General features: G+C 45.0%; 1 protein-coding gene across 1 annotated transcript; it reads left to right on the forward strand.

Moving 5' to 3' along the window:
* The first annotated feature begins 41,395 nt into the window (after positions 1-41,395).
* KCNS1 (potassium voltage-gated channel modifier subfamily S member 1) lies at positions 41,396-110,018 on the forward strand. The gene is made up of 3 exons (XM_056844877.1): positions 41,396-41,479; positions 98,202-99,194; positions 109,569-110,018. The coding sequence occupies exons 1-3, from the start codon at positions 41,396-41,398 to the stop codon at positions 110,016-110,018; spliced, it is 1,527 nt and encodes a 508-aa protein (XP_056700855.1).
* The last annotated feature ends 12,938 nt before the right edge of the window (positions 110,019-122,956 follow it).

Below are 122,956 nucleotides of genomic sequence, written 5' to 3' on the forward strand. Positions count from 1 at the left end.
TCCTCCACTGCTGCTACTACCACCATTCGCCTCTCACCTTCTTCTCTTTTCCACCCCTCTAATGCTATAAGGTGGCTTTAGAGGGGAAGACACTCATATGCCATCTGTCAGAAGAAGAAAGAAGGAGGAGGAAGAAGGAAGAGGAAGAAGGAGGAAGAGGAGAAGGGTTGGTTTTTATATGCTGATTTTCTCTACCTTTTTAAGGAGAATCAAACCAGCTTACAATCTCCTTCCTTTCCCCTGGAGAAAATGACCGCTTTGGCAATTGGACTCAATGGCATTGAAGTCCCTCCCCTCCCCAAACCCTGCCCTCCCCATGCTCCACCCCAAAAACCTCCCACCGGTAGCGAAGAGGGTCCTGGTAACCCTATCTCACAGTGGGATTTTCAAAGCTTCCTCACTTGTCTTTTTCCAAGCAGCACAATTATTTATTTTTTCTTCTTCTCTCCACCAATCTAAATGCTTGGGGGTGGGTGGGTTTAGTTCTTTAAACAGAGGAGCAACAACATGCATCGTGAGGGCCAGAACCTGCTTATGAATTAACTCAAATGGTTAATGTGGAAAATGTCACATTTAGTTAGGCCTCCAGGCTTTCGAGTAAAAACCCCAAGGAGGCATATTTACATTTCATCAGCATTTTGTCTCTATAACCAAGTTTGTTTTTCTTTTTCCGCTCACCAGCACACTGATGAAGAAATCCTCATTGAGGCAGAGTGTCTGGATTCATCACTCATCCTTTGCTTTATGCTGTTGCCTTCCATCCCATGGCATGCTTATACAGTCTTTGTTGTTGGCTTGTCTTATCTGAGAAAAAGAGACAAATAAAGAAGGGAAAGGCGTCTGAATTTTCTTCAATGCCACCCTTTCGCACTAGATGGGGCTGTGGCATTTCCAGAAAGGACCACATCCCCTGCAGGTGTATTAATTGCAGGCAGCGGGAGAGCATCGTGGTTGGAAGAGTACAGGAAGGATTCTGCCCCAAGGCAGGAGAAGTTGGCCCTCCTGGAAATGGTCCTTTCTTCTCCTGCTACACTCACAATAATAGCCACATGAGGATTGAGAGTTCCTGTAATTTACAAATTCTCCCTTTTAAAATGTCATGTCATCAGTCAAAAGCCAATTTTCAAGAACTATGCAAGTTTTAACAGTTCTAAGTTTAGCGGTTACAAATAAAGATGTTTATGCAGAAGCAGATGGCTCATTGATGGTTTAAATGAAGCAGGTATACTCACAGATTCATTTGATCTTTCTCCATCTGATTTCTGCATCAGCTCTAGAAGTATCTGTACAAAAAGAACTGGAGCCGGCCACATTTGTGAACCATAGCATTTTCTATTAATTATAACATTTACACATTTCTCTGACAAAGGGAGCTTTGATTCTCGAAAGCTCATACCCCACCCCCACCCCCAAAATCGTGTAGGTCTCTACAGTACTGCTAGACTGGAATCCAGCTGTTCTACTGCAGACCAACAAGGCTAACCCTCTGAAACTATAGATGCTTTCACACATGCCAAATAATGCACTTTCAATCCACTTTCAATGCACTTTGCAGCTGGTTTTTACTGTGTAAAATGGCAAAATCCACTTGCAAACAATAAAGTGGATTGAAAGTGCATTATTCAGCATGTGTGAAAGTGCCCTATCATTTATGAACCATATTACTAGCATCCTCATCATGTATGTGAGAAGGTCCCAGGACACTATTTATTTTTTAAAATGCTAATTAAGATGCAGTTTGGCTTGTTTAGAAGGGAGTAAGAAAGAGATGAGGATTGTATTATGAATATGCACAGCGTTTGGTTTGTTCATTAAACATTTTGGTTGGATTGTTTAATATCATTTTCCACATTATTCGGAGTCATTAGTTTATTCAGTTTACATGTACAACTGTAACTTTTCTGGGGATTATATGCTCATAACCCTCACTCAAGTGATCCTCCTCCCTGCATTGGAGATAGATAGGAGGAGGAGAAGAAGAAGAGTTGGTTTTTATACCTCAATTTTCTCTACCTTTAGAGTCTCAAACTGGTTTACAATCACCTTCCCTTCCTCTCCCCACAACAGATACCTTGTGAGGTTGGATGGGGCTGAGAGAGTTCAGAGTGAACTGAGACTGGCCCAAGGTCACCCAGCAGGCTTCACGTGGAGGAGTGGAGAAACAAACGTTTCACCAGATTAGAGTCCGTTGCTCATGTGGGACAAATTGCAGACAGAGAACAGAAAGGGTCTTGGTTTTATAGGCCATTTAAAAAGGCAAACAGAGGCATGGTGGTGATTTTTTCTTTCTGTGCTTTCCCATTGCCAAGGCTCTGTGAAGCATGCAGAGGCTGGGGTTAGGAGATGCTTTTCAAACAGAAATGGCAAGAGGCATGAACCCTGCATACACACATGAACTCTTCCCTAGGTTCTTCATTTCAGCATGTTACTTTCAGTATATACCTAACAATTTCGTTGCTGATAACCATTGGGGATACAGTAGGCTCACTCAGCAAAGAGTGAATGCATCAAACAGGAGAGAAAGTGAGAAGGTGTGGGAGTGCATGATTTCCCTATACCCACATGATTCATTTTTGCATAAAAAGCCTCTTTATGTGCCCTCCCCACTTTACCAGTTTAATCTTAATATCTATGCTTAATCAGATCTTCCTGATTCCTATTAGATGAGGAGAGAGATCCTCCTACATGGAGTGAGTTATTACAGCCTTCTTTCATGCCATTACATGCATTTCAGGCTGCATATCACAACAAGTAGAAGGAATTGCGCACAGTGATACTAGCCTCTGGCTCTCTGACTGCTCCCATTCATGGTACATGGCTGATTTCCTGACATAGGCTCATAGAGGATACAAGCAAAGATTTTGTCCCTTTCCCCAAAGGAAGCAGGCATATGATGGGCTTCCTTTTGGTGAAACTAGGCTTATGCTTAAACTTCTGCTTCTCTATTACCTTGCCCCGTGGCGCAGAGTGGTAAGTTGCAGTACTGCAGTCCAAGCTCTGCTCACGACCTGAGTTCAATCCCAACGGAAGTTGGTTTCAGGTAGCAGGCTCAAGCTTGACTCAGCCTTCCATCCTTCCAAGGTCGGTAAAATGAGTACCCAGCTTGCTGGGGGTAAAGGGAAGATGACTTGGGAAGGCACTGGCAAACCACCCTGTAAAACAAAAGTCTGCCTAGTAAATGTCGGGATGTGACATCACCCCATGGGTCAGGAATGACCCGGTGCTTGCACAGGGGACCTTTACCTTTTAAATACCTTATGACACATTGCCACCAGCTGCAGATGACGACCCAGTAACACTAGTGGCTAAAGCAAACTGTACTGCTGCTTACATAGAATGGGTTCTCCTCAAACAAGTTGACAACAATGTGCTTGCAGGAAGCACTGTACAGAGTAGTGCCGCTCAGAGTCAAATTTGTGCAGTGTGAACATGGGCTAAGTGTTCTGGTTGGAAAGTGTGCTGTCAAGCACTCTTTCCCCAAGTCACTCTTTCCCCACCCTGTCCCTCCCTTTCCCCTCACGGTGACAAGGCAATGGAACCCAAGCTAAGTGTACATCAACCAATATGGCAGTGTTACCCCCCTATATACTCAAAAAGACAGAGGTGGCCTAGCTGGTTCAGGTATGAAAGTCAGACGAAATCGCATCCAAATTAGTTACCCTTCTTAGGTTAATGAACAAGGCATATTTGGATTAGATTTTGATCAGTTATATTCTGAAGGCACTTCCTTCCATTGTACCTATGCAAATTTCAATACCCTGAGAAACAGTTAGCCTTACTGTGATGCCTGGCCTTACAGTAAGGGGCAGTTTTAAAACTGTAAATACACTAAAAGAGATATGCAAACAAGGAACTGAGTGAACTGTGTTACCGCTCGCCCCCCACCCAAGCTCTGTATGCTGATGGACTGGAGACTTTTCCAGTGTGGTTCCTTCTCTTAACCAATGAAGCCTATGGGTCAGACCCACAGCAAGAAATGTTATAGTGTGGTGGCATGAGTACAGTGTGGGGGGCTAGGGTTCAACACTGCCCATCAGCTCCATCACTGAGACTGGTTGGGAAGGGCCTGAAGGCCACGGCTGGTGACCAGCAATATCACGGGCTGAACCCTGGCGATTGTCACATTGCATATCACACCTTAAGTCTCAGGAGGAAAGGTGAGCTAAAAATGAAATAAATAGCTGAATGTATAGTAACAGATCATGATGAGTAGCCATATTAGTCTGTCAATAGCAATAGAAAAGCACAAGAGTCCAGTAGCACCTTAAATTTCTGACAGGGTACGAGCTTTCGTGAGCCACAGCTCACTTCTTCAGACCCACAAAAGCTTATACCCTACCAGAAATTGTGTTAATCTTGTATAATAATACTTCCCCATATCACATACATGAATAAACAAACAAGAAAGCAGTAGAAAAGAGAAAGAGTCTCATAGCACCTTGAAGACTAACAAAATTTCTGGTAGGGTATGCGCTTTTGTGAGTTACAGCTCACTTCTTTAGACTCACAAAAGCTCATACCCTACCAGAAATTTTGTTAGTCTTTAAGGTACTACCGGAGTCTTGCTCTTTTCTACTGCTACAGACAGACTAACACGGCTACCCACCGTAAACAAGCAAGCAAACATACATGGTAACTGCGTGTATTCGTAACCATGTGGCTTTGAAGAGATGGGCTATTTACCAGAATAAAAATAACTATTTACCAGAATAAAAATGGCATCAAGATTTACTATGTGCTAAATGTAAAATGTAGTTGAGCTTTCTATGCCAATTATTGCCTCTCATCTCCAATTTTCACGTGCAGCAGTTATCAAGAGAAGCCATGCACAGAAATCTTAGAACAAACCACAGCTAGACGCTTGTTTAAATATGAAAGCTGTGGATTCAGAGCAGGGGAGAGGGCATCATTTTGGAGAGGTATTGCCCCATATGCCTTCCACAGTTATGACACTGCTATGAGTCCTACATGAACAGTATGTGATATACCACTGATCAAACATCCTCTCCCCATAGATGCTTTGTTCCCTGTCTCAAAATCCTGTCAACCATAATAATCTCAAATTATTAGCTCTCATGTGGGAAGACTGATGTCTTTTACCAAGTAAGCCCCATCCTTCTCCACCTCTTGGAATTTGGTGAAATGTCTTCATTCATTACAAAAGGCTGGGGATGGAGGGGGGGTCCTTACATAACTGCTTTGAACGGAGGCTGTTTATTACAGTACCGGCCTGTTCCAGGAACTGGTCCCAGATATGTGGCATCTGTGCAATCCAGTTCGTTGGAGCTTGTGAAAAGAGGAAAGAAGCTGATGTTAGCTAAGAGGAACTTGAGTAATGATATCATCTCTCAGAATCCTTTTAAATAACAGCCCAGTTTAATCCAGGGGACAACTACTTGATTCTCCAAGCACCATGAAGACACTGTCTGCTTTCCTCCTTGTGGGGCTTCTAGCCCTTTGGGTAGAGTTACCCTCCACCGCCTGTATCCCAAAAGGTAAGAGGTCAGCTGCAGCTTGTATTGAAATTGCAGAGTACAGAACAGGGGGGAAACATTTGGAACAGCCAAAGGCAGTCCTCTGGACTTTCTTCCATGTGTTCATTTCAGCACAGCTCTCTCAGAGCATGGAGGCAGTTCTGCATAAGGGCTGCAGGTAAGCCCTCATTCTAATTCTTATTATCAAAACCAGACTCTGAGGTCCTCCAGGGAAGAAAGATTCAGATGCTGGAAGCAGTTGCTTAAAAGATATGAATTAGTCCATCTTTTGGAAAATTCACTGGTCTTACAAAAGGCGAGATGTTGAGATGATTAACAGTGCAATACTAAAAAGAATTATACCCTTCTAAATAGGGATGTGCCTTTGGATATATCCAGTCCAAATTACAGCCAGAAAATGCCAGCTAAAGGAAAAATGGCTGTCTCTACATCTAATATAATAGTGTATTTGGCTTTATCAACCTCAACAAAATATATTTTGACACCAAGATGAGCATCCTAGGTGAAATCTAAATATTGAAATAACCATATTTCCATCTTGGAAAATGGCAGCTACAGGAAAAAAGTCCCAAAATAGGAATGTCTACCCAAGAATCTTTTTAAGCAATAGTGTCTTGAAGCATACACAAACAATTAAATTATCTGTACATATATATTTTTGCAGTGGTCTATTGTGGACCCAGGACTATTTTCTACCTAATACCAAAGGGCAGAGGGGGCAAATCATTTTAAGCCCCATCACCTCTCATTACAGAAAAACAAGGGGTTTTTTGGGGGGGGGGTCTAAATAAGTTTGTAGTGAGGATAATCAGTTCTATGAATGCCAAGCCTATGAACACTCTATGTATGCAAAGAGTCCCTCAGTACACAGTAACCCCATACATCTGGAAGTGGAAAGTTCCATTAAATCACAGCCAACTTATGGCAACCCTGTAGGGTTTTCAAGGCTAGGGACAAACAGAAGCAGTTTGCCATTGCTTTCATCTATATAGCGACCCTGGTATTCCTTGGTGGTCCCCCATCCAAAAGCTAACCAGGGCCTGCTTAGCTTCCGAGATCTGATGACATGAGGATAGCCTGGACCATCCAGGTCAGGGTTACACACACATCTGCCTACTTGATATTAGGGATCATTTCTAGATTGGAGGAAGTGATTTTCAGGTAGATGTATCTTAAGAACCTCCTATTTTAGTAATTAAGGCACTGTATTAATTGTGATGTACTGGTACTCTACTCATCCACGCAGCTTTCGCAACACGGTTTTTAATCCAGCTAGGATTGCCACAGGCCTGGAAAAAATGCCTGATCCTTTTACTTAACAGGATGCTATTTACTGGGTCATATTTACGTCTATATTATGAAAAGCTTCAGTTGTCCATTTCCATACATTAAACCTCTGTTACAAGGAAAGGCTGTCTTTTTCCAGGCCTGGTGGCAACTCTATCAAGCCTGTATGATCCCTAAACCAACCTCCAGGTGGTGGCTGGAGATCTCCCACTATTAAAGCCTATACAAAGATCTTTGCATATTACAAGGTAAACTCCATCCCTTTTTGGTTCCTGGAAGTTGGTGAGATTTCTTCATGTGCTTAAAAAAAAGGCTATAATTAGAGTGTAGCTCCCAGTAGTTCTTGGGAGGAAAGGTCCATCATTGCAGGACTCTACTTCCACTGGCTCAGATACTTGGTGCTGTTGCAACAACTTGTGAAAATTAGAATGCCGTGGTGTAAGTTTGGAAAAGGTACACACTCTCTCTCTCAACTGAACCCTCCCCTACATCTATTTAAACACCAGCCTAAATCAGTTCTGGTCACTCACAACTGGTTTGGCACCATGAAGACTGTGTCTGCCGTTCTCCTTGTGGGGCTTCTAGCCCTTTGGATAGAACTGCCCTCCACATCTTGTGACAAAGGTAAGACCTGAGAACAGTTGCTATCTGAAGTAAAATCCAAGATAAAAGACAGGGAAAACCATTTGCACTAGATAATTTTTTTGCTTGGCTTTCCCCCTCCCATGTGGTCAATTCATACTGTTGTCTTTGGCCACTGAAGCAGTCCTAACTTCTGTAAAAAAGGTTACAGGAAAGCCAATATTAATTCTTACATTGGTTCAACATGAAGGTTCAGTTCAGTATCAAAAGTGGTGTGGGTTTGTTTGGAACATCCACATAACATTATCCCATAAATGTTCGCTTTCTGGGTGGTTCCCTGTCTTATTGGGATATTTCCCAAACCTGATTGGAGATGATCTTTTTGGAAAGATGGCAGTCAAAATGTCATTGTATGTCATGTGGATGGGAAGAAGGTGGAGTGGCAAAGGCTGCCAGTGGGAATGGGGGGGGTAGGTTTTCCAGCTCCAAGATGGGGAACTCCTAGAGATTTGGGGGTGGAGCCTGGGGAGGACAGGGACCCCAGTGGGGTACACCCTCCAAGTCCACCCTCCAAATCTATTTTCCCCAGGGGAACTGATCTCTATAGTCTGGAGATGAGGTGTAATTCTGGGGGATCCCCAGGTCTCACCTGGAGGCTGGCATCCCTAGAAGGTGGCACTGTTTTCCTTGCCTTAGCACTAGTGGCTGCTATCCCTCACCCCCCCCCCTCCCGTGCCACTGGAGGTTTTAGAAGAAATAGCAGATCATGGCAATAGATCACGGTAATGTTGCGCTACGGCAACCTAGCAATTACCAGGCTTTTTAAATACCATGCAGATCCTGACATTGACACTGCACTTACAGCAGCAACAACAAGAGGCACATGGACAATCATAGCCTTGAGGAATCATCCTTATTAATTAGGGTGTAGTTCGCAAGCTCTTTGGAGGAAGGGTGTTTAGTGGAACATTGGAAGACTCCGCTCCTATTGGCTCAAGTTCTTGGTGCTCTTCCAACAACTTGTGGCCTTCTGTGCAATGCAATTCCATAACGTTTGTGAAAACAGGAATGCTACTGTTGTATAATAAAGGCTGAAAAAAGTATAATCTCTCAACCCTAGCCTACATCTATTTAAAATGATTCTGGGCTTACTCACCGGATTCAACACCGTGAATACTCTGTCTGCCTTTCTCCTCGTGGGGTTTTTAGCCCTTTGGTTGGAACTACCATCCACAACTTGTAACCAAGGAGGTAAGCTATGAAAGTAGCTGCTGCTGTCCAAAGTGAGAATCCAGGGTAAGGGATGGGTAAACCATTTGGAGTAACTGAAGTTAATCCATGTGGAAAATTGAGAGCAACTGCCTTTGACCACATCTTAAGCAGTTCTAAATTCTGCAAAAGGGCTACCAGAACATCATGGGTAATTCTTAACCTGTCCTCAAGGCTATGACTAACTGAAAAGTCTAGGGGAGTACCTGTTAGGTAAGCTACCTCAAATTGAAAAGGAATCTATGGGATGACTTCCTCTCTGCTATCTTAGCCAGCTGGTAAAGCCTAATATGACCCACATGTTGGGTCATGGTTCCCCAGACCAGACTCATTTCCCTGCAACCACACAGCACCTGTGGGGAACTGCCTTTTAAAATAACGCATGGGCCTGATTTGGCTTGGGACCATTAAGCAGGGGGAAGAGAGGCTCCTGCTTCTGCCCACACTGTTCTCCCAAGCCAAAATGGCCCAGGGGAGACTTCTTTGTCTCATTTTGGAGATACGCATTCATAGAATATTGCATGTGCTGCTCCAAAATGAGGCACATGAGGCCCCCCCAGAACATTTCACCTTGGGGAAATGGCAAGGGGGCAGAAGTTCTTCCTCCCACACAACACATTCCCAAACTGAATCAGGGCACAGGAGTGGTTAAAAAGAAGCTCCCCAGGCAAAGATTCCCTCTGCCCTCCCCCTGTTACTGAGACCCAAACCAAATATTACATAAAAGCAAGTCCCATGACCTGCCCACCTCCATGGGCCCCCAGAGTGACCATGGGCCCTGGAATTTGTCCCTCTACACACCCCTCTCTCTCAGCAGCCCTGAGTGCAACAGTTGTTTTTATCATTCTGTATTGTTCCAGACTGCCAATGACAGTGCAGAGTGCTTTCCAATCCTTAATTTATTCTGGATCAGAAAAAAAACGGGCAAATTGTTACAGGGTATCAACCAACAATAGCTTTTTTTCCAGTCATTATGTTTTTGGCACTCCTTCCTCCTGTGCCATGCACAGTCTTCTCGATGTGCATGAAAATAGTTTCAGGTGAGTAGCCATTGGTTGTGGTAGGAGAGCCAGATTCAAGTCCAGTAGCATCCTAAAGACCAACAAGTTTTCCATGCGTATTTCCCAGCTTCAGTATGTGTGATCAAAAACTCAGGCCTAGTGTAGGAAGGCCATTGCCTTCCTCTGCATACCGACCCTGGACTTTCCCTGTGGTCTCCCATCCAAGTACTAACCAGGAACCTGATTAGCTTCTGAGATCTGATGAAATCAGGCTAGCCAGGTCAAGGCAGGATTGCCAATAATAAAAGTCAAATCAATTAAATGCAGTCCTAAATAAAACTGTCTTCAACTGCCTCCTAAAGATTGATAATGCGGGGGCCAAGTGCACCATCCTGGAGAGGTTGTTACATACATGTTTCATCTGGATTGCAAATTTGGCACATGGAGTTGTTTCCCTACTGAACAGAACATAAGAATAACTATATTATTATTTAGTGCCAGCAAGTCATAACCAACTTATGGCACCCTTTCATGGGGTTTTCAAGGCAGGAGGAGATGAGCAGAGTTGGTTTGCCCTTGCCTTCCTCTACAGAGTAATCCAGGTCTTCCATGGTGGTCTCTCATCTAAGTACTATCCATGGCTGGTCCTTCTTCGCTTCCAAGCTCCAATGAGCTTGGTGCTAGTCTTGAGTATTGTGGCTGCTGAACGGAATATAGATGCTGTGAGCTGGCATTCTTGAGGGGCTATGGGAGCAGCATTGAGCCAAGGAGTCACCAGCCACCAACATGGAGCGAGCCCCTATTTGTATCAAGCTCATTTCTCGCTCTTTTCCTGAGAGTTTCTTCAAAGTAGGCCACACCTTTCAATGGTACAAACCAGCACTATCAAGAGTTAGACAAGGCAGCTCCTGTTTAGCTATTATAATTATGAATTATGATAGGTAATTAACTAATGGCAGTTGCGACAATTCCTTGGCAGGATGTCAATGCTATTGAGGGGATTTCAGTCTGAGTCGCTTCCAAAAGGAAATTATCTTTTATACCCCCAAGGCGCAGGTTAGATTAAAAACACAAAGTTGCATGTTTAATTGTGGCCTAGTTCTTAGGGTTGCCAACCTCCAGGCACTGGCTGGAGATCTTTTGCTATTACAACTGATCTCCAGCCAATAGAGATGTTCATCTGGAGAAAATGGCTGCTCTGGCAATTGGACTCTATGGCATTGAAGTCCCTCCCCTCCCCAAACCCCGCCCTCCTCAGGCTTCATCCCAAAAACCTCCCGCCGCTGGCAAAGAGGGACCTGTCAACCCTACTAGTTCTAGATAATGGTGCTCAGGGCTGCAACAGCTACCGTATTGACTCGAAAGTAAGATGACCCTAAATGTGAGATGACTCCCCCCTAAATGTTAGATGTAAAAAGTTGGGGTTTTTTTTAGTATTGGACATTATTGTAGCTTATATGCAAATTTAAGACATCCCTCTTTTTAGTGTATACCTGGAAAAACCTAGCCTTGTATTTGAGTAAATACTATATCTAACAGAAATGCTAATATAGTCGTTAAAAGGGGGTCCCTTGCTTAGTGAGATGAGTAACCTGCTCAGAGCCTCCACTGTCCAGAATGCATGCTCAACAGCAAGGAGGATTTCTATAATTTCTATCCCTGCTGTTTTGACACAAAACTCCTTGTTTCAATTTCACTTCTTCCCTTTGCAGACCAAGCCTGTGATTTCTTTATTCTTGCTTCATTTTCTGCTTCTCATGCCACATTTCCTCCCATAAAAGTATATCACTTGTGTCAATAAATATACATATAAACAGGGTTGCCTACCTCCAGGTGGAGCCTGGAGAGCTTCCAGAATCACAACTGACCTGCAGACTACTGAGACCAATTCCCCTGGAGAAAATGGCTCTTGTAGACTTGCCGAGGTTCCTCCTTTTCCCAAACCCTGCCTTCCCCAGGCTCCACCCCAAAATCTCCAAAAAAATCCCAACCCAGAATTGGCAGCCTTTATTGTTAGGGTAACTCAGCAGGATTAAGAACAATATTAAAATTGTCATCTCCAGGGCATCATACAGATTGAAAATTATTTTAATAGTTTTCTAAACTGCCGCAAATATAGCATGAGATTTGTTTAAATCAATCAGAATAAAATAATTGAATATTTCACTGTATTGGATTAGAATTATTCCAGAGCTGTCTGTTCATTATGCTGTTCTATGGCTTTTTTTTCTTGCAGGAAAACCTGGGTCCTGCCCATGGGATCCTTACAGATGTTCGGATATTTACCCTCCTCAGTGTGAAACTGATTACTCTTGCCCAGGAAATAAGAAGTGATGTTTTTATCAATGTGCATTTCGCTGTAAGGACCCAAGGAAACGTTCTCCCCCTCACAAAGGTGAGAAGCAGTCGAACTTGGGAAATGTTCACGTATTGATGAATTTCATTTATATTCTCTTTTCTCACTGGGACCCAAGGTGGATTACAAGTCTGATTTTAAAAAGGCTTTTCAGTCAATCAGTAAGTTGATTACAAGGCATGATAACATTTGAACCTGACAGCAAAGACTCCTAGGCCTTTTATGCATGGCTGTTTCCCTCGCTGTCAGCCCTCCGACCCCTGTTTCGGTTATGCATGCCGTTTCCGACAGTCAGAGGTCACCTCGCTCTCCCCCTGCATTTCCCCACGTTTTGCCCACATTTTCAAATCTGAGATAAAACAGGTCTCCGAAAACGTGGGCAAAATGCAGGGAAACGCAGGGCGAGAGTGAGTCAACTTCTGACGGTCAGAAACGGTATGCATAATCAAAACAAAACCTGAAGTCATTGGAGGGGTAACGATAGGGTTGCCAACCTCCAGGTGATATCCTGTGAAGAATAATAATATATTTATTGGATTGCATTTTGTAAAATTTTGTATCTTGTTGCACTCCTATTTTGTACATATTTTATGTATATATTTTTTCACTATTGCACTTTATAAAATTCACTTTAATTTGCTTTAATATTGTTATAGTGCTGTTTTGGGTCTGCTCAACCTCCAGGTACTAGCTGGAGATCTCCTTCTATTACAACTAATCTCCAGCAGGTAGAGATCAGTTCACCTGGAGAAAATGGTCGCTTTGGCAGTTGGACTCTATGGCATTGAAGTCCCTCCCCTCCCCAAACCCTGCCCATCATACCCTATTGAAGTCCCTTTCCTCCCCAAACCCTGCCCTCCTCAGGCTCCGTCCCCAAAAACCTCCCGCCAGTCGTGAAGAGGGACCTGGAAACCATAGGTAATGGCAAGGGAAGCAGCCATGCATAAAAGGCCCTAGTAAGACAAAATAATGCAGTTGAGCTGGGATTGTAGAACAAGGGAGAAGAAACCACATAATGCATGCAAACATTTCTGTTTAAGGCAGAAAGACAGTCAATGTAGGGAAGACTTTAACCCTAATAAAAGTCATTTCCTGACCTGAATCATCATTTCCTGAGCTGAACTGTTTTCTTCTTCTAAAAGAGAAGATCTTGCAAATTACAACAAAGCAGTGTTGCACACACACTACATTGGTCAGTGGATAATTGCTTAGGTGTTGCCCAAATGCAGTTTAGTTTACATGTATTTTATGCGATTTGTAAATGTACCTGGTCATAGGAATGATTCTTGCAACTGTATGACATCCCCTTGTATACAAATGCAATAAGGTTTTATACTGCGGTTGCCAGCTCCAAGTTGAGAAATACCTGGAGATTTTGGGGGTGGAGCCTGAGGAGGGCAGGGTTTGGGGAGGAAAGGGACTTCAATAGGGTATGATGCCATAGAGTCCACCTTCCAAAGCGGCCATTTTCTCCAGGTGAACTGACCTCTGTCACTTGGAGGACAGTTGGAATAGTAGGAGATCTCCAGCCACTACCTGGAGGTTATGCAAACAATAACAACCTGTGCCAGAATTAGGTGAACTTAAGTCAATTGGCAGCACAAGGGCTCATACAATATTCAATATTCAAAATTGAATATTGTATGAGCCCTCGTGCTGCCAATTGACTACCTGGAGGTGAATAAAAGCTTTTGTTTTATAATTTTAGCTTTTTAATGAATTGTGATAATTCTATGGATAGGTTTTCCCCCCTTTCTTCAACCTTTGTGGTTACCTAGTCTGTTCTGGGTTGGTATTCCTCCCCCCTCTTTTTTTGCTGGTAGGTGGGGAATGGCCAGCACTGTCCAGCACAGACAAGGACCACGGCCATCAGCCATGTTGGTGGTGGCCATTCAATAGCTGTGCATTTCCACAGTGCAGCACCCCCAAACAGTCCCTGCCTTCTCTGTGATCTGGGAAAGGCATCCCCTTTACCTGTACAGTGATTCCATCATGGGTTGTCTCTATTCCCTTTGCTTCCTCTGGTTCCCCTCTGTGCCTCAGACTTGGCCCCAGGTGTGCCGCAGTCCAAACAGCATCTCCTTTTATCAGCATGGTGAGAGCCAGTGTGGTATAATGGTTAAGAGCGGTGGACTCTGATCTGGAGAACCGGGTTTGATTCCCCACTCCTCCACATGAGCGGCGGACTCTAATCTGGTGAGCCGGGTTAGTTTCCCCACTCCTACACGTGAAGCCAGCTGGGTGACCTTGGGCTAGTCACAGTTTTCTTCCAGCTCTCTCAGACTCACCCACCTCACAAGGTGTCTGTTGCGGGGAGAGGAAGGGAAGGAGATTGTATCCGGTTTGATTCTCCTTTAAAAGGTAGAGAAAATCAGCATATAAAACCAACTCTTTTTCTTCATTTTGGTTTTTTTTAAAATCCCAGTGTTGTTTTTTTTTAAAGATTTCACATTTTTCTGCAAACCTGGGGCATGGTTCAGGTTTGTAGAAAGATGTGCATTGCACTTTCACAGCTCCAGTCATTGGATTTAAGTATCCAAAGATTTGGGTGACTTCATTATTATGATTATGATATGATATGTCTTTATCCCTATAATAATTGTTAACATTTATACTGAGCAACTGCACAGGATTTAGGGAGAGGCTGGGGGAGTATGTTAACATACAGCATCTTTTAATGTCACAAACCTAGAGGTTTAAATAGTCTGAAATGCAGATCATTCCTCTTCACCTACCCAGTGATATATTCCAAAGTAAAGTTACGCATATATAATTCCCAGCCAAGGTGATCTTGCTCATCAAAATTTCAACATAATAAAAACTTGCTATGCATTTCTACTCTTCTACTCTAGCAATTGCTAGAAAGTAATGTTCTGCATTTTTAAATTTTGTTCCAGAATAAATTTTTTACTTTGTGAGTTGTCTTCATGTCATCAGAAAAAGATCTTTTGTCACATTTATGAAGATAGAAAGGACTACAGCATATCTGCGAGAGAACAGGAGTTCCTTCCATAGGGCAACTCCATTGTTAACTGAAATTAAACACAATTAAAAGCATCCTCAAAAGAGCTTGGCTAACTGTGATTTTTGGGTCTTCTTTTTTCTTGATCAGAGCCTGCAGATTTCTGCAGATTTCTGCAGACTCACAGTCTATTTTCCAAAAGGTTCTTCAGGTGGGTCTCACTAGAAGCCCCATAAGCACTTTTATTTTTTTGCTAAATTTTTTAAGAGGTAGATGAAAATACTGTCAAGAATCTCAGCCTCTTGCCCCCAGACAAAGATCCTCTTTGCTCTCTCTCATATCACTCAATCCCCAGGATAAGCTGGAATTTTGTACCCTTGACCCCTTCTTCTAAGATACCCTGGAAAAGGTGAAAGAAGACAGCAGGGGAAAGAGAATGGAGTAAATTAGACAGGCACATATGGAGAGAAACAGGACTAGGAAGAAATGGGAACACCGAAGACAGAATACACTCTCATTAAGCAGCAGTCACATGAAGCTGCCTTATACTGAATCGGACCCTCAGACCATCAAAGTCAGTATTGTCTACTCAGGCCGGCAGCGGCTCTCCAGGGTCTCAGGCAGAGGTCTTTCACACCACGTACTTGCCTAGTCCCTTTAACTGGAGATGCTGGGGATTGAACCTGGGACTTTCTGCATGCCAAGCAGATGCTCTACCACTGACCCCCAGGCCCTCCCCCATGGCTCTCTAGGTCTCAGGTAGAGGCCTTTCACATCACCTACTTGCCTAGTCCCTTTAACTGGAGATGCTGGGGATTGAACCTGGGACCTTCAGCATGCCAAGAAGATGCTCTTCCACAGTCCGCCAGAACTCCATAATATATGGACTGGACCAAGGATGTCAAACATAAGGTCCAAGTTCCAGATCCAGCCCCTTGACAGCTTTTATCCTGCCCATGAGCCAGCCAAGGGAGCCCCCCACCCACTCTCAATCTGGGCTGGCGAGGCATGGTCCAGCCCAAACAAGTGACATTTAAGTCATATCCGGCCCTCATAACAATTGAGTTCGACACCCTGCTTGAGAAGATTTGCATGCAAGAAATTTAATCACCAGCATCTCCAATTAAAAATGTCAAGTAGCTAGATTGAGAGATATCCCTGCCTAAGATGTTAGAGATGCCAAAATCAAAGGTGAAACTATTAGGCTACATGAACCAATGGACTGACTCAAGTTGTTCCCTCGTGGGAAAAATGCTTGTTCATGAAGCAAAAATGCAGCAACGTAAGGGAAAACAGAACCTGTCTTGTGGAAGCTCCATCTCCAAAACCCAGTATTTTGATGGGGAACACAGGGCAAACCTTCATGGGGAAGCAACCTACGACAGGTTTATCTGCTCTGCCTTTTGTATTCCATTTCACGTTGCTGGTGTTTACACTTGATGCAAATGTCTTGCTCAAATAATCTAAGAAGCTCTCGCTCCCTTGTTGCTATGGGTGGGTGTGTATTGTGCTTAAATCACTACGTAATGTTGAACGTCACACAGGAGACAGCACAGATCTTAATTATGCTCCTGGAAAACAATGGCATATATTCCGAAATGTATGTCACAAGCACTCCACACGTTAACCTTTTTTTGCAGATTCAGTGCCAATCTGGAGCATGCCTGGAGTCATCTACCTCCCCATGTGTTGTCCGAAGCACCTCCCCCTTTTACGTCCACCTTACAAGTATGCAAACAAAATACGAAAGTCCATGGTTGGGTCAATGGCCACAACTTTATTTGGTGACAGCAACCAGGCATTGGCAAGGCATAGGGGTGTGATCCTTCCCTCTCTGCTGCCTGTTGGCTGACATGCATTACTCCCAGCCCACCTGCTGGGACCGATTTCAAATGGATGTCTGGGACCCACTTGGGTGGAAGCCAAGTGGTCCTCTGCCGCTTGGTGGAAGTCCCATCTGACAGCCCCCCGGGTGGGCATGTCCCACGACTGCCCCCCAAGGCGGGGCTTGTCCCTGACATCCCTTCTTGGCATGTCCCATCCAGGCCTCCACCAAAATCTCTTATTTGGGATCCTCAGCTTGGGGAAAGGGGGGCACACAGGCGTTACTATTATCGGTAACCCTCACATGAAAAGACCTGGAAGCAGCCAAGATTGTTCCCCCATAGTTATCTAGGCCGAGCTTGCTTCCTCCTGATTGCTTCGTACACGGAAAAATCTTAAGCAACCCAGTTATAGCATTCAATCACATCCCCACTACTTTCGGTGGCAATTTGTTTCTCTTTTTTATAGACACTGTAACATTGCTCTCAGGTTAATTACTTCCTATGAACACAAATGCTATGACCTGGATAGACCAGGCCAGCACGGTCTCCAAAGGTAAACCGGGCCCGCCCCAGTCAGTATCCAGATGGGAGGCCCCCAAGGAAACCTAGGACCGCAACACAGAGCCAGGCAAAGGCAAACCACCTCCGATCATCTCCCACCCTCATATCTTTGCAAAAATAAAAAGGGCGTTCCCGAGCCGAAAGTGCTTGGGAGGCCGACTAATGTCGGCCCTGCCCCGCGGCTGGCGCTGTTACACCCCGGGGCGCCGGAACGCCTCCCAGCTCGCCGCCTTGGGCTGTGCCGGCGGCCAGAGGCCGACGGTCGGCGGCGGCCGTTGGGGAGCGGCACCCGGCCCTGCACACCAACGCGGGGGCCACTAACGCCAGCGTGCGCCTTCCGGGTGCCGTTGATGTGAGCCCCCGTGCCGGCAGAGGCCATAGTCGGCCTCCTAAGGGCTTTGGGCCCAATTCTGAGCAATGGGCCCTTAGAAGGTCAATCATACCCTGATCCTGTCCACCTTTGTTTGGAAGGAAGTGCTTCATTGTTTAATAGAGTTTCTCAACTAAGGCTTAATGTGACTGCAGCCACAATTTTCTAAAGTCAACCACTGAACTGTCCCTAGAGGCAAACGTGACCAAACTGAGGCCAGGAAAAGTTGAAGGCAGAAGCAAAGGGCTGCCTTTTGTATTCCATTTCACATTGCTGGTGTTTACACTTGATGCAAATGTCTTGCTCAAATAATCGAAGAAGCTCTCGCTCCCTTGTTGCTATGGGTGGGTGTGCATTGTGCTTTAATCACTATGTAATGTTTAACGTCACACAGGAGACAGCACAGATCTTAATTATGCTCCTGGAAAACAATGGCATATATTCCAAAATGTATGTCACAAGTAAGGTTGCCAGGTTCCTCTTTGCCACCGGTGGGAGGTTTTTGGGGTGGGGCCTGAGGAGGGTGGGTTTTGGGGTGGGGACGGACTTCAATGCCATAGAGGCCAATTGCCAAAGCGGCCATTTTCTCCAGGTGAACTGATCTCTACCGGCTGGAGATCAGTAGTAACAGCAGGAGATCGCCAGCTAGTACCTGGAAGTTGGCAACCCTAGTCACAAGCATTCCACATGTTAACCCTTTTTTTGCCTGAAAAATTTCCTTGCCACTCCCCCATTCTCTAGATCAGGGGTCCTCAAACTTTTTAAACAGGGGGCCAGTTCACTGTCCCTCAAACACTGTTGGGGGCCGGACTGTTTCGGGGGAGGAGGCGGCGGCGCAAGGGGGCTCTCCGGAAAAGCATCCTCCTTACAAGCCCGGTCATTCCCCCTGTAGTGGTTAAGAGTGGTGGTTGGGAGCGGGGACTCTAGAGAACCGGGTTTGATTCCCCACTCCTCCACGTGAGAAGCGGAGGCTAATCTGGTGAACCTGGTTGGTTTCCCCACCCCTACTCACGAAGCCAGCTGGCTGACCTTGGGCAAGTTACAGCTCTGTTAGCGCTCTCTCAGCCCCACCTGCCTCACAGGGAGTCTGTTGTGGGAGGGTATGGGAAGGGGATTGTAAGGCAATTTGAGTCTCCCTTTAGTGGTAGAGAAAGTTGGCATGTAAAAACCAAGGCCATTTATTCATGGAAGGGTTTGCCTTGGATTTGCCGCTCTCCAGATGCACATTTTCCCCATCCGAATTCTCCAAACTCTCCCCTGGGGTGGGGTGGGGGGATTTACTTTTGAGTTCTGAGAATTCGGATGGGGAAAATGTGCATCTGGAGAGCGGCAAATCCAAGGCAAAACCTCCTGTGCATAAATGGCCACAAGTCTTTTTCTTCTCCCTGGAGATATGCCCAGGACCCCCCCCCAAGGGGCCCCTACAATTACCTCCAGGCCACAAGGATACCCCCAGGAGGAGAGAGAGCCCCGAGCCGTGAGAACGCTGCCAACTGTGGCCAAAACAGGAACGCCAGGACAGGAAGGGGGCGACTGGGCGGCGTGCGAGGCAGCAAGACGCCTCGCGCACCCAGGAAAGGAGGTTTTGGGCCTGGGAGGGAGAGGGGGAAGGGGGCGACCGGGCGGCACGCGAAGCAGCAAGATGCCTTGTGTGCCCAGGAAAGGGGTTTTGGGCTGGAGAGGGAGCAGGGAAGGGGGCGACTGGGGCGGGAGGGAGGCTTCCAGTTGTGCGTACACAGCCAGGAAGCCCAGAAAAGCTCTGGGGAGGGGGGCAAGGGGGGACTGGCTTCCTTGGTCCCCGGGCCGGACAAAAGCCCTCCGGGGGCCGGATCCGGCCCTCGGGCCTTAGTTTGAGGACCCCTGCTCTAGATGCTCCCCCCCCCATGCTAGTTTCCAAATGTCGCGTGCATTTGGAAATTCACAGGGGAAAGAGCAGCTTGGAGATGGAGCGGGGGTTACAAAGGAAAAGTAGGGAAAGGATCAAGTACCATATCATCCTCCTTTTCCACAACACAGCCCCAGCTGGTTTTTCATAAAAGAAAAGTACCTACTTGGAGTTTGTTGCACTCTGTTGCAAGTTAACATGCATTCCAAGGCCTTGGGATGGTATAAAAATTACAGTTCCGAATTTATGACATACACTCTTATTGTTTAAAATTTGCATATGCTACTCCTCAAATGTGGATGTGGCTTACAGTGCATAAAAGTCAATGGACTTAGAAGGACGTCACTCTTCATAAGACTGCATTTGAGTATTTCATTTGGGTTACATAAAAAGCAAATGAAATGGTAAAACTGTTCCTGGGCAATAGCACTATAGACCATAGGTGGGAGATCCAATAAACGAACGTGTCTTTATGAAAACGATCCCTCTTTGTCAAGATTTAACACGTCAGTATGAAGGCTAGAGTAGAGCTTCTCTCCCTGGCATCTCCCTTCCCAGATACAAGGAGTGACTGTGGATTAGGGGTAACGCACAGCATTTGCATGAAGAAATTCTTCATCAGTTTTCAGTAGCAAGTTTTGGGAAAGACCTTTCTCTTCCTGAAGAGCCACAGCCAGAGTAGATAGTACTAAGGTCGAAGAATCAATGTGATCTGATTGAGCTGAGTAATTCAGACACAGAAATATAGAATTTTTTAAAAAAAGTTCTAGGTAATAATTATCCAATTAATTTTAGTATCTATGTTGCAAGAGGGTAAGTAGAGAAGAATGCTGAACAGTTCAATTGGCAAGTGGGGCCTGTCAAGTATAAGGCTCTGATGAGGTAATTAATTAATTGCATGCTAACCCAGCCCTTCCAATTTAGCAGTTGAAATACCAGCACAGTTCAGTTTTGAACTACATTTACATCTTGTTCCTGCCAGCATTATGAAGACATTGAGCATCATCCTCATTGTGGGCTTCCTAGTCTTTTGGGCAGAGATGCAGCCAACATCTGGAATAAGCAACCCATATGGTAAGTCCCAAAAGCTTCTTCTGCCTCAAAGGGTCTTCCAAGACCAAAGAATGACTTTACCTTAACTACAAGTGGGAATTATTTTTTTCAGCAGCATGTTTTTTTCAGAGGATCCACACGATATCACATACTACTTCTCTCTCTCTCTCTCTCTCTCTCTCTCTCTCTCTCGCTCGCTCGCTCGCTCTCTTTTTCTTGTCATCAAGTCACAGCTGACTTATGGTGACCCTGTAGGGTTTTCAAGGCAAGAGACATTCAGAGATGGTTTGCCATTGCCTCTATTTGCATCATGACCCTAGTATTCCTTGGAGGTCCCCCATCCAAATAGTGGCCAGGGTCGCCCCTGCTTAGAATCTGATATCTGATAAGATCTGGCTAGCCTGGGACTATCCAGGTTAGGGCTTTCCAGTTCTCTATGTTCTATTTTTTCTCCTCTATTTTGTTCTGCCCTTTCCCAAAACTGCTTTGCTATGGTCTTTCCTGAAATATCACCATCAAGGCAGATATGCATGCTATGTGGGTGGGACGGTACATATTTTCAAACTTCTCACACACTTCAACATCATTTTACTCCTGCCATCACCCGTCCTCATGCCACCAGAAGGCTTTTTTACTGACTTCAGAAAAAAAATGGTACTTCTTATATCACTATAGTATTCTGGTGGTGTGGGGTGGGAAATAATAGGCATGAGAGGGTGACAGAGGAAGGGATAGAGAATACCTCCATGTGTGAATGGACCCTGGTGAGACATGGGTGGGTAGATATGTACAGGTTCTAGTAGTTCAGAGGGTGAGCCTGGTAAGTTTTGGCAGAGCAGGAGGTGGCTTCTCATGGGGTTTGGCAAGTCAAGAGGTAGAACCAAACTGGCCAAGAAATGGGGTCAATAAAAATAATTAACTCCCCAGCTCCGAATGTCTAGTTCATTTAAGATAGCTTCAGAGGTTAGCCCTATTGGTGTGCAGTAGAACAACGAGATTTGAGTCCAGTAGCACCTTAAAAACCAATGAGATTTTTGGGGGTATCAGCTTTTCAGAGGCAAAGCTCCCTTTGTCAGATATGACGAAGGGAGTTTGGACTCTCAAAAGCTTGTGTGTGTGTGTGTGTAAAGTGCCGTCAAGTCGCTTCCGACTCATGGCGACCCTATGAATGAAAGTCCTCCAAAATGTCCTCTCTTTGACAGCCTTGCTCAGATCTTGCAAACTGAAGGCTGTGGCTTCCTTTATTGAATCAATCCATCTCTTGTTGGGTCAAAAGCTTATACCCTGAAAATCTTGTTGGTCTCTAAGGGGCTGTTGGACTCAAATGTAGCTAGTTCATTTAAGGAATTTATACTGACTCAGTAGCCAACATTCCAAATGAACATGTAAAATACCTGACAGATGGCAAACATAGTTGTGTGGACAATATTTTCTGAGAGCTAGAAAGTTTGAAAACTGAATTCGGAAATCTTCTGTAGTTTCTCTTGATTAAGCATGGATGACGCAGCCCTTGTTTTTCTCCAGGGCAAAGCAGATGCACACGTTTCAGTGAGATTGTTTGCACGCAGACAAGGCAACTTGTGTTTTCCAGTACTGTGTACCCAGCAGTATACTTAGGGTTGCCAGCGCCGGGCTTTTTGGGGGCAGAGCCTGAGGAGGGTGGGGTTTGGGGAGGGGAGGGACTTCAATGCCATAGAATCCAATTGCCAAAGTGGCCATTTTCTCCAGGTGAACTGAGCTCTATTGGCTGGTGATCACTTGTAATAGCGGCAGATCTCCAACTAGTACCTGGAGGTTGGCAACCCTATGTATACTTGTCAGAAAGAAGTACACATCACCCTGTATCAATCACACTGTGAGCCCAGGGCCTAGACTTATTAGGACCAGTGTGATGGAATGGTTAGAGTGTTAGACTAGGATCTAGGAGCCCCACAGGGTCCTTGTGAGAATACAGTGGAGGAGATGCAAATAATTTGGGACCCCAATGTGGAGAAAGACGAAGTATAAATGAAGAAAATAAATGGTTTAAGTGCTTTAAGAGTAGTTACTAATGTCTATTGGGAAAAACAATGTGAAAAGTTTATTCTCTCTCTTTTTTCTTTACAATAGCAGCGCAATATAGCTTTAATTACTTAAAAGGTATAATTTATTTACAGTATACTAAGATTACATATCATTATTCATAATGTAAGGCAATAGATATAACAGTTATGAAAGATACGAGCAAAAAGAATATGGATTAAGGTCTTTCTCTTGTATGTAAAATGTTTTTTTTCTTCTTACTGTTATAAAGGATAATTTAAATAAGGTAGAAGGTTTAAAATGATCTAGATATGCCCAGAAAAATGTTAAAGGCAGATGATGTATACATTGTTCTGTGTATTGTGAAACTGTAGTGTATTGATTGTTATGCATGTATGTTTGTATTGCACAGTATGTCTAATGTCTTTCTGTTTGTGTAGTTTTAAAAATAAAAAAGGGAAAAAAGCGGGGGGGAGGAAAATAATTGACAATGGTTTTGTTTGTGACTTAGATGGGAATATTCTCTGGGAAAGATGAAGCTCTAAGGAATGTGATATAGGATTAATTTGGGTTAATAGTTCACTGAGCCAAGTCTATAACCTGTATTTGGGTATTTGCAGACCAGGAGAAAAAGCATAGAAAAGGGATACCAGGGTTGCTGTGCAGAGGAAGGCACTGGCAAACCACCTCTGTTAGTCTCTTGCCATGAAAACCCCAAAAGGGGTCGCCATAAGTTGGCTGCGACTTGACGACACTTTACACACACATTTACTTGGCCAGCCAATCTCAGCACTAGAAGCACAACAGTTATGAGCTTACCATTCATTCCACACTTCTTTCCTCAGATGTAGAGAAACCCGGACGTTGTCCAATACCTCCTGGAAGATGCAGGCTGATCGACCCCCCTAATTATTGCTATTATGACTTCGAATGTAAAGGGCCATTGAAGTGTTGTCAAACGATATGTGGGAGAGATTGCGTCAATCCAGGTACTGTACCACTGTATTACCTTGAAGCAAGGCAAGATGTTACCCTTGATGCTAGTGGTTGACACAGTTGGAAGATCACATGGCTATTCCTACAAGAACAGTAAACCAGAAAATGAGAACCATAGAGTTGGAAGGGACCACCAGGGTCATCTAGTCCAACCCCCTGCACAATGCAAGAAATTCACAACTACCTCCCACACACACACCCCAATGACCCCTACTCCATGCCCAGAAGATGGCCAAGATGCCCTCCCTCTCATCATCTGCCTAAGGTCATGGAATCAGAATTGCTGACAGATGGCCATTTAGCCTCTGCTTAAAAACCTCCAGGGAAGGAGAGCCCACTACCTCCCAAGGAAGCCTGTTCCACTGAGGAACTGCTCTAACTATTAAAAAATTCTTCCTAATATCTAGACAGAAACACTTTTGATTTAATTTCAACCCATTGGTTCTGGTCTGACCTCCTTGGGCAACAGAAAACAATTCAGCACCCTCCTCTATATGACAGCCCTTCAAGTACTTGAAGATGGTTATCATATCACCTCTCAGTCTTCCTTCTGATTTATGTCCCTTCTGATTTAGGGTGCTCAAGAACACCCAAAGCAGCTGGCTGGGGGGAAAGAAGAGCATAGGATTTTCTTATGGGATGCAAATCATGACAAAGACTAGTGGGGTTTGTTATGGCTTGCATGGGAAGAATCAAGAATGAAATCTCTTAGCAGTATCAAGAGTCTTCACGCCTCCTCTATGATGAATAATAATAATAAACAGATACATTATGAATTTGGTAACAAGCCATCAAAATTGTTGACTAGGATTCTCAAGGAAGGAAGACTTACAAATCTGCATCTTTTGCCGCAAGCATAAACTATGATTTTGCATGCTGTTGCTCAATCCAATTTGGAAGGTTTGATGTGAAAATTCAGGTCAACACCAAGATGTTTGAATCCAGGAAAGAAAAGTGCATACCATTATGAGCACTGTGATCACAGGTGCACACCATCATAGCAATCTGGTCATCTTGTCAGAGAATTCAAGCCACGCAGGGTTCGTAGTTGGAGAGGATACCACCAAGGAAGACAGGGCCTGCTACGCAGAGGAAGGCAATGGCAAACCACCTCTGCTCGTCACTTGCCTTGCAAAACTCATGAAGTGGGACTTCATGGAGTTGCCATGAGTCATATCTTTTCCCAGTAGTGTAGCTGTTGTTTTTTTTCCAGAAGAAGGAGCTTACCCCAGATGGAGTAGAAGAAGGAAGTATCCTAATGTTTCCCTGCCCTGCTCCTTCCTTAATTATAGGAGATTCATTAGTATTCATTGTGAAGGCATATTACACTGAAGCTCAGTAGGGTTGCAGATCCAATGCCACACAGCCACAACCCTGATGCATAATCTAATTAGGAATAATATGAGTCTAATTACAACGGGCAAGGGTTAGACACATAACTAACAAACAGCTTAGAGTTCAAAGGTATTGCCTTCAATCACCTGTTCTGAAAAGCATTCCTTTGGAAAGTTAAGATCTTAAAATCTGTGGGGAAGCCTATTTTATTTGGACTCGTACAGGGAGATGCACAAATTCGCCAATGGGATAATTTATTGGAAAAGAAAATGAAATATCTGGGAATTGCGAATGACATGGTAAAAGACTACAGAGACCATAGAAATAATTAGGCTAATCAAAATGTGAGTAAAGGAATTGGACTCTAACAGTACATTTATTAGGGCTCGTAGGGTATGCTCTTAGGGTATGCCCCTCTGATGCAACTGCCAAAATATTTTTATTGCCTGCCAATACCAAAGCTCAGAAGAGCTTTTACTTTGGCAAGAATGAATGCCCTTCCTTTGGTGGTTTTGGAGGGCAGATATAACAAAGTGCCATACTCAAATAGAATATGTAGATGCTCAGATGACAAAGTTGAAACTACTGAACATATTATTATGGAGTGTCCTATATTTAATGAGCTGAGGGCCAGTTTAATTACTTCTTTATATAAAAATATGGAAATGTCCAATGAGGCATCCTGCAGTACGAGGGCGCAGGTGACACGGCTATTATAAGATTTAATGATTCTGTTACTCTGTCTGTGGCAACATTTATAGGGGCAATAATTAAATATCTGAAGAATAACACTGTAAGCCATTTTTGTTCCTTTGCTTTATGCTCAAGGCTATAGCTGCATGAGCAGAGATAGATAGATAGATAGATAGATAGATAGATAGATAGATAGATAGATAGATAGATAGATAGATAGATAGATAGATAGATAGATAGATAGATTCACCTGTTCTGGAGAAGACCAGGTGTGCTCATCTCTGTAGCTAATGGTTTTGTGGTAGAAGGAGCCTAAGGGTATATAGGGGGCATTGCAAATCCATACAAAACTGCAGAAATCTAAATATAAGTTAACTTGTATGTTTAAATTAGCTTTAGCAGCCCATTTATTCCCATCCAGAAAAGATTGTACTGTTCCATTATCTTGGGGAGAATATTAATTCTGCTATGGCTCATACCTATGCTATCATTCTAGGCATTATTTTTCTTCACTAGGGTTCTTCAGTAACAAAATGAACTTTTGAGTCTGCCCATGATTTGGGATATCATTAATCATCAATAACATTCATTTGTGTGGTGCTCTATGGACTTGGAAAAGGTGGGACTATCAAATCCAGCATACTAGATTATTGTGCTGATAATCTTGGAGGTCATTTGGCACTTAGATCTTTACAAAAGATGTCATAAGCTAAAGTCAACAAAGGCGACCAAGCTTTATAATCCACATCAAATACTGCAGAATGGGGACGACGTCCACACCAAAATCATTATTTCTGAAGGTAGCATTACTTATAACACTTTCTTCCTCTTTCATTTAGTATAAAGTCTTGCTTCACTGATGGACGCCCAGCACAAGCAAAAAAAATATCCTACACTAAGCTGATCACCCATGATTGTTCTCACAAATGGGAATCACCAGCCAACGAACCACAATTGCAGAAGACAAGTCCTGCTGAATGCTTCATTGAATTGGATCTTCAGCAGTAACCGATCCAACCTGAATCCCAGGAGGAAGTATACAGTGTTTGAGGGGGCAGTCAGTAGCTATTTCTTGGCCTTGATCTGAAGAGGGGAAATTGTAAACTCTCCATTCATCGTTTCAGCTTCCAAGTAAATACACATTACCTATTAATGCAGCTTTTTGGATAACAGCTGATATATATTGCGTAAAATCTAACCCATACTAACATAATCTTTTCATGTTCACGTTTTGCAAAAAAATACCTTCTGTGTCTTATCGAGTTCCTATTGAAATGCTTGTTCTTTTTTCTTTCTTTTTTTGTGCCAGTGTGGCAGAAAAAAATTCTTCACCTCCAAAAGCTATTTTTAATTTGGAATCATTAATTTTTAATCATTACGGAAATTCAGCATCCTATTAACCTTAGAATATTATTTCTGCAAGCCGTAAGAGGAATACAGCTTAGCTTTCATTCATGTGGCTCTTCTGCAACAGAAAATAACTTTGTGTAAATGGAAGTTTTTAAATGCAATAAATTATTTTATGCAGTAGTTGTGAAGCCCTGTTTATTAACCTTGGCAATGTAACTAATCTGAATGAAATGTCTTCCAAACTTCAGATTTGGGCTGAATAGATAGTGCCACAATATTTTCACTCTGTTTTCTGCTTTCATTTCCCTACATTATATTTAAGATTCCATTTCCTAGGACAGGGGGAATTGGGGGTGGCATGGCAGGGAATTATTTGACATATATAATAAGCATGTTGGCCAACCAGGATATTTAGCCCATGTTCCCACCGAACAGCATCATCCTCAATTGGGGAAAATGCTGTGCATAGAAACACCAGTCACGTAGCTGGATCACTGACTTAGGGAAATTTCTTATCCTGCATAAGCTGGAGTTTCTTTAATTGATCCATTTTAACTATCTTTTGACAGCGTGACTGCAGGACTGGGAATGCTTTGCTTGTATGTTAGAAGAAGGCATGTGGAGTAGAAGTTACCCTCAATTTTCCATTCTCCTTCCTGAGCCTAGCTTCTTCAGGATTTGTTTGTATCCTCTGTGAGACAGAAGGGAGGCTGTTGTGACTTGTGACTCAGCCAGAGCCAGAGGCTAAGTGGCTAAGAGCGGTGGTTTGGAGCAGTGGAGTCTGATCTGGAGAACCGGGTTTGATTCCCCACTCCTCCACATGAGCAGCAGAGGCTAATCTAGTGAACTGGATTTGTTTCCCCTACACATGAAGCCAACTGGGTGACCTTGGGCAAGTCATGCTCTGTCAGCCTCACCTACCTCACAGGGTGTCTGTTGTGGGGAGGGGAAGGGAAGATGATTGTAAGCCGGTTTGAGTCTCCCTTAAGTGGTAGAGAAAGTGGGCATATAAAAACCAACTCTTCTTCTTCTCTTCTTCCTGTGCTCCATTTTGCCCCCTTGTGATAGGCTGAAACTTCCACCTTCCCTGAAGCAGATAACAAAAAGAATTATAGCCCGTTCCTGAACCCTGCAGCGGCTGGAGACGGCGTGGCTGAGGTGCCATTGCAGTGCCTGCAAAGAGGTTTCCCCAGCCGCTGCAAGGTGAAAAAAAGCCTTTTAGAAAATAAAAAAAATAGAAAATGGGGGAAATAGCCCCATTGAAAACAGTGATGCTGCACCAACTGCAGGGGGCATTCCCAGGCTGGAAGGGGTGAGGAAGCCAACTAAAGTCAGCTCTGCCCCTGGGAATGCCCCCCCCCCCCACGCCATCACCGCAGTGCTCTTCCATCCCGGAGAGGCTGCAGTAGAGGAGCCCCATGCAGCTGCTCGGCACCCAGGTGCCAACGGAAATCCCCCCCGTGCCAGCGTAAGTGCCCCTTATTTCATAATAAGTGGGCACTTACACTGGCGCAGAGGTCACACCACCTCCACACCACTTTCAGCCCCCAACCTTAGGAATGGGCTGTAAGTCAAGAGAAGGATATTCTCAAGCAAACGGACCCCATTGGCTCTAAGTCAATATGTACCATTGGTCACCAGGAGGTTATGTCCCCCTATCACGGATCAAGGGGGGAGTGGCCACAGGCGGCCAAGGGGGCATATAAACAGGGGTTGCTCATTGTGTTAACCAGTTCTGTTCCTGTAATCAATAAACGCGGTTGTTGTTTGAACTCTGTCTCCGACCTCATGAATCCTTCCCACGCGGACTTAACAATAATTCACAGTGGGTAGCCGTGTTAGTCTGTTTGCAGTAGTCAAAAATCTGAAGAAGTGAGCTGTGGCTCACGAAAGCTCATACCCTACCAGAAAATATTTTTGTTAGTCTTTAAGGTGCAACTGGACTCTTGCCCTTTTGGACTTAACAATAGTAAGTTAATATGAATTTATATTTCTATATATAGGTTGTTTTAGATTGGTATCCATGTAGTAGCAGTTAAAAAGACCAGGTAGCAAGTGATGGGAATAGACCTCTAGCTGAGATCCCGCTGAGCTACTGCTGGTCACAGCAGACAGCACTGATCTTGATAGACCTGTGGCCTCACTCAGAGTAAGGCAGCTTCATGAATCCACTTCATACTACAAGCATGATATCATTTTAGAATGTTTCTGTACCTTAAAAACTTCTTGCAAAGAGAAAAGCAGCATAGCAAGCAAAATTTCCCAGCTGAATTAGTGCTTTGTTTTTACTATTTGTATGGAGGGTTTTTTTTTTAATGAAAAAGAACATTCAGAGGTAGAAGCCAATGAACTGCCACCTGAAGCCATTCTACCACCTTGAGGTGTGACTCACAACACCAAATCAGCCAAGCTCTTATTCCTGAAGCAAGACAATTCCCCCCAACTCTTACATGGGAAAGCTTATCCTGAAATAAATTTTAGACTTCTCAAGTGCTATTTCACTCCTGTGTAATTTTGCTAAGACAGACAAACACGGCTACCCCTTTGGAATGACCACCTCAAGGCCCTGCAACCCCATTACCTCCTACTCCTGCACGTGAACTAGGTAGGGTTGCCAGCTCCAGGTTGGGAAATACCTGGAGATTTTGGGGGCAGAGCCTGAGGAGGGTGGGGTTTGGGGAGGGGAGGGACCTCAATGGGTCATAATGACAGAGTCCACCCTCCAAAGCTGTCATTTTCTCCAGGTGAACTCATCTCTGTCGCCTGGAGATCAGTTGTAATAGTGGGAGATCTTCAGCCACCACCTGGAGGTTACAATCAAACAACAGCACACAGGCTCACACTATATAGTAAGAATTTACTAACTTGGAAGAAGTTCTATGCTGCTATGCAATGATAGGTGAACAAAGCATAATATAATATACAAACGCAAATAGGTTACATCACCATACAGGACAAAGTCCTTGTGTCAAAGTCCCAAGTCCAAACAGCAAGGAAGAGTTCCGTCACTCTAAACCGGAAAATATTTTTGCTAAACTCCGATCCAAAGGTAAGGTCCAGAAAATGAGAGTTCAGTCACTCTGAAGGGGTAGCATCACCCCAAAGTAAAGTCCAAAGGAAAAGTTCAAATATTGCTGCAGTACAAACGAAAGCAAAGACGAGGTGACACTTCTAGATTAGCAGTCGTTTCGCGAAGAGAAAGCTTCTTCAGTCAATATTCTTCATGCATAAAGGGCACTAATGCCTCTGAAAAAATCATAAACACGGGCATGTACATACAATTCTACATATACAATTGTAAATAAGAAATTTGATTATGTCCTTACCTACGATTACGGCCCAAAGGGCTCTCCTGCCTGCAAAGAGGTTGTCTGTTAGAAATCTTAAGACTGTTAAATGCAGTTAGCTGATTCCACAGCTGCTAGGGATTGTTAGCATTTAAAGTTACAGAAAACACACCAAATCAATTTCATTGTTAAGGCCAGCAGGGGTCATTGTTTTGAATTAAAAAATAAGTTTAATTTCCTGTCTGTGTAATATTTTGTTGACATCTTCCAGTTGGTAGGGCTGTTGTTGGTATTTCCACAGTACAAAAAACTTAATATCATTCTCAGAGTGTCCTTTTTCAAGAAAGTGCCCCGTTAAAGGGGCATCCATGGTTTTCGCTCGAATGCGCGCCCTGTGTTGCCTATTCTTAATTTCAATTGTCTAGAGGTAGATCCAATATAGATCAAAGAACACGGGCACGTGATCGCATAAACAACGTTGGATGTCGAACAGTTGCTAAAAAACCTCAATTGATATTTGAAATTAAATGCCGAGGAACTGACTTCTTTCACAGGAAGACTGAATGCACAGAATGCGCATGCGCCACATTTGTGGTGACCAATGGTTTTAACTCTTTCTTTGACTTCCAAACCGTCTGTCTTTACTAAGAAGTTCCTCAAGGAGCGGGTCTTTCTTAGTCCAAAAAGGGGTAATTGTTGACACCCAGGCACATTATGCAAAATGTGCCAATGTCTTCTTACTATTTTCTGGTCAAATGAGTGAATTCTAAAGAGGCGCAGATTCTAAGGGAAGGATCTACATTTTCCTTCTTGTGAGTAAACAGATTGCCGCAGTCTGTCGCCGCCGCTTGGTTCAGCGCTTTACGAATCACCGAGTTACTGTAGCCCCTGTTATTACGTTTCTGGCCAACATTCTGTGCTGATCTAAAGTAATCATTGTCAAAAGTGGAATTGCGTTTATATCTCAAAAGTTGACTAAATGGGAAATTCAGTTTTAAGTGTAAGGGGTGATGTGACTGAAAGTTTAAGCCTGCCCCAATGTCAGTGGGCTTGTGAAATGGCTTCACTGCAATGGTGTTCCGTTGAGTCCTAAAGACCGTTACATCTCGGAACGAAATGGCATCTGAGTTGCAGGTTCCCGTGAATTTCAAATTCTCATCTAAGGAGTTAATCCAGGATAGAATGGTTGAAAAATCCGATGCAGAGTCTATCACAAGATATAAATCATCAATAAATCTGAAATAAGATAGAACATGATTCTGAAACAAAGAATTGTTGCACAAAAACATATCCTCAAATAAATCATATACAAATTCGCGGCTTGTGCCCCGTCCATAGGAACTCCTTGCACCTGTACATAAAAATCATCCTTATACCCAAAAAAATTGTTATACCCACAAAAAATGTGTAGGTGGTGGCAGGCATGTCCTGGAATCCAATCTGTCCTGGATAATTCTTCTCGCTTCTTCCAGTGGAATGTTCGTGTATAACGCGGCCACATCTAAGGTCGCGAATACTGCTTCAGATGGAATGGAATGGTGTTCTATCTTCTGGATGAAGTCCCCGGTATCTCTGATGTAGGAAGACGTCTGTTTGCTTATAGGATGTAAAAATGAGTCAATGTATTTAGATATAGGCTCGAGAAGGCTGCCAATGGCTGAAATAATTGGTCTCCCAGGAGGGTTGGTTAAAGTTTTATGAATCTTCGGTAGAGAGTAGAAGATGGGGACCCTCGGATATTTATGTGTGTGTGTGTTAAGTGCCGTCAAGTCACTTCCGACTCATGGCGGCCCTATGAATGAAAGTCCTCCAAAATGTCCTATCTTTGACAGCCTTGCTCATATCTTGCAAATTGAAGGCTGTGGCTTCCTTTATTGAGTCAATCCACCTCTTGTTGGGTCTTCCTCTTTTCCTGCTGCCCTCAACTTTTCCTAGCATGACTGTCTTTCCCAGTGACTCTTGTTGTCTCATGACGTGACCAAAATACGACAGCTTCAGTTTAGTCATTTTAGCTTCTAGGGTCAGTTCAGGCTTGATTTGATCTATAACCCACTGATTTGTTTTTTTGGCAGTCCACGGAATCCGTAACACTCTCCTCCAATACCACATTTCAAAGGAATCTATTTTCTTCCTATCAGCTTTCTTCACTGTCCATCTTTCACACCCATTCATAGTAATAGGGAATACGACGGCATGAATTAATCTAGTCTTGGTGGCCAGTGACACATCCTTACACTTCAAAATCTTTTCTAGCTCCTTCATGGCTGCCCTTCCCAGTTTCAATCTCCTTCTGATTTCTTGGCTGCAGTCTCCCTTTTGGTTGATGGTGGAGCCAAGGAATAGAAAGTCTTGAACAATTTCAATTTCCACATTGTCAACCTTAAAGTTGTGTAATTCTCCTGTAGTCATTACTTTTGTTTTCTTGATGTTCAGCTGTAGTCCTGCTTTGGCACTTTCTCTTTTAACTTTCAGAAATAGTCGTTTCAAATCTTCACTATTTTCTGCCAATAATGTAGTGTCATCGGCATATCTCAAATTATTAATGTTCCTCCCTCCAATTTTCACTCCACCTTCATCTAAATCTAATCCAGCTTTCCTAATTATATGTTCTGCATATAGACTGAAGAGGTAGGGATATAAAATACATCCTTGTCTGACACCTTTGCCAATTGGCCTCGGATATTTAGCATACAGAAATTCAGCAGTAGCTTTATCTATATAATTGAGAGATAAGCCCTCATACAAAACTGTTTTTATAATGTTGGAGACTTGGTTAGTAGGATCTGACAAAATCTGACAGTAACATAGGATTGTGGGGTCCTTACCTTCCTGAAGTGGTGGATAGGAGGAATATATCAATCAGCAAGCCTATAACGCCAAGTCAGCCAAGCTGTTATTCCTGAAGCAAGACAATTCCCCCAACTCTTACATGGGAATAGACTAACGTACTAACAGTGCCAGAGTGGAGCTAAAATGACATTAGCAATATGTTTGGAAAGGTCGTCTTCAAGGAATTTTACAATACTTTCATGTAACTGTCCCTTACGCTTAGCTTAGTTTAGTCTTTGAGCTAACGTCAATGGATACTCTTTAACAATAGCAGAGTTACACAATATGCCTCAGCAATTTAAAGTGATGCTCAGAGACTGCCTTTCGTCTGCAATGAACAACTGAACCATTTGAAAATGCAAACAGAGTAAGAGAAACAATAAGAGAAATGAAGCATCTTTCTGATCCTGGTAACACTAAAGGTGTCAGAAAGCTACAAGTGGCCTTTGACTTCTTGAATGAGGGTTGCCAGCTCCAGGTTGGTAAATTCCTGAAGATTTGGGGGTGCAGCCTGGGGAGGGCAGGATTTGGGGAGAGGAGGGGCCTCAAAGGGATATAATGCCATAGAGTCCATCCTCCAAAGCAGCCATTTTCTCCAGGGGAACTGATAGCCACAGTCTGGAGAGCAGATGTAATTCCAGGAGATCTCCAGACCCCTTCTGGAAGTTGGCAACCATATCTCAAGCAGAGGCTCCAGCTGATGTATACACTCTCCAGTTGCACCCAAGGTATAAAATGGGGGGGGGGAAACACCAGTCAGATGGATGGAAATTAGCCAGGTAACTCCTCCTCTTCCTTCACCCTGGCTCCACCTGTCTTTTTGGAGACTATAAAATCTCCTTTAGGCTTAGTTCTGGAAAATTCTTTCTTCAGCCTGACAAAATGATGAAGGCCTTTGGCATCTTGCTCTTCTTGGGTCTTCTACCTCTGTGGGCACAGCTGCCATCTGCACTTGGATTTAAACCGAGTAAGTATAGCCCAACCCAAGCTTCTTTCTCTTTTATCCAAAGGTGAAAAATAGCCAAATATAGTCCTTTTGGAGCATAAAGCAGAGGAATTCATCTCAAGACATTTCTCTGGATTGTCTCTGTGTTTATGCATCCATCAGACAACCTCATTTGTAACGACTCTTGAAAAGCCAGGTGTTTTTCTAATGGTTCTCATTCATATGTGACTGGTAGATCCAATGTCCCCAGGTTCTCAACTCAACACAAATCCTGTTGGTTGAACTTTATTGTTTGATAAATTATTTGTTTGTAATCACTATGAGGATTATTTCTTGTTACAGGGTCACAAAAAAAGCAAAAGTAGTTATCTTACCTTTTATTAGGACCAAGATATCACAAAAAATGTGCATCATGAAACAATCAACAAGTTTTTTGAGTTTCTAGAACAGTTATCAATCAGACAGGATATTCAATTTAAAAAGAGAAATTGGGGAGAGAACATCATGGTTCAGGGTATGGTGAAATATTCAAGAATTAACTTAAGATTCCTCCAGCTCAGGTTGGTTTTTCCCAGATTTCTGTCTTATTCTACTTAAGCAATCCTGGAAAAAAAATCCCCTTTTTTGCAATTGGGGATTGAAAGCATTGCAGGTTGCTTAAAGAGAGTTAAGGGTAACTAAAGGAAACATATTGATTATAAGGAGGTAAAAGCTTTCAAGCTTAAAAATAACTTTTCTTATTCCATTTATACACCTGTTGTTAAAACGTCATAGTAGCAAAAATGCATATTATTGATATTTACGGTGGTGATAGAATTTTAGGAGTTTGACTGTTATGAGGAAATCACTGATTTTCCATTCGTTTTCCTGCCTCAGCCGTCTTTCCTTAAAAAATAGTTAAAATATGGATCTCTCTCCAGGACAAAGCAAGGCCCAAGGCCAGGAATTCACTTGGCATTTCTGCAGTTTCTATGTCTCCATTCTTCTATTTCTGTTTCCCCCCCCCCCCATTTTCTTTCAGTAACAGGCTGCTAGTTAAACAGGTATTCTTTTGTATGCTATATGCGTTAGTATTTTTCACTCTTGTGTGTTTTGTCACAAAGGACAAAGATCAGTGACTGATCATATCAAAGGCAACTCCAAATCAATTTTAGTTACGTTTTTGTTTTTTTACTGAAACGGTTAGATCCTGCCTTTCCTCTTGGTTGAAGGCAGCTTACAATAATAGTTAAAAACATTTTCAGTTAAAACTAAAATAACAAACAAAATATTCACATTTTTTTAAAAAAAACTTAACTTTCCTGTTCCCCCCCAAAGAAACAGTTGTAACTATTAACTGAAAATAAAGAGACCTCATTTCTACTCATCAACATTCCTCAGAGCCTAGTCTGATATTTGTTTCAGTCCATTAACCAGAGCACTGGAGTGAGGCAGTGAAAGGAACAAGTTTAGGAAAAAATTTATTTCCCCCCACCCCGATAACATAGCCAGCATGGTATAATAGTTAGAGCAGGTTTACCACAGAGCTGGGTGATTGATGGGGTGAGCGATGTCTAGAACGGTGCTGGCAGAGAACTCTTACTGAATCTAACAGATCTTGCTATATAGCTCATTGTAAGACCTATGAAGTGGCAGTGGCGGCAGCAAAGATTACTTCTCTACTGTTACTGCATGAGCTAGTTCACGTTTGTCCCAATTGTTCAAGGTAGCTGAACAACTGCTGATGCCTAAATCTGAGCCTCTAACATGCCCCGTCCTGTAATGACCTATGTGTGTGAACAGGCTATTATAGCCATAGGTATCACCTCACATACGATGCTTTTCGGTGGAGTCACTTTACACATTCAGTGGCCAGACATCCAATATAGGGTAATCATGTGTGAAGAAACTGGATATCCAAATGCAAGCCAGGCTGAGAGTCAGGGCCAGCTGTAGTTCCCTCTCATGAACAAATGTGGTAGCTAACCATTTTTGTTGCCATACAATATGTAGTATAGTCCCTAGATACTATTCAGTAGGTGATGAGTTATGGCTACAGAGTTGGAATAGGTACTCACTGGAGATATGCCTGGTTCTTCTACCTACTGACCATCTGAATAACAGGAATTGCAATGTGTGATTCATGGTTTTATACATATATTAATAACCTTATCCACATGGGTTGTGCTTCTGAGGAGAAGAAAGGATTAATGCTCTGATATGTTCTGATCACAGGATACACTTGGGTTTGCCCACAAACTCCTTATGAATGCATTCAGCCAGAGCCTGATGAGTGTAAATCTGATTTCAGTTGCAAAGGATGGAAATGCTGTGATTATGCTTGTGCAAAACGCTGTGTGGAACCAGTGAAAGGTAACTGAGCATATTTGTTGCTTTATGACTTTTTGGAAGAAACCCTCTACATCTAAGCCCTAAATCTTGTCCTTGGAAATGGGAACATGTTATGTTTAGTTTTAAACTTAGCCCTGCATGCCTTTATTATTTTGTTTTAAACATGCTCCCCAACCAATACAGTATTTTATAGCAGCTTACAAACCACAAGACATCATACACATTTTTTATATACACCTAAAAGGAATTAGAGTGTCACAACTCAAAAGGCCTTTGTTGTTACTATCTGAGAGTAAAGGAAGGAAGGCAGACAGAGCAATGCACTCCAAAAAGATATATACAACAAATATGTGGAAACAACATACACAAAGGGTAAAGGGTATTTGGGATATATTGAAATTGGAGTAAAGCTGAATTTTAAATTTTGGCTCTCTTCAAGCTAGTCCCTGATTGTGTCAGCTGATTTGAGTTTCTCACAATACCCAAACTTTGAATCCAAGATGTCAGAAAACCAACATGAACTACTTCCATCATTATTAATTACTAACGATTGCATTTGCCTTGATCTGGTCTCTAGTCTTGAAAACCCTATGGGGTCACCATAAATCAGCTTGATGGTATTTGATTATACTACTTTCCACCACCAATGTTTGCATTTGGGGGTTAATTCTCTATCCTTACCGTCTGTCTGTAGTGAAGTAAATATTCTTCAGTGAAATCAGCTGTTTGCCCCAACTTCCTGACTTCTATAACAATGTAATGTTTCCCTGAATCAGTTTTCCTTTGCAGGGCTGTAGCTGGGGGGGGGGGGGCGAGGAGGCAGCCGCTGCATTTGTGGAATGTAGAGAGGATAGCAGAACTGCGTCTCCTACCCAGCTCACTCTTCCTGTAGGAGAGGCAGTTCTGCCGCCCCCTCTACATGCCACTATATTGATTTCTGCAGCCACTGATTTTGAGTAGTATAATCCCTGATTTTTTTTTTTTTTCAGACAGGGATTATCAATGTTATACTGTGATCTTTTTGAATTACAGAAAAGTACGGTGTGTGCCCACCGGATACTGCCCACCGGATACTGCCAGATGCGCTAATCCAGCACCTGACCTGTGTACAACAGATTCTGATTGCAAAGGAGACAAGAAGTGTTGTTTTTCACTTTGTGCACATCGCTGTGTACCCTTGGAAGGTATCCAACACACAATAAATAGTTCTGCTTATGTACCTTTGTTGCAAAGAAATTCCATTCCCCATGAAGGGGGGAAAACCCAACTATGGATGATTTCACAGGAAAGGCTTAATGCTGTCACTTTCTGTAATGCAACTGTAAAAGCTACATTACTGCAGTCCAACCAGCATTTTGATGTATATACATGGAAAAATAAGAGCCCTGTGGCGCAGAGTGGTAAGCTGCAGTACTGCAGCCCAAGCTCTGCTCATTACCTGAGTTCGATCCCAACGGAAGTCGGTTCCAGGTAGCCGGCTCAAGGTTGACTCAGCCTTCCATCCTTCCGAGGTCAGTCAAATGAGTACCTAGCTTGCTGGGGGTAAAGTGTAGATGATTGGGGAAGGGAATGACAAACCACCTCATAAGCATAGTTTGCCTAGTAAACGGTCGGGATGTAATGTCACCCCATGGGTCAGGAATGACCTGGTGCTTGCACAGGGGACCTTTACCTTTTACATAGAAATAGTCCAATTAATCCAAATAAGCCAAATAGTGTAGTGCAGAAGATAACCTAGTCCGTTAAAATGCAATTAAAAAACTAAAACAGTGGAGCAGCTGGATGAAGCTGTTTATCCATCACCATCTTGCCTCCAGGCCTTGTTGATGTCTTATTATATTGTTTTTACTTTGTGAGCTGGCCTGAAACAGGTCCCTGGAAAGGCAGCATTGGGGATGCCAGGCTCCAGGTGGTACTTGGGATCCCCCAGAATTATAGCTCATATCCAGAGATCAGTTTCCCTGGAGAAAAATGGATGCTTTGGAGGGTGGCATTCTACCCCACTGAGGTCCCTGTCCTCCTCAGGCTCCATCCCCAAATCTCCAGGAGTTTCCCAACCTGGATCCCAACCCTATCCCCTCCATCCCCCACTGGAGGCTGGGGGGACCTGACAACCCTAGCCAGCATGTCAATGTTATAAGTGAGTAAAATAAATAAACCAAAGGCTTATTAAGTACCAAAGGCAGGGATGTTGTGTGCACTTGCTCTTTTTTGTGTGGTCTTTGAACCTGCATATTGCTTTTCTGTATAAATCACGGGGTATTTTTTCCACTTTATTTTTCTAGAATAATTTCCAGCTGAACCAGTAGGCCAAGGGCATCCTCGCAAAAAAAAGAAAAAGAAAATCAACATGTCCCTGACTTGTGAATAAAGTTTGCCAGATCATCCTCATAATGGGTTGAAGGAAATCACTATCGAGCACCTACGCAATAAAAAACTTTATTTTGGAACGTGTGGCCCATTTTTGAAAGATGTGGTGAAAAAAATTCCTTAAACGGTCTGATGGAGCATCACCTTTTAAAAAATAATGTTACTTTAATTTTATGGGAGCTCTCGCATAAATCAATCAAAATCATATTTGAGAATTAACAGGGCATTGTTGTTAGCTCCTGTCTTGTGACAGGGAATGTACTCTTTTCTTTTTTTAAATTTTATTAACTTTAATAAGATACAACAATAGAGGAAATACAAAAAAGGAAAGAAATTAAGTTACAGTTGAAATCCAAAATTAAACAATGAAATCCAAAATCCAACCATGTCAAAAATTCTTCACTGAAACTTTCAAACTATACAAAAAAAACAGTCACGTATACTCAATTTATTTTGACTTCCCAAGCTTATTCTGGTTGATATTCTTCTGTCTCAATTTTGTCCCGCATTTTGTAAATTACTCTATATTAAAACGTTTCCCTTTTCCCTCTAAATTAAGTAGCTTTTTATTTTTTAGAGTAATCCATTCTCTTGCCCATGTCAAACAAGCTGCTTCATAATAAAGATTTAAGTCAGGAAAATTTAAACCTCCTCTAGATTTATCATCGATTAAGTTCAAGTATTTTATTCTTGCTCTCTTATTTCCCCATACAAATCTTAATAACATTTTAGTCCATGTTTTAAAATAGACTCTATTTATTGGTATTGGAATAGTTTGAAATAAAAATAGAAATTTAGGGAGAGTATTCATTTTTACAGCTGCAATTTTCCCCATAAAGGAAATCTTAAGGTTGTTCCAAGAACTTAAGTCATTTTTGATTCTATTTATAAGTTTAATATAATTATTTTTGAATAGGTCTGTATTATGCTTTGTGAGCCAAATTCCAAGGTATCTATTTTTTTTAACTATGTCTAAGTTTGATAATTGGGATAATTTTTGTTTTTCTTTGTTACTAAGATTAATTTCCATAATCTTAGATTTTTGTTGATTATTTGGAGACTTGAAATATGACCAAAATCCTGTAAAGCTTGCTCAATATGTTCATAATCATCTACTGGATTCTCAGTAAATAGTAATAAATCGTCTGCATAGGCTCTGTATTTATAGGTATATCCCCCTACCTTCACTCCTGTTATCTTATTGCTATTTTTAATTTGAATATTCAAACATTCTAAGGCTAGAATAAACAAAAGGGGAGACAAGGGACATCCTCTTTATCATTAAGTTCGTAGATTTTTCACCATTAATTATCAAGTTAGTCATCTGATTTTTATATATAGCTCTAAATACATTCAAAAATTTACTTCCCAATTCAAACTTCAAAATCACATGTTCAATATATTTCCAATTTAAATGCTTTTTTTTTAAATCGAAGAAAAAATGCTATTTTTTCACTTATGTTTTTATTTCCAATCTCTAAAAGATTCATAAGATAACGGATGTTCTCATTCAGATTTCTTTTAGGAAGGAATCCTGTTTTGTTCATCACTTATTATTTTTGTAGAATGTTTTTTAATCTGTTTTCCATAATTGACATAAAAAATTTGTAGTCACAGTTTAGTAGAGTTATAGGTCTAAATTCACTTATATCAACTGGAGAGCTTTCCACTTTAGGAATTAATGTAGTATTTGAATGTTGCCAAGAATTTGGGATACACCCTTCTTCTATTATTGCATTCATTGTTTTTAATAAAGGATGTCTTATTTCCTCTCTAAATGTTTTGTAAAATAAAGCAGGAAAACCATCTGGACCAGGTGTTTTTTCAGTTTTTAAATTATTGATAAATCGAGTTCTTCCACGCTTATTGTATCATTTAATTGATAAATTAAACTTTCATTAATTTTAGGGATTTCAATTTTTGATAAGTACCGTATTTTCCGGCGTATAAGACAACTGGGCGTATAAGACGACCCCCAACTTTTCAAGCTAAAATATAGAGTTTGGGATATACTCGCCGTATAAGACTACCCTCTCCCATAATACTAGAAGGCGGGGCCATCTGCTCAAGCTGGAGGGGGAGAGATTCAAAACAGAAGTTTTATTTTTTTCACACAACGCACAGTTAAATGGTGGCCAGGTTCTGAGCCGAGAGCGAGGCGAGTGGGTAGAAGCGCCCGTAGAGAAACCACCTCTAGCAGTCACAGCCGGGCAGATGATCACCCGTGAAAATCTCCTGCCGCAAAGAGTTTCTCTGACACCATAGGGGTGGGACCTTCTGCACGCCGAGCGGGTGCTCTGCCATTGAGCCACGGCCCCTCCCCTATGGGCCGGGGCATAACGCGAACTACACATTCCAGTGTGCCTCGGCGCGGCCAACGCAGAACGCGTTTTTGCGCTGTCCCTAGTGGGGCCAGGTAGCAGCCGGCGGGGGAGTCTGTCAGGCGCTGACGGGCGGCCGGACGCGCCCAGTGTGCAGCTACTGCTGCTGCTCCCGCCGAGGCGCGGCTGATGGGTTCAGCTGCTCGGGGCTGCCCAGGCGGGGCCGAGGGTGAGGGGGGGCACTTTGGTCGCGACAACGGCTCTGGCCATGGACGAGAAGGCGGGCCCCAGCGTCTTCTTCAGCAACAATAACAACAACGCGCTGTTGCTGGCTCCGACTCCCAGCCGGGCAGTGAGCGCCCTCGCCGGGCTCGCCTCCCCTCCCTCCTCCGGCGGACATGGACATTCTCCAGTCCGGCTCGGAATTCAGCACCCGCCCTTATACATCCGGCATATAAGACGACCCCCAACTTTTGAGAGGATTTTCCTGGGTTAAAAAGTCGTCTTATACGCCGGAAAATACGGTAGTCTTTTATATCTAGTTCATTAATATCTTGTACTTCATATAATTTTTGGTAATATTTTACTAACTCCTCTTTTATAGATTTTAAATCATGATATATATCTTTACCAGATTTTACTGATGTGATCCTATTGTTGTTATTTTTTGTCTATATATTTTAACAATTTTGTCAAATGATTTCCTATTTTATTTGCTCCAAAAAATGCTTTTTGTTTCATTTGCTTCATAGCTGATTTAATTTCTCTATCTAAGACATTTTTAACTGTTTTTTCAAGATCTCTATATCTTTTTCCAAATTTTTTTTTACTTTTCCTTCCTTTTATCTCCTTTACTTTACTACTTTTCTCTTCTATAAGAGAATTAATTTCAGTATAGTTTTTGCTCTATCTTTATGTTTGACAGCCGCCAAACGTATCAAGTTCCCTCTAAGGACTGCTTTAAAAGCACCCCATAGTGTCCCTATGTCAACTTATTGAATATCGTTTATATTAAAATATTCTCTAATCTGCTCTCTTATTATATCTACATCTTTTTTTGTTTTTTAGCAAATTTTCAGGAATCTCCAGTCTCCCCTGTTTTTATTAAACTTATATAGTTCAACATAGATAGCTTTATGGTCTGATAAAAAATATGGTTTCATTTCTACTTGTTTTGTTTTATCAATAATACTATTTGAGACCCAAATCATATCTAATCTGGATTCAGTCTTGTGACGAGCCGATAGGTGGGGATAATCTCTTATTAATGGGTTTTTACACCTCCAGATATCTACCATCTCGTTATAAGTTAAATATGTTTTGAAAAATTGGGGTAATTCTCTTTCACCTATTTTTCTACTTTTTTCCGATCTCTATCTTCAATATTGGAGTTGACCATATTAAAATCTCCCATTAGTATTAATTTTTTGTCATTGTAGTTTGTTAATTTACCTAATAGTTTTTTAAAGAAAAGTTTCTGTTTTTTATTTGGTGCATATATTCCCACTAAGATTAACTTTTCTCCATCTATCTCTATCTCTACTATTAAGACCCTTCCTTCATCATCTTTATAAAGTAAAGTGGGGTTCCACATTTCTTTTACATAAAATACTATTCCTCTCTTTTTTCTATTTATAGCTGAAATAAATTCTTTACCTAATTTTTTCCTTTTAAGTCTGTCTGATTCATCTGATTTAATATGAGTTTCTTGAAGACAGATATAGTCACATTCAAATTTTCTTTAAAATTTCAAAATTCTACCTCTTTTTTTGCCAAAAAAAAAAAAAAAGGGAATGTACTCTTTTCATACCCCCCATATATGGAGACTTTTCAGCTTAGCAGAGTTGTCAGGTCTCCTTCCACCCCATGTTATGTCACCTAGAAGTGACATCATGTTGCTCTAGGAATCACTGGGAGCTCTATGGTTTTATCACAGAGTTTCCAGCAATTTCTAGAATTACAAAACGTCACTTTTGGTTTCCCTGGAAGTGATGTCTTGTGACTTGCTGAAGGCCAAGGAGCCCTTTAGTATTAAATTTATTAAATATTAAATATAATATTAATATCTGTATATTCAAAATGGAATAAATCAAGATGATCTGCACCCCCTACAACATGGACTGGATCATACCTACTGTGTTTTGTGACAAGGCTTTCTGCCTCTCCTGCAAACCTGTTTCTTTGGGGATTTCTGTGGGGCTTTTTATGCTTGCAGAAGAGGTGCCTTGAGGGAGAGATGCCTTGAGGGATCATTTGTTATGCTGGTGAAGACTTTCTTGTTTGGTTTCTTATTGTACAGCAGCTACAGGTCAAACAAGTCAATAAACGCTCAGCAAATATAAGCATTCAGATATAAGCAAATGAAGGTTGTGCACTGGGACAAGCCCACACTCTCTTGTCTGAAGTAAGGAGTAACTTTTCCTCTGGCAGTCCATCCCTGCCTTGGTGATAGTTTAAAATCCAGCCCGGCACAGCCTTGGGTTGCTTTGGAGCATCATGGAAACACTGATTGGCTTCCTCCATGTGGGACTCCTTGCCCTCTGGGTAGGAGCCCCAGGCGCCTCTGGAAACTCGATATCAATAGGTAAGTTTGGACAATGACAACACTAGGACATCCTATTAACAGATTCCTGTCCTACCTGGCAGCCAATGGCCAGAGGAAAAGTTAATGGGAAAGAGCCAATGTCTTGTAGAAAGGTCCTATAAAGCTGCTGAAAGGAAAATGTTAATGTATCATTAATGTACAAGAGGGAGACCCACAAGGGCTCAAGAGGGAGAGGCTGCACATTTTCCTCCTCCACTTGCCTGATCACTTTTTTATTTTCTCTTCCCGACCCAAACAATCACCCATTTTCTCCCCCCCTTCAATCCACCCAAGTGACCAGTGTACCCCTCCCCGTATTAGAGTTTCTATTTTTATTAAGGTCATTTATACCCTGCCATTCTCCCCAGTGGGGACAGAAAGAGGCTTACATGATTCTCCTGGGAAGTTGGTTAGGATGAGAGTGTGTGACTGGCCCAAGGTCGCCCAGCAAGCTTCCATGGCAGAGCAGGGATTTGAACTCATGTCTCCCAGACACTAGTCCAATGCTTTTAACCAGCACACCATGCATTAATGTGCTTCTAACTGCTGTTAGATATTTGCATTATAGATTGACCCTTTATGCTGCTATGCTAAGGTTGCAGCTTATGAAACTGAGAGGCAAAGGCATCGTGTTCATGCAAGATGACGGCTTATAAGAGTGCGTCAGCAGCCATCGGTACTGATGCTCTGGTATGAACCATTGCCTCAGGATAGAGTCCAGGCTACTGATGTAACCAGCTGTAAGTCACTCGTTTCCTTACTTCATTGCTTTCGGATATTGTTTGCAAAAAAAAAAAAGATTGCTTAAATCTCTTCAGGTCAGCCATGCTTGGAAAAAGTATAAACCATAGCAGTTAATTGAAGAGACCTGAATGCTAATTACTTCAAATAAAAAAAAGGAAAGGTGGGTTGAAGACAAAGAGAAATCAAAGAACAATTTGCATTAAACTTCTTCAGGGGCCAGTAGCCAATCAATTATATATTGATCCAGGAGCAACTGGCTGTATGACAAGTAAAATAAGTTTATTTGAATAAGTTAATGATGAAAAGAAAGGAGAAACTCTATCTGGCAGATGGGAAATCTTTGAAAGTGTGTGGAATAGGAATGGTTGCATTGTGAAATGCCAGGAGATGGCACCAGAGAAGTGCTTATTAAGGATGTCATTTATGCACCAAAACAGTGGGAGACTTTAGTATCAATAAAATGCATAACTGAAATAATAAAAAAAAAGATTTGTGCTGGAAGTTATTCTAAGTGATGGTTTGCTGGTTAATTTCTTTTTTTCCAGGAAACAGAAAATTACTTTCAAATTAGATTTGCCATAAAGTTATTTGGAAAATAAATCAATGGCTCCCTCTACTGGCTCAGAGCAGAGACTCGGCCATCATTATAAAGACACTTATTTATGCAACTGCTTTGCCAGGTGTAATTACTGGGTCTCTTTGCCATTTTTCTAATTGAGCGCATTAGTAAGATATCACAGAGACCAGGTATGCTGAGTGGAGACATGCCTGAAAGATAAACAAGCATCATTATCCTCAACAACGGTCTGTTACTTGGACTAATTAATGTCTGTTGAATTTAATCTCCTTGGTGTGATGTGGCTAGAATTGGTTAGTCTGGGCCTAACCAGATTTATATCTCTTCTCAGCCGCGAAGCCTGGGCTATTCACTGTTTTGCAGCTAATTGTACCCCCAAAGACTGGCATTAAGATAAAACGGGAGGCTGAAGGCAACAAATGTAGCCCTGTGGTCCTTGGGATAGGAGGAATGCCAAGTAAATCAACATGTTTTAATTAAGAAAACACAGGTGTAATGACAGGCCAGAGGGTGTTGAGTTGCCACCATATCTAGTGGGTGTTTATAATAAATGCTCCTTCATGCGAAATCCAGACAGAACTGCCTCTTTCCTGACCAGAGTTGCCAGGTCCCTCTTTGCCACCAGCGGGAGGTTTTTGGGGCAGAGCCTAAGAGGGAGGCATTTGGGGAGGGGAGGGACTTCAATGCCATAGAGTCCAATTGCCAAAGCGGCCATATTCTCCTGATGAATTGATCTCTATTGGCTGTAGATAAGTTGTAATAGCAGGAGATCGCCAGCTAGTACCTGGAGGTTGGCAACCCTACCAGACCCCCTCATCTGCTTCCTTGTTCTCAAGATTCAGCTGCACAACGTGGCTCCCTTTGAGGAAGGAGCGTTAGAGGTCATTTCACACCACTGGTTTCATCGCTATATAAAATATGAAATCAAAAAGCACACACACATAATTGGAGGTGCAACACATATGAAAATGACATCCAAACAAATTGGTGCCCACCCTTCTTGTCCCTCGGTGACTGGGCAAGGCATGGCATCTTCCTGATCTCCTTGCCCCTCACTGAAGTTCAGGGAGATGGGGGGGTTTTCCCCCACAATCTCATTTTTCTTGCTTGTAAGTTCCTGTTTCTTGGGGGGGGGGTTCCAGTTCCTCATGTGTTTTGCGCCATCTAGAGGTTGATTTGATATCACATAGGTTTATGTCTGGCCTATTTCCCTGCAGATTTAAACTGCAGGTATTTATGCTGTACATAAACCTGTATGATAGCAAACCGACCACTAGAGAAAGCCAAACTCATGCAGAATAGGACACCCCCACACACACACACACACGAAGAAACAGGGACTTGCAAATGAGGAAAATGAGAATGTGAAAAAAGTGTGGGGAAATGGTGCCCACCATCCTTGTCCACTGTAGGGTTCCCACCCTCCAAGTAGTGGCTGGATATGTCACGGAATTGCATCTCCAGATGACAAAGACCAACTCCCCTGGAGAAAATGGCTGCTTTGGAAGGTGGACTCTGTGACATTACACTCTACTGAGGTCCTTCCCCACTCCAAACCCTGCCCTCCCCAGGCTCCACCCCCAAAATCTCCAGGAATTTCCCAACTCAGAGCTGGCAACCCTAGTCGACTGACAGCCAGTTGAGGTGGAGTGTGGAATCTTCCCCATCTCCTCCCCCAGAGAGGCAGGAAGAATACTAGGGATGCTATCAAATTTCATAGTCCTTGGTTGAAACTTGTGAGTCTTTGCTTTCATACCATTTCCCATTTCCTTGTGCTGAAAAAAAAATCCCTTTAGGCCATGTTCTAAAATGTGTTCTAGATGTCTTCTTTTATTGTCCTAAATAAAGGCAATCATCATTTGTTCTCAGAACCGCAGTGTCTTATCAGAGACATAGCTGGAGTATTCATTAGTAATACCAAAAATTAATCTTGTAGTCTTTATTTTTCACACAGTTATGTTCTTGTTTTCTTCAACAATCCCTCACAAAGCACTTTTTTTTTCAAGTTACTGGGTTGCTACATTGCCACCAGAGGGCAGAATGTGGCTAAAATGTACAAGCAATTGCAGTTTTTGTTTTCTTTTTGTTTCCATATTAGTGTTTTTCTAAGGACTGGTGCCCATTTTAAGCTTCTGGGCAGTGGGGCATCTGGTGCCTAGTGGGTCTGGTAGGGCAGAGGGCAGGGCAGCAAAGGTGAGGGAAGCCAAAGCAAACAGTGGGCAGAGACAAAGCAAAATAACTCTGATGTTGTGCCCATCCTTGTCCTTCGCAATGCTAAGAACACTTAAAAATCAAAATATCTAATTCTCAACATGGCCCCCATCAGTGGATACTTAAATCCAGAAACTGGGGCAACAAATGGACAAGACAGATCTCTCTACAAACCTGAAAAAGCCCTAGGTTTGCAGAAAAATCTGAAATCTAAAACAAAATAAACACATTGGGTAGGGGGTTAACCTGCAGTTTTAAGAAATGAATGCTGTCTGCAGTGGCCATTATGGGGGTTGCTTGGCAACCACAGTGGTATTGCCAGTCTTCAAATCTTGGTTTCTGTAAGTTAAAAGCAGGGGAAAGGTTCAGGGCCCTTTTCAGGGCAGGCTTGGCATTGGAGGGAAGACATGGAAGGGCTGGTTTGGCTTTCAGACCAGACTTGGAAGCAAGCACTGGGTGACTTGATACAGGGTTGCCAGGTCCCTCTTTTGGGGTGGATTTTTGGGACAGAGCCTGAGGAGGGCGAGGTTTGGGGAGGGGAGGGGCTTCGATGCCATAGAGTCCAATTGCCAAGGCGGCCATTTTCTCCAGGTGAACTGATCTCTATTGGCTGGAGATCAGTTGTAATAGCAGATCTCCAGCTATAACCTGAAGGTTGGCAACCCTAAGAACAAATATTATTATTCTAGAATGCTGGCAAGTCATGAGCCTTGTGGCAATGGGTCCCAGATAGGCCAATGCAGTAGGTTCTCCCTGTGTCACCTCTCCATCTGACGCACCCTGTACTACCAGCTCATCAGTGCCTTTACATCTGCACAGCCAACCAGATCTCCAGTGGCCAATGAGAAGCCCTGTTGGGCACAAGCCCCACCCACCCCTACTTGATGGGCTCCAGGAAAGGGTTGGAGGGTACCAGGAAACCCACAGACACCACGCTGAGGATCCCCGCTCTGTACACTTATCAAAACGACCGGGTCAGGTAGGCTCAGCAATCTGTCCTTGTCCCTCTTGCCATCCTCAGAAAAAAACAGTAAAGTTTGGATTAAAGTGAGGCTTTTGCAGCTGGAAGAACACATTCCCATTAGGAATAGACGGGAGGGGTGATTGGAATGTGAAATCAGCCATTCGCTAGTTGAACAGTTCGCTTCCTTATCAAGGAGGACTATTATCAGCTATTAAGCTGACATCTTCATATTGCCGCTTGATTTCATAATAATGCAATTATCGTGGCTCTTAACAAGATTAAATTGCTAATTGGTTTGATTAAGTTCATGCCTCCAAGCAATGGGATATAACAGAGCTTATGTTGTTAGACAATTGGAAATGACTAGAAATGTGAGGGAAAATAGGAGCGTTTTTCCCCTGTATCAAAAAATAATAGGCAATGAACACTATTTGCCTTGTGCTGCTTAATTGCAAGCACTTTATAAGCAATCCAAAGTTAATATTTAAAAATATTTTGTGCTTTCTTTGCCATTTTGTAGTGCAAAGTATGTAGGGTAGTTTAACTGGATTGTTGAGGGGGGGAGGGCCAAACTTTCCCTTGCAGCCAGTGTTTCTTTTGTGTTTAACTAATATACATCATATATTGTAGGAAATTCAGTTCTGGATAGGATAAAGTATAGTTGCCTATCTATTCTAACTAACTAGGATGGAGGGAGATCCAGGACATGCGTCCTTCCCTCATGGTGGCAAGATGGAGAAGAGTGCCAGTGTGTGTGAGGAGGTGGGGAAGAAGCAGGAAGGAAGGAAGTTTCCCTAAGAGTAGCAATCTACACATCAAAGGGATAGGTCAGAGCAGTAGGGAAAGGATGACCCAGCGCCTGATTCCCTAGTCTTGTCCTTCACTTCCAACAAAAGGTACTGAGTCTGACATGCCAGAGGCCAGCCCATAGCCCAGCAGGAGCTGGCTGAAACCAATTTCCCATAGGAGTCAATGCCTTTGCACAACCACATTTCCATCTTACAGAAACTGGTTGCAAGAATAGGCTCTCAAGCTATAGTCTTTCTTAACACTCATTTTCTGGGAAGCTCTGGAAGCAGCTCTTCGGGCTTTTCTGCATTGTTGCTGTGTTGCCAAAGCTCTATGTAGCCTTTGTTGTATCTGGCAGAAGGACACGGGTGATGCATCCAGTAGACGACATGCTAAAAGGATGGCTTTAAAAGGCAAGTCATTGAAATGTGCCCAGAGAGAGCAGCCCGTCCCAATGGAGACATGATAGAATTTTTTTTGCATCCCAGAAGTTCCTGGAGCACTGAGCATATGAGCAGAAAGAGGCCCATTGCTGAGTTTTGCTGGAAAAGCGCACACACCTCGAAGACAGAGCTAAAATACATAGAAAGACATAAAAACAACAATTAAAACATTGGTCAGAAAGGAGGGATCACTGAGGGAATGGCAAACAGACTTCAAACACTGGCGGAAGATGGCAACAGAAGGGGACAGATGAGTCTCCCTGGGGAGAGAGTTCTAAGGTTTTGGTGCCACAATCAAGAAAGCCATCTTCAGGGTTGTCCTCTGCCTGATCACAGAAAGTGGGGCTCCTGAAGCAGGTCCTCCAAAGATTACCATAGTGGTCAGGTGGGTTCATAAGGGAGTAGGCAGTTCTTCAATGAGTAGCCGCAATGTCTACCTCCTTGAGTTTGTTCCTATCTGCAACTCTTACACCTTCTCAGCCCAATCTACCAACAGTGCTCTTCTGTTGTGAAATCCCATGATTCCACTCGCAGATCAGTTGAAATGCATCTCCCATGGCTGCTCCAAACTCCAACCAGGACACACACAAGCATATTAGGTTCATCATATTAAATGTATCTATGCAGATTCCTAACTGATTCACTGCATTTGTATTAGGGATCAGTGACTGGAGATTCTTGTGCCAGCTGTGGCCTCCTAAGGGTTCTGCTTGACAATCCTCAGTTGCCTATCCAGAAATGAAAGAAGTATGTGAAAGAAATGGCATCAGTGGCAATAGGGCTTCTCAGTAGGCAATGTCAGGAGGCTGAGTCAGGACCTTGATCCACCCCTAAGGCTAATCCCACAGAAATTGAGAGGGGAGGAGCTGTGGCTCAGTGGTAGAGCATCTGCTTGACATTTAGAAGGTCTCAGGTTCAATCCCCAGCATCTCCAATTAAAAGGACCAGGTAGCAGGTGTTAGGAAAGGCCTGACCCTGACCTGAGACCCTGGACAGCTGCTGCCAGTCTGAGTGGACAATACTGACTCTGATAGACCAATGGTCTGATTCAGCATAAGGCAGCTTTGTATATTCATGTGAGTTGCTGGCCTGGGGATACCATGTACCACCTAGCATGGTACGTACCAATTGCATAATTGGATAAATGCCCAATATCAGAGCTTTGCATGCAGTAGTGATGTTCTTTGCTCCATCACTTTCAAGACACACAGCAATGTGCCCTTGAGTGCTCTCCAAAAGGCACGTACAAAACTAAACAGGCTGCAGAATATTTCATCTAAGGCTTGACCCAGACAAGGCCATGTGACGACTGCCTTTGAGTTCCCCTTTTGCCTATGCATGAATCATGTCTTAATTATTATTCATGCCAGGGGTATTTTGAAGGTAACCGTGCAATCTGCCAACAGAATGAAATGTAGACCGGTACACTCCTTGAGAATGGACATTCAAAAAGATACTAAGGTGACCCTTGAAGACAGATATTACCAGCACCCACAAATCTATCTTCGTATGTCATAATTCTTCTTGCTTTCTGCAAACTATGCAAAACTGAATTATTCAAAAGGGCTTTTCTATGCAGGCAACAGGGTAGCACTGTACAAAATGATTCACAAAGTTACTTGGACAGATTATTAGGGATTGTGGGCTATACTAATGTGTGTAGTTTGCTGTAAATTGGATCCTACTATGTAATCTTGCATCATTTAATGTGTAGGAATTTAGGATTACATCCATTACATTAATCCATGTCTAAAAGCACAGATATGGGTAATTTAAATTTCTGAGTTTTTTGTATTCCATTTATCTGTTGAATTAATTTAATTATTTTAATTATGTATGGTGCATCGAATTCTGCAGTGCAAGAAAAAAAGCTGGGTACAAATATTTAAAATAAATACATGCATATACAGTGAGGGGGAAAAGTATTTGATCCCCTGCTGAATTTGCCCATTTGCCCTCTGACGAAGAAATGACTAGTCCATAATTTTAATGGTAGGTCTATTGTCGCTGTGAGAGACAGAATAATTACAGGAAAAACCCCAGAAACCCGGAAGACAAAAGTCAGAGATTGATGTGCATTATAATGAGTGAAATAAGTATTTGATCCCCTATCAACCAGCCAGATTAGGGTTAGGGTTCTGCTGTCGACAGAAGCAATCCATCAGATTCCAAACTAGCCACCATGACCAAGACCAAAGAGCTGTCCAATGATGTCAGGGACAAGATTGTAGACCTGCACAAGGCTGGACTGGGCTACAAGACTATTGCCAAGCAGCTTGGTGAGAAGGTGACAACCCTAACCCTAACTGTCAACCTCCCTTGGTCTAGGGCTCCATGCAAGATCTCATCTCATGGAGTTGCAATGATCATGAGAACTGTGATGAAGCAGCCCAGAACTACACGGGGGGAACTGGCAGAGTAAGTTGGCATATAAAAACCAACTCTTCTTCTTCTTCTTCTTCTCAGTTGTGGAACTGCAATTTTGGAATGCCTTTCCCTTGGAGGCACACCCAGTGCTGGATCTGATGTATTTACTGTTCAGGGTGCAGAATAATTTATTCTCCCAAGCTTTTAAATTAGGAGTGTTGTTTCACTTTGTGTGTGCATGTATATTTACCATTGGAGGGATAGTTCTGCTGCTTAACTGTTGGATTAACATATTTGCTTCCTACTGGATTTTTACATTTTCCTATTATTCTTCTGCTGTTTTATGCTTCTAAATTGAAACTGTATTTTATAGTGATTCCCTATGCTGTCAGCCCTCCCAGGAACCAGCTTTCTATTTGAGGGTTTGAGATGCTTAAAGAATAATCAGTAACAACTCAGGCAACTGGGTCTGTCAACACACAAACAGCCCAGTTTGAAAGCCTTCTTCTGGTTCTGTAGGCCAGGGGTGTCAAACATGCAGCCCAGGGGCCGTATCCGGCCCCTTGAGAGCTCTTATCCGGCCTGCAACCCAGCTGAGGCAGCCACCCCCCAGTCCCGAGGTGTCAGTGGTCAAAGACTGTTAAATAAAATAAAATACTGTAAGAGAGTTATTGGTTTAAGCATGGGCATTTCCGCACTAAAGGATGAAACGTTTGTGAGACATTTAATGAAACGTCTTATGTTTGTCTGTCTGCACCATGACCCCTCATTTTGTCTCCTAGAAATGGGGGGACATGGTGCGGACAGACAAACATAAGACGTTTCATTAAATGTCTCACAAACGTTTCATCCTTTAGTGTGGGCAAGTAGCATGTTTGTGTTTTAAGTAAAAATTAAAGTAAATAAATAATATCATTAATTGGCTTTGCCTGTGTCTTCTATAAAGTTTGTATCTTTGGTACCTGGCATTAAATTTTATGGTACACATGGCCCAGGCCTAGAGTTGCCAGCTCCAGGTTGGGATATACCTGGAGATTTTTGGGGCGGAGCCTGAGGAGGGCAGGGTTTGGGGATGGAAGGGACTTCAATGCCATAGAGTCCAATTTCCAAAGTGGCCATTTTCTCCAGGGGAATTGATCTCTCTCAGCTAGAGAACAGTGGTAATAGCTGGAGATCTCCAGCTAGTACCTGGAGGTTGGCAACCCTACCAGCCTGATGAAGTGACATTTATGTCAAATCGTAACAAATGAGTTCGACACCCCTGTGGTAGGCCATCTGTCAAAATAGAGGCAAGCCTGGACAGTTCCCCATCCATCCCCACTCAACCTCAAATCCCCATGTAGGAACACCGGTAACTAAAGGTATTATGAGGAAGAACACAATAAATATCTCTCACAATAAAAGTCCTACAGAAGTAATTACAAGAAATTGCCAATCATAAAATGGGCGTTTGTCCTTCTAACAGAGCTTTGTGTACAATCCTTTGCTCCCATTAGAACCCCCACTATGTTTATACCAATTCTTAGTAGGCTAAAAAGAGAACACTTATAATAGACACAAATTATGAACAATAAATAAATAATCTTGAAGTCTGCGCAGAGAGGGACATTTCTATATTTGACTTAGCAAATTCCTTTCTGAGAAAAGCATATTTTCGACACATTCTTCCGTCAGCTCTGAGGGTGAGTTTCAGAGGATGCTTTCAGAGAGCTCAGATTGATGCTCCAGGCAGATAAGAGGATAGGAGAGTTGTGACTAAATCTTCCCCACATTAATTAAGCTTAATTATAGCTATGCAAGGTCCTGACTCAGATCAGGATCGGGGATGGGGGTGTTTAACCCATTCACCAATGCACTGTTTTACAGATCACAGCTGGGACCTTTGCATTGTTAGAGGGGGAAAAGATGGGCAAAAGGTGGGACCTGTCTTTTTTTTTACTTTAAAACTTTTAATAAAAGTGTCAAGAGTGTTGGGCTAGGACTGTAGAAACCCAAGTTCATGGGAGGGACAGCATCAGTTAGAAAAAAAACTGCATGGGATGAGATGGAAAGGTTAAAACCACTCTCTTCTCTCCAAGTGGCCCCAATCACAGCTTCCTGTAAAAGACTGAGAACCACAATGTCCATCAAATCTAGCTTGACTCTTAGTTAGCTCTTGCAGGAAAACCACAAGTTTACTGGAATGTGTCTTTTATCTTGCCATTCCACCAAGGAGCTGAGTGGAATTAGGGTTGCCAGGTCCCCTCACTCCACCGGCGAGATCTTTTCAGGGGCATGGATTTAGGCACGAGACATGCACCCTTTGCACACCGCGCCTATGTCATTTCTGGGTTTGCCCAGAAGCGACGCTGACACTCTAGCAATCTTCACCGAAATGTTTTCATAGAGTTTTGCCGGAGATTGCTAGAGCGTCCACGTTGCTTCCGGGTAAACCCCGAAGTGACATAGGCACAGCGTATCCCTCCCACTGTTGGGGGGGTGTCTTTTTTGCCCGCCAACCCTCAGCTGATTGGCGGGCAGCGTGGTGGATTGGTGGGATTTTGCCCACCACCACCGGGCAGTTAGCAACCCTAAGTGGAATACATATTTCTCCCCTTTTCCATTTAGTTTTCATCACAGCCCTATGAGTTAGGCTAGGTGAAGAGGGAGCATCCATGGCAGACTGAGAACAGTTTAACTTCTAGACAGATAGACAACAGTCTATCTTGATGTAGCTGCTTTCATTGCTTTCTTTGCTCAATACCAGCCTGCCTGACTTGACAAGACACTATTTTAATTTGCATATTATATATTTTATATTGTAATATATGCTGTTGGAAGCCGCCCTGAACCCAGAGAAGCTGGGGGAGGGCAGGGTATACATTGAATTAGATAGCTAGATGGATAGGTAGATAGCTAGATGGATGGATGGATAGATAGATAGATAGATAGATAGATAGATAGATAGATAGATAGATAGATAGATAGATAGATAGATAGATAGTGCCATACACAGATATTCCAAATATTTTATTATTTATTATTATTTATTTAGTGCATTTTGAAACTCATCATTCTTCCAAGGAACTCAGGGCAGTGTATGTGAATCTCTTCTTCTTTTGACGTAGATAGTTACCTGATACACCCCCCAAAAAGCACTTCACTCTGCTGGATAGAACCTACTGGTGATCCCTGGCCCAAATGGTATCCGGCTGTCCTCAACCAGGGCCAGGGCCTTTTCAGCCCTGGTCTTGGCCTGGTGGAAAACTATGCCTGGTGAGATGAGGGCCCTGCAAGACCTTGAACAGTTCCACAGGTTGCTAGTTAACTATCTCCCCTGGATGGTTGCCTGACATTGTTTTTACTGCTGATAGTCCCGCGATGCCTATTTAACTGATGTTTTAATTGATGTTTTAATTGAAGAAAAGGAATTTAATGCATATTTAATTATACTATTCATTGTGAGCAGCTAAGAGCCTGACCTAGGCAGGAATGGGTGGCATACAAAACAAACAAACAAACAAACAAACACATAAGAGAATGACTGGCCCAAGATCACCTAGTAAGTTTCATGGCAAATATGGGTTTGAACCTGGGTCCCTCCAATCCTAGCCCAGCACTTCAACAACTACATCACACTGGTGTAAATAGCTGCTGCATAGGAGTTGATCCGGTTCAACACCATAGTGTGTGTGTATTTGGGGGGGGGAGGGGGTTACTAGGGTTGCCAGGTCCCTCTTCACCACTGGCGGGAGGGTTTGGGGCAGAGCCTGAGGAGGGTGGGTTTGGGGAGGGGAGGGACTTCAGTGCCATAGAGTCCAATTGCCAAAACAGCATTTACTCTATCAGCTGGAGATCAGTTGTAATAGCAGGAGATCTCCAGCTAGTACCTGGAGGTTGGCAATCCTAGGGGGTACCCTTTCCCCCTGTGCCATTATCCTAGCTTGAAATGGCTTAAGGGAGCTACAGTTTGCCACATTGAGAGTTTCCCCTATAGCAGCATGAGGGAATCTGTATGTTTCCTAAAGAGGCAAATAGCAGATCTGTGAAGGTATTTCAGGTTGGGATAACAGCATGCATCGAAAGGCTCGTCCAAGAGGCTAACCCTTCCCATTAGGGCCCTGCATGCCTCCAATTTACAAAGAAAAATCACTTGGAAACTCCCAACAGCACATCCACTTAGCCTCATGACTATGGGTGGTCCATCTAACCATTGAGCCATTTTTCTTCTGTCAAAGGAAGCAAGACCCATTCTTGTGTATGTGCTAAAGCATATAAAGGCAGGTAAGGATGCTGCTGTAACAATTTACAAATGAGTCATATAGTCAGTCATAAATAACCCAGGGTAATCCCACTGGAAGCTTCCCTGACAATCCAGTTCTCAATATTGTAAAAGTTCAGCCCACAGCCACTAAGATAAACGTCTTGTTGTATCTAGAAGGCATATTTGTCAGCAACAGCCTGATAACTTCAGTCAGGAAAGCAACAGATGGTTTAATGTGTCCATCACTCCACAGGCTGATCTCTCAGAGGTTTCTAAATAGGTGACAAAAACATCATTTCTGTGGTATAAGCTATTTTCAAATGTGATTTTTAAAAAAATTAGAAACAAGAATTCAATGTCAATAGTTCATTTCTGACTCAACAAAAGTTATGTTTCAAAGCCCTGAGAAGCAATATCACTTTTTTTTTCAAACAGTAAATATTTTTTATTAACATTAGGCTGTTTAAAATATGGAGGATAATATAGTTGTAAATTGTCTCCAGAGAATCATATCATTGTTTTGAATTATTTCCATATTCCATTGAGGGGAGTTTGTGGCACTCAGAAGGTTAGATCCAACCAGGTTTTTCTGCTGGCGAAACAAAGAGGAGGTCTCCCTTTGACTAATAAAAAGGTCTTGCTAGTGATTGTGGGATTTGCATGGAAAAAGACCATGTGGGACTTTGGTTGCCAGGTCCCTCTTTGCCATTGGCGGGAGACTGGGGGTGGAGCCTGAGGAGAGCGGGGTTTGGGGAGGGGAGGGACTTCAATGCCATAGAGTCCAATTGGCAAAGTGGCCATATTTCTCCAGGTGAACTGATCTCTATTGGCTGGAGATCATCTGTAATAGCAGGAGATCTACTATTACCTGGAGGTTGAGAGAGAAGGCAGCACGAGGCTCAAAACTAAAAGTAAATATATATACATTTCTTCTCTAGTGGTGGTGGTGGTCTGAATGTTAAAGGAGAAAAACACAAATTAGTATTATCAATTGGAGATCATTTTGAGCAGAAGAAGGAAAAAGGTACAAATGCTGTGAATTTCTATTGTAAATTTCTAGGCAGATTCAAGAGCTGCAGTATTACTCTTAAAATAATTCCATTGTAACATTCACTGGTTGTCTTTCTTTTCTTTTCTTTTCTTTATTTCCACATCACCCAATGGATTCAATTTTGTAGTGTGTGTGCTTCTCCTTCCCCCACCCCATGGGAAATTACAGATCCTAGCAAAAAAAAGAAAAAAAAGAAGAAATAAATAAATACCAGAATGGACTGAAATAGATTATGAATTTGGCAATGGTTGAAACACAGCCTTGAGTTTCAGCACAAGAAAAAACAACCCTGACTGAAATGTCAGTCAGTGGTTTAGCTGATCCCAGCTGCACCCTCCATGTCATAGGGCTACACCCTTCCATGGCCATTCCTGATTAGACAAAGAAAAAGTCTACGGTGTAAACCCCCTGGAAAGGTACTCTGCCCTTGAACCATGGAGTAGGCAATGGAGTGCAGCTATGCATTGCGGGATTGCCTGACTCCTATCCCCAGCTATCCCCAGGCCTTTTTTCTTCAGTTGCCAATACGGTTGTCAACCTCCAGGTAATAGCTGGAGATCTCTTGCTTTTACAGCTGATCTCCAGCTGATAGAGATAAGTTCACCTGGAGAAAATGGCCACTTTGCCAATTGGACTCTATGGCATTGAGGTCCCTCCCCTCCCCAAACCCCACCCTCCTCAGGGTCCGCCCCCAAAATCTCCAAGTATTTCCCAACCCAGAGCTGGCAACCGTACTGGCAACGTGCTGATATAACTTCCAGTCACACAGGAAGTAACATCAGCGCATTAGGATGCTGGCTGTTGCTCCCTCCATTTCCCTCTAATTTTTTTCCTGCCACCCAGCTGAGCTGTGGCAGGAAGGCCCCACTGGAGGTGGGAAATTATCCATCACCGGTGGGAACTTGGCAATTGGACTCTATGGCATTGAAGTCCCTTCCCTCCCCAAACCCCTGTCCTCCTCAGGCTCCGCCCCCAAAATCTGTCGCCGGTGGCGAAGAGGGACCTGGCAACCCTAGTTGCCAAACTTGATATAGATTTCCAAGAGAAGCAAGTTTAACATCTATGGAGTTTAACATCTATGGAGACGGCACCAGGAATGCCTGTATGAGCATACACAGATTGCATCTTCCCACACTCCTGATTCAGCCAACAACTACTGAGAATTGAGTTTTGGAACTGTGTAGCAGCCCCAACAACCATGGGAAGGAAGTTTCACAACTGCGGAGCAGCCACCACGAATGCCTGTGCGAACATAAACAGGTGGCATCTTTCCACACCTCTGGTTCAACAGCAGAACACACAGCAGAGCGCAAGATCAAGTTGTAGCCGCAATCATGTTACTGCTTGGCATGCTGACAGTCTAGTCCATTAAACACGACTGCAATGCAACGCAGTAATGAAAATGGCACAAGGCATGCAGTGCTGAAAAGCAACTAGAAAGTTTGCACAAGTGGGAAATGATATCCATTCAAAGCAACTGATTAGCTTGCCCATAGGGAAAAGAGACATGGCTTGAAGCACACAGCACTGAAAAGCAGTGAAGTCAAACTGAATTGAGGAACACGAGGTAGGTATGAGATTGAGAAGCATTTAGTACTCTTTTGGGGTAGCTCCCCCATACCGTGAAATGCTGCACACGCAACATGGCAGAAACAATACAGGCCAATACAGAATTTGTCATTGGAACTTGGGAACACTCTTGCTATATACTTCTATTTCTCCTGGGCCCTTTCACTGTTGAATCTGTCCTAGAGGCCCTAAAAGAACTCGAAAGAGCTTCTTCTATTTGTTTATTCATTCAAGGTTTGGGGCTCATAACAAAAGCAAAAACAAACAAATCTGAAAATATTTAATCAAGTTTACAGACCATTTTCCAGCCTTGGAAAAACAGCCCAAATAGCTAAGACCTACGTTGCTTTGAAAAATCCTCAAGTATGAACTCTGGCCATTCTGTGGTGGGAAGGTGATCCGTAACTGCAGGGCAGCCACTATGAACTCCTCTCTCGTTCTCTGAACCTGACAGAAGACATCATAAAAATACCCTCAGTGAATCTCTTTAACCACTCATCACATTTCATTTCTGCGCTTCCTCCAACTAAGGCTACCCCGATCTCATCAGATCTCAGAAGCTGAGCATGGTCGGCCCTGGTTAGTATTTGGATGGGAGACCACCAAGGAAGTCCAGGGTTTCTGTGCAGAGCCAGGCAATGGCAAACCACCTCTGATCATCTCTTGCCTTGAAAACTCTATGGGGGTTGCCAGAAGTCAGCTGTGACTTGATGGCACTTTCCACCTGTGAGGGTTCCCAACCTTCCTGTGCAAATTCCATAAAATCACTTGCTCAGACAGTCATGCAGAAACAAGGAACTTTATTGGAAGCTTCAGGTAGTACAAGCCTCACACTGGTAAAGTTGCAAGTGAATACCATTTCACAAAGACAGAATTATAACCCCTACAGGGAAGCAGATGCCAAACGTATGTTATGGGAATCTACGAGATAACTGTGCATGGTACAAACCATCAAAGAACACAGAGCTTGTTAGTACTATCTACCCACCAAGGCCATGGCTGGTGAAAGGGAGTCAGCGAGAGCAAGGGAGGGGCGTGGGAAGAGGGAAGGCATTCCAACCTGGGGCCTGTCAGACGTCGCTGCGCCTGAACCAAGGAAAGGCAAGAGGCCTGAACCGCTTTTACGAGTCCGGGGGGGGGGGGGGAATCATACAAGGCAAAGGTCTTACCCAAGGCACGGCATACAGACCCTCACACCACCATCCCAGATGCTCTCACATTCTGGTTCCCCTGCCCAACCAGCCCTTAGTCTAGGATCAGCTGGAAGGGGGGGGGATGCAGGAAATGGAACCCTGTAGCTGCATTAACAAGATACTTTTACCATTGCCCAGACCTAGCAGCTGCATCACGGAAGATGGTGCCAGCAGCCGTTGTACAGGTAATTGAAAACTACAGGAAATAAGATGCTGTTGCTGTTGAAGAGAGACAGCGAGCCAGATTCTCTGCTGAGCACAGAGCTATAATCGCACCATGGGAAGAAAGATAAGGTCAGCCCTGATTGCGGAGTATCAACATTTGGAATGGAAATTCTGCTTGGTCTCTTCCCTCTCCAGGAGCCTCTGTGCCTGCAAGCAAGCTACGATAAAGCGGATTCCAGCTGGCACTCCAATCCTTTTATGGTGCTCCCACCAAAGCTCGTTTTGTTTTGTAAAAGTGAAGCCAATGGCCGAGACAATCCCATGTGAACAGTCATGCAGCACAAACTTAAAATTAGTAAGAGCGCAGCCCTCTCTGAGGGATGCTGGCAGCCTTTGAGGCACTGAACTTTGCAGATGGAAGCCAGTAGTGTTAAGCGCAGAAAAGAGTATCAGCTCTGGTCCTGCATATCCACACTAAAATCTTGGTTTTGGTTTTGCCTCTGTCTAGTATGGATATACTGGTGGTGAAAAGTGAGGTCAATTTGCAGCCAATTTATGGCAACCCCATAGGGTTTTCAAGATGTTCAGAGGTAGTTTGCCATTGTCTTTCTCTGCATAGCAACTCTGAACATCCTTGGTGGTTTCCCTCCAAGTATTAACCCTGCTCACCCTGCTTAGCTTCCAAGATATGAAGAGATCATTCTAGGCTGGGCTATTCAGGCTACAACCTACACCTCTCTGTTATAACCAGTAATAAACTGTGTGGATTTCCAGTGTCGTCAGAAGAACCTCTTCTGCCTCCCCTCTCTTTATACCTTTGAGTGTGAAGTACCTTCAAGTCACAAGCAACCTATGGCAACCCCATAGGGTTCATCTCAAGGCAAGAGATGAACAGAGGTGGTTTGCCATTGCCTGCCTCTAGGTAGTGACCCTGGATTTCCTTGGTGGTCTCCCGTACTAACCAGGGATGATCCTGCTCAGCTGCCAAGGCCTGATGGGATCGGGCTAGCCTGGGCCATCCAGGTCAGGGTGTTACCCTAAGCAGGCAGCCTCCGTTTAAGTTTGGGGGAATTAGCTGGAGACAGAGAGCAAGAAGCGAGTAACAGATCAATAACCTATGTATACCAGGACCATCCAGGTGAGAACTCTTTAATGAGCAAGTAGTCGTATAATTAAAGCAGAGTTTTATTAAAGGATAAAAATAATAAAAGCAAGAAATATATTTTAGGCAATGAACATAACAGGGAAAGCAGCGCCGAAGAGGGAAATGTTCTGAAAATGTTGATACTGATGATTTGTTAAAATAAACTTTATTTTCATGAACCAATCAAAAGCTGTCTTGGCTTCCAGGCTTTATCAGACAGCCTACAGTTTTTGAATGAGTTTATTGATGGTCAACCCATTTTCTTTGGTAAAGCAAGCGTTTCCCCTTCAGAAATGTATAAATAGGTGCAGAACAAACTGAGAACCCCTCTGAGACATCACCTCAATGTCCCCATGCTGCTTGAACAGCCCAAGCATTAGTCAGCCCAGCCAATGAGGTTTTGCAATTGATTCTATAGCACTCATTGAAGGCTCCGGTTTCTCTTCAGCTGCCTTTTGTTTCCTGTCTGTTTAGGTTTGCGGGCTGTTTACTTATTCATGATAATTGCTGGTTGCCACTTCCAAGTCTCAAGGTCACTTTAATTCAAGGCTTCAGGCTTGTTCAGAAGGCTTTTTGAAGTGTTTATCTCCTGTTATCCGTTGCTGAGGTACCCTCTCTTCAGTCAAGGCTCCAAGTGCCAGCAAAAGGGGCACCGTTAGGGTTGCCAACCTCCAGGCACTAGCTGGAGATCTCCTGTGTTACAACTGATCTGAAGCCGATACAGATCAGTTTGCCTGGAGAAAATGGCTGCTTTGGCAATTGGACTCTATGGCATTGAAGTCCCTCCCCTCCCCAAACCCCGCCCTCTTCAGGCTCCGCCCCAAAAATCTCCCGCCGGTGGCAAAGAGGGACTGGCAACCTAGGCACGGTCCATCTTTTTGGACCAACTCTGAGCCAAGGGGTTTCCAAGCAGCTTTCCTTGAGAAGAGAGGTCAAGTTACCTAGCACTGGCTTGGTTGCCACATGAAGACTCCCTTTTTAGCTGCAACAGCACAACTGTTATTATCTTAACTGCCCCATGTTTGGTTCTACTCCTTATTGTCAGGGTTACCCATTCAGCAGCTTGACCTTATTTTAGCTCAAGATTTCATCAGGTACCCAAAACAGGAAGTGGAATAAGGGATGTTGAGTAGGGTTGCTAACTCTGGGTTGGGAAATACCTGGTGATTGAGGAGGTGAAGCCTGGGGAAGGTGGGGTTTGGGAAGGGGAGGGACTCAGCAGGGTATAATGCCATAGAGTCCACCCTCCAAAGCAGCCATTTTCTTCAGGGGAACTGATCTTGGTTGTCTGGAGATCAACTGTAATAGGGGAGATATCCAGGTGCTACCTGGAGGTTGGCGACCCTATCCTGGAGAGTGGCCATGAGATGTGGGAGATGGAGCTTCAGCCCTGTGCCCCTCAAAAGAGAACTCTGCTGATTTTTTTTTATTTTGGTTTTGTATCCCGCCCTTGTCCCCGACCTAAGCCAGAAAGGTGGGAGGGAGAGAGCAATAGGTGAAATAAAACAGAAGACCAGTGGCACCTTAAAGACTAACACTTATTCCAGCACGAGCTTTCATGAGTCAGAGCTCACTTCTTCAGACACTCAACATTTATGGAGGCAAAATTGCTAAAGGGGAGGGGGAAGGGTTGGGGGGCAGGGTGAAGCTTGGTGCGAATCTGGTCATAAGTCTTTTAGGGGCAATTCTCTGCATCAGGGACTGGAACTGATTAGGTTGTTAGACATAATGGATGATGAGAGACATCAGAGGTTCCAGCCTGTCTCTCATGGGGAATGGATAAAAGTGTACTCAAGAAGGATAACAATTGATCAAGGATAGGCTAGTCATTCCTTTGCTGGGGGAGGAAGGATCCCCACTGGGGGGATTCTACACCCCCAGCAGGTGCTTCCCCACTGCTGCTTAGCTGGCCAGTGGGGGGGGGGGAGAATGATGGGAAATGGGGAGGAATGTGGGCAGTGTTCGGATGTGAAGACATCACTCCCCTATGCCCTGAAGTGACATCAGCTTGTTGCCAGGGGACTCCAGGGACACTCTGGTATTTGGGCAAAACTCTATGGTTAAACCGTAGAGTTTTGCCCAAATGCCAGAGTGACCCTGGTGTCCCCCAGACACATGCTGACATCACTTCTGGGAGCATGGGACTTCAGCGCGTCAACAGCAACATCATTATATTGCCAGTGAGGGCCCCTGCTGCTGGTCCTTAGGACTGGATTGTAAAATTTCATTTCCCCTAGTAGCTGCTAATATAGCTAATCAAGGAAGAAGAAATCTGAAACATAAGAAACTGAACTAGCATCATTAGAACTTAAGAAACTTAACTAGCGTCGTTAAAAGGTTATATGGTTAAGAAGAGCTAGTTAAAGTTTCTAAAAAGTGGGTCTTGTTAAGCTATTAGAAATTATCAGAAACTATAGCAAGAGATTGCCTTTTCACCTTGGCCTGCAGCATTGCCCAGTCATAGTGGGTGGACTAGGGTTGCCAGGTCCTTCTTCGCTACTGGCAGGAGGTTTGGGGGGCAGAGCCTGAGGGGGTAGCATTTGGGGAGGGTCTTCAATGCCACAGAGTCCAATTTCCAAAGTGGCCATTTTCTCCAGCTGAACTGATCTCTATTGGCTGGAGATCAGTTGTAATAGCAGGAGATCTCCAGATACTACCTGGAGATTGACAACCCTAGGGTTGGCATCAATACTTCCAATGATTTTGCCGTTTCCTTCTAACTGGAGAAGATGGTTCATGCCCAGGGAGGAACCCTGACAGCTGCTTGTACCAGCCAACTGGGGAACAAGCAGAGTATTCTCCGGGCATTGTTTCTCCTGGAATCGTTCAACAGTTAGAACTAGGAATATCCTGCGGACCCTGGAGACATTCGTAACCCAGTGACCTGAGAGCTCTAAATAAATACCTAAAAGCATTGCCTTTATTGGGAAGTTCTCTGTGCATTTCTTTGGTCTTTATGGGTCCTTGGGCGCTTACTCTGGTCACGAGGCTTCTGCAGTTAGAACAATACCTTAGGACTGGATTGTAAAAGTTCATTTCCTCTAGTAACTGCTAGTATATCTCAACAACTGCAATTTATTTTAAAGTTCACTTCTCCCCTGTGGCACTTTGGCAGTGAAGTTGGCTAGTGCATCTATTCTGAACATCCTGCAGTAAGATGAAGAACATTAAAGGAACATCGCAAAAAATTAGGGGAGCCCCAGGTATCAATATTGGAGATTCCAAACCAAAGCCACTGATTGGAGGCACCCTGTCCAATTCATCATTCAGGTTCATTGTAAACTTGTATTGAGACAGTCATTCCCTGCACAAAGAAAGCTATTAAAAGCAAATTTAAAAGAAGAAGACTCAGAATTAATCATACAGATGAACTACAGAGCCACCGTGGTGTAGTGGTCAGGAGTGGTGGACTCTAATCTGGAGAATGGGGGTTGATTCCACACTCCTCTACATGAGCAACAGATTCTAATGAACTGGGTTGGTTTCCCCGCTCCTCCACATGAAGCCAGCTGGGTGACCTTGGGCTAGTCACAGCTCTCTTAGAGCTCTCTCAGCCCCATCTACCTCACAAGGTGTCTGTTGTGGGGAGAGGAAGGGAATTAGATTGTAAGCCGCTTTGAGACTCCTTAAAGGTAGAGAAAAGTGAGGTATAAAAACCAACTCTTCTTCTTCTTCTTCTACTTGTTACCAAATTTAATATTTTTCAAGATAGTTTGGGACAGATGAAAAAGGAGCTAGAAGAAAAGATTCTAATGATTGTAAGAAAGCAAAATGGGACTGAAATCAAAACTCTGAAAAAGGATATTAAATACCATACGGGAGTCTATTGAGCAGGAAATGAAAAAGCAAGGAAAATCTATAGTTACAGTGAAAAAATTAATTAACATTCACAGAAAGAATTTATTCATTGATGAAATTAAATCTCGGAGAACTCATATCAGATCTGTAGTATGATGGAGAAGGTAGAAGTGGAACACAGACTGCTAGAATGGTTAATAGCCATAGCTGGTGCAGAATTTAGCGACTGGATTGAAACAGATACTCCGTTTAGGGTTCCCTCAAAACACACAAGAGAATTTAAATTACCAAGACCTATTACGACAATATTGCTTTGTGCTGCAGCAAAAAGATCATGGTGAAATTATTCAGGGAAGGGGAATCGGTAACCAGCAGATATATCAGCCTTCTTCATGGTGACTGATTTGGTGGCCATTATATTAAAGAGAATAAACCGATTAAGGTTTTTGACAGAAACTGAGAACAAAGAGGAAATCTCTTCCTTGAGCTATGAAGCATGCTGGGTGACCACGGGCCATTTCTCCTTCATTAGCCTAACTTTCCGCACAGCGTTGTCACAAGGATCAAAATGGAGCCCAGAGGAGAACGGCACACATGAATGGTGAAATAAAAAACCAAAAAGCACCATTGCCATAACAAATACCAAGGTCCCTCAGCCTCCAGCTTTGCTCACTTTTTTAAAAAATGGGAAGCCTAATGAATGCTTTAAGAAATAAAGGAGTGAAGATGTGAGGAAGGTAGCAAAGATCATTCTTTATTTATCAAGCCAACACGAGGGAGAAGGAAGTCTTCTCTGCACTCTAATCTGCTCTTGGAAAAGATTCCTCTAGTGCTGATGCTGAGTCACCGGCCACACCAGGAGCTGCCAAACAGACGCCTTTCCCAGCTGTAGATTAGTGCTGCTTGTGAAAGAGCCTGTCTACCTGGGTACAGGAACGCAAAAAGGTTTCATACACTCGTAGAGGCTCCCAGATTCTTCTACATATACGTAGGGTTACCAGCTCCAGATGGGGGGAAACCTGGATATTTGGGGGGGGGAGTGGAGCCTGGGGTGGGCAGGGTTTGGGGAGGGACCTCTGTGGATACAGTGCCATAAAGTCCACCATCCAAAGCAGCCATTTTTCCCCCCAGGGGACCTGATCTCTGTAGTCTGGAGGTCAGTTGTAATCCTGAGAGGTCTCCAGGCAGGCCCCACCAGGATAGGGTTGCCAGGTCCTTCTTTGCCATCAGTGGGAGGTTTTGGGGGTGGAGTCTGAGAAGGGCGTGGTTTAGGGAGGGGAGGGACTTCAGTGCCGTAGAGTCCAAGTGCCAAAGCGGCCATTTTCTCTAGGTGAACTGATCTCAATTGGCTGGAGATCAATTGTAATAGCAGGAGAACTCCAGCTACTACCTGGAGATTGGCAATCCTAGTAGGGCTGCCAAATTCCAAGTGGGTCTTGGAGATTTCCTGGGATTACAACTGATCTCCAGACTACAGATATCAGTTCTCTTGGGGGAAGTGGCTGCTTTGGAGGGTGAACTCTATGGCATTATACCCCACTGAGGTCCCTCCCCTTCCCAAACTCTGCCCTCCCCAAGCTCCAGCCCCCAAATCTCCAGGAATTTCCCAACCTGGAGTTGGCAACCGTACACACAGAGAGTTCCTAGTGCTAGTTTTAAGGCTAAATTCATGGCTGCTGTGAGCCACCGTGGGCCCCTGAAAAAGAGATTTCCTCTGGACTGCCCATCACAAGACAAGCAGGTTCACACAGACAGGAACAAAAGAAGACTGCCTATGTTTTCAAGTCAAACAAATGTTGATGGATTCTAGAAGTCAGTGAACCCTGAGATTACAAACACTGTGTTTGGAGAGGGCAAAATGGGGCAGGGGAGATGCCTGGCTTCCCAGTCACCAGAGCCCCCTCTAGCCCACTGAATTGTCCCCACCCCCAGTCCCCCTTTCCTGGTGGTTCCTGCCAAATTACAGGACTGGAGATGCCATCACCAGCTTCATTTCTAGTTTGGCCCTAAAACTCCCACAAAATCAGGAACAGGGCTCTCGCAGCAGACTTCTCAACATTACGACAGATGCAAATGGAAAAATAAGTATATCTGGAATAATTGCAGTCAATGGCCAAAAGAGAAGAAGGGAAGTTAACTAAAAAGTAGCTGTGATTACGAGAAGTGGGAGGTGGAGGAGTGGAAGGCACGAACAGCCCCTGACTCAGAACACTCGAGTTTTATTCAGAACGAGATACTTCATCTATATATTTATCCCTTTGAGCGGGATAATTACACTCAGTGGCAGATGTTTCTAGCTGAGCCAGACTTTGTCTTGCACCCGGGAAGCTGCATTTTCACTGCGACAGAATCTCCTGTGGCGGCAAACCCAAGAGACCAGATGACAACAAGGGGAAAAACTCACTCACCAAAGTTGCAGATGGTGCTCTGAAAAGAAATGCAGGATCTTGTCTTGCTAGAGGAACTGCAAAGCACAACTGAGCACTGATGAATTTACGCCATGACCTGAGAAGTGAGGGGATACAAAGGCGGCCCATGAAAGTTTCATAGGTCAACTGGAGGGAGCTGAGCTTAGAGAATGGCCCCATCTGAAGCCAAGTCCCCTCCGCCTCGCTGCCAATTCTGTAAGATGTAAAAGGGCCTCCTTGCAGCTTGAAGGATTATTTAGCAAAGAGAATTGGACCCGGAGAAGCCAAGCCAAAGAGCTCCTTTTGGCCACAAGAGAGAAGCCTCCCTTGCCATTGCAAATAATGCTTTTGAAGAGAATGGAACCAAGCTTGGATGCATAAACTCTGAGCTCCACTCCCTTGGCCTCTTTAGACCCAAGGACATGAGCTGCTCGCTTCCCTTTACTGTGCCAGCCAGGGTTGGTTGAGAGCTTGTCTCTATGCATTGCTGTCTGCTGCCTGAGGTGGTCAACCTGCCAGTTTCCGTGTAATTTTGTTCTTAGCACACAGATCATAAGGGCTTTGCTGCGCACAATAGCTCTTGTGCACTCTGCTAAATTCAGATTTTTGTACACAAAATCTATCAGCCATGATTCAGAGAGTCAGATCTAGGATGAGGAGAAAACTGACAAGTAAAACTGGCCCGGGAGCAAGCCAAGATGAGAGGCCCTGTGGAACTGATATGCAAATTAAGGTTCAGGTTCATTTGCCTGGTGCTGCTTTGAGACCAGTTACAACACACTCACAGGAGCGGAAGAAAAATAAAGTTTCTTCGTGGCCATGAACAGACTGACGCAGGAGAGTCATCTCCATAGCCTGTGTAAGGTGACAATAGATGTGCATTACATTTTATACCTTGATCAATTTGCCATTTCATTGGTTTGACGATACATAACATAACACATTGCGTCTTATTTTCGACACCTCTCTTAATCCATAATTGGCCATTAGTTCCCGTTTAATACCTGTTCTCAAGCATCTGTAATCTCTCAGCTCCATTATCTGTCTTGCTGGCACATTCCGCTTGGGTTACGTTGTGTGTGTGTGGTTTAAATGCTGTCAACTTGCTTCCAACTCATGGCCACCCTGTTAATCAATGTCCTCCAAAACGTCCTGTCTTTAACAGCCTTGCTCAGGTCTTGCAAATTTGAGGGCTGTGGCTTCCTTGATTGAGCCAAACCATCTCTTGTTGGGTCTTCCTCTTTTTCTGCTGCCCTCAACGTTTCCTAGCATGACTTTTCTAGTGACTCTTGTCTTCTCATAATGTGACCAAAATACGATAGCCTCAGTTTAGTCATTTTAGCTTCTAGGGCCAGTTCAGGCTTGATTTGATCTATTGGTTCATAGGGTCACCATGAATCGGAAGTGACTTGACGGCACTTAACACACACATCTCCTCCATTACTTGCCAGGTCAACTCATCAATAGCTGGAAAAGGGCGACGGAGGAGACAAAGCTAGGTGTGCCACGGCATGACTCATTTTGTTTTTCCCGGTGACTGTCTCTGTCTCCGCGCCTCGGTGGCGGAGCAGAGAGAAAACTGCAGCTGGAGTCCTCATCTCCCATCCACAGACAAAGCATTTATATCTGTGAATGTGGGTTTCCCCAAGAATCTTCCCTGGGCGGTGGAAGGAGGGAGGGAAAAGGAGACACTCAAGTACAAGAAGAAAAGGGAGGCAGGCCAGAGGATAAAGAAAAGGAAAGATGTTTTCAGCTGACCTGCTTCTCTATTCGATTTTATCCCTGCCTCAGCAGGATAACTGAGAAGTCATGTTCAATATACATAGCCTTGTTTCTTTCTAAAATGTGAAGTGGCATCAGAGTTAATCAAATGAGAAGATTCTTGAAGTAACACAGAACATGCTTGGTTTATTTTTATACTCTTGTCCTCTTTCTACTGCAAACCTATTGGTGTTTTATTTTAGGAGGGGGATTCCTTGCCCAATTAACATCCACAGACATCCCAAGTACATTATTTTCCCCCTCCCCCTGATTAGCACAAGCATGCAAAACTGTTCTTTTGCTATGCTGAGTATGATTTTTTTTAATGCTCATCTTTAGCAATAAAGTTCATTTAACTACAACTGCATCCCCTTTCAATCATCTATTGATCCAAACTGGCTGATTTCTTAACAGATAGCACTATGTACACTGTGCATAAGAAATAAATTTGTTTGGGTGGGTGCAAGAAGGCAATGGCTAGGTCCCGCCTGCCCATTTAAGGGAAATTGTTGGCCACTGCCCTATAGGGTGGCAAAGGGGCAAACATACTGAAGCCCCAGTAACTCTGCTGGTATGTCAGGGGCCACTTGATTCAGATCCTTTAACTGGCAATAACGTTAGGTGTCAGTTCATCAGTTGCTTCCTTCCATACTACTGCTGCCTCTTTGCAGGAAGAAACATTGGGTAAGCAAATGCCCATTCTTGGCACCACTTGACCGAACAGCCCCCATGGCACTGGAATTTTAGGGCTGTGGGGGCCGCTTGGTTCGGTCTGCCACTTTGCACTCCACCCTTGACAATTACTGGTAAGAGTGGCTAAAACGTTGAGCTACAAACCAGAGGTCCCCTGTTCCAAGCACCTAGGGATCTGTTGTGATTAGGGCTGTCGATTCGGTTCGTTCCGAACCGAAAAACCGCCAAATTTCCCCCAATTCGGCGGTTTCCGGTTCGAACCAAATTTTTAAAAGGCGGGAAATGGGGGAGCCGAATTCACTGACTTCGGGGGCTTCCTAGAGGCACCTGGTTGGCCACTGTGTGAACAGACTGCTGGACTTGATGGGCCTTGGTCTGATCCAGCAGGGCCTTTCTTATGTTCTTATCTTAATATATAATTAATGTGCAGATGTGTGGTGCAATAAGCAAGTGGCACTTTTCAAGGAGTGGAGATGCAATATGGGGTATCTTTTCCTCATACATGCACTCTTTTAACTCATCACAAAGAAACTGCAACTCTGAATTTTAAAGACCCGATCTGAGACGATTCTTTTCAAAGTCATTCATCAGCTTCCCGTGGAGTAATTCTTTCTGTTAAAATTACAATGTGGAAAAAAAATTGTATAATGAAGTCTTAGCCTGCTAGACAGGGGTTCAATACGCTGCCTCTTCTCATTTCCCCCAGGGCAGAGAAATCCCCAAATCCTAATTAGCTCCATAGTTCGTTGTTTAGTGCATCCCCACAGAGTTGAACTCACATGCCTTTCCTTCGTGGCTTCCAAGCTGCTGATCCATCTATTCTTAATTACCAACCCCCGAAAAAGAAATAGTAATAACTTCTGCTTCATCTCACAAGACAACGGAATCCCCCTTCATCTTCCGCAGTCTCTCTTGACATCTTCCCTGCTGCCTCCTCCTGCAACCGCTCAGAAGCATGTCCTGATTCTTCTCTGATACACAGAGCCATTTCAGCTGGTTTCCCACGAGTCGGGGAGGGAGGAGAAAGGAATAACAACACGGGTAACAAAGAATGTTATACAATACACTTTTCTCTCATGCCCATTTGTAAGTGCGTGAGGTCTCCGACTTTTCAGCCACACGTTGTAGCTGTGCCTACTGTAGCAGCTTCATGAGCAAACATTAGCTGGTGGCAGCGGGTGACCTACTTTTTTTGGATCCTGAAGCTTGAACTTTTTGGGGGGCCCTTCGCAACAAGCAACAGTAGGGCAGACCATATGAAATGGGCATTAGGGCATATTCTAAGGTCAATATTAAGTACTTTAACCCACTGGCTTATGATTCAATCACTAAAATAGCCGCATTTTAATAGCAAACACTTAAAAAAAAAACTCCATCAATTTTATATTGCCGAAGGCTTTCACGGTCAGAGTTCATTGGTTCTCGTAGGTTATCCAGGCTGTGTAACCGTGGTCTTGGTATTTTCTTTCCTGACGTTTCGCCAGCAGCTGTGGCCGGCATCTTCAGAGGAATAACACTGAAGGACAGTGTCTCTCACTGTCCTTCAGTGTTACTCCTCTGAAGATGCCGGCCACAGCTGCTGGCGAAACGTCAGGAAAGAAAATACCAAGACCACGGTTACACAGCCTGGATAACCTACGAGAATCCATCAATTTTGTTGAAAAATCCATTCATTAAAAAAAAAAAAGTTGCTTTGGGGCCCCTCCGGGATTAGGGGCCCTGAAGCTTAAGCTTCATTAGTTTCATAGTTGATCCGCCACTGGTGGGGGGAGGTAGTGCGGAAGTTCCTGCATTGTGCAGGGGGTTGGACTAGATGACCCTGGTGGTCCCTTCCAACTCTATGGTTCTATTATTCTTCCCTGCTGCATAAATAGCCCACACCTTCTACGGCTGACCTTTCTCTGCCTGGCAGCTATCAGTGCCTGTCCTGAGGATCTGCAAACCCCTCGCTCCTTTGTGATTTCCAGGTCAGCATTACACAAAGTCCATTTATGCATGGAAGACTTTGCGAAGGAGAAGAGTTGGTTTTTATATGCCGACTGCCTCTACCACTTAAGGGAGACTTAAACTCGCTTACAATCACCTTCCCTTCCCCAGAACAGACACCTTGTGAGGTGGGTGGGGCTGAGAGAGCTGAGAGTAGCCCAAGGTCACCCAGCTGGCTTCGTGCGCAGGAGCGGGGAAAGAAATCCAGCTCACCGGATTAGCCGCCGCCGCTCACGTGGAGAGGGGAACCAAACCCGGTTCTCCGGATCAGAGAACGCCGCTCCAAACGGGATGTACTAAATGACAAGTCAGCCCCTTGGAAGCAATGGGAGAGGCTGCGCAGCCCATTGAAGATCATGGGAGAAGAGAGTGCCGGTTGACTTGCAGCGACTCCATTGAAAGACATTACAGCACCAAAACGGTTGCAAAGAAAACGCGGACTGGATTTCCCAGGGCTGGGCAGCCTCTCCCATTGCTTCCAAGGGGCGGACTTGCCAGTCGTTTCAGTACATCCCCTCCAAACCCCCACTACACCACGCACATTTTCCCCATCCAGATAATCAAACCTCAACCATAAGCCCCCGTGCAGAGTTTTGAGCATTCGGATGGGGGAAAATGCGCACCTCAAGAGCGGCCAACCCAAGGCCAAACCTCCCGGGCATAAATGGCCAAAGCCCCCGCGCTGTGCTGCGCGGCTTTCCCCTCTGTCCTTCCCGTCCCCCCCCCCCTTCTCCGCCGGGAGTCATTTGCTGCTCTGGAGATGCCCATTTCCCCCCATCCAGATTCTCCAAACTCTGCACGGGGGCTTATTTTTGAGTTTGGAGCACTCGGATGGGGAGAACGGGCATCCCCCCAGCCAAAGGGCGAAGGCGCACAGTCGCTTGAGCCTCCTTTCTTCCCTGTTCCAGCCAGGATTCAGCCAGGATCGAACAGGCAAGAAAGGAGGCTCAAGCGACCGTGCGCCTTCGCCCTTTGACAGCCTTGCTCAGGTCTTGCAAAATTCGTGCGCTCGATCCTGGCTGAACCCTGGCTGCAAGAGAGAAGAAAGGAGGCTCAAGCGACCGTGCGCCTTCGCCCTTTGACAGCCTTGCTCAGATCTTGCACAATTCGTGCGCTCGAGCCTGGCTGGATCCTGGCTGGAACAGGGAAGAAAGGAGGCTCAAGCCACCGTGCGCCTTCGCCCTTTGACAGCCTTGCTCAGGTCTTGCAAAATTCGTGCGCTCGATCCTGGCTGAACCCTGGCTGCAAGAGGGAAGAAAGGAGGCTCAAGCGACCGTGCGCCTTCGCCCTTTGACAGCCTTGCTCAGATCTTGCAAAATTCGTGCGCTCGAGCCTGGCTGGATCCTGGCTGGAACAGGGAAGAAAGGAGGCTCAAGCCACCGTGCGCCTTCGCCCAAATTCTCAGAGCTCGATCAGCCCCCATGCAGAGTTTTGATCATCCAGGTGGGGGAAAATGGGCACCTAGAGCGGCAAACCCCCCATGCGGCTTTCGCCCCAAGCGGCCAAGAGCGGCTGCTCCGGGCCGGCGAGGGAGGGAGGGAGGGAGGGAGGGGGAGCAGGCCGGCCGCGACCCTGGGCGCGCCCGTCGGTCTGTTCCTTTCGCTCTTTTCCGGCGAGGCGCAGAGCACGAATTTGCGGACGGTGCCTGGCCAGGGGGCCGCCCGCCTCGCCTGGCGGCGGCCGGCGGCGCGGCGAGCGGGGCTTCCAAAGGGTCAAGGCGAGGGCGCGGGGTCTCCTCGGCTCTGATTGGCTCCGGCGGGGAGGGAGGGAGGCGAAGTCCCCGGGCGGGCTTCCCCCGCATGGCTCCGGGGGACGGAGGGCTGCCCGCTCGGTTACCTGCGAGCACCTGAGCGGAGAGGTAGGCGAGCGGGGATCGGGGGGAAGACCGGGGGAATCCGTGGGACAGTTCGGCCCCCAAGCGCTCGGCTAGGGGACGGGAAGGTCGTGTAGTCCAGACCACCCCTGCAGTGTTGAACTGGCGCCGGAGCTAAGTAGCAGCTAGCGCCCCCCCCCCTTTTAATGCAAGCTCCTACCTTGCCCTCCTGGGACTTTTAACACACACACACCCCAATCCGTTTGTAGTGCCAGAACTCAATGCTGCTGGGACCAGTGGACCGGCGACCTGTTTTCAATGCCGCAGACCTGTCCTTCGGTACTGAAGAAGAATCCCACTGAGCATGTACAGAGGGATTGCTCCGGAAGGTCGGACCAGAACCAGCGGGTTGAAATTAAATCGGAAGAGTTTCCGTCTAGACATTGGGAAGGATGTTCTAACCGAGCGGTTCCTCGGCGGTTCCTCGGGAGGTGGTAAGTGCTCCTTCCCTGGAGGTTTTTCAGCAGAGGCTAGATGGCCATCTGTCAGCAATGCTGATTCTGTGACCTTAAGCAGATGATGAGAGGGTGGGCATCTCGGGCATGTTCTGGGCATGGAGTAGGGGGTCACTGGGGGTGTGTGGGGGAGGTAGTTGGGAATTTCCTGCATTGTGCAGGGGGTTTGACTAGATGACCCTGGTGGTCCCTTCCAACTCTATGATTCTATGACTGCTTCTGGCTACTAAGGGAGGCATCTCCCACATATCAGTCCATGGATTTGGGGGTGAAATGTGAAGCGTCATTGACCGTTAATGGGTGCTGGCATTCAGCACTAAGTACATCCGCTTTCTACGGAAGCAAGATCGTATAAAATGCTCGTGAAAATGAAAGCCTTTCGGAGCATGTGCAGAGGGGTTGCCGCTACAGCCAACCTCTGTGTGTCTTGGACTATGGGACAGAATTCTCACGTCAGGCAATATGGTGTCAAGCCAGACTTCAGCAGATGAGATGAACCCCTTTAGGTTGACAGATCTCGCTCCGTGTTCTCAGGTGCACATGCCTGGGACCTTTTCTTGCAGGCTGGCTTGCTTTCTCCCCTGAGGGCTCGAGCAAACTTTTCCAACAGCGTTGCTAACAGAGTATGCTGGCCGTCATTTGACAGAGTTGGTGTGAAAAGGTCTCTTAGAGAGGGGCGGTGGCTCAGTGGCAGAAAATCTGCTTTGCAGGCACAAGGTCCCAGGTTCTGTCCCTGGCATCTCCAGATAAAGATTCAGGTAGGAGGGGATGTGCCAAAGACTCTGGAGAGGCACTGCCATTCAGAGGGGACAATACTGACCTGGATAAGACCAATGGTCCGACTTGGTATAAAGCAGTTTAACATGGATTTTAGGATTTCAACCCCATGGCAACTGGCTTGTCATCCCTGGTGCTTTACTTATTCGCCGTATCCCCTTTGTTGTCCAAGATTGGCTCTCAAACTGAGTTAAAGTAGTTTCACTGGGTAGCCGTGTTGGTCTGCAGTAGAACAGCTTGATACGAGTCCGGTAGCACCTTAGAGATCTGCCAAAGGGAGCTTTGACTCTCGAAAACTAATACTCCCAAAATCTGATTGTTCTCTCAGGTGCTACTGGACTTGAATCTTATGGCAACCCCTAGGATTTTCAAGGCAAGAGACGTTCAGAGGTGGTTTGTCATTTCCTGCCTCTGCGTCAGGACTCTGGTATTTCTTGGAGGTCTCCCATCCAAATACTCGCCAGGGTCAAGGCTGAGAGTGTGGGACTGGCACCCAGCAAGTTTCCATGGTGGGGGGTGGGGGATTCGAACTTGGACTTTCCAGATCCTAGAACAACACCTTAACCACTACACCACCCTAGCTCTCGTACTAGCAGCAGTTAAATGCATCACAAACAAAGGTGTGTATATGTATAGCCAACCTTTTGGACCACTGGCAGTGGAATCAGTCTAGGTTCTCTTCTCCAGTGGGAGAATGCACCGCTTGGAGCCGGCTGGTGATAAACATGCCATGCCAACCTGCAGAAGCAGAAAAAAGGTAAAGTGAGCCAACTGTAGGACAACGACCTAGGGAACTGGGCATCCAGAAGCAACAGAAGTACGTTCTTGACTTCGCCTTGTCTTTAGAGATGTGTGGAAAACTGCCCCTTCCTCTCATAAACATAGGGGCTAGTTCTGTCCATTGGACACATTGGCGCGCACAAGCAGATTCCCACTGGAAAGACATTTTGTTGCAGTGTTCCCAGTGGCCTGATTCAAATGCCACTGGGAGCAAGAAGCATCTTTGGACCTCAAGGATGTGGTTCATTACAGTCTCTCCCTTTACAAAGCATGTCTACCTTGGCACCTCTCTGCCAGTGTGTCCTAGATTGATTCAATCCAAGGAAGTGCTGGCTGTATTTCTCTGGGAGCCACACCCTGCAACGGCATTCTGCTTTGATCGAACAAAGTGGACGTTGGCTGCAGTGTGCGATGGTGTAAAGGGCTGGATTTTGCTCAGCCATGACCTTCACGTGTCAGCCTTGAGCCAGTTGGTTTTATTGGCACATGTGTGCATTTGGAGCTCCGGTGTTTTGATTCCATGTATCCTAGAACCATGGCTGCTTCTGCCAAGCCTGTACCGAAACCCCAATAGATTACCTAGCAGACTGTGGAGTTTTTGCAAGTTCAAAACAGACTACACAGGGATAAGATATACAACATATGCGTTCATGTGGGGCTTTTTGTTTTTTTGCAGGTACTAAACTCCCACAGTCAGTTTTGTGATAATGTACAGAAAGGGGAGTATGTGCAGACTGCAACCTACTGAGCAGCTGGCATGAGATAAAGATGATAAAAAATCTGAGGGTTTGCAGAATGTTTACAGATGAGGCCTTGGGTCTCAATGTCATGAGGACAGATTTGTTAAACCAGAAGTGTAATAAGAACCGTAGATGACTCCTCCATGGAACTGAGCAGGAGAAAGCTGAGGAGACAGCGGTGTCCTCTTGTTTCTGCAGCTCAGTGGTTTTTTGTTTAAAGTGTACACGAAAAACACATTTCCTTGTTCCTTTTTATGCCCGAGAAGCACATCTGGTATTAGTGATGATGAGCGATGTGTTCTTTGGCCCACCAGATGATGTTGGATAGCAACCTAATCCCTCCTTGGGAATGAAATAAAAATGCAAGGAGCACGTTTTTCAGCTTGTTTTTCTCCCATTCTCCCCCCATCCTGTTTCCTAAAACTCAAAATCTTAGCTCAGGAGCGTCTAACATAAGATCCAGGAATTTTATCAGGTCCTGTAGGAAACCCTGGCCCTGTAGGGGTTTCAAGGACATTCGGAGGTGGTTTGACATTGCCTGTGAATTATGGAACCAACAAACTACACTCTTTGGCTGGGCTTGGGAGCTGACTGTTGTTTGTAGTACACAGCAAGAGTTTGCTTTCTTGCTCCCTGCTCAACTAAATGAATCCTTTCTGTATCCACTGCCCAGCAAGAAGGAGCAGCGGAGGACCTGGGGTTGCATGTGTGTTCAGAGCAGCTCTTCTCCTTCAAACAACGGCACTGATCCATGCTCTGCAAGAGGCCCTTTTGTTGTTTTGTTTTTGCTATCAGTTTGCAACTGATTTATGGTGACTCCTCATGGGATTTTCAAGGCAAGAGACATTCGGGGGAGGTTTGCCATTGCCTGCCTCTGCATAACAACCCTGGATTTCCTTGGTGGTCTCCCATCTAAGTATTAACCAGGACCCACCCTGCTTAGCTTCTGAGATTGGGCTAGCCCAGGCTATCCAGAGCAGGGCATTCCCATGGTAGATCGTATCAAAGATTTTCTCTTCTCTACTGATTTCCAGAATTAAATGTATGGCTGCTGCTGGAATCCTGGCAGCTGTGTTTGTTTGCCAAGGTATTGAACCATCTTTGAGGCTGAGAAGTATGGCCCTCCATAGGGCAAATGGCAGTTCTACTAATGGCAGCTAATAGCATCAGCCTCTTCTCCCATTCAGATTAGCAATACAGGTGAAAAGCAGCATGGGGAGTGGGAAATGTATCCTTTTGTTCACTCTTGCAGCCACAGGAACAGGTGTAGAATTGGCCATAGTAGCCTTTGATGAGCTGCAAAGGAGATTTGGATAATGGGGGTGTCTAAGCTGGCTCCTCGGAAAGGCTTTTGGGGGACAGCATGGAGGAAGGATGCTTAGATGGTAGATAGCTGCTGGAGTCTAATAATTGTGAGGGAGCTAAGGAAGTGACTTTGGCAGGTGAGGTACAGAAAGGTGCTAATATTGTGAGGAGCGCCTATTCGTGATGCTACTGACCTGCTCCTCATCATATTTGAAGGGGGGTAGGCAAAATGGTGGGTATGGTCCTTTGACCTCCAACCCACTTGAGTAGGAGATCCTTTTCTAGCTCCTGACGCTGTTTACCTAAGTGCAGTCAACAGTTTTCAAATTATTCCCATCCTGGTATGAGACAATTTCACTTTGCAGATCAGATCAGTTACTTAAAGGGGAGGTGGTGATAATTCACCATTGCGAGTGTCTTTAGAGCTTGTACCAGCGGAATGGGGAGAAAACTTGCAACCTCAAACTCAGGACACAGAGCTAAGACTTAAAATGAGACTGCAAGTTGTCAGCATTTCTTACGCTCGAGCTCACCTTGATCAGACCTGAGAATTTTGGGCAGCACTGCCCAAATCTCTTTCCATCTTTGTGTCTTATGTTTGGGTCAAGTAGCTGTTGAAAAGCAAAGCTGCTTCCTTATTTTGCTGCAAAACAAAGACCTGTGCTTTGTTAGATGGAGCAACTGGAGACCCATGAAGCTTCACAGAAACATGGGGTGGGGTATGTCCTGCTTAACACAGGAGAGTCACACCAGTGGTTCACTGGGGAAAGTAGGCTTCAGTTATGGCTCACCTTTGACCCCATTCTCTTCTCTTGAGCTGTTACAGCCTTCTCGAGTTATGTGTGGTCTCTCTTTCTCCCCAGCACCTTCCCTGCAAGGAGCGGTTGAAAACTCTTGGAGCAGGGGTACTTCAGTGGTGCCTTTCCATACCCTTTCAGCACCAACCTATTTCTTTCTTCATTATCCTCAAAGAAGGTCAAGTTAGCATAGGTTAGGTTCTTATTTTTATCTTCTCAATGGCCGTTACAACAGGCCTAAAGCTGTTCAGAGAACGATGTCTCAGAGAAGAGATCTGAACACAGATCTCCCTGATCACTACCCATACTCATTTTCAAAAAGCCTTCTGCCAAGTGTGTTTATCATAGGTAGCTTTGGCCTTTTGTCGTGCTTTTAAAAAATCTTGGTCACCAGGTAATTCACGATCAAGCATCTTAGTCTTCCACTGAAAAAGCAAAGTCTAATTTTATCCATTTATATTAAAAGTGGGTAATCCTTGGAATTGTCTCCGTGGAACTGCATGTGTGCATAATTGATTTTATCAGGAAAACAACACCTGCTTTTTGGATGATTTATGTTTCCACTAAATTTATGAGTATTTTGGAGTAGGTGCACTCTAACTTGCATGAAAAATGTACAGACATGAGTTTAGTGGTAAACAGTTGTATTTATCACTGTATTCTAGCGGGAAGAAATGATTGCTTAAATTGCAGAAATAAAACAGCCAGGCTTTGGAGATAATGCTGAAATGAGCTTGCAGGGCTTTGGTTAATGTGGCATAGATTACAAATATAATTCAGGAATCTCTGGATAACACCATATTAACCTTAACTGTTGCATTTCAGGTAACGTGGCTACCATAAGACCGTAGCTCTTCTCTCCAACGCTCTGTTTTGTTCACAAAGGAAAACAGGCTCACACGTTTCTGAGTTTTTCTTTTTTTCCAGGTTTGAAGGGGTTGTGAAAAGGGCATCATTGCTCATGGTGTGTGTGTGTATCATTTTTTTTTAAGCCTGCCCTGTGGCCCTTTCTGGAAAAGACATGCATGCACCATAGTAAACAATGCCTCTCATAGGCCACCTCTATCCTTGCAGTGCAATCGTAAAGTTACAATTTTCTGGGCACATTGACATCAGTGGGGTTAGAAGTCTCTCAACTCTGTTCAGGATTGCACTGTAAAACCTTTGTGAGGTCTAAATAAATGCCTGAATGCAACTGATAGCTTTAAAAGGTACTCAGCTAGAACTCCTGCAACGATCCAAAAGGTTTCCTCCTCTTTTAAGAGACCTGGTTGGGTCATTCTCTTTGCTGCCATTTATGACCAGAGCTCCCTCCCAGAACATGTTGCCATCTCTCCATCTTCTTTTAAGGCCCAGTTCCAAACTTTCCTCTTCTTTGAAGCTTTTTGCTTAGTCCTTATCTGCAACTAACACAAATCCGAAGTATTCCAGAGGGGGTAGCTTTGTTGGTCTGTTGCACCAAAGTGATACCTTAAAGAGTGACAACAGTTTTTCCCCCTAGCGCAAATATTCATAAACTAGAGCTCACTTTTTCAGAGGCACGGAGTAGATCTTTACTTCTTGTGTAGGAGCTATGAAAACAAACAGGCAGCTAGGTCAAGCTAGATCTGAATTGATATACAATTCAGATCTAATTAAGAAAAAGACAGAGACTATTCACTGGTTGGTGGTGGTGGCAGAAAGGGCCGTCAAGTCACAGCTGAATTACGGCCACCCTGTAGGGTTTTCAAGGCAAGAGATGTTACTTTAGAGGTAGTTTGCTATTTGAGTGGCAACCCTACACTTCCTCAGGGGTCTCCCAAGCTTAGCTTCCGGAATCAGATGAGATCAGGCTAGCCTGGGCCATCAAGGTCACTGTTTATTAGGGTTGGCAGGTCCCTCTTTACAACCAGTGGAAGGTTTTTAGGGCGGAGCCTGAAAAGGGTGGGGTTTGGGGAGGGGCTTCAGTGCCATAGAGTCCAATTGCCAAAGCAGCCATTTTCTCCAGGTAAACTGATCTCTATTGGCTGGAGATCAGTTGTAATAGCAAGAGATCGCCAGCTAGTACCTGGAGGTTGGCAACCCTACTGTTTATGCTACCTGAATGCCTGTAATGGGTGGAGAGTCCTAGGTTTTGCTAAAACACTGAAGTCACTTTAAATTTTTTGCTGTCAAGTCGCAGCTGACATTTGTCAACCCCATAGGGTTTTCAAGGCAAGGGACATTCAGAGGTGGTTTGCCATTGCCTGCTCCCCGTGTCATGACCCTGGTATTCCTTAGAGATCTCCCATCCAAGTACTTGCCAGGGTTGTGGCTGACTGGCCCAAGGTCACCCAGCAAGTTGCCATGGCTGTGGGGATTCAAGCCTGGATTTCCCAGTTCCTAGCCCAACACCTTAACCACTATACCACGCTGGCACTCATAGTGACAAAATTCCAAGTCCCTGTTCAACCCTGGGGGAAATGTGGAATTCCTCGATCCTAATGTCTCTGTTAAGATTGTAAATTCTTTAATGGGATTTTTTGAAAGTTTCTTTGTAAAGTGCCACATGTAGTGGTTGCACTATAAAAATAACTCTGATTCCATTGATATCAGCAGAGATTGTCTTTTTAATAATTAGGGCTTTGACCTCCAAGTTGGGTTCTCTGCGAGGTTTTCCTGCAGGCAAATGGCAGAGCTTGTAGCTTGGAAATTACAGTCGTCCTTCTGGAAAAAAACACGGATTAGTCATTGCTTCAGTGAGAATATGGCCTGTGCAGAAGTTAATCAGACAGCAATATTCTCCTTTGTTTGCTCTTTCAGAAGAGATCCTCTTCCATTTTTCCCCCTCTGTGTGTGATGAGTGAAAGGGAGATTTGAAAAGAAAATCAATGTTGCAGCAAAGCTCTGTGGTTTATCACAGGCAGCTGTTGCACTGCGAGATGCGCATAGATTGCGGAAGTTTCTTTTTATATGTTGACGAACGCTTTTTTGTTGGGTGGGAAATTGGCCTAGGTTTTTGTGGCTGCAGCAAGAGAACTAAGGGATGCATTTGCTGGTGAAGGGCAATTGTGGCTTCCATATCTTTAGCCTTAAGAAGAGACTTGCCAGACATGTAATAGTAAGTAGGCTGCAGCCCCGACTGTGAGGCTGTTATGCCGTAGGCTTGCATGGAGATGTGGCTACACCCTCAAGTTCTTGATTCCTGTTCACCCCAGTCTATAATCCATTTTGAAGACAAAAACTGTTTGACCACCAAACTGCTTCAGACAGCATCCAAACTGAGGGCTGCTGCTTCCTTTGTTCAGTCAATCCATCTTGGGTTAAGTCTTCCTCTTTTCCTACTGCCTTCAACTTTCCTTAGCATGGTAGTCTTTAAAAATATTTATACCCCATAGGGTTGCCAGCTCCAGGTTGGGAAATACCTGGAGATTTTGGGGGGTGGAGCCTGAGGAGGGTGGGGTTTGGGAAGGGGAGGGACTTCAATGGGGTATAATGCCATAGAGTCAACCTTCCAAAGTGGCCATTTTCTCCAGGTGAACTGATCTCTGTCGCCTGGAGATCAGTTGCAATAGCGGGAGATCTCCAGCTGCCACCTAGAGGTTGGCAACCCTAATTCCCCACCTACTAACCGGAGTTCTCAAGGCATCTATTTAAAACAATCAGTATTAAAATGTAACAATGCAATATGTTTGCTGAAAAAGATGGAACCGCAGCAAAATCAACAAGCCGATCTGTTTACAGTTGAATAAGCTAAATGCCTGGTGGATAATATTATTTGTCTGGCTCCCAAAACTCATCAGGAGAAATGCTGGATAAGTTGCATGAGTTTGTAGAATTGCACCCCCCACCCCCCCATGAGAAAGACAATCCCTGCTGGCTTTCCTTGTCTTTAAAGAAGGGGGTACTCAGAGCTGGACCTCCATCAGGATCTTTATCAATCAAGGAAATTTGTATGGGAGCAAATGCAACTTTGAATTGTTTCCAGGGGTGGGGGCGACCTGGTAGCTACTGAAGCTTTTTAAGTACTGACAACATATTCCAAGTCATATCATATTTGCACTCCACTTTTCTCCCCCATTGGGGCTCAAAGTGGCTCACAACATAATTCACCCTTCTTCCATTATGTCCTCACAACTCTGTGAGGTAGACTATGCTGAGGAAGAGTGACTGATCCATGCTCACCCAGCAAGCTTCCATGTAGGGTTGCCAGGTCCCCCTGGCTCCCAGCAAGGGATGGGGGTGGGGGTAGGGTTGCCAGATCCAGGTTAGGAAACTCCTGGAGATTTGGGGATGGAGCCTGGGGAGGACAGGGACCTCAGTGGGGCACAATGCCACAGAGTCCAGCCTCCAAAGCATCCATTTTCTCCAGGGGATCAGATCTCTGTGGTCTGGAGATGAGCTGGCATCCCTACTACCATGAAAAGATGTGGGTCAGCTGACCCTGGGTCTCCCATTTCCTAGTCCGACGTTCTAGCCACTGCGATCTCTAATTGTTAACCACTGTGTAGCTGTATTCTGAACAGACTGCAGTTTTTGGACAGTCCAGGGGACTGCAGCAATGTAGACTGGGTGTTATGGTACATGGATATCGGTCACCAGATTACATTTTCTGATGTGCCAGGAAACTGTAGAAGCTTAAAGATGCAGACCCCTGAGCCCCACATGGAAATCAGATCCTAGAGAGCGATGTCCCTGGGTCACCAGCTCTCTGCCACTTCCCTCTTGAGGATAACTTCCTTCAGAAGCATCCCACGAAAAACACAAATGTCTTCCAGACATACCACCAGTCAGTCACTTAGTGGAATTGACTTGGTAGGACAGGCAAGAATCCAATGACCCTGCAGTTGGATGCATTTCCGCAAGCGCTCTGCCCGTGCCTGAGGGAGAAACGAATGGGAACTGATCAAACTAAATGTGGCAAAAAGGGACCATGGATGCCTTGGCCGAAACCCTGGGGAAACTGCGGCATCCCAACAAGTTTATCCACCAACTATTTGGCAAACGCATTTTGCAGTGGGCCTCAAACGTTTTTAGTTCCATGAAGACCAGCTGAGGAGTTCAATCATTCTTTCATCAGCAGGAATAGCACCATGAGCTGGCATGTTACACATTTCAGTAGCAGTGGCAAGGAGAGTCTTTCCTTCAAACGGGCGCTTTGTTCCAGATGGCATTTTCTGTCTGGGGTCCGGTCATCATCCTTCAAAGCCGAATTCTGTGGCAAGGGCAGCCATTTCTCAACTCTCAAAACAGCAGTATTTTATTTCTGGGAAAGTGCTATGCTTTCCCAGAGTGCCCCCATTTCTATCGCTGTGCAGAGTGTGAATTTTATTTATTTAGTAGACTTCCTATCTTGCGGATTCTAACTCTGCCGGCTTCTGGGGCACCTGGCAGTGAAAACCGTCTACAGTAAAATAAAACAGATTAGCAGTATAAAATCACAATGATGCATAAAATCCAGACATCCACCCGCCCATTAATATCAGAAAGCAAAGATTGCAAAAGAGAAGAGGAAACACACAACAGCCAAATAGACCAAAAAAAAAAAAAATCATCTCGTGGCCCCCTAAAACTAAAGTCTGGGTTAAGAGTCAGGTGGGGAAGGAAGGCAGCATGGTATAGCCCGATCTTGGAAGCTAAGCAAGGTCAGCTTATTTTATTTACATTGTATTTTATATTGTTTTTATGTATCGAGTATTGCTGTTAGCTGCCCTGAGCCCGGTCTTGGCCGGGGATTGAGGGTGGGTTAAAAATCTAAATAAATAAATAGTATTTGGATGGGAGACTACCAAGGAATACCAGGGTCGCTATGTAGAGGAATCATAGAGTTGGAAGGGACCACCATGGTCATCTAGTCCAACCCCCTGCACAATGCAGGAAATTCACAACTGCCTCCCCCCCACACACACACACCCAGTGACCCCTACTCCATGCCCAGAAGATGGCCAAGATGCCCTCCCTCTCATGATCTGCCTAAGGTCAAAGAATTAGCATTTCTGATAGATGGCCATCTAACCTCTTCTTCAAAGAGCACTTACCACCTGCTGAGGAAGCTTGTTCCACTGAGGAACCGCTTAACTGTTAGAAAATTGGCAAACCACCTGTTAGACTCTTGCCTTGAAATCCCCATAAGGGGTCACCATAAGATGGCTGCGACTTGACGGCACTTTACATACACACAAGATCCAGGTGAGCTGCTGTGGGAAGGGCCTTCCAGAGGTGAGACAGCGCTGCAGAAAAAGCCCTGTCTGATTTCCCCTCCCTTCTGTAGGTTCCTTACCTTTGTAGGTAAGGAATGCACAGGGCCAGAGCCTCTGCAGAATATCTAAACTGATGGCCAGATTCATATGGGAGCAAGCAGGATGTTAAGCACCCTGGCCCCAGATACGTTATTATAGATGGCTTGTAGACCGCGCTTCTGATATTGCGAATATGACCTGCAAGAAAACTGTTTCGTTTATTTATTTAACGTATTTCAATATGGCATTTCTCCAGTTTCAGCCTCCATATCCAAGTGACAATTATCTGGCTGTTTCGTTACACTGAAAAAATCCATGTGATCCTTTTTTTTATTAGGACTGCCCAGATCAACGCAAAACGTTGTGCAAGCTTTTAAGCTTACCAGAACTCTTTGTCAGTTTAGATCAGTGATGGCGAACCTTTTAGAGACCGAGTGCCCAAACTGCAACCCAAAACCCACTTATTCATCATAAAGTGCCAACACAGCAATTTAACCTGAATACAGAGGTTTTAGTTTAGAAAAAACAACTCATACGTTAACATCTTATGCTCACAAGCATAAAATGATCCGAACAAAGTAAGGAAAGCAATCCCAAGTGCTTTCGTTGATTTAAAATTATTTGGCAGAGAATTCCACACTTTAAGGATTTCATTTTCAGATCTAACTGTACTATCCTTTGTCATCCATAAAATTAAATCATGGCAATGACTGACAAACACCATTTTCCCCATCTGCATTCTCAAAACTCTGCACGGGGGCTTATTGTTGAGTTGTGCATCTGAGTGGCAAGTCCAAGGCAAAACCTCCCATTCACAAATGGACAACAACCCCCCCCCCCAATGCAGTTTTGAGAATCTGGATGGGGGAAATGTGCATCTCAGTGGCAAGTCCAAGGCTAACCCTCCCATTCACAAATGGACAATAACCCCCCCATGCAGTTTTGAGAATCTGGATGGGGGAAATGTGCATCTCAGTGGCAAGTCCAAGGCTAAACCTCCCATACACAAATGGACAATAACCCCCCCATGCAGTTTTGAGAATCTGGATGGGGGAAATGTGCAGCTCAGTGGCAAGTCCAAGCGAAAGAGCCGGCCACCGCAAGCCTCCCGCAAGCTTCCAGTCGCTCCGCTCCGCCTCAGCAGCAGCGCCGCCGCCCCACCCAGGTGCCGCTCTGGACCCGCCGCCGCCACCGGCCGCTCATGCTCGGCCCCTAGGGCAGCCCTGCCGGCCGCCCTGCTACGCACGCCGAGTCGCCCCCACCCCTCGACAAAATTGGCTGCGGCGCGGAGGAGGGGGACGGGCAGCCAAGGGGGCAGAGGAGGGGGCGGGGGCGACTCGGCGGGCGTAGCGGTGCGGCCGGCAGGGCAGCCCTCGGGGCCGAGCATGAGTGGGCGGCGGCGGGTCTGGAGCGACGCCTGGGTGGGGCGGCGGCGCTGCTGCTGCTGCTAAGGCGGAGCGGGGCAACGGAGGCAGATGGCGTCGAGGCCGCGAGGAGGGGGCAGGGGATGGGCGGGGGGCCAGCGGCTCCACGCGTGCCCATAGAAAGGGCTTGGCGTGCCGCTTGTGGCACGCGTGCCATAGGTTCGCCAACACGGGTTTAGATGTTACAAAATTTAAAAAGAGGAGAAAGCAGATTGATCAGGCCATGATCTTTAGACTTGGTCTTACTAAGATTGAGTGTGAGATGCTGAGCAGACTGGTCTTTTTAGGGTTGCTCCTTGTGTTAGAATACAGCACCTGCATCCTGGGAAGAAGAAACAGATAAGCAAGAGTAACCTCATTGGAAAAATAAAGACTAGCAAAGTCCAAATGTCTCTCAAAACACACGCAAGAAGCACAGTTCTTTTTCCTTAATTTTTAAAAATGTAATACAGGTTGAGGGGTCGTGGCTCAGTGGTAGACCATCTGCTTGGCATGCAGAAGGTCCCAGGTTCAATCCCCAGCATCTCCATTTAAAGGGACCAGGCAAGTAGGTGATGCGAGAGACCTCTGCCTGAGACCCTGGAGAGCTGCCGCCGGTCTGAGTAAATACTGACTTTGATGGACCAAGGGTCTGATTCAGTATAAGGCAGCTTCATGTGTTCATGTGAGTATATAAGGCAGCTTCATGTGTTCATGTGAGTATCCCTTATCTGGACTGCTTGGGACCAGAAGTGGTCCGTATTTTGGATCGTTCTCTATATTGGAATATTTTGGAATGTTTGCATATAATGAGATATCTTGGGGATGGGACCCAAATTCCTTTCTGTTTTATATACACTTTATACACATAGTCTGAATGTAATTTTAAACAATATTTTCAATAATTTTGTGGATATTGAAGCATCAGAAAGCAAAGGTGTAACTGTCTCTCCAGAATAGTTAAATTATCAGCTGTAAAACAAGAGTAACAACAAACAAACTAACAATGTCAGGCTTTCAGTCTCCACCCGCGATGCAGTGCATACTGTATTTTATTTTTTTAGGTGAGAGGAAACATTGCAAGCAGGCAGCACGGGTTTGCCTGCATGCCAGCTCAAAGGGTCAGGTTTTTGGATCAGTTCAGATATGGGATGTCCAGATAATGGATACTCTACCTGTAACAGCAGCAATACCATGTGATAAACATTTAATTTTTTAAATAAATTATAGGCCTCTTGCCACCTAGTCCCAATTACTGTAGTAGGTAGCATGAGTTTTAAAACCCCAGCAAAACAGAATAAAATGTGACTTGGTTTTGTTTTGATGCAGCTGTGAATGGAGACTCCAGCCAAGTTGGATTTGTTGAAGAACCAGGTAGGTGAATGGAACGCATTTAGAATTGCACTGAGATGCGATCATGACTGGCAGAAGTTACCCGTCTGCCTGAAATATCATCCAAGAAGCAAGCTTGTCTATTTTAGGTCTGCAAGAGGATGTGGCAGAATCCCTTCTCCCGAAGATCAAAGATCCTTGGTAAATTTCCAGATCCCTCCAGAAACCAAACAAAAATTTTTCCTGCCGTATCATCGTGACCCGCTGCCCAGCAAACCCTTTCAGAACGCTGAAAATGTAGACGTTTTCCGTGTTCTAAGAGGCACAGGCCCGAGGGATGCTATTGCATAACATGGTGAGGAGCACTTTGCGGCAATGTGGATGAATATGTCAAAGGAGGAGCGCTCGTGTCTGAAAATTCAATCTGCTCTTTTCCCAGTTGAAGGTTGGGGGCTCCCCTCTCGGATGATTAATAATTAACAGATATGATTTGATCTTGCTCGATAAATTTCACACAGAATTAGAGCGCCGGCATTAGGGGTGTTTGCAGGAGCCTCAAAGCAACAGCGGCGGCTTTGCCTTAAGCCACTGAGCTGCAGAATATTGAATTGGATGTTTGTTAAAGGATTTTTTTTGGGGGGGGGGAAATGCTCCTGGAGTACGAGAACTTGTAGGTCTGAGATCTAGAGATTGGTGATTTTAAAGGTATGCTTGATTCGTGGTGAAAATGATGGTGGGAGCTCCTGAGCCGGATGGAGGAAGGATGTTTATGGAAAGAAAGAGCATCTATATCACGTAATAAGCTCCTTCATTCAAAGGATTGGATCCAACCAGCTTTTTCTCTTGTGTAAAGTGCCCTCAAGTTGCAGCTGACTGATAGACCCCCCAGGAGGTTTTTCAAGGCAAGAGACTAACAGAGGTGGTTTGCCAGTGCCTTCCTCTGCACAGCAACCCTGGTATTCCTTGGTGGTCTCCCATCCAAATACTAACCAGGGCTGACCCTGCTTAGCTTCTGAGATCTGACGAGATCAAGCTAGCCTGGGCCATCCTGGTCAGGGCCTTTTTCTCTCAGTCTCACCCAATTCCTCTTCTTACTACAAGCTCTATCCCACATAGCTTTTGTCCATGCAAGCCCTGTGATCACCAGCATGGGGGAAGTTTAGGGAGACAGGTTTGGAGTGGCGATTGGTGTCACCTATGCGATGACGCCACTTCCGGTTTATGCCGAAGTGCCAGCATCTTACGAGGGGGATGCTCTAGCTCTTGCAAACATAGGGTTTTGGGGATATGCTAGAGCATCCCCCCTGTGCAATGCTGGCATTTCTGCATAAACTGGAAGTGACGTCATTGCGCAGTGAGCACCCATTGCTCTCCCTCCCTTCCCATGGCCTGCTTTCACCCTCAGCAGGCAGCTGAACCAATCAGTGGGCAATTGTCCACCATTAATGGGCAATTGGGAACCCTAGTGGTCGAAATGGACCCCCTTAGGATTGCCAGCTCCGGGTTGGGAAATACCTGGATATTTTGGGGGTGGGGTCTGAGGAGGGTGGGTTTGGAGAGGGGAGGGACTTCAATGCCATAGAGTCCAATTGCCAAAGTGGCCATTTTCTACAGGGGAACTGATTTCTATCACCGTAAGAACATAAGAAAGGCCCTGCTGGATTAGACCAAGGCCCATCAAGTCCAGCAGTCTGTTCACACAGTAGCCAACCAGGTGCCTTTAGGAAGCCACAACAAGACGGGTGCAGCAGCACCATCCTGCCTGTGTTCCACCGCACCCAAAATAATAGGCATGCTCCTCTGATACTAGAGAGAATAGGTATGCAGCTTGACCAGTATCCATTCTAACTAATAACCATGAATACCCCTCTCCTCCATGAATATGAATATCCTCCATGAATATGTCCACTCCCCTCTTAAAGCCCTCCAAGCTGGCAGCCATCGCCACATCCTGGGGCAGGGAGTTCCACAGTGTAACTATGCGTTGTGTGAAAAAATAAGTGTCCTAAGTGTCCTAACCGCTCCCCATAGGACAGTTGCTCTAGTCCCTTAATCATTTTGGTTGCTCTTTTCTGCACCTTCTCAAGCTCTGTAATATCCATTTTTAGGTGTGGTGACCAGAACTGTACACAGTATTCCAAGTGTGGTCTCACCATAGATTTGTACAAGGGCAGTATGATATCAGCAGTTTTATTCTCTATTCCTCGTCTAATTATGGCCAGCATGGAATTTGCCTTTTTTACAGCAGCAGCACACTGGGTTGACATCTTCATTGAGCTATCCACTACCACCCCAAGATCCCTTTCTTGGTCTGTCGCTGCCAGCACAGATCCCATCAGTGTATATGTGAAGTTGGGATTTTTTGCCCCAATATGCATCACTTTACACTTACTCACATTGAATCTCATTTGCCATTTTAATGCCCATTCTTCCAGTACGCAGAGATCCTTCTGGAGCTCTTCACAGTCCGATTTTGTTTTAACCACCCTAAATAATTTGGTGTCATCTGCAAACTTGGCTACTTCACTGTTTAACCCCAACTCCAGGTCATTGATAAACAGGTTGAAAAGTACCGGTCCCAACACAGATCCCTGAGGCACCCCACTGCTCACATCCCGCCATTGTGAGAACTGACCATTGATTCCTACTCTCTGCTTCCTATTTTTCAGCCAGCTCTCAATCCATAAGAGGACTTGTCCTCTTATCCCATGACTATGAAGTTTGCTTAGCAGTCTTTGGTGGGGGACTTTGTCAAAAGCTTTTTGGAAATCCAAATACACAATATCCACAGGCTCATTCCTGTCCACATGCTTATTGACACTATCAAAAAACTCTAATAGGTTAGTGAGACAGGACCTACCCTTACAGAAGCCATGTTGGGTTTTGCCCAGCAGACCTTGCCCTTCTATATGCTTGACAATTCTATCTTTAATAATGCTTTCCACTAATTTACCCGGAACAGACGTTAAGCTAACTGGCCTGTAATTTCCTGGGTCCCCTGTGGAACCTTTTTTATAAATGGGTGCTACATTGGCCATTCTCCAGTCCTCTGGTACAGAGGCTGATCGAAGGGACACCTGGAGATCAGTTGTAATAGCGGGCAATCTCCAGCCACCACCTGGAGGTTGTACGGAAAAACTCACTGTACTGATAATAAATGTTGCTACAAAGAAGAACCAGTACTACTCAATATATACAAAATCTATTCAATACTAAGTGCAAACATGAGAGACGGTCAAAACACAGCAAGTTACAACAATAAACACAATATATACAAGGTGCGTCAAAAAGCAGTAAACTGCAAACTGTATAATACAAGCATAATAGCTATCTCCAAAGGGCTAGACGTCAGTCCAATGTACAAAAGGAAGAAGAGCAGGAGCTTCTTATCCAAAAGTAGACAGTTGCTCCAAAGTAGGTAGCAGAAGTGTCCAAAAGAGGACGGCAAAGAGGAAACGCTATTCCGGATATTCTGTAGCGCTTTCACCAAAGATTGGCTTCATCAGCCTAAACAATTCATATACATATTTATATTTATTTCTATGAATAATTTTATGAATATTTTTTCATGACAAAATTGCCTTTTTAGGGTAATCGGAAACAAAAGTATAATAATAGCTTACCTCAGTTCAAAGGAACTCATATACTTGGGAGGTTAACAGTCTTGTTAATTATCCAGGTCCTAACCAAGTAGGAGAATGACAGATTAGACTCCTAACGCCAAATTAGACTCCACATAGGGGAACATAGATCAAGGTTACGGGCTCGTAATTTTGTTGCCCCTTTAACAAGCCATTTTGTTGAGCAAAAACATTCTGAAAATAACATGAAATTTTTCGTGGTATGGGTTTATAGAGATCACCCACATGACTTTAAAAATGTACAAAAAGTGCTCCTCCAGAATGAAATGCGTTTCATTCATCTTTTTAATACTCTAGCTCCAAATGGTTTGAACAATGAATTTGATTTGTCCTGTTTTTTTGTAAGTTTCCTTTAAATGTGGCTATATATTTACTGTACCTTTAAATCCTCTTGAATTAGTCCTCACTAAACATCATGTGACCCAATTGGTACTATATGTACTCGACGCTGACCTTTACAGTCTAATTATGACTTTGAAATATTAGCAGCCCAATTCTTTTGTGGGAGCTTAAAACAAATAACATTAAAAATTGCAAATACTTTATTAAAAAATACTAAAAACTTGCATATTCTAAGAATCATTCTCCTACTTGGTTAGGACCTGGATAATTAACAAGACTGTTAACCTCCCAAGTATATGAGTTCCTTTGAACTGAGGTAAGCTATTATTATACTTTTGTTTCCGATTACCCTAAAAAGGCAATTTTGTCATGAAAAAATATTCATAAAATTATTCATAGAAATAAATATTTATATGAATTGTTTAGGCTGATGAAGCTATGCTTTGGTGAAAGCGCTACTGAATATCCAGAATAGCGTTTCCTCTTTGCCATCCTCTTTTGGACACTTCTGCTACCTACTTTGGAGCAACTGTCTACTTTTGGATAAGAAGATCCTGCTCTTCTTCCTTCTGTACATTGGACTGATGTCTAGCCCTTTGGAGATAGCTATTATGCTTGTATTATACAGTTTGCAGTTTACTGCTTTTTGACGCATCTTGTATATATTGTGTTTACTGTTGTAACTTGTTGTGTTTTGTCCGTCTCTCATGTTTGCACTTAGTATTGAATAGATTTTGTATATATTGAGTAGTACTGGTTCTTTTTTGTACCACCTGGAGGTTGGCAACCCTAGACCCCCTCTTTCTTTCCCCAGGGGAAAATCTGGTTGGATCCCACCCCAAAACTGAAATTAATTGACTTGCAATGCAAACCTCTGCATACTTGGTAGGAAGCAAGTGGCACTGAATAAAGTGGATACCACATCAGAGTAAACCTGGGATGTTAAGCTCTTCTGAAGACTTTTGCTAACTAGGGCAGCCTTGTAAATAGTTGATTAAAGCCCCCAGTGACACCACAGTGCTTCCTTCTTATGACATTCATGCATTGCATATTGACGAAACCTGGGTTTCTCTATTAAATGTAAGCTCTACAGAAAGCCTTGGCCAACCCCAAGCTCATTATTCAGTATATCAATATAACAGCATCAGTTTTAAAATACCCATTTGTCACATTCACACCTTCCATTTTTAGCTGTACACTGTAAGGGGACAATATCGCCAGGCCCTTAGCCAGGAAAGCAGAAGCATCCTGGCTCTCTTTCCTAACTCTCCTGCCTGCACTTCGTGTTCCTGGCAAGGGAGAGAGCAGGGCCTTGTGCCAGCTGTGAAGAAGCACCACAGAACTCTCCCAGTTACCTTTCCAGGCTTTAATGGACGCTGGGCTCCATCTCTCGGCAGCAGGACTTCATGGGATGGTCAGCTTCATAAGAGCAGGAGGCATGACAACTGCAAAGGCAGGAGACAGAGCGCCATGACTCTGATCAAGTCACTGGGAAACAAAAGTTTAGAAAAACTCAAGATTGCATGGTTTGATTATATACCCAAATCTAGCTATGAGAGGAGAGATCTGTTAAAGCATGGGTCCCCAATATGGTGCCTCGGGGCACCCTGACACCTGCTGACACATTTCCTGGCACCCGTCAAGTGTTTTTGGAAAGTGGGTGGAGCCAGGTGGGGCTTTTGCCCAGCAGAGCTTCTGATTGGCCACTGGAGAGCTGGTGGGCTGTGCAGGTTTTTTTAAAGTTGTTTTGGCAGCAGCTGCCACACAGATCTTTAATGTGTGACTGAAGACAATATGCAAGACAATATTTCCAAACAATAACTTCATTTTTAAAAGGTATCCTGTTAAAGAGAACTTTTGCGCTACTGTTGAGCTTGAACTCAATCCCTCATGCTTTGTGGCTGGCTCCACTTCTTGTGGCTGCCATTTTGTGGTGGCGCCCACCACCCTGTGTCAGAATTCCAAAGGTGCCCTTGGGCTCAAGAAGGTTGGAGACCTACCGTATATACCCATGTATAAGCCGACCCGCGTATAAGCCGAGGTGCCTAATTTCTCCCCAAAAATGGGGAAAAATTAGGCACCCGTGTATAAGCCAAGGGTCGGCTTATAACCCACCCCCCGCGCGCGCAGGCTTACCTTCTGGGCTCCTGGTGGTGGGCCCGGCGGGGCCGGCGGAGCGGCCTCCCTGCAGCCGCAGGGGGCCTCTGCAGGCCGCTCCCGGCCCGGGAGAAGGCGGCGGGGGCGGCTGGGCGGCCTCTCCGCGGCCGCAGGGGGCCTCTGCAGGCCGCTCCCAGCCAGGAAAAGATGGCGGCGGTAAGTTCCCCCCTCCCTCCTCCCTCCCCCCTCTACCGTATTGACCCGCGTATAAGCCGAGTTGGCTTTTTCAGCCCTTTTTTTGGGCTGAAAAACTCGGCTTATACGCGAGTATATACGGTATGTGTTGAAGTATTATGCTACCCTTTCATCCAATTTATAAAACAGGCGCACCCATTCAAACTTTTAGAAAAAGAAAGGTACTATAAAGATGGCGATGAATTTGGAGAGGGGCCTTGGCTCAGTGGTAGAGCATCTGCTTGGCATGCAGAAGGTCCCACTTTCAATCCCTGGCATCTCCAGTTAAAGGGGCTAGGCAAGTAGGTGATGTGAAAGTCCTCTGCCTGAGACCCTGGAGAGCCACTGCCGGTCTGAGAAGACAATACTGACTTGGATGGACCAAGATTCAGTATAAGGCAGGTTTATGTGTTCAATAGTGTAAATGTAGTATCTACCATTTCTTTAACATGACTAAAAGCAGCCTCGGGTTAGGCTTGGGGCCATGGCACTGGGGGAACAAGGTTAATGTGTGTCCCCATGCCACTTTCCTGATTTCAACTCCCTCCCCAGCTGTTATTTGCATATAAGCATGTCTTCAAAGGCAGCCCACGCAGAGTGATCTAGCCTGCACATTACCAGAACATGAATATCTGTGGCCAAACTCGAGCTTCTCTCAGTAGCCACAGCTCTGATTTTAATGATTCCCAGTTCTTACCTTTTGTTCTGCCCATCCATCAGTTGAAGAGTTTTATAAATAGTTTTAATGTTGATCATATTGCTTTTCTGGCACAGGGTTTTGGGCATTGCACTTTGTGATAGGTGATTGATGGCTTATGAACATACAAAGTTGCCTTGTGTTGAGTCAGACCGCTGATCCTTCTAAGTCAGTATTTGTCTAGTGAGCAGCTATCTCAGTAGAGGAGTGTGGCTCAGTGGTAGAGCATCTGCTTGGCATGTAGAAGGTCCCAGGTTCAATCCCCGGCATCTCCAGTTAAAGGGACTAGGCAAGTAGGTGATGTGAAAGGCCTCTGCCTGAGACCCTGGAGAGCCGCTGCCAGTCTGAGTGGATAGTACTGACTTTGATGGACCAAGGGTCTGATTCAGTATAAGGCAGCTTCATGTGTTCATGTGTATCTCCTTTGCGGGGAGGGGGGACCACACACGCCAGGGAATGAACCTGGGATCTTCTGTTTGCAAAGTATGTGTTTGGTCACTGAGTTTGGTCATACATAATGTAAATGATATGGAATATCATACAGTAATTCACATGCTGTTTGGAAGTCCAAAGCTAGGGTTGCCAACCTCCAGGTACTAGCTGGAAATCTCCTGCTATTAGAACTGATCTCCAGCCAATAGAGATCAGTTCACCTGGAGAAAATGGCCACTTTGGCAATTGGGCTCTATGGCATTGAAGTCCCTCCCCTCCCCAAACCCTGCCCTCCTCAGGCTCCGCCTCCAAAATCTCCATGTATTTCCCAACCTGGAGCTGGCAACCCTATCCATAACATTTATTTGTAAAAATGTGTGCATTTGGGGGGTCTATGCTTTTCTTTTCTCTCCACCCCCACCCCACCACCACTTTTCTGTATTTTATAGAGGGGCTGTGGCTCAGTTTGTAGAGCACCTGCTTGGCATGCAGAAGGTCCCAGGTTCAATCCCTGGCATCTCCAGTTAAAGGGAGTAGGCAAGTAGGTGATGTGCAAGACCTCTGCCTGAGACCCTGGGGAGCCGCTGCCGGTCTCAGACAATACTGACTTCGATGGACCAAGGGTCTGGTTCAGTATAAGGCAGCTTCATGTGTGTATAGTCTGTTAATGAAGCATCTGAAGTCAGGCGTAGCAGGCAGTCCTTGGCATACGGCTCAACATCGTGCATCCCCCCTGCTTTGTCAGCAAAGGTTTCCTTTCTGCCCAGACCTGACACAAATTAAATGGGAGGACGACTGGCTGCACCGCAGATGGCTTTTAATTTGCTGAGTCTGTTCGCTTTGTAGGTGTTCTTTAAAAAGCTAAGCAACGGGGGTGGTCTCAGTGAAGGAAAATCTCCTCTACTGCCATCAGCTTGGCAAAGTGCCACCTGGAGGGGGTTGTACAGTGCCGTGAATCTTGAGTTATCTCTTACATGATGGGGCAGTCCTCCTTTGTCCTCTGTGATGCATTTTGCCACTCGTTTCGTAGACCAAAGGCTACTTCTAGAGCCAGCATGGTGTAGTGGTTAAGATCTGGAGAACCAGGGTTGATGCCCCACTCCTCCACATGAGTGGCGGACGCTAATCTGGTGAACTGGATTTGTTTCCCCACTCCTGCGCACAAAGCCAGCCGGGTGACCTTGGGCAAGTCACAGCTCTCTTAGAGCTGTCTTAGCCCCACCTACCTCGCAGGGTGTCTGTTGTGGGGAGGGGAAGGAAAGGTAATTGTAAGCCAGTTTGATTCTTCCTTAAGTGGTAGAGAAAGTCAGCATATAAAAACCAACTCTCCTTCTTCTCCTCCTTCTCCTCCTCCTCCTCCTCTACTGTTTTGCTCTGTTCTGGATTGTGGACAGGAGTGGTCTTTTCTCCAGTGTCTGCATGGTGCTGTCATGTATTTGTGACCTTCCAATGTTCCCCCTACTTTGCTGTGAACTTTCCCAAACCTGCTTTGGGACACACACTCTCTTTTTAAAAAAGATCAGAGCCAGAGTGTTTTTGCACCACTGTGGATAATATTTCAGGTCCCACCCACGTTGGTGCCATTTTTCTTGCCCCAAAGCCACACACCCACATACAACCAGAGGACATTTCTGGAGTTTTTAAAAAAAGTAATTGACATACCACTACAATAATTTGTCAATTACTGATTTTTGTAAAAAGCCCTCTGATGGCGGGAGGGGGGAGGATATAACCTGTGGGGGCCAAGGCAAGGAAAATGCAGGGAGAATTGCCTTGTGGATGCTCTGTGGCTGCCTGTGCAGATGCCTCGAGAGAGCAACGAGATCCACATGGAGAACCGTTGCTTTGTGGAAGCACCCAAATTTGCTCTGCTTGAGAGCTGTTATTTTTTTTTTGTAATGCAGAACTAGAGTCTTAAGGATGTAGAGCTCCTTGCTTGGAGTCACTTTCAGTTGTCATCCTCCACAAATGTAGACTCACTGGGTTGTACCTTACCATTCTGCTAAACTAAGTACAGACTAGTTTTCCTCTGGCCCAAGGAGGCTTTCTTGGGTGGAAGAACCTCTTCAGCCAGCAGGAGGCTCCTTGGGCGGAAGATCCAACTTGTTTGACGTATGAGCTAGAACCTGACTCCACCATGGAATAGTCAAGCCTTTGTTCCAAACTATAAGTCAGCTTTTCCAGCCTTCCATTTTTGCAGCAAACCTGTTGGGTTTTGTATCTTTCAGACAACCCAAGAATAGGGTGTTGGCCTTCATCCCAAGCATCATGAAGCTTACTCCATGGGCCTAATGGGCAGTCCAATAGAAGCCCTCCATGCTACAAGGCAAAATCTGCTTTGGAAGCAAGGCGAGTTCCACAAGCACGTCTATTAAGAGAAAGGGAGCTCAAAAGTTCTGCTGGGCTAACACAAACTCCTTGAAATGAACTCAAGCACCAATTAGAATCCAGGCTCCTGTCCTTTTTCATTGGGAGCCTGGAATAACCCTTCCCTGCCTACTGTTTTTTTGCTATAATACTCATCTGGTCACAGTTGCTTTGTCTCCCCCTGCCCCCTTCTTTCTGCAGAATTCTAGACATAGGCTTGGAATGATCCTTTGGCGTTTTCCCTTGGTGGAAGGCTTTCCCCTCGCGAAGCACAACTTTCTTACCTCCCCTTTCCTGTAGCAGCCTCAAATGTCCCATCCCCAAATCATGCCCCTGGGGGTTCCCTGTCCCCCGAAAACAAGTTTTCGGGGGACAGTTCAGACTGTGGCAGGGGAACTAGAAAGCTGTGCTTTGGAGGCAGAGAGCCTTCTGCCCCATGGGAAAACTCCAGAGGATCTAAGCCATAGAAATAGTGTGGGGGAAGGGGGTTGCAACAGAAAGCAACAGACAAGAGACATTTAAGCATTTCCTTCCTGTTCTTCCCCATTCTCCACTGAAAACTGGCCTCTCCCATATCTACTTTTGACTAGAAAAAGCAGCTGTTCAGGTCTGAATGCACATTTGCTTGTAATATGTAGTTTGGCTACCTGTTACAACATCGCTAGTCAGACAGCATCTTTCTCAACACTGTATGGCAGGGCTGGTGCGAGCCACTCTCAGCTGAAGAAGCAATTTGCCTAGTTTATTACTATCAAAAGGAATCATAAGTATGCTTAACTAGATAGGTGATTTTCCACACACGCTTCGAACATCTGTTTTTTTTATTTTCTAATTTAGTGCTTTGGCGTCAGCTGGAGAATTGCGGGGAGAAAAAAATCTCTGTCTTTTGTTTCCCTCACTGTGTGTTGGCTGCAGGTCCAATTAGCTCCTGCTTTCCTGATCATGGTCAACAAGACACGGCATTACTGGGATCCTGCATTTGAGGATGGCGCCATCAACATCAACGTTGGGGGTCTGAGAAGAAGGCTTAGCTCGAGCGCCCTCTCCAAGTTCCCTGACACCCGCCTCGGGCGCTTGCTTTTCTGCGACTCTGAGGAGTCCATCCTGCAACTGTGTGATGATTACGACGTGAGTGCCAGGGAGTTCTACTTCGACCGCAACCCGGGCTTCTTCCTGTACGTGCTTCATTTCTACCAGACAGGCAAGCTTCATGTTATGGAGGAGCTGTGCGTCTTTTCCTTTTGTCAGGAGATCGAGTACTGGGGCATCAACGAGTTTTTCTTGGATTCCTGCTGCAGCTACCGCTACCATGAACGGAAGCTGGAGAGCCGGCATCACAACTGGGACGAGGAGAGCGAGGTTAGCAGCGTGGACACCTCTCCAGATGAGATTTCCGATTTCAACCACGACCTCCTTCACTACACCACTCTGCGCTGTGGCAGCTTGCGGAAGCGCCTCTGGCTCACCATGGAGAACCCGGGCTACTCCATCCCAAGCAAACTTTTCAGTTTCGTGTCCATCAGCGTGGTGCTGGTCTCCATAGCGACCATGTGCATCCACAGCATGGAAGAGTACCAGCTGGTGGACGAGAATGACAATGCCACGGACGACCCTGTGCTGGAATACTTGGAGTACTTCTGCATCTCCTGGTTCACTTTCGAAGTGACGGCCCGTTTGCTGCTGGCCCCCAACCTGAAGAAGTTTTTCAAACACCCCTTGAACCTGATTGACATCGTCTCAGTGTTGCCTTTCTACTTCACCTTCTTGGTGGACGTTACCGTGGGGAGGGAGCCAGAGCTGGGGAACCTGGGCAAGGTGGTGCAGGTGTTCCGGCTCATGAGGATATTCCGCGTGCTGAAGCTGGCGCGGCATTCGACAGGCCTGAGGTCTTTAGGAGCCACCTTGAAGGTAAACCCGCAATAAATGCTGTTGACCTTTCTCTTGTCTCTCCGGTTCTTGGGCCTGGAGTTGCTCATGGATTCATCGCTGTGCCTGAGAAATCAGGTCACCTCAGTGGCCTGGAGAACTTCTCGCCAACTCAGTTTGGTCGGGAAAGTTTGTGGCTGATTCAGAATTAGTGATGGTTAGTCATGTCTTTGCACCTGGGATTTTCTCCGTGCAAAGCATGTTCTCTTCCACTAAGTAAGGGTTCTCTAAGAGGATGGGCTAACTGATTGTAAACTACTCAGTGCAGGGCTGGTGGCAACAGACTTTGAGGGGCATCTGTCAGGGCCCAGGGCTTCTGGCAGGACCCACTGACACCGACCCCTACCTGCACACCTCCTCTGCCACCTGCCTGCACAACCTTGAGAGCCAGCGTGGTGTAGTGGTTAAGAGCAGTGGACTCTGATCTAGAGAACCGGATTTGATTCCCCACTCCTCCACATGAGCGGCAGTTTCCCCACTCCTCCACATGAAGCCTGCTGGGTGACCTTGGGCCAGTCACAGTTCTCTCTGAACTCTCTCAGCCTCACCTACCTCACAAGGTGTCTGTTGTGGGGAGAGGAAGGGAAGGTGATTGTAAGCCACTTTGATGCTCCTCAAAAGGTAGAGAAAGTCGGCATATAAAAACCAACTCTTCTTCTTCCCTCTCCCACTCTCTTGCAAGCCTTCCACCTCCTGTGCTCATGGCTACCTGGGCTGCTCAGCAGCACCATGGAAGAGTGTGTGGTGGTGCAAGCAGTGGTCATTATGGACACGCCAGTGGCACTCTCAGCCACACACGCCACCCTTTGCCACTGAGGAAAGGGCATGCAGGTGGCTGTGAGTGTGGGTGGTAGGAGGGGCCATGAGCAAGCCAAGGAAGGGTGCGCAGGCAGATGTGGGGTACGTGGGTGAGATCAGAAAGGGAGGTATAAGTGGGGGTCCTGGTGGGGGGCAGAGGAGGGGAGAACCTGAGCACTCTTTGCCCAGGGCCTCTCAAAACCTGGAACCAGCCCTGACTCTGAGCTCCTTGGAGGAAAAGGATGAGGCAAATGAAATGAAACAGTATTTGGGAGATTACCTTTTTCCCCCTATGATCCATCTGCTTCTGTCCTACTGCCTCTTAACAGCATCAAGTGTGCCAGGCTTGTAATAAGTAGACATGAAAACATGGTTCTGGAGCTCCTGTAAACTATGCAGAGTGCTTTAATGTTGGCGGCCTTTGAAGTTGAATGGGTAATCTCCCCTCCCTAATATTTATTATTTTATTGTGCTCCAGTGTTTGTCCCTTCAAAGCCCAAAAGAGGGTCTCATAATAGCATGAAGGAATAAAAGAAAAGCTGGTTTTACTGTAGAAACCTTATTTATATATTTTGTCAAGCTTTGCACTTATCCATCCCTTAAAATGAGATGGATTAGAAAGCCAGCTAATTCAGTTTTGCTCCATAGAATCATAGTTAGGAGGTACCACCAGGGTCATCTAGTCCAATCCCCTGAACAAGGCAGAAATTTCACAACTACCTCCCCCACACACACCCAGTGACCCCTATTCCATGCCCAGAAGATGGCCAAGATGCCCTCCCTCCAGTAAGTATTTAGTCCCTTGAATCTGATTGACGTTAGAATCATAGTATCATAGAGTTGGAAAGGACCACCAGGGTTATCTAGTCCAACCCACTGCACAATCCAGGAAATTCTCAATTGCTTCACTCCACACCCCCAGTGACCACTACTCCATGCCCAGAAGATGTGTCAGTGTAGCACGCTAGCTTGTCAGATTTCGGAAGCGAAGTAGGGCTGGCTGTGGTCAATATTTGGTAAGTGAAACCACCAAGGAAGGCCTTGTTGCAATGCAGAGGAAAGTGATGGCAAACCACCTCTGCTCATCTCTTGCTTTGAAATCGTTTCCGTGCGTTTTGCCTGTGTTTTCCAGATGCTGTTTTAGCCAGAATCCAGAAAACACAGGAACGCACAGAAATGCCCAGAGAGCGCGAGGCGACCTCTGACGGTCGGGAAAGGCATGCATAATCAAAAGGAAGCCCCAAAGCAGTTGGCAGGGGTGACCGTGGGGAAACAGCCCTGCATAAATGGCCTCCTAGGGAAGGGGCTGTGGCTCAGTGGTAGAGCATCTGCTTGGCATGCAGAAGGTCCCAGGTTCAATCCCCGGCATCTCCAGTTAAAGGGACTAGGCAGGTAGGTGATATGAAAGACCCCTGCCTGAGCCCTGGAGGACTGCTGCTGGTCTGAGTAGACAGTACTGACTTTGATGGATCAAGGGTCTGGTTCAGTATAAGGCAGCTTTATGTGTTAAGATTGACCTGCAAAAGCTACTCAGTGCAGGGCTGAGATGCTGGTTCCCCGGCAGTTCAGAGGATGTCTGAGGGACCAAAGCTTGTTCTGGTGTGTATTGTTTTTGTGAGAGGTTGGCAATATAATCATAAATATAGCCCAGATTTCTGCAAGAAAATGAACTGAATTCTTCATGCTCGGTCTTACAGGGTGTGGCCTGAAAGCAGCCTTTCCAAGCTTAGGCCTAAGGGACAGTGAAAGGACTGCTGGTACAGTATACTTTGGCACACCAGAAGGTTTTGATGGCTTAACACTCACAGGGTTGCCAAGATCTGTCTGTAAACATCCAATACTTGGGCAAAATAGCTGAAGACAGCCAAAATCTTGTTGCATGAAAAGCATTTCAGTTTTCAGAGGTATGTTACTATACTGTACAAGGGGTATGTTACTGTACTGTGAAAAGGTGCTGGGGAAAACATTATGGTTTGTTTCAGAGGAAGCCGTCACTGTTTTGCACTGCAAGCATCCTATCGCAAGTAGTGTGTGTGAAACTCCTGTGTAACTCTGGTACAGATTGCTCCAGTGCCCAAGGGGCATGCATTATCCCAAGAAAAGCCTCAGGGTCTACCTGCAGCTGAGCTGGACTCTTGTAGGAGAGCTCCGATTGATATTGATTTTATTGCTTTGCACTGCTTCAAGAAGGGCCCAGCAGCTTAACAGAGCCCGTTTCCTTTTGCTGAGAGTCCTGTAAACTTGTGGCTTGTTTGTTTCATGCAGTATCTGTTTGTTTACAAATCTACAGGTTGAGCAGGTATGATGCAAGCAAGCAGACAGAAAGGTAGTGCTAGTTCTTGCGCAGTATTTTTGCAGTGCTACGGTGGCTGGCTGCTGCTAGTTGGGCAGCTCCAAGCATTCTAAGAACAGTTTATGTTTCTCTGAGTGGGGGGGAAAGGCAGGTTTTGAAGTTCAGGCACAGTCCTAAGTGATTGGGGTTCCCACCTAGGCATATATGTTCAAGACAGCACTAGCTGGTTTTCATTACTCATTTTACAGTTATGCTTGGCCAGCGTGGTGTAGTGGTTAAGAGCATCGGTTTGGAGCAGCGAACTCTGATCTGGAGAACCGGGTTTGATTCCCCATTCCTCCACATGAGCGGCGGACGCTAATCTGGTGAACTGGATTTGTTTCCCCACTCCTCCACACGAAGCCAGCTGGGTGTCCTTGGGCCAGTCACTCTCTCTCAGCCTCACCTACCGCACAGGGTGTCTGTTGTGGGAAGGGGACTGTAAGCCGGTTTGACTCTTCCTTAAGTGGTAGAGAAAGTCGGCCTATAAAAAACAACTCTTCTTCTTCTTCTTGGCAGCTTTTGAGGAGGGCTTTGAATGAGAAAGGCATTGAGGGCACCTTAGGAAGCACAGGAGACTGGGAGGAATTTTTCAAGAGAACGGGGCATTTGGGAGGCCATTGCAGAGCGCTAAGGTCACTGCTGTTAATAGGGGGCCATAATCTGTAAGAACGTTTGCTTGGAAGCCTATTTCTCATTGCCGCCTTGGGCTGGGAGAGTGTTTTGTTTGATTGTGTGTGGGTTTTCTTCTGCCCACCCCCCTCCATTCACACAGCCAGAGCAGTACGAGACAGAAAGTAAAAGTAATGGCTGCTATAAAAAGATGAAAATGTGCTATTGATCCAGAAGCCTGGGACCCATTACCTTCAAGTGTAAACTGCATGCTGAGATCTTTGTCTAGCCGTTCCTTTGTACATGCACACACATCGCCAGGGGTTCCTCTGTAGCTGGCTGGCTCCCCCCTCCCATTTAATCTACTTGTCATCTGTTTGTGCAGCTCCGGCTGCTCCATATTTCTGGCTAGGCTCTACTACTCTTTACCATGCGGTCCTAAGCAGAGTTCCAACTTTCACAGCTTGTTATGCCCTTCAGAGAGCTTTGCGCTCCACTAACAACCATTTACTGGTGGTCCCTGGCCCATAGAATGTGTGGCTGTCCTCAACAAGGGCCAGGGCTTTATCGGCCCTGCCCCCAGCCTGGTGGAATAGTCTTCCCAGTGACATCAGGGCCCCGCGGGGGGCCTTACAAATTCCGCAGGGCCTGTAAAACAGAACTGTTCTGCCAGGCTTATAACTGAGGACAGCCACGAGTTATCCGTCGTTGCTGGCCTCCCCATCCACAGTGTGGGTGTGTTAAGTGCTGTCAAGTCGCTTCCAACCCTATGAATCAACGTCCTCCAAAATGTCCGATCTTTGACAGCCTTGCTCAGATCTTGCAAATTGAGGGCCATGGCTTCCTTTATAGAGTCAATCCCTCTCTTGTTGGGTCTTCCTCTTTTCCTGCTGCCCTCAACTTTTCCTAGCATTACTGTCTTTTCCAGTGACTCTTGTCTTCTCATAAGTACGATAGCCTCAGTTTAGTCATTTTATCTTCTAGGGTCAGTTCAGGCTTTATTTGATCTGTAACCCACTGATTTTTGTTTTGTTTTGTTTTGTTTTTGGCAGTCCACAGTATCCGTATCACTTTCCTCCAACACCACATTTCAAAGGAATCTACCTTCTTCCTATCAGCTTTCTTCAATGTCCAGGTTTCACACCCATACATAGTAACAGGGAATACGATGGCATGAATTAACCTAATCTTGGTGGCCAGTGACACATCCTTACACTTCAGAATCTTCTCTAGCTCCTTCATGGCTGCCCTTCCCAGTCTCAACCTCCTTCTGATTTCTTGGCTGCAGTCTCCCTTTTGGTTGATGATGGAGCCAAGGAATAGAAAGTCAACAGTTTCAATGTCCCATTGTCAACCTTAAAGTTGCGTAATTCTCCTGTGGTCATTACTTTTGTCTTCTTTTGGTGGTGACTGGAATATTTAAATGCAATCTTGCTGTTTATTTACCGTGATGTTAATGTTTTTAACTTGATGTTTTATGGTTTTTATGCGATTTTACAGAGTGTTATCTGCCCTGAGCCCTGCTTGGCTGGGAATTGAGGGCGGGCTGTAAATTTGAATGAATGAATGAATGAATGAATGAATGAATGAATGAATAAATAAATAAAGGCTTCAGTGGACTTAGAAGGGTGCAGCTGTGTTTAGGATTGCACTGCAAGCTGCCTGTCTTCGTCGACTGCTGCATTCCGTGCCTGACTGTCACTCTGCTGCCATCCCCTCCTGTCTGTCACTTGCTCCCTGCCGATGAGGAATTGGATCTGACAGATCTTGTTCAGCTCATGTGACTCCGTGAGCCCCCCCCCTTCCCACCACCTTTCCATAGAAATGAAGAGGGGCTTCCATTCTCCACCTGACGTGCTTGAGCAAAAACATGCGTCAATGACATTGATGGATGGACCCTTCATCTTTTGACAACGGCGGCGGGGGGGGGGGGTCATTCAGTGAAAGTGTCACTTACAGCTGTTGTCAGTATCGCTCCTCTGTTGTGCAGCAGACAGCAGTTGCTGGTAAGAATAGCTGGTTTTTGGGTTCTCTTTGAAGAAATGATGGGTGTGCCTAAGGATGTTTGCTCAGCAATAAAGACAGGTGCAAAAGACTTGGCGGGGGGAGCTTTGCCCTCAAAAAAATGGTGGGGCTGTGGCTCAATGGCAGAGCATCTGCTGTGCATGCAGAAGGTCCCCGGTTCAAATCCTTGCATCTCCAGTTAAAAGGATCAGTAGGGTTGCCAGGTCCCTCTTCGCCACCAGTGGGAGGTTTTTGGGGCAGAGCCTGAGGAGGGCGGGGTTTGGGGAGGGGAGGGACTTCGATGCCATAGAGTCCAATTGCCAAAGTGGCCATTTTATCCAGGGGGACTGATCTCAATGAGCTGGAGATCAGTTGTAATAGCAGATCTCCAGACGCTACCTGGAGGTTGGCAACCCTACCTACCTCATAGGGTTGTGAGGATAAAATGGAGAAGCCACTTTGTTGAAAGCCACGTTGGGGCCTCATTGGGGAGAAAAGTGGGATGTAAATAAAGCAAGTAGATCAGTTGTAATAGCAGGAGATCTCCAGCTAGTACCTGGGGGGTTGGCAACCCTGAGACCTCTGCCTGAGACCCTGGAGGGCCACTACTAGACAGAGTAGACAGTGCTGACCTTGATAGAGCAGTAGTCTGACTCAGTATAAGATAGCTTTATGAGAGGAAACTTGAGTCTTCTCAAGGAGAGAGGCTTCAAGAAGCTGTTTAAGGCAGCAGCCTCTGTGCAGAGTTATTTTCAGTGCTGGCTTATTAGACTTGATGGGTCTCGCTCCTGAACAACCAAGCAGAGGATCCAGCTGTGCATATCACTTGGTGTCATGTGCGTTTCTCAGCTGCCTCTTTGATGAATTTGTTTTAAATGAGCCAGCATAATAGAGCAGCTAAGCGTGTCTGCTGTGAATTGGGGAGTTCCTGGTTCAAATCTGCAAAGCTGTTCTCTCTCAGCCTCCCACCCCCAGGGTGGTATGGACTGATGATGGCCTACCTTACAGGGTTGTTGTAAAAGAGATGCTCTAAAGATCTCTTGAGGTGGTAAGTACTGTGGTGGTTTGGTGGTCGCTGCACCAGTCTTCCCACATCTAAGTAAATACAAGAGCTGTGGGTCTCTAAAGTTGACTTAAGACCCTTGCTTGTGAAAATTGCCCTCCAAAGCTGCCATTTCCTCCAGGGGAACTGATCTCTATAGTAGGGTTGCCAACTCCAGGTTGGGAAATTTCTCAAGATTTTGGGGTAGATCCTGGGGAGGTTAGAGTTTGGGAAGGGGAGGAACCTCAGCAGGGTATAATGCTGAAGCGTTCATCCTCCAAAGCAACTGAACTTTGTGGTCTGGAGATCAGTTGTAGGAAATCTCCAGTCTCCACCTGGAGGTTGGCAACCCTACTCTGTAACTAAGATTGGTTGTAATTCCAGGAGAACGCCGGGCCCTACCTGAAGAATGGCAACCCTGCACAATGTTTAAATTGGAACCTCCATGTTCAGATGCACGCTATTTCTCAATGTCAGTTACTGGCGGAGAGGAGGCAACAGCAGAAGGCTTTGGCCTTTGTGCCCTGCCTTTTGGTCTTCCAGGTGTGATCTTGTAGGCCATTTTGGGTAACAGGTTACTGGACAAGAAGAAGAAGAGTTGGTTTTAATATGCCAACTTTCTCTACTACTACAAAGTGGCTTACAATCGCCTTCCCTTCCCCTCCCCACAACAGACACACTGTGAGGTAGGTGGGGGCTGAGAAAGTTTAGAGAGAACTGTGACTAGCCTAAGGTCACCCAGCTGGCATCATGAGTAGGGGAAACAAATCCAGTTCACCAGATTAGCCTCCGCTGCTCCTGTGGAGGAGTGGGAAATCAAACCCGGTTCTCCAGATCAGAGTCCACCGCTCCAAACCACCGCTCTTAACCACTACACCATGCTGACTCTCAAGAGGGATCGTTGGCCTTGTCTGGCCAGGCTCTTCTATGTGGCACCAGCAAGGCTCCCAGTAGGATTTCCACAGTCGGTTGGTTTGGTTTATTAATTATTTAGTTGTTTAGATTCCACCTTTTGGCTTACAGGAGCGCCCCCCCTCAAGCTGCTAACAAGAAAACCTTTAAAACAAAGCTGTGATCAAAACCTACAAGGAACAAAAACAACACTCAAGTTAACAATGCAGGAAAAGTGAGAATTTGGCCAGATTGTAGCTTCCCCTATTCTGCAACATTCGATAGGTCGGTCTGCAGGCCCTGGCGTCAACAACCTTCTTGATCTTCCCAGAGGCTGAGCTGGCAACACCCACACAGCGGGTGGCTCTTGGCTTTGTGTGGGCCTCCCCCCACACACACACACTCCTCTTTTCAAGCGCCTGCTTATGGGCTGTGAAAGGGAAGAGAGTGACAGATATTTATTTGCCACCAGGAAATCAATCGCCTCCCTGCCAAACGTTTCAGACGCCAGACAAGTGTTTGTCTCGGCTGAATGCAAACCAGGGACTGGCCCCATCGCACGGCTGGCAGCGGTGCCAGTCTGAAGTCTGGTAGCAGCTTCTGCCAGGGAGAAAGCCTGGCAGCACTAGGCAGATTCTGCCTTGGCCCATATTTTGTCTGTCAGAGAAGGCCCGACCGCAAGGATGGTTGCCTGCACCTGACTTTGCATATGTCACGGGGACGTCGGTCAGCAAAGCGCTTTGATTCATATTCTGAGAAATGGCTGAGAAGTATATTGATCTGAGAGGGTCCTGGGGTCCTAAACAAGCAGATTCTCTGCTGACAGGGTTTCAGATGGGAGTATGTGTATGAGGGGGGCGGCTTAGTCCAAGGCGGCAATCCTGCATATTGGTCGCAGTGCAGGAATCCCACTGAAATCATTGCAATTGAAACAGACTAAACATATGTGAGTATGCAGCTAATAGCTGCCAGAGGCATTCTATAAATAGCATGAATAAGGTTGCCAGCTACAGGCTGGAAAATACCTGGAAGTATTTGGGGTGGAGCCTGAGGAGGGAGGGGTTTGGGGAGGGAAGGGACTTCAGTGGGGTGTAATCCCATAGAATCCACCTTCCAAAGTGGCCATTTTCTTCAGGGGAACTGACCTCTGTCGGCTGGAGATCGGTTGTAATCCCAGGAGATCGCCGGCTACTACCTGGAGGTTGGCAACCCTAAGTGCAAAGGACTATAAAAGTCCCATACTTGCAAATAAACTGGCGTCCTGCTTCTTTAAAAGTACCTTGTCCCCTCAACAGCAGGAAGAAACAATGAATGCGTCTTTCAGTTATCATGATCAAGGGCTGTACAGTTCTACTGGGGGCAAATATCAGACCCTGTAAGAATCAATTGGAGGGAAGGCAGCATGGTACAGCCTGATCTCGTCAGATCTCGAAAGCTAAGCAGGGTCAGCCCTGGTTAGTATTTGGATGGGAGACCACCAAGGAATACTAGGGTTGCTATGCAGAGGAAGGGACTGGGAAACCACCTCTGTTAGTCTCTTGCCTTGAAAACCCCATAAGGGGTCGCCATAAGTCGGCTGCGACTTGATGGCACTTTACACACACACAAGAAACAATTGCAACAATTGTTGAGTTTTCCAGGATTCAAGGAAACTACGCATTTAATTGAATGCTATCTGTCTGCATTGCTGGTGCTCTAGACCAGGATGAATGGCTTCCATATAAAATGCACCTCTTTGTTCAGACACCACTTGGGAATGATTTGCTGGGGCTATGTGGCATACTGTATTGTCATTTACTCTGAAACTCTCCCAGTATATGATCAATGATGGTTTTTAAACAAGCCAGAACTTTGTTATAGTATGTTTTTCTCACGACGCTAATATAGGCAGGGGGGAAGGGACACGTGTAGGGCACTATTGGTGGGAGGCATACTTCCTCTTTCCCCAGCCAGTTGATTTTCCCCTGCGAACTCCCAGCCCACTACAGGTTGAGTATCTCTTATCTGGACTGTTTGGGACCAAAAGTGGTCCATATTTTAGATCTTTCCATATTTTGAAATATTTGCATGTACATAATGAGATATCTTGGGGATGGGACCCAAGTCTCAACGCAAAATTCATTCATGTTTTATATACCCTTTATGCACATAGCCTGAATGTAATTTTAAACAATGTTTTTAATAATGTTGTGTACATTGAACCATCAGAAAGCAAATTGGCGTGCTGCTGAGGGCCTGTGAGTAATGCCTGCATGGCAGCTCAAAAGGTCTGGTTTTTGGGTCCATCTGGATATCAGATGTCCGGATAAGGGATACTCAGCCTGTACCATTTTTAGTCCATTCTTTCTCCATTGGCCTTCAAGACCAGTAGCAAGCACAACCGAGGACAAAACATGGCGGGGGGATTCTCGGGGGAATTGATGGACGCAGGAAAATCATTAAATCCCCCCTTCCCCTACTTTCACGTTGGCTTAACCCTAGCAAATGCAGGTGTACTTCTAGTGGATTCATGGAACCTGCAGTAAAGGCAGAATACATACAGGAATGGCCCAATCGGAGGAGAGAGGACAGCCAGTCAAGGGCTTACAGCTCTCCTTCATAGTAAAGCTCTCACTTTTTGGTTCTGAGGCCTAGCTACTCACATCTCCAATGATCTTTCTTCTGTTATCTGTTTCAGCACAGTTACCGGGAGGTGGGGATTCTGCTGCTGTACTTGGCTGTCGGGGTATCTGTTTTCTCCGGCGTGGCCTACACTGCCGAAAAGGAGGAAGATGTTGGCTTTGACACCATCCCTGCCTGCTGGTGGTGGGGGACTGTTAGCATGACGACCGTAGGCTATGGAGATGTCGTGCCTGTTACTATCGCTGGCAAGCTGGCAGCCTCCGGATGCATCCTGGGTGGGATTTTGGTCGTGGCATTGCCCATCACTATCATCTTCAACAAGTTCTCCCACTTCTACCGCCAGCAGAAGGCCCTTGAGGCTGCCGTACGGAACAGCGACAAGAAGGACCTTGAGGAATCTGATAACTACCCAAGCCAAGAGTCAGAGATAGTCAGCGAAGCTTTTCAGAGAGATGATATGTCAGACCATGGTGACCTCACCAGAAGAATCCTTCCACTCCATTGACTGGATTGGGAGCCAGGGACTTCGCATCTGTTCCAGCATTGGATAGCAGGGAAGGAGTGAGCGCCATGGTAGCAAGGGCAACATGCCTGCCATTATTGGCTTGCTCCATAAGCCCGTGTGTGGGTCCCCCTGAGCCAATGCAGAATACCTAACGACCTTATGCATCTGGATTTCCAGTAATCCACTAGGACTGTGTACACTGTGACTAACTTGATCCTCCTCTAGTCAAGGGACACTAGGAGCCAAGTGGCCAAAATAGTATGCTTCTCAGATGCAGCCTGTTCATATATATTGCCATCAAGTCGCAGCTGACCTATGGCGACCCCGCAGGGTTTTCAAGGCAAGAGACATCAGAGGCAGTTAGCCACTGCCTGTCTCTAAGTAGCGACCTTGGACTTCCTTGGTGGTCTCCCATCAATATACTAACCAGGCTGATCCTGCTTAGTTTCCGAGATCTGATGAGTTCAGGCTAGCCTGGGCTATCCAGGTCAGGGCGCAGTCTACATTGCAGCCCTTCAAAACTACAAGAGAGGGTAGCTTCACCATTATAGGCACTTTTAAAAATGATGCTAGTTTCCTACTGGGAGACAATGCTGCTGGCATCTCTTAGTATGATCTATGATGGTACGCCATGGCGTTAGGATTGAATCAGATATGCAAGATTGGGGATCAGCAAACAAGCAAATTGTGTAACCAATTTTTTTTTTTTAAGGATAAAGTCTCTCTTTTCTGTTTCATTCAGCTTCCATTCCAGTAGCTACCATGCAGCTGCTCTTGGCCCGCACATAGCCTTGGGCCTCATACAACCAAATGCTCTCCCACCATCCATCAAGTAGTTGATACTCAACATGGCTTCCCACTCCCAGTTTTTTTATACCCTGAAATCCAGATTGCCTCCACCGGTTGCCAAAGAGACTGGATAAGGGTTGTGAAGATTGTCCAGAGAGACAAAATTATTTGCAGCTTCCACAAAACCCAGAGGTTCTAGAAGAGGGATTTTGTTGCCTTGGTTGACTTGCCTTATAAAATGTCCTGCCAGGTCTGAGCAAGATAGTGGAAGCTTCTTGTCATGGAGTTAGAGAGTAGTTCGAGAAAGATTCTAAATGGATCCAAAACTAGTGAAAGAGAAATGGAACGAGTTATGATGTCCAGGCATGCTGGAAGCAGCCAGAATGGACATAAACTACACCTTCTAATCATTGTAGGGATGCAATTTGCAATGTCCTTAGTCAGTTCCTCAATTCTCTACCTTCACCCCTAATGACATAGATGACCACGATCATGTGGGAAGTGTCTCCATGTTTTATGTTCTCGGCAGCGATTGGTGATGGTCTGTGGAGCACGTCTTGTGATTATGGCTATCCATGTGGTAAGCCATGCCATGGTTTCTGTGGCAACTTCAAGGTTTGCTCCACTTACTAGATAGATTTATTATTCCGTACTGATCTCTGTGTGTAGCCAAGGCTACAGTATTCATGCAGGTGTCCTTGAAAAATGTTTTGTGCATTAGCGCATGCATTTACCACATGACTGAAAATGGTTCATCTCACAATATTTGCTCATAAATGGAAGCTCCCTGCTTCAATGTGTGGTTGTAAAGGAGGAAGAGGAACAAAAGTTCCCAGTAAGGTGATTGGCCCACATACAAATAAAGCCGGGGGTAAGAGACTAGCCATGGTCTCAATAGGGGTTTTTATAACACCACCTGACACATAACAAAAAAAATCAAACAAGCAGCAGCAGCAACGGACAAAGTAGCTACCAACTGACAGTAGGGAGCAAACTACTGACACTCGCAGAATTCTTCTTCAGGTTGGGTGTTAAAAATACAAAAAAGATAGAGAGAGATGTTGCTTGTTATAGTGGGAAACTTCATTCTACAATTTGTAATGGTCTTCAGAATGAGTGGAGGAAATGTTATGCAGACTGAATAAGGTTAGACTGTGCCTGGGGCAACAAAGATATTGAATTGCAGAAAGGCCAGTTTGGGTGATGGAACAAGGGCTGCTTTTCCATTCGAAGGTATAAACGCCAGCAGTTACTTGAATCTGTCTCAGGTTGGTTTACAGTAGAAGAACAAGATTCGACAAGATTTCCAGGCCAATAAGCTTCCGAGAGTCAAAGCTGCCTTCATCAGACAGTTCTTCGGAGCTCTGACACTCGAAAGCTTATTGGCCTGGAAATCTCGTTGGTCTTTAAGATCTACTGGACTCAAATCCATCTCTAGCACTTAGTGGAACATCTGGGGCTCTTGTCATGAGGACTAGTGCCAATGGTACACTGCCATGCTAATCAGAGTGATGGGTTTCTAGGAGTAAATAAGAGAATTGGGAGGATTCCATTCATGCTTGGTTGTATATATGACGCTGTTGTGTATGGTGGCCTATTCCCGGTAGTGGTATAACACATGTAAAAGTAACCACAGCTGCTGCTACAAATACCTGGTATTTGATATTGACATTCTCAGCTAGGGGCACACTATGCAGAAATAACCTTGGCTGCTTTCACACGCATGTGTGAAAACGTGGTTTCCCCGCAGCAGCAACAGCCAGCAGTGTGGGAAGGGGCAGGAACAATGTCCACGCATAGCCTCATTCTCACACCGCTTGCTGCTGCCGCTACCCCCCCTCTCCCCCACCATTACACCTGCACAAAAACGCAGGCATGCCAGTGATCATCATCGGTCACCCCCCACCGCTCTGGAGCGCCCCTTTCACCTCACTTTCCTTACCAAGCCATGCTGCAATGCCACAGTGCAGCTCAGCAAGGAATGGGGGGAAAGTGCCCTTTGAAGGGCTAAAATGGAGAGAATGGCAGTGAGCTGCCTAGACTTAGCAGCTTGCCTGCTGAGGTGGGAAACCTCCCACCCCACACTCCAGCCCCCATCCTTGCTCAGTGGATCAGCAAGAGCCAAAATGGCGGTAGTGGGGAAACAGCATGGCACACTGATGGTTTCCCTAGTCTCTGCCCCCCAAATACTCCCTGCTAGCAACCCTACAGCTGTGCCACGCCGTTTTGGCAGCAGAGCTTAGCGTCGTTTGAGGCCTTTACTACATGTTTATCCCTCCAACGGGAGGGGCACATTGCTAGAGCAATCCGGCACCATTCTAACCTGTAATGTTCTTTGGATTCAGAAGTGAATCAGATCACTAGTCTCAACAGTGGATGATATTGGTCATGTCCATCTAGTACTGCATCCCACAAACTCTGGTTTAAAAAAAAATCTGGGAAGGACTCCCCCCCCACCCTGTGGTGATAACAGGGGAAGTGCTTACTTAGATACTTACCTTCAGCATTCTGCTGATTCTTGAGACCGATTAAAATAGTTGTGTGTCCCGTTGAGAATACGACGAACTGTGTTTTGAATGTGCATGGTGACATCATGTGGGCATTCCCCTCTAATATTTACTTATTATGTATGTACAAAATGTGTATGCTGCCTTTCTGCCCTTAAAAGGGCCACCAAGGGCAGCGGCTAACTATTTAAAACATACCTAATAAGACCATATTTTAAAACCCTTAGAATCAACCCCCCAACACAAATAGTAAAAACAGTGTAAAAACAGTTAAAATACATACAAAACATCAATTAAAATATTGGTTAGGAAGGGGGGATCCATTGAGGGAATGCTAAATGAAACAAAAAAAACCTTCATCTCCTGGCAGAAGATGGCAACAGAAGGGGAAAAATAAATCTCCCTGGGGAGAGAGCTCGTGAGTTTTTGTGCCATGACCGAGAAGGCCCTCTCCCCAGTTGCCACCCACCTAATCTCAGAAGGTGGGGGCACCTGAAGCAGGGTCCCCAAAGATGGCTGTAGTAGTTGAGCGGGCTCAGAAAGAGTTCATAATGAGGGGCCTTCCTGCTTTCCGTGCAAGGAAAAATCTCCATGTGGGAGCAGGCTTTGTAGGTTTGTCATCATTCCTGCAGGGGAAAAGGAGTTGGTTGAGGTGTTTGATATACGTTTATGACTCCAATGTGAGGTGCAAATGTCTAAAGAGGCCAGGCATCATTCTGCCCAGTAATGTTCTTTGGCTTCAGAAGTGAACCAGATCAATACTCTCAATTATCAGCAGATGATATTGGTTGTGTCCATCTAGCATTGTAGCCCATAAATTGTGGTTTATAAATTCCTGTTTGGGAAAGACTTTTTTTTTTTTGGCCTTTATTAGCTCTGTGGAAGGGAGAAGGTATGTAAGTATCTACTACTACAATGTGATAAGAGAAACATTCCTTCTGGCATATCTTCCCAATTTGGAGATCTTAAGGATGTAAAAACCTTGTTCAGGATAAAATTCAGCAGTCCTATAGAAAACAGGCTGCTCAGATTAACACTGCAATCTTGGAAGCTCTGCAGAAGTCCTGTTCAGTTACCATGGGGTTATTTCAGAGGTTGCCAACAGGCCTGCACAAAAATGCCCTGTCTCTTTACTAGAGGTTTAGTCAGATGTGATTTACCAGGTGATGTTATTTACCTCCATGCCATGAAAAACTGTCCACTTCCATACATTAAGTCTCTATTATAGGGACAGGACGTATTTCCCCAGTGGTAAAGCATCTGTATGGCACACAGAAGGTCCCAGGTTCAATCCCCGGCATCTCCAGTTAAAGGGACCAGGCAAGTAGGTGATGTGAAAGACTTCTACCTGAGACCCTGGAGAGCCGCTGCTGGTCTGCGTAGATAATACTGACTTTGATGGACCAAGGGTCTGATTCAATATAAGGCAGCTTCATGTATTCTGGCAGCCTTACGTACTTACGTACAATCCTCATTGGTTTATGAAGGCTGAAGCACAATAGCCAGGTCTTTTCTGAATACGTTCTGTAGGCACTGATGTTTTTCCACTGAACACTACAAGGCCAAAGGTAAAAACATAATTTAGGCTCAACTGTTTAACCAAAGGCACCCCTCTAAGCAGGTGAAGCCCCCAAAAGGAAGCTCAACCTACAAATTAAGAAGAATTCAGTTGGTTGACAGGTAAGTTGGATTGCAATCCAATTACCTTGTAACATGATTCACCCAGATTTTCCATATTGGATCCATTCTAGGTGTCAAATAAGCTTGATGTCCCTGTATGTTCCACAGCCTTTTAAATTAGACTAGATGGTGTAAGGAGACATCCCAAAACACTCAGATATAAGCAGAAGTTAAACATTGTTGACAATGAGTTGAATGGAAGATGTAATCAGTTACAACAAATCTATAATTATCGGCATAACCATTTCAAAAGGGGGTCAGATGTACATCTGCATATGCCACAACCTAATTCTTGCCGCCTACATACCCCCATTTTGGTCTTCCACTTGTCTATTACCCCTTCATATTGCTGAGGGAAGCAATAATGGGACATGTGACCTGTGAGATTGAAGTTACTTCTCGTGTGTGTGTGTGTGTGTGTGCACGCACATGCACAAAAAAAATATCAGCTTTTCCAAGAATCTTACCTTTTGTTTCATGACAACTCTTCAGTGTGAGCCTATATCACATTCCCGGTTGCAACCCCATTTGTTTGGATGTACTTAAAATCCATACAAGAGACCACCTCTTGGTTCTATCCATGTGGTCTCTGTGCCTTTCAGATGGAAACTTGGGTAATCTAAAAGGTTTTGGTCTTGAAATATGCATGTGGTTGATGTTTTGAGTGCTTGAAATACATGCAGTTGGCTTCATTGGGAGTTCATCCTGAGCGAGTCCACAGGAACAGACATCCTTATTTTCTATAGAGAGTAAATGTTACTGTTGGATTATATACCGCGAATGCAAAAAACATTGTAGCTAGATTAATTTACCTTTTCATTGGACTAGAGGTTGTTGGTGACCAGGCGTAAACTTTTCATTTGTATGTCAAGGATGTTATGTACACTGGAGCCCTCAAGTAGGTTCTTAGAGTGATGTTAGTTTGTAAGAGACACATGCTAACTTGAAAGACAGAGCTACAATTCATACATCTAATGATACCATCTCTTAAGTAGCAATGCTATTGCATAACCTCTCTTTCCCCACATAGGTAACATCTAGTGTGAACTCTGCAGCAATGTGTGGTCATGTAGAGCTTTGCGTAATATGATTCTTCTCCTTTCAAACATGGAGTGGTAATACTGTACAGACTGGGTCTCTACACCACTCACAATTCACGTGGAGTGTCTGAATCATGCGCTACAACAAATGGAGTGAATGTGTGTAAAGAAGTATGGAATTGTGCCTGCTGGCCCTACCCTAATATATGTTTAATCCAGTTTATGAATAAGACCCTATGCCAGGGGTCCCCAGCATGGTGCCCATAGGCACTATGGCACCCGCCAACACCATTCCTGGTGCCAAGATGCCAAGTCCCCACTGGTGATGGGTAATTTCCCACCTCCAGCGGGGCCTTCCTGCCACAGCTCAGCTGCGTAGCAGGGAAAAATTTAGAGGGAAATGGAGGGAGCAACCGCCAGCATCCTAATGCTCTGATATTACTCCCTGTGTGACTGGAAGTTACATCAGCACGTTGCCGGTAGGGGTGCCAGGTGGGGCTTTTGCCCACCAGAGCTTTGGAGATCTAATAATCAGTGCAAATTTTAAAAAGTTGCTTCAGCAGCAACTGCTACCTCAGCATAAGGATCTTCGCTGTACGATTGAAGGCAAGCTGTGTGTGTGTGTATGCAAAAAAATACTTTTAAACAGCGTGTTTATTTTAAAAAGCATCTTGTTAAACAGAGTTCAGTCTGAAATTGTGAAGGGTTACTTTAACAGTTATGCATGACCTCACTCCCTGACATTTTATGGTTGGCTCTCCCACTTGTGGCAGTAGGGTTGCCATCCAGGTAGTAGCTGGAGATCTCCTGCTATTACAACTGATCTCCAGCTGATAGAGATCAGTTCATCTGGAGAAAATGGCCGCTTTGGCAATTGGACTCTATGGCATTGAAGTCCCTCCCCTCCCCAAACCCTGCCCTCAGGCTCTACTTTCCAAAACTCCCGCAGGTGGTGAACAGGGACCTGCTGGCAACCCTATGTGGCAGACATTTTCTTCTTGGCTTGGCATCCTGCAACAGACATTTTGTGGTTGTTGTACCCATCATCCTGTGTCAGAATTCCAAAGGTGCCTGCAGGCTGAAAAAGGTCGGGGATCCTTGCCCTGTAGATATAAAAGTGTACGCTGATAGATCTTGTATTTATAAAAGTGTACGCTGATAGATCTTGTATTTATAAAAGTGTACGCTGATAGATCCTGTATTTGTAGGCTGCACCTTGTATTTGCCAGCCTGCATTTGAAGAAAGCCTGCACCCAGGCATTCATAAACCATTCCTCCTGGATTACACAGAATGCATGTAGGGACAGGGCCTGTGAGGGTAATTATGCTGTCCCTTGTGTGCATTGTGAACAGTATGTGAATGCAATGAACACATCGGTAAAGATGTGTATCATACATGTACATGCCACACCATGATTGGTTGCAGCTCCGTGCTACATGTATACCCAGTGCCAAACCCAGGTTTGCTGCTGTGCATTGGCTGATGTTGTCTGTGGGAGGAAGATGTCTTTTCCCCCCATCACACCCTAAGTGTGTTCTTGCTAACACCATGCCCAATGCAATGCCACAATGTTAAAAAAACAATAGGTGGCTTATCCTCCTCCTTTATGTATCCCCCCCCTCAAAAAAAACCCACATTTCATGCCTGCAGGGCCATCAGTTTGGCTAGAAACCCACAGGCGAACTGTGCTCCTTCTGGCGCTACTCCTTGAGATTACCTCGCATAAGGAGGTTCAGTCAGAGTCAACCAATTCTAGGTCATTTTCAGCAACTGCTCTCCTACTCTGGAATGGGTTACCTCTAGAAGTAAAGAGTCCACCCTCATAGGCACCTTAAAGCCGCAAGACAAGGGACTATTTTGTTGCACTGTTGATTTATTTGGTCTTAATGGGTTGCTTAAATCCTGGATGTTGCTGGTTGTGTTTTCATACTGTGTGGCAGCTTGATGTGAACCACCTCAGGCCCCTGGGGAAAGTCTGTAAGGACTTTTAATAAATAAGATTTCTCAGTATGAAATATCTCCTGAGCCACCTTGCTTCTCAGAGGGGAAAAAATGGGGGAACCTGGTCACACGGGGCAGAATGATGGCCAAATCCAGTATTATGGATGCTGAGGAATCCTTGCCTTCTTTCTCATTGTGCATTCCATTTAAAGCCCCATTTAAAGTCAAGCCAAGGCAGAAGGAGCCTTCTTGCCAACTTCACAAGGTTCTGAATGTGCTCCTCCGAAGGCCGGTAAACTCAAATTAATTCAGTGGCATTTCCCTTCAACGATGGGCTTTGGGCCCAAGGGTATGGGAACTTTTTCTGCTGGCCTAGGCCTGTGATGCTTATGGGAAATGATTATGTGGTGAGTGGATTGTGGAGCTTGGAGGCTACTTGAGGCAACAGAAAGTGCCGCAGGCTCCCCTAGGAATAGTAATTCAACCCAATGGTGGGTGGGCGTGGGACAAATCAGGGGAACAAATCCCACTATGCTGAAGAGGACAGGGAATTTTATCTCATTGTCCGCTCTCTTAACCCCCAAGACAATAAGTCTCTTCTCAACTGGGCAAAAGAATTTTGCTGGGAAATAAGCTTCCTTGCAGCCTGAGAAGAAATCACACTTCTTACAGTGTACCCTACTTTGGCACACTGTTTATTCATTGTACTGCTATGCCTCTTGAGGGTTCCTTCCCTTTTCTCCACAGGGGTCCTCAAGTATACACTGGGGAAAATTATTACAGCATGGTAATTAATATAACCGAACGCTGTTTGTAGGGGCCGATTCCAGAAACTGATGCACATAATGGAACAAGTTTCAATATAAAGTATACTAAGCCAAGAAAAAAAAAAACATTCAGAGCCAAACTACAACTTACAGTGGACACAGCACAGGTCCAACCTGTGTCCGCTGATGTCATTTTTGAGGAAATTTTGTCCATTTAAAAATTGCCACGAGGGCCAAGTCCTGAGTAGGCCCACTGTACAGCAGCAACAAGCCATCTTGTTTCCCCCCCCCATGCCTTTTAAAATGCCAAAACAGCTCCCACACACACAGAGAGAGCTGTTTTGGCACTTGGAAAAGTGTAAGGAGGGGACAAGATTGCCTGTTGCTGCCATAGGATAAGGATTGGGCCCTCACAGCAATTTTTAAGTTTTCCTCTAAAATGGTGTCGGTGGCCACAGGTTTCGCCCATGTTCCCTGTAACGTGTAGTTTGGCCCTAACTCTAACTACTGTTACCACTGTCTGTACCCTGCTTATAGACCTTTCAAATTTCTGATACATTGGTATCCACCACACACACGCACTTCCTTTGGCTGCTCTGTTAACCGTTATTTTTAAACAGTATTTCCCTAAGCACTCTCCTTTTCCCCAGCTTTTCTGACAGACCCTAACAAATTCTCACTAACTCTCTTCAGATGTTGGTGAGTCGGGAACCCAAAAGGCAAAGGGAAGGACAAGAGCTGTACTTGGCCAGAGACCCTGGGAGCCAGCTGAGCGCCAGCGGCGCTGCCAGTACCTCGGATAGGGAACATGTTAAGCATGCTGATGCGGCGTGCCACGGGCAGCAGTTGTGCTAGGGGTTGTCTACCCCACAGTAATGTATAACAAGTCCGAAGCAATTTCCCAGCAGGAAGTAAATCACTGTTGTGCATCTCATTGCTCTCTCTCCCCCAACACACACACACACAAAACCAACAACTGTTCTGTTAGGGGTGCTTCCTTCTTGACTTGCAGATCCAGGGGAAGTAGCTGAGAGGAGCTGGTTCCCATTGTGGGCTTTGGGAGGACAGCGAGAGCGATTGCTGAAACCCTTTTTTCCAGCTTCCCGAATTCAGGAGAGACGGCAACAGTGAGGCCAAGAAGCTGAGGATGGAGAGGAGCTATAGGAACAGAGGACGGATGACCTTTCAGAATGGTTGCAAGACCGATGTCACCCATCTGGTATTTTAGCACATGTCCGCATGGTTTGGCAAATGTGCTTTTTCTACTGTCACACTTCTTACAACGTTAAGAGTAGGCCTTTCGTGGCAAGTCTGCAGCCCTGCCCTTGCGTTCACCAAAGCAAGAGCTGGCTCGGGAGATGTCGCCCTGCAATATTTATGTCCTGTGTGGGGTTTCAGCCCAGGGAGGGAACAGCAGCTGTAGCCATAGTACTCCGTGATAAAATGCTATGGAATCTTCTGCTAACAGGCTCCTCTATCAACCCAAATTCACCGGCGGTGTGTGTGTGGGGAATCTGAGTGTTTTTCACTAAAAAACCAAACATCAGAAGACGTTCGGTTTGCCTTGGGCTTCCGCCTTTGATTGCTTGGGCGATGGAGGAGAGCAGCCAGCTTCTTACAGCATCTTAGCCTAAGAGATAAAAGGGTTTTCTTTATTACTTCTGGCTGGACTACCTGGGTGAGCCCGCACTGAATAATTTCCATATTATCACGGCTCACCAGAGCCCTGGGCTGTTATGTCTGTAAAAGCACAGAAAGCACTACACAATACCTTCAGAACCCATTTTTAAAGCCAATCTATTTTCAACCCAGCCTGTTAGACTGCACCTTTTAAAAATCCCTGCTTCCCTTAGTACCCATTCAGACATTCTCCAAAGGGTGTGGTGGTTTCTGTCTTCACGGAACTACCCACCATGCAGCCAGGCAATTGCTATAAGGGTAATATCGATTAACACCCTCTCTCTCTCTCACACACACACACACACTTCCAACTTCTCAGATTTTCAAAGAAAGCAAACGAGAGGTTGTTAAGCCTTTCGTATGCTTACATCGTTTCGTCTGCTCCATGGTACTGGAGTACTGAGCAGTTTATACCTGGCCAATTACCACAACCCTAGTCTATAACATTATGAATGGTATGGAGAAAGTGGACAGGGAGCTTTCCTCCCTCTCTCATAACACTAGAACGCGGGGTCATCTGCTGAAGCTGGAGGGTGAGAGATTAAAAAAAAGATAAAAGGAAGCATTTCTTCACACAACACAATGAAATTGTGGAACTCCCTGCCACAGCATGTGGTGATGGCTGCCAACTTGGAAGACTTTAAGAGAGGAGTGGACATGTTCATGGAGGAGAGGGCTATCCATGGCTACTAGTCAAAATGGATACTGGTCATGATGCAGACCTATTATCTCCAGGATCGGTGGAGCATGCCTATTATATTAGGCGCTGTGAAACAGGCAGGATGCTGCTGCAGTTGTCTTGTTTGTGAGCTTCCTAGAGGCACCTGGTTGGCCACTGTGTGAACAGACTGCTAGACTTGATGGACCCTGGTCTGATCCAGCGTGGCTTTTCTTATGTTCTTATCAGCTGTTACAATTCACTCTGGTAAGACAATGCAGCATTTGTTGCTTCTTTAGAGTGGCTGCACTGCTGTTAAATCCAGAGCTCTCCCTAGTGCTGATTGCTTGGAAATCATGTAAGCAAACTCCCTGCAAGCCTGTTGGAAATCAATTACATGGCACTATCAAATGGTAACTGGTAGTGAAAGTGACTGGGAATAGGTAGAGAGAGTTTCATTTGGCTTCTTGTTTGTGCTGTTTGACTTTATCCAGTAAGACTGATCCATGAGAAGAACCATGAAATCTTTTCACCAGCTTGTACCATTGTATGCATGACAGCAGACTTGCAAATAGCCAGTTGCCTGGTTGCCTCGGGTGTATAAGAATTGCAGCTAGGTTAGGCCTGGAACCAATTGCTATTGATGAGTTACAAAGAATTGGCTTAGGCATCTACAGGCAAGTGAGTTTAACAAGAGTTTTTGTGGGATTGAAGTTATTGTGAACTGGAGTGCAAGAGTACACAAAATGGTGTTAAGCATGTGGGGACTTGGCAATGCTGATTGTTTTTAGGGGTAAGGGAGGTGTTCCCTCCAAGAAAAAAATGAGCACACAGCCATTTATTTTATTTCCATTTTCTGGAATTAGGGCAAATGTTTATAAATGGATGAGACTTGAATTAGATTGCCTGCATTACCTGGGAGCAAAGTAAGTGTTATGTATTGTGCAGTTTCTTTTTGCCTTTACTTAATCCAGGAACAAGGCAGGTAGCTTTCATTCCTTAAACAAAAGCAGTGTTAGATTCTCAGCCATGTTTATACCCTTCAAGTATTTTTCCCCTACAAGAAGTGATACTTCAACCTCTCTGAATTGTGTGGCTACCACAGAATGTGGAAATGGAGAAATGTCAATTTAAGGAATATATTGATACTTCAAGTTAATGGGGCAGAGAAAATGGTTAATTTTCTTTGAAGAAACATCTGCAACTGCTGGAGGGGACAAGGGTCCCCAGCATTTGAAGAGGCTGTAACCAGGGACAACAGTTCTTCCTGGAACACTTCATCTAAGTCAGTTGGGTTTGTATATGTCTTTCTCCATCATACAAAGGCCTGCTTGAAGATAGCAGCCAGGAAACCCTGGGAACAGATCATTGGCACAAAGCACTGTGAAACAGATCCGTAAATTATAAGGCCTCTAGGAAGCCCACAAACAAGATGACTGCAGCAGCAGCACCCTGCCTGTGTTCCACAGCACCTAATATAATAGGCACACTCCTCTGAATAGGTATGCATCATGACCAGTATCCATTCTGACTAGTAGCCATGAATAGCCCTCTCCTCCATGAACAATGTCCACTCCCCCTCTTAAAGCCTTCCAAGTTGGCAGCCATCACCACATCATGGGTATCTGATGAAGGGAGCTTTGACTCTTTGAAACTTATACCCCAAAAATCTTGTTGGTCTCTTAAGGTGCTACTGAAATCAGCTATCTTCCAGTCTTATTTCATGAGCAACTTGTTCCTTTGCCTACCGGTTCTTACAGTGAGGAAGCATTTCCTAATTTTCTGTTTGCTTTGCGACAGCTCACTTCCCTTGCTTCTCTTACCCTTTTGCTGTTATTTCCTAAAATTTGCCCATCCAATGTAATAGGTGCAAGC

This window comes from Euleptes europaea, chromosome 2 (genome assembly GCF_029931775.1).
Source record: "Euleptes europaea isolate rEulEur1 chromosome 2, rEulEur1.hap1, whole genome shotgun sequence".
In the NCBI taxonomy this organism is placed as follows: domain Eukaryota; kingdom Metazoa; phylum Chordata; class Lepidosauria; order Squamata; family Sphaerodactylidae; genus Euleptes; species Euleptes europaea.

What these genes read in the sequence shown, in the direction of transcription:
- KCNS1 (XM_056844877.1), top strand. Translation starts at nt 41,396, where the DNA reads ATGGACGAGAAGGCGGGCCCCAGCGTCTTCTTCAGCAACAATAACAAC. An exon ending in CTCCGACTCCCAGCCGGGCA is followed by an intron (nt 41,480 to 98,201) that starts GTGAGCGCCCTC and finishes TGTTGGCTGCAG; the next exon opens with GTCCAATTAGCTCCTGCTTT. An exon ending in CTTTAGGAGCCACCTTGAAG is followed by an intron (nt 99,195 to 109,568) that starts GTAAACCCGCAA and finishes TATCTGTTTCAG; the next exon opens with CACAGTTACCGGGAGGTGGG.